The sequence below is a fragment of the Narcine bancroftii genome, chromosome 5 (genome assembly GCF_036971445.1).
Source record: "Narcine bancroftii isolate sNarBan1 chromosome 5, sNarBan1.hap1, whole genome shotgun sequence".
NCBI classification, from domain to species: Eukaryota; Metazoa; Chordata; class Chondrichthyes; order Torpediniformes; family Narcinidae; genus Narcine; species Narcine bancroftii.
This window is the reverse complement of record NC_091473.1, coordinates 250,380,675-250,524,853: the sequence shown is the minus strand read 5'-3', so window position 1 is coordinate 250,524,853 and position 144,179 is coordinate 250,380,675. Positions and strand designations below refer to the sequence as shown.

Here is a 144,179-nt window from a genome sequence, read left to right as displayed (position 1 = left end):
TTTCCACCGCACATCTGTGGAAATTTGCCAGGGTTTCTGGTGTCGTACCAAACCTCCACAAACTTCTGAGGAAGTAGAGACACTGATGTGCATTCTTCACAATGTCATTGGTGTTTTGAGTCCACGAAAGTTTCTGAGACAGTGACTGAAATTTGCTCACACTCTCCACCTCTGATCCCCCAATGATCACTGGATCATACTCTAATTTTCTCTTCCTAAAATGCACAATCAGCTCCTTAGTATTGGTAATATTGAGTGCAAGATTGTTGTTGGTGCGCCATTCAGCCAAGTTTTCAATCTCCCTCTGGTATGATGCACTAGCCCTTTTTATACAACTCACTGAGAACATTCCTACCCACGTCCTGACCCATAAGGAGACTTTGACAACCTTCCTCACTGTCTATCACTCTGCCAAATTTTGTGTTTCAGCAAACTTACTAATCAGCCCATTTACAGATTCATCCAAATGATCTACTTGCATCCACAAACATCACTGGTCAATATAACACCCCACCACCACTTCCCTCTGCCTCCTGAGGCCAAGCCAATCTTGAATTCAATCTACCAAGTCTCCCTGAATTCAACATGTCTTAATCTTGTGGATCAATCGACTATGAGGGTCCTTGTAGAATGCTTTACCAATCTCCTGGTTGAAAACATCCACTGCCTTACCCTCTTCAATCATCTTCATCATCTCCTCAAACAAGTTTGTAAAGCTCGACCACCCACCACAAAGCTATGCTGCTTAACAAGTCCATGCTTGACCAGTTGTGTGTAAATCCTCCAATAAATTCCCCACCACTGATACAAAGCTCACGGCCTATCATTTCCTCATTTTGCTCTCTATTGGCCTTCTTAAGCAGGGGATCACACTGGCAATTCTGCGGACCTCAGGGACCTCAGCTGTGGCTGTGAAGAAATCGGTCAAGGCCCTGACAATCTCCTCTCTTGCCTCTCTCAATAACCTGGTAGAGACCACATCCAGTCTAATGGACTTGAAAAGAACTAACAGCTCCTTCTTCCGGATATTAACATGCCCTAAATTTTCATCACAACCTTCCCTGATCTCATTATCCACATTTCTATGGCAATTTTTCAGCTTCTACATTATTTTCAATGTAGATTTCTATTTAAGGATGAGTTGATGGACAGTGGGACATTAATGAATAATATCCATTTAATTTTCCCTTGTTGCACTCACCCTGTGAATGGGTCTGGGAGGAAAGTTTTAAAAGATACAACCAGTACTGGTATGAGATAAAGGATAATAAGGATGTTTATTGTCACATATATAAGGTATAGGAGCAGAATTAGGCCACTCAGCCCATTGAGTCCACCCTGCCACTACTATGATGTTCAACTCCTTTTTCCTGCCTTCTACCCGTAACCCTTGATTCCCTTCCTAATCAGGGACCTATCTATCTCCATTTTAAATATATGCAATGATTTGGCCACCTCAGCCATATGATGTGATAAATTCCACAGATTCACTTACAGCAGCTGAACAGGTTAAAAAAACTACCATAGTATACATAATTGAATTAAAGAGGGACAATAAATTCAAAAAAATAGATGGATAATAATCCTAGTTCAAAATAAAAGTGGCCTCAATGATGTTGGAACAGTTCCTGATTAGTGTAACAAGGGGAGGTTTAAGAGAGAAAAGGAAAAGGCTGCTGTTGTCAAAGTGAAAATGCCTTGAGGGAGCATAAGGAAATCCTGAACTTTATGAGCTATTGTTCCTCTGTGTTGGTGATAATAATATTTTGTGTCAAATTCTAACAATAACCATCCAGGCTGGACATCAATTTAGCAACAATCAAATCAGCAAAATACATCTTGCTTTAAAAATCCCCGAGATTTTGTAAATGGCTTTACTAAATATAAGTGGGGAAGTGATCTACATATTACTTGTTTGTGTAGCTCTTGGAGTGCATTTTAATCCTTCATCTTGTGAGAGGAAGGAAGGATCGAGATGAGTTATGGGTTCAGACTAATGATTTTTTAAAAATTTATTTAGACATACAGCATGGTAACAGGCCATTTTGGCCAATGAGTCCATGCCGCCCAATTTACCTCAAATATGCCCCCAATCAACCTACACCTCTGGTACATTTTTGAACAGTGGGATGAAACTGGAGCCCCAAGAAAAACCCCATGCAGACACAAGCAGAACATATAAAGTCCTTACAGAGAGCGCTGGATTCGAGCCTCGGTCGAGTCCCAATCACTTCCTCTGTAAAGGCCTTGCACCAACTGCTACACCAGCTGTGCCTCCCCAAACAATTTACTGAAACCCAGGATCGAACCAGGAACCTTTAGATCTTCAGTCTAACGCTCTCCCAACTGATCTATTTCAGCACCACTTAGATAGATGAATTGGCTCTGCAGGAGAACACAGTGCATTAGAACATAGAGCGTAGAACATGGCAGCACAGTACAGGCCCTTCAGCCCTCAATGTTGTGCCAACCCATATATTCCTTTAAAAAAAGTACTAAACCCTCCCTACCCTGTCACCCTTTAGTTTTATTCCATCCATGCGCCTGTCTAAGAGTCTATTAAATGCCCCTAATGTTTCTGCCTCCACCACCATCTCTGGCAAGGCATTCCAGGCACCCACAACTCTCTGCATAAAAAACACTCCCTGATGTCTCCACTAAACTTTCCTCCCTTCACTTTATATTCCTGCCCTGGGATCAGTACAGCAGGAGCAGTTATGACCTGTGGAAAGCTATCTCCTGAGTGTAGTAACCTGCCTTAATAATGGACCAGTAGCACTTGCATCAACAGTGATGAAATGTTTTGAAAGGCTGGTGTTGAAGCCTATCAGCTCCTGTCTGACCGGTGACATGGATCCATGTCAGTTCGCCAGTCATAGAAACAAGTCTACAGCAGATGCCATCTCACTGGCTCTACTCAAAGCTCTGGAACACTTGGACAGTAAAGATGCATTCAACAGGATGCTCTTTATTGACTACTGTTTGGCATTTAACATCAGCATCCCCTCAAAGCTGATCAACATACTCCAAGACCTGGAAGTTAACACCCCACTATGGAATTGAATCCTGCATTTCCTCACCTCCAGACCACAATCAGTGAAGATTAGTAAGAACATCTCCTCCACAATCTCCATCAGTACCAGAGCACCACAGGGCTTTGTTCTTTCTTTATAAAATATTTTTATTGATTTTAATAAAAAAATACTTTAGACATGATTTTGAACTGATTACATAATTCAATTTAATTCATAGTGTATACATAACATTGACAAACCATAATTATCAGAGAACATATCTGATTCTGATGTTCAGAAAATAATAAGATAGAATTAAAATCACACATAGACACTATAAATCTTCATCCTATTCTATAATGGGATTATTATTGACTGTCTACTATAACCTGGTTTTCTCTAGAAATAAAAAAACAAGAAAAGAAAAAAGAAAAAAAGACCCCCCCCCCCCAACTAATCCTACCCCTCCCACTAAACAAGGTTAGCCTGCATGTAGTAAGTAGATATGAATTGAATCGCGACTCTTGGACATCAGACAGGGAATCCTCAGAGCATTCACACAGCTAAATCTTCAAGTTGTGAATGGGCCCCACATCTCGTTGAATTCAACCTTGACATCTTTAATGCTATATCTAATTTTCTCCAAACTTAAGTAAGACATAATGTCATGCAACTATTGCATAGGAGTCGGTGATGAATTATCATTCCATTTCAACAGAATTGCTTATCTGGCTATTCATGAGGTAAAAGCTAGGATCCTTTTTTGGGTTGTAGTCGAGGGTGTAACCTCTTCTTAAGAGGGACCATACAAAGCAATTAAGGGGCATGGTTCTAATTTGATCTTAAGAATCACTGATAAAGTTTGGAACATTTGTTCAAAACATTTATTTAAATTGGGCATTCAGTGAAGCTTGAAATATTTTACATTTATCACATAGTGCATTAATACCAGAATAAAAACAAGATCATTTGTATTTACATTTAAGGAAAGATTGGATAATTACATGGAGGGGAGAGGATTGGAGGGGTATGGACCAGGTGCTGTCAGTGGGACTAGGAGGGTGGGGATTTGTTCCGACATGGACTAGTAGGGCCAAACTGGCCTGTTCTGTGCTGTATATGGTTATATAATCTGATAGCGAGACATAGATTGAGAATATGGGCACAATTTAGGAAATTATTTGGATATCATAGTTTTTTTTCTTGCTTGCCCTATTATACATAATCATCATTTTCAATCTTCCTTGTTAGACACAGGTTTTAAGGATACAGATTAGGTATAAAATGCTATTTTTAATTTGAGATAATTTTGCTTCTTTCAAACAAATGACCGCAAAATTTAAACTTCCTAGATTAGGCATTTTGTTCGGTCCAAACTTTCTGATTTTCCTCGAATTCCCAAAATAAATGTTCTTGATTTACTTTTTGATTTGAAGTTTCCACTGGTGGATTGATATCAATTATTTACAATAATTTGATGGACCAAAGAATAGCTTCAGTGAGTGGGATCATGAATGAATGTGTATGGGATTTATCATTTTCAGATGAGGAGTGGGACACCACTCTTCATTTGATGAATGAATCTTCATTTTGTGCATGACATAGCCTGTTACAATTTAAGGTGGTGTATAGAATACACATGTCTAAAGGGATGTGTTCTTAGCTCCTTGCTCTGCTCACTTTACACCTATCACTGTGTAGTTCAGTACATAATAACACCATCTACAAATTTGCCAAGGGTGGGCCCAGTGATGGGCTGTATAAGGGAAGGGACGAGTCAGCGTACAGGATGGAGATTGGAAACTTGGCTGAATGGTGCACCAACAACAACCTTGCACTCAAGGAGCTGATTGTTGACTTCAGGAAAGGAAAGCCAGAGGTCTGCAATCCAGTGATCATTGGGGGATCAGAGGAGGAGAGGGTGAGTAAATTTAGGTTCTTGGGAGTCACTATCTTAGAGGATCTTTCCTGGACCCAACACATCAATGACATTGTGAAGAAAGCACGTCAGTGCCTCTACTTCCTCAAGAGTTTGTAAAGGTTTGGTGTGACACCAGAAACTTTGGAAAATTTCTACAGAGATGTGCTGGAAAGTGGGCTGACCGGTCTTGTGTGCATCATGGTCTGGTATGAGGACACCAATATCTCTGAGTGTAAAGCCCTCCAAAAGATAGGGGACAGAGACCAGGATATCACAGGCAAAACCCTCCCCACTATTCGGTACATCTACAGGGAACGCTGCCATTGGAGAGCAGCAGCCATCACCAAAGACTCACACCACCCAGCACACGCTCTGTTCTCACTGCTGCCATCAGCAAAGAGGTATCGGTGCCACAAGACTTACATCACCAGGTTCAGGAATAGCTCCTACCTCTCCACCATCAGACTCCTCAATTACAAAGTTAATCAGAAACCTTTTTATGGTCTCTCACTTGTGCACTTTATTGATTTTCTTTATTCTCTCTGTATTTTCATTTGTTTTCTGTTTACAGTTTTTTTTGTTTGTTTACATGTTTATGCTGTGTACAGTTTATTTTTTTCACAACCAATTAGTGGTGATTCTGCCATGCCTGCAGGAAAAAGGAATTTCAGGATTGTATGTGATGTCATGTATGTATTCTGACAATAAATCTGATCCAAAATCTGATCAGAAACAAGTGCTGGGTGTTCACCCTATCTATGCCTCTCATAATCTTGTTGACTTCTATCAAGCCTCCTCTCATCCTTCTACACTCCAAAGAGAAAAAGTCCCAGTACTACTAACCTTGCTTCATAAGACTTGTTTCCCAATCCAGGCAACATCCTGGTAAATCTCCTCTGCATCTTCTTCATAGTTTCCACATCCTTTCTATCATGAGGTGACCATAACTGAACACTATACTCTAAGTGTGGTCTTACTGGAGATTTGTAGAGTAGCATTCTTCACCATCTAGCAAAATGGAGTGAGTATATGAGGTCCTGAGACATGAGTGACCAACTAAATGCATTCTAGATGTAACTGCAGCAACAATTTCCTTTAAAGGAGCAAAATCATGAGATTCTTCTGCATTTTATATGGAGAGGATATCTAAAAGCGGGGTGGGGAAGGGTTGTGTCAAACCAAATGAGCTGACAATGAGGGTCACGGGTTTCACAGCATGGAAACAGGCTTTTTGGCCCAACTTGTCCATGCTAACCAAATCGTCTACCTAAGCATGTCCCACTTTCCAGTGTTTCCAGAACTCTTTTAAAACACCCAGTACCGAGAGCAAAAATAATTTCTGATTTAACATTGGGAATCTGCATTCTAATCAGCAAGAGGAAGGGTGTTCTGAAACATTCTTCAGTAATCAACCCTCTGCGGGCAATGCCGTCCACAAAGGGCGGTTCAGTAGCTCTGTCTCTCCAGCAGAACAGCCTCAGCCTCTTAAGGAGATTTATTTAAGATAACTATTGCCAGCAGTCAAATCGACATCTGTTTCATCGCAAGAATAAGAGGAAGGTAGGGCGCACATCACCTGGAATAATCTTGGATGGCCAACTGCGGCTCGTTGCCCATTTTTAAGTGGTCTGTTAGGAAACAATCTCTAACAATAAATTGCACGCTATCTACATTGCATTTCTCAATTTCAACACCAGATGTCGCTGCCATTTTGAACAACTTCTAGACTGATCGTTGCAATGTTACTCATTGATGAAAATATTTACCTCATTTTTTAAAAAAAGTTTATCTCAGTTGATTAAGCCTGGTGGAACCAAAAAGATGGAAAATATCAAGGGAGCGCTGAAAATTTCAGACTCAATGGGAAAATATATACTTTTTCACAGCAGTCAAGAGGAAGTTTGATTTGCAAGGAATCTGTCAACTTTTATAGCCTATCTTTAACAGCCTATATACAGATTTACTCATTGCATCATATTCATGAAGGTGGACACTTGGGCCATGAACTGTATTCACTGAGAGTTGTGGAGGAATATTGGAGACCACCTTATCCCTTTCTTCGTCTTTTCTCCAGTTCTTATTTTGCAGCCATCTTTTTATTTTGCACTGCTCTTTAAATGAGAGTTTTAAAGAGTTGTATTTTATTCATTTAAATTGAGTAAATTAATTTTCAGAGCAGAAGATACAGAACTGCCAACTGTAATACAGTAAAATCCAGATTATTCAATAAACTGGAAACTCAAGCAACCAGAAATAAAAAAGTAAATAATAATTTGGGTGAATAGGAATGGGCAGATGGACTCTGGGGGGCGGGGGAAGAAACACTGAGACTTTGTTAGACACGTGCAGGTTTTCTCCACTGGACTAGCAATGCCTCTCAATGTGCGCACTTGAGTTGAGGTGAGTCGTGTTGCGCTGAGGGCCTGACTGGGACACTTGCATGGAATTGAGTTGGGTTGTAAGTGTGAGGACTGTGTGCCTAGGGCATGATGTGGAGGTGAGTCTGGTTGTCAGCACAAGGAAACTTGTGAAGTTTCAATGAAGTTGCGTTGGAATGAAACGGTACAAGATTAAGAGCCAGCCAATGCTGCTTGCCGCACCCAAAGTGTCTCCCTATTCCTGCCTAGTAAGACTCATTATCTTTAACAGTATTAGATATATTAGTAAAGCTTTATCTGTAAACTTGGGGGAGGGGGTTAATTATTGTCAGCAGTACAATTAGCGAAGCGGCTAGCACAACACTGTTACGGGGCTAGTAACTGAAGTTCAAATTTAAACTTTACATAATTAAAGACTACAGTACTGATTTTTTTCAAATTACTTTACCTTTTGCACTGTCTGTTTTATTTTAAATGGTGTATTCTTAACGCAGATGTATTAGTTAGGCATTGGAAGAGTGAGTCTCAATGAATTGGAAAATTCACGTAAACGACATCAGTGATCCCCGTAGGTGCCAGATAATGGGGATTCTACAGTATGTGAGCACATCCATCAACTACTGTTCAGTAGTGTCGAATAGTTATTTTGATAGAAAATGAATTTTCAAGTCATGTGATGGGAGCTGAGGAGTGACCAGTGAACCCAGAGATCTCCCAGATTGAGAAGACAAAAATAATTGAAACCTATTGAAAACGACCAAAATAATAAAAAGAAAACATGGGAAGAGATAGAAGACACAAGGAAAGGATAAAAACAATGCTGGTAATCAAGCCAGCCCTCTTCGTGGCAGTCAAAATTGTGGTGGCGACCCTGAGGCCAGTGTTGGAAAAGGAAGATGGAGTGGAAGAGACCCCCCTTCCTGCAACATGAAGAAGAGTATAAAAAGGTAGGTGGAGATGAGTCGAAGTCAAGGGATGGGGATGCTTCCCCACTTCTGGATCAGCCAAAGAGGGAGTCAACAACCCACCAGCGAGAGGAACGGTAGGTGGAATCGCAGGAAGAGATGGGGACGTCGGAGAGGAGGTCTTCAACATGGGAAGAGTCAGAGGGATCTGAAGCTCCTCATAAGCAGCGAGATTGATGGATGTTCAGCAGTCAGCATCAGAGGGAATGCCTGAGGGGAGGCTTGGGAAGCGACGATCGGTCACAAGGTGGGAATGGCAGCTGAGAGGCGGAAGAGGAATGGCCTGGAGTAAGGGGTGTCTGGACAGACAGGGAAACCCAACAAACACAGAGATCAGCCCTACGATGGCGCAGGTAGGCAGAAAAGTAACAGCGGGAGATGGAGGAGTAGCAACAGGAGATAGAAGAGTGATAGCAGGAGATGAAGGAATGACAGTGGGAGATGGAGGAGTGACAGCAGGAGATGGAGGAATGACAGCAGGAGATGGAGGAGTAACAGCAGGAGATGGAGGAGTGACAGCAGGAGATGAAGGAATGACAGCGGGAGATGGAAGAGTAACAGCGGGAGATGGAGGAGTGACAGCAGGAGATGGAGGAATGACAGCAGGAGATGGAGGAGTAACAGCAGGAGATGGAGGAGTGACAGCAGGAGATGAAGGAATGACAGCGGGAGATGGAGGAGTAACAGCGGGAGATGGAGGAGTGACAGCAGGAGATGGAGGAATGACAGCAGGAGATGGAGGAGTAACAGCAGGAGATGGAGGAGTGACAGCAGGAGATGAAGGAATGACAGCGGGAGATGGAGGAGTAACAGCGGGAGATGGAGGAGTGACAGCAGGAGATGAAGGAATGACAGCAGGAGATGAAGGAATGACAGCAGGAGATGGAGGAGTAACAGCAGGAGATGGAGGAGTAACAGCAGGAGATGGAGGAGTGACAGCAGGAGATGAAGGAATGACAGCGGGAGATGGAGGAGTAACAGCGGGAGATGGAGGAGTGACAGCAAGAGATGAAGGAATGACAGCAGGAGATGAAGGAATGACAGCAGGAGATGGAGGAGTAACAGCAGGAGATGGAGGAGTAACAGCAGGAGATGGAGGAGTAACAGCAGGAGATGGAGGAGTGACAGCAGGAAATGAAGGATTGACAGCGGGAGATGGAGGAGTAACAGCGGGAGATGGAGGAGTGACAAAGACAGTGAAAAGGAGAATTGGGGGTGCGACCTGCAGAGAGTTACAGGGGAACCTATAGTGAGAGGAAGGGGAAAAGTGTGAGTGACTGAGGTGGGAAAAGCAGAAGAAGCAACCTGACAGAGATAGAAAAGGAGGGCGGGGATACAGACCCTTCCCCAAGAGATATCTGAAAAGCAGTGGAGGAGGGGAAAAATTAGATAAAATATTGGATTTCTTGGTTCAGTGGCTGAATAAAATTCAGGGGACCCTGAATAGTAGTTAATAGGGTGGCAGATGTGGAAGATTAGGTGACAGAAAACTCTGATAGAGTAAGGGCAACAGGGAAAGAGATGGAAGCATGGGCCAAGGATAGGGAGAAGATGGGGCTAAAAATAAACTCTCTGTAAAATCACAGTAGAAGGGACAATGTTAAAATTGTTGGGTTAAGGGAGGGTATAGAAGGGATGGATATGTATACCTTCCTTCAAGATTGGATCCCGAAGACATTGGGTGGAGACAAGGTGGAGGAATATATAGAAATATAAGGGGCGCATCGGTTGTCTGCCCTGCGCCCAGGTCCTGGTCAGAAGCCACGCTCTATCTTGATAAAGGTTTGAAGGTTCCAGAATAGGGAAAGAATTTTGCACGTGGCAGTAGTTGGTGCAGAGGAAAGGGGAAGCCTATTAGAGATTAAAGGGCAAATTGTATTTTTTTAAAATCTGGACATCAGTGCAGAGCTGTTAAAAATGAGGAAGGAGTTGAATTCCATAAAAAGGACACAGGCAGAAAAGATATGAATTTGCTCTTCGCCATCCAGCAACGCTGAAAATAATGATGCCCGGGGAGAAGGAATTTTTCACAGACTCTAGGAAGGCTCAACAAACTGCCAAGGGTTGAAAAGTGAACATTAAAAGATTTAATGGAAGAGAAGACATTTATAGGAATATCGAGTTATTGCAAAGATAAACATCCTGGGCACAAATTGGTATGCACACGGTAGGTGAGAAAGTAGCAGGAGAATTTATTTATAAATGGGATGCCAAATTGTTATCGGGCAAGAAGGACAATCCCTTAATAAAACATACACTATATGTGTGGAACAAAATTAACCAATGTTTTGGCCAGAAGGTGGGGTTGTCTCCAAAAACCCCACTGACTCAGAAAAATATAATACAATTGACTACTGATAACAAGATCCTGGACATCTGGTGCTAAAAGGGGAATCAGGTGTATCGAGGACTGTTATGAGTGGGGAAACTCATGTCATTTCCAGCAGTTAAGAATTAAATATGATTTGTCAAATAGGACACTCTTTTGCTACTTTCAGTTAAGGTCTTCTTTGAGGGACAAATTGCAGTACAGTGACGTGGAGACTCTGATTTGAAGAGGGAACACAAAAAAAGTTTATTTCGGCACTATATTCTCTGTTCCAAGCAGGAAGCCTGAAACTGATGCTTCATAGGTCAAGGCACAGATGGGAATTGGACCTAGGTGTTAGAATAGATGAACGGCATTGGTCAGATCTATGTTGGGATAGCATGCCACAATCATTAATTCACGATATAAACTGGTGCAGTATAACTTTCTTCACCAGCTATACCTCACGCCACAGAAATTGAATAAAGGTAAACCAGAAATTTTACCAATGTTTCAGGTGCGGCATAGAGACAGGAACCTTTGTGCATTCAACCTAGTCATGTTCCAAGGTGAGACTCTTTTGGGTAGAGCTACCCAAGCCCTAAAGAAAATCATAGGTAAGGAGTTTCCACAGGACCCAGAGTTATTCCAGCTGGGAAACATCATAGACATAAGACTTACAACGAAACTGTCCTCATTTCAAATCCAATTTGTATTGATCACTCTGGCGGTGGCCAGGAAGTGCATAGCAGTTACCTGGAAGTCAGACACTCATCTGGGCATTGCGTGTTGAAATATGGAAGTGCAGAGCTGTGTTCCCTTGGAGAAAGTTACTTATAATCTAAGGAAAAAATATGAAACTTTTCTTAATATCTGGCAACCCCACCTACGTTACATAGGTGCAAGGACATAGGTGCAGTCCCCTGTGCTTCGCTGCCTGCTTCCCTGCCCCCTCCCCCTCCTTTTTGTCCTTTCTCTCTTGGGAGGTGGATGGGGGGGGGGGGGGGTCCATTCCAATCAGGCCAAGTTGAAATAAGTGTAAGAAACCTGGAGGACAGGCATTGAGCTCCAACAGACCCTGCGGTAAATGCGTTTCTTGTTTTCATTTTTTTAATTAATTTTTTATTTGTCCTCGGTGAGTAGCGTCTTGTTTTTTATGTGTGTTTTTTGCCTTTTCATGTAATTTAAGTTTCTTTATGATTAATGTTTTTTTTAACTTATTTTGTGTTGTGGGGGTGAGAGGAGGATAAAACCAGACTCAGAGGAAGAAATGTAAATATACTTGATGAGTGTGATTTTTGTACTGTGAATTATTGTAACTGTCTGAGTTTGTAAAAATCATAATTAAAATATTCAAAAACAAAGAAAATTAATTTTCGATAGAACAGTGTTTTTCTGGTTTAAAAATACCATTTTTCTTGTGGTCTAACTGGTTAAAAACTACTGGGCTTAATGTTGTTTGGCTGTGACTCCTTTTATTTTTCTGTATGTGACCCGCAACCAAGAAAGTTTGGCCACAAGTAATCTTGGCAGTCAGATGGGAAAGCTATCGATTCATAGCAGATTGAATTTAGCTGAAACCAGGAAACATCAAGTCAAGTAAGAATAGCAGATAATCTTTGCTGAAAGACTGTGGTGAAAACAAAACTCCACACTCATTTAATTATCTGAAAAATACTTAAATGATTTAATATATATAAATAATTTGTACAAATTATAAATTAATAAATTCACAGTTTATTTGTTGTGCCTGAAGAACCTGGGTCACTGGAGTGTGAAAGCTAATAGATACAGAAGGCTTTATTCAACAAACATGCATTTGCTTAGAATCTTAAATTCAGAATACATTAAGGCATTTTATACATTTAAAGAGATGTAGCTTTCAAACATAGCATTCCATATAATTATAAATGCTTCCACATATTGTAAACAAAAAGTTGACCTAGAAGACACAATGAAATTCCACAGCCCTTACCACATATTGGGAAGGCAGACAAAATGTCTCCAGCCTAAGCTCAGTAAACAGTAGACTAGTTGAAATTAAGATGGATTCTTCTTTGAAATATTGAATATTAATGAATATTCCATGAATACCCCTTACAGTATTTAGCAAGTTATACTAATTGGGCATGAATAGTAAAGTGAACAAAAATAAAAACAGCTTAAACATTCTTAATGAAGGGTTCTGACCCTGGGAGAAAGATGCCAAAACTTATCTGGCCCCTCTGATCTGGTCGATCAGGATCTACCTTGGGTTCAGCAATGAGTGCAGGGATGGATCAGGATCTGGGACGGGCTTGCACTGAACATCCAACACTTTTCATATTTCTGTATACTGGAACATTCTGATGAGTGCACTATAGTTAACCAATGGATGGCTATGGACCTGCCAGCCAGTCTCTGCTTGATCTAATCTTTTAGATTACACGGGTAACCATCTGGTGTAGTTGTGGGTTTGAAAAAGTTTCTTAAAGGAGGAAGAAAGGGTTGGGATTGGTCCATAGAATATTGGGAACTGAGAGTGCAGCCACAAAGAGTGAGCTATTAAATGTGATTGTGATCAACACAATTAAGGAAATTCAGAAATTTCAGGATTCTGCAGTCTAGAGATGATGAATAGGGAGTAGCTTGAAATCACGCTGAAAATACAGAGTGAATGCAGATCAGTGAGAATGAGTAAATGGGTGAGAAAGCCTCTTTATTAGTTAGTGAACAAGCAGAAGACTGCATGTATAGACAGAACTCAAAGGTTTGTATGGGATAGAAATGTTCTCAGGTGTATTAATTTCAATGCAAGGAGTATTGTGGAAAGGCAGACAAGCTAGGGTGTGGATTAGCACATGGGATTATGAAATTATTGCTATTAGAGATTTGGTTGCAGGAGGGGCAGGACTGTCAGCTCAATGTTCCAGGGTTCTGTGGTTTCAGACGTGATAGAGGGGGAGGGATGAAAGGGAGGAGAGACATTGCTAGTCAGAGTAAATATTACAGCTGTGCTTAGACAGGACAACATAAAGGGCTCATTGACAGAAGCCATATGCGTGGAGTTGAGCAATGGGAAGGTGAGTCCACGCTGATAGAGTTGTATAATATAGACCACCCAATAGTCAGAGAGAATTGGAGGAGTAAATCTGTAGAGAGATAGCAGACTGATGTAAGAAACAGAAAGTTGTGATAGTGGAGATTTTAACTTTCCACATATTGACTGGAACTCCCATACTGTAAATGGGCTGGATGGATTGCAGTTTGTCTAGTGTGTTCAGGAAAGTTTTCTAAATCAATATATAGAGATACCAATGAGAGAGGATGCAATTCTTGATCTCCTATTAGGAAACAGGCAGGTCAGGTGACAGAAGTATATGTAGGGGAATATTTTGGGTCCAGTGACCTTAATGCTATTAGTTTTAAGTTAATTTATGGAGAAGGATAGGTCTGGCCCTCGAGTTGAGATTCTAAATTGCAGAAAGGCCGATTTTGTGGAAATGAGAAAGGATCTAGGAAGAGTCGATTGGGATAAGTTGTCTTTTGGTAAGGATGTGTCCAGTAAGTGGAAGGCCTCCAAAGGCAAAATTTTGAGAGGGCGGAGTTTGTATGTTCCTGTCAGGATTAAAAGCAAAGGTAACAGGCGGAGGGAACCTTGGTTTTCGAGAGATATTAGCAATCTGGTAAAGGGGAAGAGAGAGGAGTAGAGCAGGTATCAGCAACAAGGAGCAGATGAGGTACTAGAAGATGTAAGAAAATGTAAGAAAATACTTAAGAAGGAAATCAGGAAGGCAAAAAGAAGACATGAGGTTGCTTTGGCAGATTATGTGAAGGTAAACCCAAAGGGTTTCTACAAATATGTTAAGAGTAGAAGGATAGTAAGGACAGAGTGGTTGTCTATGTGTGGAACCTCACAAGATTGTGGAGATCTTAAACAGTTGTTTTGAGTCAGTATTCACTCAGAAAATGGCCTAGTGTATCAGGAAGGAAGGGAAACAAGCAGTAGTGACATGGAACATATAAGATCAAAGAGGAGAAGGTACTTGCTGCCTTACAGCAAATAAAGGTAGATAAATTCCCTGAGCCTGACATGATATTCCCTCTGGCCTTGAGGGAGATAAGTGTAGTAATTGCAGGAGCCCTGGCAGAAATATTTATCCACAGGTGAGTTGCCGGAGGATTGGAGGGTAGCTCATGTTGTTCTGTTTTTTTAAAAAAGGCTCCAAAATTAAACCAGGAAATTACAAGCCAGTGAGCCTGATGTCAGAAATAGGTAAATTATTGAAGGGTATTCTGAGACATCAGGTATACAAGTATTTGGACAGCCAAGGGCTGATTAAGGATTGTCAGTATGGCTTTGAGTGTGGTAGATTGTATTTAACAAATCTTACAGAGTTTTTTTGAGGTGGTTATCTAGAAAATAGATGAAGGAAAGGCTGTCGATGTTGTATACATAGACTTTAGTAAGATCTTTGACAAGGTCCCACACAGAAGGCTAGTTCAGAAGGTTCAGACACTAGGTATCCATGGAGAGATTTTAAACTGGATTTGAAATTGGCTGAATCTGGATGATTGCTTCTCAGACTGGAAGCCTGAGATTAGTGGTGTGCCTCAGGGATCGGTGCTGGGACCATTGTTGTTTGTTATCTATATCAATGATTTGGATAATAATGAAGTAACTTGGATCAACAAGTTTGCTGATGGCATGAAGAATAGAAGCACTGTGGGCCATGAGGAAGGCTTTCAAAGCTTGCAGAGGGATCTGAACAAACTGAGAAAATGGGCCAGAAAGTGGCAGATGGAATTTAATGCAGAAAAAGTGTGGTGTTGCATTTTGGAAGGACAAACCAAGGTCATAGGTGTCTCTAGGGTTTGGCAGCCATGACGTGTGCCATGGGCGCCACTTGAAGGGGGGCACCACTGAACAGTTCTCCAGGTCCCGACCAACTCCAGCCGTGTGCACTGCAGGGGCCCTCCGAATGACCTCTGCCGGCCAAGCTGGGAGCTGTTCCATATTGCCCAGTCGGTTTTAACTCCAGATAATGAGTAATTCCGTACAATTCCCATAGTCAACCCACACAGAGACACAGAGACACGGAGGGATAAGCAAAACAACATTATTTTACCAGAGAGGTGTGTTCAGAAGTCGCAACTCCCTTAAACCACCGGGTCACCGTTGGTCCTTACCTTTGAACTGTTTCCCCACACTTCTTTTAACCTCTCTCTACTTCCCTACACTCCCTTTAACCTCTCCATATTTCCCCACACTCCCTTTAATCTCTCCACACTTCCCACACTCCTTTTAACCTCTCCACTCTTCCCCACACTCCCTTTAATCTCTCCACACTTCCCCACACTCCCTTTAACCTCTGCTCCACATGTCCCCACATTCCCTTTAACTCTCCATTCCACATGTCCCACACACTCCCTTTAATCTCTCTGCTCTTCACGTCTCCACACTCCCTTTAACCTCTTCAGACCCCACACTCCCTTTAATCTCTTTATGGTGTAAATCCTGTTCCTTGGGCCTTACAAAACCACCAAATTTACCAGTGTATTCGACCGCTACAAAGAAACACACCGTGTGGTATGTTAAGCTCACTCCTTTATTAGGGCTGGAAAGGCTGCTTTTATACTGTTCAGGTCCCTGCTGTGTTTTGGTGATGGACTGAATAATAATAGTGGCGGGACCATCCATGCATATGAATGCCCTTATTCCCCAGTCTGTTTCTGCTGGGTTAGCTGGGCAGTTTGACCAATGCCATTTTAGGGCTGTTGGTCTAATGCTGCCCAGCTTCTACCCCCGTTCGTTGTCCTGGGAGTCACTTTAGTGATCTCTGTCCACGTCCGCTGCCGCGCGATGTGCTGGCCCAATCTCCACAATTGCGGGCCACCACACAGCACACAGGTTGATCAGTGTTTGACTTTAACAGACACCTAAGCTTGCTAGCTTTGTGTCTTGAGCCTTACATACAACAGAAACACCAGAGAAGTGTAGATTTCTGTGATATTTCAGCTTCACAAGGAAAGGGATTCAGGAAAACATAGAAGGTGAAAAGCTTGCTGATAAACAAACATTCACAAAATAGAGAAACACAATCCAGAGATTTACAGGTTTCTGAATAGTCAGGGTATAGAGGGGATGGGGAGAGGGCAGGGTATAGGACTGAATGGGAGAATGCATCAGCTCATGATGGAAAGTCAGAACAGACTAGATGGGCTGAATGGCTTTCTTCTGCTCCTATATCTTGTGCTCTTATAGTGGAAAAGTTGCAGAGATTGGTGTATTGAGCAAATAAAGAATAGCTGGAGGAATTCAAGGGGCTTGACAAAATCCATGGGTTGAAATGGTTAAACTATGCTTTGGGTTAATGTTGTTCATCAAGACGTGAAACACCAGTTGTTAACAGGCAAGAGATCCTATGATTCCTCTCTGCAGTCTTTTCCCATAGAACTTTGGTTCCTTTCAGTCTGCATTGTTCACCAACTCAGTATTTTTTTAAAGGTACACTCCAGTCCTGGTGTTTGAGATAGTGCTATGTGATATGCCCCCCCCCCTAGAGAGTCCATTCCACCATGGTATAGTCCGTCCACACTCACTGTCACCTTGTCCCTCTACACTCCCTGTCACCATGTCCCTCCACACTCCCCATCACCATGTCCCTCCGCACTCCCCTTCTCTGTGTCCCTCCACACTCCCCATCACCATGTCCCTCCACACTCCCCATCACCATGTCCCTCCACACTCCCCGCCACCGTCCCATCACACTCCCTATCACCGTGTCCCTCCACATAGGTGATCAGAGAAGCTGAGACAACAAGATCATATATTGTTGAGACAAACTCTGGTGATCAGCTGAGTAGGAACAGAATTCACATCCTGCCGTCAAAAGTTGTGGTGAAGCCAAAAGCTTTAATACCAACAAAGCCTGCAACAACAATATCAAATGAGGTATCAAGTGAAGAGGCTACAACCACTAATACCGAAACATCAACACAGCAGTCGTCAGGTGAAACACAACAAGCGACATCACCTCCACGTATTCCAGCAACAGAGAGCACAACAGTCGCAGCCAAATCCACAAGATGGCGAAGCAACATACTGCCACCAGCGCGATATCGATAAGAACTATTTAAAAATAGTTGTGCACATAAGCTAGTGTACAAGTTCAGTTACTTAAGTTGCACTGGAAAGAAAGTGATAAAGAACCCTAAATCTTTCTTTATCTTGAGAAGGAGGGATGTTATATAGTCAGGAGAATGTGAACTATTTTGTAACCACGTAAGAATACACCCTTCTCACTGTAGTAACTGTAGTGGACTACTGTGTGGCTTATGTATATTCGAGTGTGTGAACAGTTTCCTTAGATAGTGGAAGGCATCAGTAAGTAAAGTCTTTTCTGTTAATGAAATCTCGCATCTCTAAGTTATTTACGAAGCCTCCCAAGTAACTCAAGAGACGTAACAGTGTTAATTCTGACTATGACCAGCCTCCACACTCCCTGACACTGTGGTGTAGTCCCTCCACATTGCCCATCACCGTATCTCTCCACACTGCCCATCACCGTGGTATAGCCCCTCCATACTCCCCATCACCATGTCCCTCCACACACCCCATCACCATGGTGTAGTCCCTCCACACACTCCCCATAACTGTTCTCTACAGTGCAGACAATGGCATTTCAATCTTCTCTTTTTCCTTTTCATAAATAACTTAATTTATATCAGATGTTGTGAGCCAAAAGGTCTGTTCCTGTGCTGTACAGTTGTGAATAATGAGGAATGATAACTTCATTCAAGTCATTGGGATTGACTCTTTGACACAAGCTGTGTCTGATGTCAACCTGAGGAGTGGGATCAGAATTCCATCCAGGTCCTCAGCTCTAGGCTATGTGTGGCCATTGCTGGAGTCAGTGGTCGGGGGGAGGGTGTTGGGAGGAGTCTGAGACTGGGTCTTACCTCTGCCATGTACTTCATACATTAGCCCAGAAGTTCGAGGCTTTTGTATGTCAAAGAATGGATAAGAAGTGTGTTCCCAAGGATGTCAAATAGTTGTTTCTGAGGCTGGAGAGCTTGAGAAATAAGGAAAGACTGGATCGTCTAGGGGTCTTTACCCCCAAAGAGTATCAAATTGAGGGATAACTTTATGTTACCAAAAGCATAAATAAGGTGAATAATCACAATCCTCAACACAAAACATAAGAACATAAGAAATAGGAGCAAGCTCGATGGGCCGGATGGCCTACTCCTGCTCCTATTTCTTATGTTCTTATTCCAGGGTAGGAGAATCTAAAACTGATTCAATATGGCAGGGAAAGGTTTACACACACAGGGTAGTGGGTGTGTGGAACTAGTTGACAGAGGGAGTGGTAGATATGGGCATAAATGACTGAAAAATGTACATGGATAGGAAAGCATTGGAAGGATACAGGCCAAATGCAGCTCCTGCAAATGGAAGCAGCTCAGTAAGGAACTTGATGGGCATTTGAACATAGAACATGGAACTCTGCATCACAGTGTAGGCCCTTTGGACCTCAATGTCGTGCCGACCCATTTATTCCTTTAAAAAAGAGTACTAGATCCTCCCTATCCCATAACCCTCTATTTTTCTTTCATCCATGTGCCTATCTAAGAGTCTCTTAAATGCCTTGAATGTTTCAGCCTCCTCCACCATCCCTGGCTATTCATTCTAGGCATCCACAACTCTCTGTGTAAAATACTTATTCCTGAACTTCGCTTCCTTCACTTTGTACATATATCCTCTGGTGTTTGCTGTTCCTATCCTGGGAAGCAGGCGCTGGCTGTCCACCTTTCTATGCCTCTCATAATTTTAAATTTAAATTTAAATTTAGACATACAGCACAGAACAGGGCATTTTGGCCCATGAGTCTGGTATGTTTTGAACAGTGGGAGGAAATTGGAGCCCTGGGGAAAGCCCACTCAGACATGGGGAGAACATACAAACTCCTTACAGACAGCGCGGGATTCAAATCCCGATCCTGATTGCTGCCACTGTAAAGGCTTTGCTCTAACTGCTACACCAACCATACCACCCCACCCCGATCCTATAGACCTCTATCAAGTCTCCTCTTATCGTTCTTTGCTCCAAAGAGAAAGTCCCAGTTCTACTAACCTTGCCTCATAAGACTTATTTTCCAATCCAAGCAACATCCTGGTAAATCTCCTCTGCACCCTCTCCACGACTTCCACATCCTTCCTATAATGAGGTGACCAGAACTGAACACAAGAAGTGTGGTCTCACTGGAGATTTGTAGAGTTGCAACATGTCCTGTCTAATCCTGAACTCAATCCCCCCCTATTAATGAATCTCAGCATCCCATAGGCTTTCCTAACTTTCCTATAAACTTGTGCAGTGACCTTGAGGGATGTATGGATTTAGACCTCAGGATTTCTGTGCTTTTTAGGTAAGCAACTTAGTTAGCATGGATAAGTTGGGCCAAAGGGCCTATTTCTATGCTGTATGGCTCTATCATACCATATATCAGAATTTGAACAAACCCAAGGTGAACTCTGTTGGAGATGCACATCACCCACAAAAAAATTGTTTCATCATATAATAGTTGGCATAACTTAATAGGGTTTTCACTTCACTTTCAGGTCACTGAGTTTTGAAGTTTCTGCAATCTTTACTAATATTTACTGGAGGAAGGATATAAACAGAATCGAGAGAATGCAGAGAAGATTTATAAGAATGTTGCCTGGGTTTCAAATGGAAAGCATTGGAAGGATACGGGCCAAATGCAGCTACTGCAAATGGAACCAGCTCAGTTTTGTGCGATTTGAGTTACAGGGAAAGGATAAACAGGCTAGGACTTTATTCCCTAGAAAATAGGGGTGATTTGATAGAGGTATTTTAAATTATGAGGGGGACAGATAGAGTCAATGTAGATAGGCTTTTTCATTGAGAATGGGGGAGATTCAAACAAGAGGACATGGATTGCAATTGAAGGGGGATAAGTATAGGGGAAACATGAGGGGGAATTTTTTGGAGTGAATTTTTACATTCAGAGGATGGTGGGAATGAACTTCCAGCCAAAGTGGTCGATGAGGGTTCAATTTTAATACTTAAGGAGAAGATGGATAGGTATATGGACGAGAGAGGTGTGGAGGGTTTGGGGCCAGTGTGGGTAAATGGGACTGGGTGGGAGAAGGTTTTTAGCATGTTCTAGAAGGGCTGAACTGGCCTGTTTCTGTGCTGTAATTGTTATAGGGTTATATTATATGGGTAAATGATTATTCTGTCAGCTTGCTCTAGCTGGTGGGTACTCTAACTGAAGTAAATAAGAAGTTCATGGCTTAAAACCTCTCTCAGACCAGTACTCCTGTGGGAACCAACTGCACAGAGGAACAATTCTTTTGAATTAGACCTCAAGCCAAGGACCCAGTTCAAGGGAATACAAAAGATCCCAAGGCACCATTCCAAGGTTTCCAGATGACCTGGAAGAGATCCTAGTGTAAAATAGCACATTGCCTCTTTTTTGTTGTTTATTTGCACGTTTTGTTTGTTGTTTTTTTAAAGTTGCAGCAATGGCTGAGATTTTATTAGCCGTAATTTACCCAGACATAGCTATCAGTCATCTGGAATATCGAACAATTTCCTTTCCCTTTGTGACTTTTTCTGGATGAGGCATCATATTACATCCTGGGAAATTGTTACCGAGTAGAAAGATCACCCATGTGCTGCTCTTATTCACTTCCTCCAGTCCAGTGTGCATGAGGACAAACTGGGCTAGGTGCCCACAGAACTATGTCTCAGGGAAATGATGGCAGAAATGATGACTGGGATGAACACAGGTGGATTAGACTCCTGCAGGTACAACAGTTTGGTTGACTGAGGCAAGTTGGAAAATGACACTGTACCATGTTGAGATTAACTTGCCTGAATAACACATAAATTTTCACCATATCTTGATACATGATAATAAAAGATTCAATTGAATTAATTCTACTTAGTTTGTCCTGGCTCATTGAAATGTCACATATTGTTTTGGGGCAATAGCTAGTATCAGCTCCTATGGTACTGCAAAGGAATGTTTGGTTTACTTCACCCTGTTTTTTTTAAGACTTAATCGGAGGAACAAATTAATTTTTAATGGCCCATTCCTGACTGCTGCCTTCCTTCCTGAAGTCCATGACACACCACCACTGTGTGCTTGCCAATTTCTCATATCCCATCAGTCAGTGCAACCAACTATTATACGATGTGGGAGAGTGTGTCACAGGAAAAAAGTGTTCCAGGTAAATTTAAGAATGTCAAGTAAAAGTTTCCATTGAGAGATGTCAGGGTAGATGATCAAAGGCTTGGTCATAGAAGGGTTTCAGGAAGCACCTGGATGAAGAGAGGGAGAGAGCTTTAGGAAAGGAATTTCTGAGCCTAGAGCAGTGAAAGGACACAGATCAATGCTAATCAACATAAAAAATGCACAGCTCCAATGACCCAGATTCAATCCTCACCTCTGATGCTGTCCACGTGGAATATTCATGTTCTCCCTGCAACTGTGTGGGCATCTTTTAGGTTTCTCCCCAGACGCAGAGGGATCTGGGAGTCATCATGCAGGGTAGCCTGAAGGTAAACTTGCCTGTTGAATTAAGTATCATGTTTTGACTTGTCAGAACATTGTTATGTGAGAAAACATGAAAGAGCAAACTTAAAGCATACCTTGTGATCTTCTAAACTGAAACCAAACTAATTCATTGAAAGAAAGATGAGCACCGGGTCAAAAAAAGTGAATTGCAAAACCTGCAGGAGGAGCATCAATGGAGGATGTCTCTGTTCTCCTCTCCCTTCCCCACCACCCACCACCCCCCACCTCCCCTGCCACCTTTCCATTCAGGTGTCTGCCTGATTTCCGGCACTCCTGAAGAAGGGCTCAAGCCCGGAATGTTGCCTGCCCTTTACTTCCTATGAGTGCTGTGTGATATGCTAGGTTTCTCCCATTCAGCCCCAGTCCCCAGCCTTCTTCCCATAACCCTTGATTCCCTGACTAATCAAATACTTGTCTTAAATACATACAACAATCTTCCTTCCACAGCTGCCTGTGGCAACGTTCCACAGACTCATGATCTTCTGGCTGGAGAAATTTCTCTGCAGCTCTGTTTTAAATTGATGTCCTTTTATCCTGAAATTGTGCCCTCTGTTCCTAGACTCCCCTATCTTGGGAAAGATTCTTTCCACATCTACTCTGTCAAGGCCTTTCAACTCCAACGAGTGCAGACCAAGAGGCGACAAACATCCCTCATATGTTAACCCTTTCATTCTCAGCACCCTCTCCAATGCCAGCACACCTTTTTGCAAATAAAGTCCCCAAAACTGTACACAGTACTCCAATTGAGGACTCGTCAGTGCCCTATAGGGTCTCAACATTACATCCCTGCTCTTATATGCTATTCCTCTTGAAATGAATGCCAACATTGCATTTGGTTTTTTTATTACTGACCTTAAGGGTATCCTGTACGAGGACTCACAAGTCACTTTGCACCTCCAAATTTGGAATTTTGCAGCAGGTTTGTCAGGCATGATTTTCCTTTAAGGAAACCTTGCCGATGGGCCTATCTTATCATCTGCCTTTAGCTTCCCAACCACCAACATCAGGCTAAGAGCTTTATAATTTCCTTTCTGCTGCCTCCCTCTGTTCTTAAACAGCAGAGTGACATTCACGATTCTCCAGTCCACCGGAACCATGCCAGGATCCATTGATCTCTGGAAGATCATGACCAATGCCTTCACAATCTCTACAGCTACTTCCTTCAGAACCTGAAGGTGCATTCCATCTGGAATGGGAGATTATCTATCCTTAAAACATTTAACTCCTCAAGTCCCTTCTCTTGTGACCTTGACTGCTCTCACTTCTCTTCCCAGAGATCCTTGAGAGTCTGGTAGGCTACTCATGTCTTCCACAGTGAAGAATGATCCAAAATATTCATTCAGTTCCTCTGCCATCTCCTTGTCTCCCATTACAATTTCTCCAACATTGCTTTCTATCAGTCCTATGTCTACTTTTGTTGCTTTTACTCCTTATATATTTTAAAATAAACTTTTAGTATCCTTTTTAATATTATTAACGAACCTCCTTTCATTGTTCATCTTTTACTTCATAATCATCTTCTTAGCTTTTCTCTCTAAGATTTTAAAAGCTTCCCAGACCTCTTCCCACTAATTTTTTTCTTCCTTGTCTCCCCTCTCTTTTGCTTTTTCTTTGGCTTTAACTTCCCTCATCAGCCACAATTGTCTTATTTTACCATTCATAGATGGTGTGGTGAAGAAGGCATTTGGAATGTTGGCCTTCATCAATCGGAGTATTGAATTCAAGAGTAGGGAGGTTATGATGAAATTGTACAAGGCATTGGTGACGCCAAATTTGGAGTACTGTGTACAGTTTTGGTCACCAAATTATAGGAAAGATAGAAACAAAATAGAGAGAGTGCAGAGAAGGTTCACGAGAATGTTGACAGGATTTCAGGGTCTGAGTTCCAGGGAAAGGTTGTGCAGACTGGGGCTTTTTTCTCTGGAGCGTAGAAGATTGAGAGGGGACTTGATAGAGGTGTTTAAGATTTTAAAAGGGACAGACAGAGTAAACGTGGATAGGCTTTTTCAATTAAGAAAGGGGGAGATTCAAACTAGAGGACATGGTTTAAGATTGAAGGCGGAAAATTATAAGGGGAACATGAGGGGAAATTTCTTTACGCAGAGGGTGGTAGGGATGTGAAATGAGCTTCCGGCAAATGTGGTCGAGGCGGGATCATTGGTTACATTTAAGGAAAGACTGGATCATTACATGGATAGGAGGGGACTAGAGGGGTATGGACCGGGTGCTGGTCAGTGGGACTAGGAGGGTGGGGATTTGCTACGGCATGGACTAGTAGGGCCGAACTGGCCTGTTCTGTGCTGTAAGTGGTTATATGGTTATATGGTTATAAATGTCTTTCATTCTGGTATGTACCTATCCTGCCCTTCCTTAATTTCTCGCAGTAACTCCAGCCATTGCTAACTGCAGTCTTCTCCATCAGTGTGCTTATCTATTCAACTTTGGCTAGTTCCTCTCTCATGCGACTGTAATTTCCTTTACTCCACTGAAATACCGACATATCTCCTTTTCAAATTTCAAAGTGAACTCAATAATATCGTGATCACTGCTTCCTCAGGCTTCCTTCACCTTAAAATCGCAAAACTCCTCTGGTTCATTACACAGTACCTAATCCAAAACTACCCCCTGGTGGGCTCATCAACCAGCTGCTCCAAAAAGCCATCCTGCGGGCATTCCACAAACTCTGTCTCCTGAGCTCCCGTACCGACCTGACTTTCCCAATCTACTTTCATGGTAAAATCCCCCATGATTATTGTAACGTTGCTCTTCTGACTTGCCTTTGCTATTTCCAGTTGTATTTTGCAGTCCACATCCCGGCTGCTGTTCTCCAGCTCTTCTGTGCACTGCACTCGACCCTCACACATGTAGATTTTCTTGTCCATTCACCATTCTCTAAAAATGAGCTTTGTGCTTTATGTTCTTGACCATATATAATCAAGTTCAAGTTTATTATCATCCGGTTGTACCAGCACAATCCAATGATTTTCAATTCACAATGCATAACAGTTCAAACATACATTCAGACATAACACAGCACAAATACAGATAAGTAGAGTACATATGGCCATATATATAAAATAAATATGATTAATAAATAGTGGAGTCTCGGAGACTTGTTTTAGCAGTTCACCGGTCATTCAGCATCCTCACTGCACATGGGAAGAAGCTGTTCTTCATCCTGCTGGTCTTGGCTCTTATACTTCTGAACCTCTGTCCCAACAGGAGTAGCTAGAAGATTCTGTGTGCAGGTTATAAGTGTCCTTCACTAATTTTACACGCCCACTTTGAAAAAACGATCCCAGTAAATTCCATCGATTGTGGGGGGGTGGGGGGGGAGGGGAGATGAAAAGGGAGTCCACAGTAATGCACCCTGCTGCTTTTATGGTCCTGTGGAATAACCTCTGATCCAATAATCCTCTGCACAATGGGCCTCTCTCGCCCATTATGCCAGTACATTTAGATCAATCATTTTCACTGCTGGAAATTGAAGGTCTTAAATCAGAGGGGACCGTAACTACAAGGGACCATTATATAGTGGTAATGGTGCTATGCATTGATGGAATATATATATCAATACAATATTCAAAGACTTTGCATGGTTTTCTGTTGTATTGCGAATAAAGTTTATTGTTGGATTTTTAAAAATTGAGATTCTGTAATAGACCAGCACTGGATGAGTAAAAACACACAGGAATGCCAGTCTTTCAGTATCCATAAAAAGTGAAGGTATATTGCTGATGTTGAGGCCATTGTAAAATTGGAGGTATAGTGAACAATAAGGAAGGCTATCTAAGATTACAATGGAATCTTAATCAACTGAGTCACTGGGGTGAGGGATGGCAGTTGGAGTTTTATTTAGATAAGTGCAAGGTGTTGTATTTTGATAAGATAAACCAGGACAGGACCTTTACAATATAGGAGGGAAAGTCAGCAGATGTTGTGATTGTAGCCAAAATGCACTAAATGTTGGAGGAACTCAGCCGGTCTTTTCAGCATCATTAGGGGGACAAAGATCTATCGTTGACATTTTAGGCCTGAGCCTTTCTTCAAGGATAAGCAGAATGAGCTAGAAGCAGGAGATTTCAGAAAGTCTCAGAATTCAGACCAACAAAAGGTGTTAATTGCATTTGAAAAGGGACCAGGTAAGAATTTATCTTGTTTGTGCGAAAGAAGATGAAGGGAGAGACAGAGCTGGGGGAAGTCGACAAGGGAAAGAAGTGAGTGAGGGTAGGTTGTTTTTATTGATGACAGCCAGAGAAGTTGACATTAATGCCATCTGGTTGGAGAGTGTCCAGTCATCTCCAATTTGCAGATGATCTTAATCTGCCAGTGAATGACCATGGACAGACATGTCAGAAAGGGAATGGGATGGGGTATTGAAATGGGTGGCCACTGGGAGATCCACGTTATTGCGGTGGTCAGAGCTCTCAAGCCACTTCTCCTCTCTTGGTAATGGATGAGCCCTGGATATGCTTCTCCAAGTGTCACCAAGTATTGTAATCAACTACAATCTGTATCATGCGACATGTCCATTTTCAATTGTACCCCAGCAATGGAAGGAAGAAAAAATGTATTGTGATGCCACGCTCATAATTTAACTTGACAAAATTTGGACTAATTGATAACTAAAAGGAACTTCAGAATTAAAGGTGTTGAATAACTTTCATATAAATCGCCATGCAGAAGTCCAGCAAGTTTTTTTTGCCTTTCTGAGTCCCACTCAGAAATCTGAGACCATAATAATCAATGAATATGTTACTCATTATTAAGCAACAAACAGACGAACCAAAATATAATTCAACAAAAATTTCAAAGTAAAATATATTGATTGACCAACCTATAACCATATAACAGGCCAATTGGCCCCACTAGTCCTTGCCGGAACAAATCCCCACCCTCCTAGTCCCACTGACCAGCACCTAGTCCATACCCCTCCAATCCTCTCCCCTCCATGTAATTATCCAGTCTTTCCTTAAATGTAAATAACGTCCTTGCTTCAACCACCTCTGCCAGAAGCTTATTCCACATCCCAAACACCCTTTGCATGAAGAAATTTCCCCTCATGTTCCCCTTATAATTTTCCGCCTTCAATCTCAAACCATGGCCTCTGGTTTGAATATCCCCCCACTCTTAATTGAAAAAGCTTATCCACGTTGACTCTCTCTGTCCCTTTTAAAATCCCCCCTCAATCTTCTACGCTCCAGAGAAAAAAGCCCCAGGCTGCTCAACCTTTCTCTGTAACTCAAACCCTGACATCCTGTCAACATTCTCATGAACCTTCTCTGCACTCTCTCTATTTTGTTTATATCCTTCCTATAATTTGGTGACCAAAACTGCACACAGTATTCCAAATTTGGCCTCACCAATGCTTTGTACAATTTCATCATCCCAACTCTTGAATTCAATACTCCGATTTATGAAGGCCAACATTCCAAATGCCTTCTTCACCACTCTATCTACCTGAGTATCAGCCTTGAGGGTACTATTTACCATAACTCCTAAATCCCTTTGTGCTCTGCACTCCTCTACCATTCAATGTATATAACCTATTTAGATTTGCCTTTCCAAAATGCAACACTTCACACTTATCCGTATTAAATTCCATCAGCCATTTCTCAGCCCACTCCTCTAGCTTTCCTATATCTCTTTTTAAGCTATGGTAATCTTCTTCACTGTCTACAATACCACCAATCTTTGTATCATCTGCAAACTAACTTATCCAATTCACCACCCCTTCTTTCAGATCGTTAATATATATAACAAACAATAGTGGACCAAGGACCAATCCCTGAGGAACTCCAGTAGTCACCGGCCTCCAATTTGACAAACAATTCTCTACCAGTACTCTCTTACACCTCCCATCCAACCATTGCTGAATCCATTTCACTACCTCCTTATTTATATCTAATGCCTCCACCTTTTTTCCTAACCTCCTGTGGGGAACTTTGTCAAAAGCTTTACTAAAGTCTAAATCGACAACATCCACAGCCTTCCCTTCATCAATCTTTTTTGTAACCCCCTCGAAAAACTCTATAAGGTTTGTTAAGCTTGATCTACCCCTGACAAACCATGCTGACTACTACCTATCAATCCTTGCTCTTCTAAATATTTGTAAATGCCATCCCACAGAACACTTTCCATCAACTTACCCACCACAGATGTCAGACTCACATGTCTATAATTTCCAAGCTTACATTTGGACCCTTTCTTAAACAGCGGAACAACATGAGCCACCCTCCAATCCTCTGGCACTACCCCCGTGACCAGAGACATCCTAAATATCTCTGTTAATGGCCCCACTAACTGTACACTAGCCTCCCTGAGTGTCCTTGGGAATACATTGTCCGGACCCGGAGATTTGTCCACCTTTATCTTTTTTAACACTGCCATCACTACCTCCTCGGTTATCCTTATATGATTCACAACCTCCCCACTATTTTCCTCCACTTCAACTGGTACAATATTTTTTTTCCCTAGTGAATACCGAGGAAAATAAATCATTTAAAATTTCCCCCATCTCCTCTGACTTCTCACTCAGCCTACCCTCACTATCTACAAGGGGTCCAATTCTATCCCTCACTTATCTTTTACTTTTAATGTACCTATAGAAACCCTTTGGAAAAGCCTCTTTGTGCCTCAATGAATTTTTTGAGGAGTTAGATAGGCATGCAGATAGGCAAACATGATGAACTAGGTGTTGAAAAAACACCTGAGAAACTCAGCAGGTCAAACAGTACCTTTACGTAGCAAAGGTGAAGATACATCACCAACGTTTTGGGCTGGAGCCCTTCATCAAGGTGTGGGGGAACATAAGAGATCTCCGAACAAAAAGGGGAAGGGGGGAGTTGAGGGTGGGAGATGATAGATTGAGAGGTGGGAGAAGGGGGGGTGAGAGACACACCGCAGGAGGGGGGGGAGAGTCTAGGCTAGGTGGAGAGAGAAAGGAAGTAGGAACTGGAATAACTAGTTAAAGGAGGAGAGGGGGGAAAAGGCAAGTTGATAGTGGAATGCAGTGAACTCAATGTTCATGCCCTGGGGTTGGAGAGTGCCCAGACGAAAAATGAGGTGTTGTTCCCCCAATCTGCGGGTGGTCAGGATGGGGTAGTGTGAAAGGCCATGGACAGACATGAGAGTGTGATTCAGAAATGAAATGGCTGGTTATGGGGATGTCACTTTTTTCCCCCTTCCCCCTCCCTCCCTCCCCTTTTTAACTAGTTATTCCAGTTCCTACTTTCTTTCTCTCTCCACCTAGCCTAGACTCCTTCCCCCCTCTACCTATCATCTCCCACCTTCACCCCCCCCCCACTTTTGTTCGGACATCTCTCATGTTCCCCCACACCTTGATGAAATGCTCAACCCCAAAACGTTGGTGATGTATCTTCACATTTGCTACATGAAGGTACTGTTTGACCTGTTGACTTTCTCCAGCATTTGTATGCTTTTTCACTTAACCACAGTGTCAACAGAATCCCATGTTTTACTCATGAACTGGGTGTTAATCAGACAGAATTTCCAGTAAATCTACAACTCGATACTATGTAAGAGGCCAGCAAATGTGATCGGAGTTTTGGAACAAGAAGACAAATGGCAATGTGAATAACTAGAGAGTTAGAAGGTAGAAAACAAGGTGAAGACAAATCACTGTTTTGAAGGACAGTAGGTGCTGAACACATGCACTGTTTATTCAGGTGATATTTAATATCTTAAGGTGCAGATTAAAGAGGACTGCACCTTCAGATACCTACTCATGAACTTCAATGCTACCAAGAGCAAAATAACGATTCAGTTTGCCATAGGGGATGGGATTGTTCTGTGCAACAAATGGTCCAAGAGGTTCTTACATACAAAGTGAACAATGTTCCACATCTGAACTACACTCTGTACTGATCAGTAATGGGCACTAAACTGTGTCAATAATAGGCTTTGAACCAAACAGTAATGTACTCTGTACTGGGTCAGTAATTGACTCTGTACAGGATCAGTAAAGGACATGAATCAGGATCAGTAAAGGACATGATACAGGATCAGTAATGGACACTGTACTGGGTCAGTAATGGACTGTACTGGAACAGTAATGGACTGTACTGGAACAGTAATGGACTGTACTGGGACAGTAATGAACACTACTGGATCAGTAATTACTATATTGGGTCAGTAATGAACACTGCACTGGGTCAGTAATGGATTGTACTGGGACAGTAATGAACACTGTACTGGATCAGTAATGGGCACTATATTAGGTCAGTAATGGATGCTATACTGGGTCAGTAATGTACACTGTACCAGGTTAGTAATGGACACTGTACTGGGTCAGTAATGGATTGTACTGGGTCAGTAATAGATGCTATACTGGGTCAGTAATGGACACTGTATTGACTTAGTAATGGACACTGTACTAGATCAATAATAGGTTGAAGTGGATCAGTAATGAACACTGTACTGTGTTTTGTTGGGTTCAGGCACACTCATTATAAAAATGACTTTGAGCCTGGAGTCACATTCACAGCTTGTTTTCCTTTACCATACACTTAGTGAATGTTTACATGTGCAGGCTTTTCTCTTCTAGTCCTGAGCCTTTCTCTCCAAGATGCGGAAGTCCAGTCCTGTGACATCATCAGCCTGCTCAATGTCCCACCAATAGTGTTACACCACATCCCCCTTACTTTGCGTTCGAAGCCCCCTTTTCTGGACTTCGCCTGCTACAGTTGCCTTTACGGATTCCAATACAAATACACATACAACATTTACAATGCACGAGTCTTTCTTGACTCCGGGTGTTTTACAGTCTCTACAGATTCAGTCTCTGTGGTCTCTACTTTTCGTCCAGACCTCGTTCTTATTATGCCAAGCGAACTTTGTGTTTCAGTCGGCAGAGTCTGGTCCTGCCTTTGCAGGAGTGTCCATTTCCAGCCTGTGCTCTTCTTGCTTTTCACTTGGATATTCTAGTATGGGAACGAGATGTTGGCAATTCTGTCTCAGTGTCCCTTGTGGTCCGCTAACCAGTACGAAGTGACTGTACCTTGCTGTCTTGCATCGGAGATCCACACCTCATCTCTTGGTGCCAGCTTTTCCAGGTCGCATGTTCTGTTTCTCTCATTATACCACTTTGCATTCTTACACCTCTTCTCCCTTTCCTTGTACTGGAGTTGTAGCTGCAATCTCTCTGGAAGGGTCGGTGGAGTCGTATGAAGGCGACGTCCCATTAGCAATTGGGCTGGACTGAAGCCGTTGCTCAGCGGTGTGGCAATAGTGCATGGAATGGGTCGTTTGCCCTCTTGAGCAGGTTCTTCACTGTTTGTACTGCTCACTCTGTCTCACCATTGCTTTGTGAATATTTAGGGCTACTGGTCACATGCTCAAACATGTAATCTGCTGCGAGGGCTTTCATGTTTTGTCCAGGGAATTGAGGACCAATATTTGCTTACTAACGTCACTGGAATGCCATGTCATGCATTGATTTTAAATAAACAATTACATCGTTAGTTCGTGTCAGGCTGAGTTGTGCTATTTCTATGAATCTAGAGAAATAGTCCACCAATAATAAGTATATGTTCTCTCCAAGAGTGAATAAGTCTGCACCAAGTTTTTGCCATGGCCTGTCAGGGAATATATTCGCCATTAGCGATACTCTTATGCTTGTCCTTTCCTGGATGAACTCTCTGCACCTCAAGACAATCTCGTTTATTTGATTACTCAGACCTGGCCACCACACTGTTTGATTGGCATGTTTCTGGCACTTTACAACCCCCTGATGGCCCTCGTGTATTTTCTCGAGTATCTTGTTCTGAATGTTAGCCGGAATAACTAAACTCGTACTACGCAGGAGTAGTCCATTGTGCACACTCAGAACGGCCCTCTCCTGCCAGTGGTGTTTGACTGGTCCTTGTAACTGGTTTCTGTCTGGCCAACCTCCAATGCATTATTTCATGACCTGCGTGCATACACTGTCTGTGCATAGTAGCTCTTGGAGCTCTGTCAGGCATCTGTCGCTGGTTGGGAGGTTTTCCATCACCGTCTCGACATAAATATTGGTGTCCTCCATGAGGTCTTTGTTAGCACTCGTATCCATGACAGCAACAAATCCAGCCCTAATAGACTCACAAGTGGTTTTGGTCCATCTCCATCTCAAACTGTAGACCCAAAATAAAATTGTTGAATCTCTTGATACGAGACCAAAGGACCCCAAAACCCAGAAGCAATACACATTCACCAAGACAAGTGGTTTTTAAAACAAAAGTTTTTTTAAATCAACTTTAAACTTGAAAATAGAATCAAATTTTAACTTAACTCTATACTTAACTAACCCAAATTAACCCCCTTCTAATTGTAAGCGCACATGTATGTGATGTGTGTGAATTGACAGTTCATTCTCACTTCTCCTTCTTCCAAGTTCTCTGGATGCATGCAATTCTTATACTGTGCACAGAATTCAACGTGTATAAAGTTCACCAGGCTTTCGTGCTGAAAGGTAAATGTTTAGTGCTCAGGAAGGTTCTTGTAGGGTTTGCAGAGAGAAATCCAGGATTTCCACAATTGAGGTACCACCATTAGTCACCTCAGTTTCTCACTGATTACACTTGCCCCAACAGGGTTTTCCAGATGGTAACCTCTTTCTTCAAGCTACCACAGAGTTCCATTCCCCAGCCATCCAGGGCTCTGGAACTTTTCATCAGCTTCAACCAGCTCTTCCTGGCTTGCACTGTTCAGCTGCTGTAGTGTCCTACACACACTAGCTGACTGAGAGAGTTTCTTACTCTCTCTCTCTCTCTCTCTCTCTCTCTCTCTCTCTCCCCAACTGGCTTCCAGAAAGCCCCATGGGACTCACTTGCAAAAACCCCACCTTCTTCAGCAAACAACAGGAGTTCTTTCTTCTGCTCAAGCAGTTGTTAGATAAACAAAACCCAGGCGTGACCTTCCTGTAAGCACCCTGAAGAAAGGTACTTTCTTTGGCTCCAGTTCCAAACAATGGTCATTCATTTTATGATGTCAGTTCAATTAACACCTACTTGTGGAAGGTGCATAGCATTTTCTAGAGATCTTCAATATTTCTTCAGTCTTTCAAAGAAGATCTGTTTTAAAATGTGTGTATGTATGTAACCTATCCCAAATCTTACCAAAATCCCAAATATTACCAAATTCTCCCAAATTATTTATCCATTACACTCTCGCTAGCCCAAGTCAGTGCAAATGTCTCTTTTTCCAGCTGTGCGTACGGTTACTCTGTATCTGTTAGTGATCTAGAAGCATAGGCGACTGGTGACTAATTGTAGTAATACTGCTCCCAGTCCATATGATGGAGCGTCAGCTGAAATTTTCAGTTGCCTATTTGGATCATACAACTGAAGTACCGGTGTGGAGGATAGCTCTCACTTGAGGTTACTAAGTGTCCTCTGTGGCTCATGTTCCCTGCTCCACTGTTTTTTTCTTGGACATCAGGTCTCTCAGTGGTTTGTCCTTTTCAGCCAGGTTTAGTATGAATTTCTCTAGTTGGTTCACCATACCGAGGAAACTTCTGAGTTCATGAACGTTTATCACCTCCTTCTTGTCCTGCACAGCTCTCGTCTTGTCAGGGTCTGGTCTCATGCCATCTGCTGAGATGATGTACTCCAGAAATTTCACCTGCCTCCTTCCAAACTCACACTTCACCATGTTGAGAGTGACCCCTGCCTTTTCTGCTCATTCTAGGACTGCGTGGACTCTCGCGTCATGTTGGTTCTTCGTGGTTCCCCCAAATGAGGATGTCGTCGATGTGGCAGACAACTCCTTCCAGGCCTGCGGTAACCTCAGTCATCATTCTATTCTGGAAGTGTTTAGGGGCAGAGGAGATATCAAAGAGTAGGCGGTTGAACTAGTAACGCCCAAATGGCGTGATAAATGACCTGTAGAGAGCCGATTCTTTGCACAAAGGAATTTGCCAAAATCCCATGTTCGCATCCAACTTGGTAAAATATTCTGCCTAGGGTTTGATCCACCAAAGGAAGTATAAACTTTTCTCTACACACTGATCCATTCAAGGATGTCAAATCCACACAAATTCAAACATCTTCTTTATTGATACTCGGTGCTACCACCCTGCCGCAACACCATTCTGAAGGCTCCTCTATGCGGCTGATAACTCCAAGCTTCACCATTCTTACAAGCTCTCCACTTTGCCCACGAGCAGCAATGGGACCCTTGGGTCAGTTATGCACTGAACTGGGTTAGTAATGGACACTGTACTGGGTCAGTAATGGACACTGTACTAGGTCAGAAATGAACACGGTACTGGGTCAGTAATGGACACTGTACTGAGTCAGTAATGAACACTGTACTGGGTCAGTAATGGACACTGCACTGAGTTAGTAATGGACACTGTTACCATGGCACATTATTGACTATTTTGGGTCAGTAATGAACATTGTACTGGGACAGTAATGGACACTGAACTGGGTCAGTAATGAACATTGTACTGGGTTAGTAATGGAAACTGTACTGGGTCAGTAATGGACACTGTACTGAGTTAGTAATGGACTGTACTGGGTTAGTAATGGACACTGGACTGGGTCAGGAATGGACACTGGACTGGGTCAGTAATGGACACAGGACTGAGTTAGTAATGGACTGTACTGGGTTAGTAATGGACACTGGACTGGGTCAGGAATGGACACTGGACTGGGTCAGGAATGGACACTGGACTGGGTCAGGAATGGACACTGGACTGGGTCAGGAATGGACACTGGACTGGGTCAGTAATGGGCACTGGACCTGGTCAGGAATGGACACTGGACTGGGCCAGGAATGGGCACTGGACTAGGCCAGGAATGGGCACTGGACTGGGCCAGGAATGGGCACTGGACTGGGCCAGGAATGGGCACTGGACTGGGCCAAGAATGGGCACTGGACTGGGTCAAGAATGGGCACTGGACTGGGCCAGGAATGGGCACTGGACTGGGCCAGGAATGGGCTCTGGACTGGGCCAGGAATGGGCACTGGACTGGGCCAGGAATGGGCACTGGACTGGGCCAGGAATGGGCACTGGACCGGGTCAGGAATGGGCACTGGACCGGGTCAGGAATGGGCACTGGACCGGGCCAGGAATGGGCACTGGACCGGGCCAGGAATGGGCACTGGACTGGGCCAGGAATGGGCACTGGACTGGGCCAGGAATGGGCACTGGACCGGGTCAGGAATGGGCACTGGACCGGGTCAGGAATGGGCACTGGACTGGGTCAGGAATGGGCACTGGACTGGGCACTGGACTGGGCCAGGAATGGGCACTGGACCGGGTCAGGAATGGGCACTGGACCGGGCCAGGAATGGGCACTGGACTGGGCCAGGAATGGGCACTGGACTGGGCCAGGAATGGGCACTGGACTGGGTCAGGAATGGGCACTGGACTGGGCCAGGAATGGGCACTGGACTGGGCCAGGAATGGGCACTGGACTGGGCACTGGACTGGGCCAGGAATGGGCACTGGACTGGGCCAGGAATGGGCACTGGACTGGGTCAGGAATGGGCACTGGACCGGGTCAGGAATGGGCACTGGACTGGGTCAGGAATGGGCACTGTACTGGGTCAGGAATGGGCACTGGACTGGGCCAGGAATGGGCACTGGACCGGGTCAGGAATGGGCACTGGACTGGGCCAGGAATGGGCACTGGACCGGGCCAGGAATGGGCACTGGACTGGGCCAGGAATGGGCACTGGACTGGGCCAGGAATGGGCACTGGACTGGGCCAGGAATGGGCACTGGACTGGGCCAGGAATGGGCACTGGACCGGGTCAGGAATGGGCACTGGAGGAATGGGCACTGGACTGGGCACTGGACCGGGCCAGGAATGGGCACTGGACCGGGTCAGGAATGGGCACTGGACCGGGCCAGGAATGGGCACTGGACCGGGCCAGGAATGTGCACTGGACCAGGCCAGGAATGGGCACTGGACTGGGCCAGGAATGGGCACTGGACTGGGCAAGGAATGGGCACTGGACCGGGTCAGGAATGGGCACTGGACTGGGTCAGGAATGGGCAGGAATGGGCACTGGACCGGGTCAGGAATGGGCACTGGACTGGGCCAGGAATGGGCACTGGACCGGGTCAGGAATGGGCACTGGACTGGGCCAGGAATGGGCACTGGACTGGGCCAGGAATGGGCACTGGACTGGGCACTGGACTGGGCCAGGAATGGGCACTGGACTGGGCCTGGAATGGGCACTGGACCGGGTCAGGAATGGGCACTGGACTGGGTCAGGAATGGGCACTGGACTGGGTCAGGAATGGGCACTGGACTGGGCCAGGAATGGGCACTGGACTGGGCCAGGAATGGGCACTGGACCGGGCCAGGAATGGGCACTGGACTGGGCCAGGAATGGGCACTGGACTGGGCCAGGAATGGGCACTGGACTGGGCCAGGAATGGGCACTGGACCGGGTCAGGAATGGGCACTGGACCGGGTCAGGAATGGGCACTGGACCGGGTCAGGAATGGGCACTGGACTGGGTCACGGCTGCAGTGTGGGAGATGGGGAGGCAGTGGATCGGGCTCCGCTGCAGCCTGACCCACCGTCGGGGGTTGTCCGGCTCGCCTTGGCTCGCAGCGCAGCAGCTGGCTGAAACCGCTCAGGGAGCTCGGCTGCCGGGAAATCACATGGCCAAGGCGTGGATTGCGAAATGAAGCGTCTCCGCTCGCTCGCTCGCTCAGCCCAGGTATTCCCCGCAGCCAGCGAGGCATGTGCCATGGTAAGTCCGACGTGAACTGCGCTTGAGAACGGCGCCTCACCCGGACCCAGGAGCTGAGACCAACATCTGCTCCCTATGAAGAAGCAATCGGCTCTCTGCAAACGCGAGGTCAGTGCGCCGTCTGCAGCCAACGAGGGGGTGGGGGGCTGATTGGATTCCATGCAACAAAGGGGGGTGGGGGGTGGGCAGCGATAGGCTTTATCAGTTTGCGCGGATCCGGTGATTGGGACGGATTTATTTGTACAACTGATCAGGGAAGCATCGATCGCCTGGACTTTCACTTTCTCAGTCTCTCTCCGAAATGCACCATTTAAAGGTGTCTCGCCTCTCCCGGCGTTCCCTTTGCTCTGAACACTTTTTGCCCCCTTTTGTGTGGATGGTCGAAGGAAAACACCAGCTTCCAGGGGAAGGTTGACGCGGCTCAGACGATGCCCTTTGTGCAGTAAAGATCAAACTGCATCAAACGGCGTTTCAGGCTTGAGCCCTTGGCCAGTCAGTTGTCTGTGGAAAGCTGGTGTGTGCCTCCCTCTCTCTGGAGAGAGTTCAAGAAAGGGGAGAGTGTTGCTGGACATGGACCAGGTGAAATTGACATCCGCGTGGAAGTTGGCAGCAAAGTGAATGAAGTTGTCGAGCTCATCTGGAGCGCATGAGGCAGCCCCGATGGAGTTGTCACTCGAGGAAGAAGGGTTGAGGAGCCTTGCCTGTGCGAGCTCAAGCTCGACACGTGGGTGATGTACCTTCCTTTACCTTTGTTACGCTGTTTCGACCTGCTGTATTTCTCCAGCGTTGTGTTTACTCCAGTTCCTGGCTGCAGATCAATCTGATCTCACTGTGCGTGGGCTTGGTCCCCCATTCCAGAGGCTCCTTTCGGTGAGGTCTTGCAAGTGAAACGTGAAACTAAGCCCATGAGAGTTCCCTCCTGTTCAGGTGGAAGCCCCTCATGACACCACCTCCTGATGAAATCATGAGTCACATGGTCATGGACCTTTATCTTTCCTCCATAAAGTACACTGACCTGCTGAGTTTCTCCAGCATTGAGAGTTGACTTCAATCACGGCGTCCACCGACCTTAAATCATAAAATCACCAGGGGGATGACTCAAGTCCATGTTCACAGCTTATTTCCCAGGGTAGTCGACTCTAGAACCAGAGGGTAGAGGTTGAAGGTAAAAGATTTGTGGCCTCTGACTTTCAACGGTTTCATACTCAAAGGAGCTGCGAGAGGAAGCTGTATTATAAATTTGAAAAGATATTTGGACAGATATATGGATAGGATGGGTTTACAAAGATAGAGATATGGAAGCAGCCCAGAATACAGACTTGGTCAGCAAGCATTTTTGGCTGTCTCGTACTGTATGACAGAATATTTAAGAGGGAAGTCAGAGAGCAGCATGGAATACATGTTTTGGTCCAAATCCTCTAAGCCAGGGGTTGCCAAATCGCAATTCTCAAGCCATATGCAGCTCTTTGATGTGTAATGTCCTGTTCATGGAAATATGTTGGCTGGAGGATATACCAACACAGCCCCAGAACATTTTTAATCCCTGCATCCAGACCAGAGGTTCCTGTGAAGGTCACAGCCTGGGCTGTGTGACAAGGAGAGGGAAGATGGAGTGGGCACTGGAGGAACGGCCCCTGCAGAAGAGCAAATCAAGCAGCGCACATCGGAGTTGGGTTCTCCTCACTCAGGCCGGGCCACAGCACATCAGGGGTGTATGGTAGGAAGGTTGGGCCAAGCTGAGGTACAGGAAGTTGGGAAGCTGGATCCTGGCCAGGAGAGCTTCGATGAGGCATGGCCTGCTCCAGAGACAGGGTTTCTGTCCAAGGCAGGTACTCTGGTGGGGTGAGAAAGCAAGGTGACAGAGACAGGGAGGAGAGACTGGAAGGGGGTTCCAATGAGGACCTCATTCAGGCACAAAGCCCGGAGAGAACTAGAAATGGCAGCAGCAGTGAAGATCCTGTCAGTGGCCATGGGCAAGCCCTGGTCTTACTGGATGGAGAGTCAGCACCAGGCAGCAGAGATTAGACTGTTCTGTACCCCAGCCTCCGCTCCCAGTAGCTGCTCACCCCCCCCTCCCCCATCCTGCCAGTGTCTGAGGTGGGGGTGGAGGAGGATGGGTCAGGGAGGATCAGAGTTGTGGGTCCCCTGGCCTCGCCTTGCCACAGGAGGCAAGTCGCATCCCGCATTGTGCCCTCAGTTGTGGACGGTGCAATGATGCAGTTATCTGTAGAGAAACAGGAACAGGAGTCGTCCGTCTGGCCTGTCGAACCTGATCCCACATTCGGTGAGATCACAGCTGATCTGTCCGTGGATCCAGCTCCCCTCCCCCATAACCTTTAATTTCCCTATGCTGCACAAATCTATCTTAATGCATCTTAAATATATTTAATGAGGCAGCCTCCTAATGTTTCCTTGGGAAGAGATTTCCTCAGAAAATTAGTGAGGATTTTGAAAATATTTTTGATTATTGAAATTAATACAAATTAGCTGTTTAAAAATGATCCTATTCACGAATAAATATTTTTACATACGTATGTTTCTTAATATTAAATGTTTTGTAACAAAATGTGTATTTAAGAGTAAAAATATGTATGTAATATTTTCTTATGTTTTGCGGTCTCAAACATCTGAAGTTTTGTAGTTCTTACATTAAGCAGGTTTGGCCACCCCTGCTCTATGCCAACCAAATCAGCATTCTCAGCTAGTCCCATTTTCCTGGGATTTTCACCAGATCCTTCAAGGCCCTTCCTATCCTCATACCTATCCTGCAGAGTGTGTTGACTTGTCTTCCGCTAACAATCCCCTCACATTTTCTTTCATGGGAACCAGTTAGCTCTTGCTCTTTTGTCTCACAGAATTGATTCATTATTTCAAGCCTAGCCCATCGTGTCCTGGTAACTACAGAAAGAAACCTTTTGGATGGTGGGTACTTGGATCTAGTTGCCAGAGAAAGCTGTAGAGGTGGGTAGAATTCCAATTTGAAAAGATTTTAGGCAAGCATGTGGATTTGAGCATGGAGGAGTTGGGCCACAAGACCTGTCTGTGAGTCTAATTTTTCTGAGTGAGATCTCTCCAATCAATCTCAGAGTTTGGGATTATTAATGACAGCTCCCCTCCTCCTGTCCCACTTCCTGCAATCTCATTGACCCAACTCCTTCATTATGTAAAGATCAGTTAGGTAGCATCTCCTTTTCTGAGTTTTGAAAAGTAGAGATCTGCAGGCCTTGGGGAGGAAAGGAGAAGAATGGAATGAGTTGGGTATCATTGAATAAACAGTGGACTGAATGACCAGGATATATGCTATAATGCTATGACCTCCTTTCCATCAGCATAAAGACGAGGCCTGCTGACATATAATTCGGCATGCTTTTTTTTTTACAAAATACCTGAATAATCCCAATAAGCAAGGTGAAGCAGGTCTGGTATGGAATGCATGACAGAACTTCTATGAAACAGACTGTTCAGCCAGAGCACAAGAAAATAGGAGCAGGAGTTTGTCACCTGCTTCCCTCAAACTTCCTCACCTTTCAATTAGATCATGGCAGATCTGCCCCAAGCATTCGCATATCCCCATCACCCTTGATTCCCTGGTCTGTCAAAAATGCATCTAACTCTAGGTTAAAAAAATTTAAGGAGCTTCAGAATTTATTGTCGTAAACATGTCACAAAACTTGTTTTGCTCCGATTTCCTCCCACATTCCAAAGACATTTGGGGTTAGTATTTTAATTGATCACATGGGAGTATTTGGGAGGGGAGGAGTCACGTGATGGAGCAGTGGCCGGACGGTGAACTCCAGCCCTCTCCAGAAAAGTCGGGAAAAACAAGAGAAAATACAAAGGCACAGAAATAAAAGTTAAAGAAAAGTGAGTATAAAGGTGGAAAGAAGATGGCGACAAAAAAAGAAAAATCAAAATCAACGGTAAGAAGAGAGGAAGAGAAGACAACGGAGGAAGAAGGAGAAGGCCTTACCTGTCCGAAGAGGCCCGCTGTGGAGAGAGAAGCCCCCTTCCTCAGGTCGGTAGAAATAGGACTACAAAAATGGCTCGCAGAGCCGAGTAAAAGTGCGCAACCGCGCATGCGCGATGCGCATGAAAAAAAACACACCGACGGGAGGGGGGACCAGCTGGGGAGTCGATCTCCACAGCCGGCAACGACAGCTGCAGAACACCTGCAGCAAGAAGAGACCACAGAAGACAATGAAAACAAGAAAGAAGAGAAGAAAAGGGCAACAAAGAAACAACAGATGGCCAACCCAGAGGAAGAAGAAGAGGAAATAGAAGAAGGGAAAGGCAAAGTAAAGGATATACTTTCTCTTGTTAGAGGATACATGGAGTCATTTAAAGAATGGCAAACACAGGAATTTAATGATTTAAGAAGAAGAATAAACAACACAGAAGAGAAAGTGAATAAAATAGATATGACCTTAACAGAAATGGGAAAGAAAATGGACAAGATGGAAGAGCGGGCAGTAGCAGCAGAAATGGAGGTAGAAGACTTAAAAAAGAAATTGGAGGAATCTAATAAAAAAACTAAAGAGACACAAGAAATACTAGCTCAAAAAATAGATATAATGGAAAATTATAACAGAAGAAATAACATAAAGATAGTGGGCCTTAAGGAAGATGAAGAAGGCAAGAATATGAGGGAGTTTATAAAAGATTGGATTCCCTAAGACCCTAGGATGTCCAGAACTACAGCAAGAAATGGAAATAGAAAGGGCACATAGAGCATTGGCCTCTAAACCACAACCACAACAAAAACCAAGATCTATTTTAGTAAAATTCCTAAAATATACTACAAGAGAAAAGGTACTGGAGAAGACAATGGAAAAAGTAAGAGAGGGCAACAAACCACTGGAGTATAAAGGGCAAAAAATCTTCTTTTATCCAGATATAAGTTTTGAACTCCTAAAGAAGAGAAAAGAGTTCAATACAGCAAAGGCGATTTTATGGAAGAAAGGGTATAAATTTGTACTAAAGCATCCAGCGGTATTGAAAATATTTATTCCAGGACAACAAAACAGACTATTCTCGGATCCAGAAGGAGCACGAAAATTTGCAGAACAATTACAAACATAGACTGAGGGATGAAGACGGGTAATGAGAGTAAAAATGATCACGATTGATATGTATGTGGGTAAAGACAAAAATAGACTGAGGGATGAAGACGGGTAATGAGAGTAAAAATGATCACGATTGATATGTATGCGGGTAAAGAGATATAAGAGTGAATAGAGACAATGTGCATACGTGAATGTATCTGTACTTAGAGGAAAATATAGATAGTATAGACAAGAATTAATAAGGGAAGGTAATGGAATAGAGAGAATAAGGAGGGAATTAAAAGAGTGACCTTTGTGACATATGAAAAGTGAAATCTTTTCTGGGGGGGGCTGGGTGGGGGGAAATAGCGGTCACTGCTAAATCAGTTGACGCTTGCGAGTGGATTCGCAAACCCAAATGGAGAGGGGAGATGTGGTTGTCCGACAAGGGATAAAGGACAACTCAGGAGGGGAAGGGGAGATTGGGGATAAAGAAGATATAAATAGGAGAATAAGGAAAATGTTGGATGTTGTAGGAATGTTGTCTTATAAAGAGTTGAAAATAAGAAAACAGAAATGGAAAAGGAGGAAAGGTAATGATGGAAAAACGGAAAGAGAAGATAAACAAAATATAAAATGGCTACACTGAACTATATGACTTTAAATATTAATGGAATACATAACCAAATTAAAAGGAAGAAGCTACTAAATTTACTGAAAAAGGAAAAAATTGATATAGCATTTGTCCAAGAAACACACTTAACTGAATTGGAGCACAAGAAATTAAAGAGAGATTGGGTAGGACATGTAACAGCAGCATCGTATAATTCAAAAGCAAGAGGAGTGGCTATATTAATTAGTAAAAATGTGCCATTTAAAATAGAAGAGGAAATAATAGATCCAGCAGGGAGATATGTTATGATAAAATGTCAGATATATTCGGAGTTTTGGAATCTACTTAATGTATATTCACCTAACGAAGAAGATCAAAAGTTTATGCAAGATATCTTTTTGAAGGTAGCTAATACGCAAGGGAACATACTAATAGGAGGGGATTTCAACCTGAATTTGGATCCAAATATGGATAAAACAGGGAAAAAAATTAACAGGAAGAACAAAGTAACCAAATTTATAATTAAATCAATGCAAGAAATGAAACTTTTGGATATATGGAGGAAACAAAACCCAAAAGAAAAGGAATACTCATACTACTCGGCTAGACATAAAACATACTCAAGAATAGACCTATTTTTGTTATCAGCTAGTATGCAGGATAGAGTAAGAAAAACAGAATATAAAGCGAGAATGCTATCGGACCATTCACCCTTAATATTGACAGTAAAGCTAGAGGACATCCCTCCAAGAATGTATAGATGGAGATTAAACCCCATGCTACTTAAAAGACAGGATTTTAGAGAATTTATTGAAAAACAATTAAAAATGTATTTTGAAGTAAATACGGAATCAGTGGGACGCAATGAAAGCATTCATTAGAGGGCAAATAATAAGTTATGTAACCAAGATGAAGAAGGACTATAATCAGGAAACAGAGCAGTTGGAAAGGGAAATAGTAAACATAGAAAAAAAATTAGCAATGAAGGAAGATATAACTAAAAGAAGAGAATTGGCGGATAAAAAAATAAAATATGAAACATTACAAACATACAAGGTAGAGAAGAATATAATGAAGACAAAACAGAAATATTATGAACTAGGTGAAAAAACGCACAAAATCCTAGCATGGCAGCTTAAGACAGAGCAAGCTAAGAAAATGGTATTGGCATCAAGGAAAAAAGACAAACAAATTGCATATAACCAAAAGAAATTAAGGAAAACTTTAGAGAATTCTATGAACAATTATACCGAACTGAAAACGAAGGAAAAGAAGGGAAAATAGGTGAATTTTTGACTAAAATTGAACTACCAAAACTACAAATAGAGGAACAAAATAAATTAACAGAACCATTTGGAACAGTAGAAATACAAGAGATAATAAAAAAAATTACCAAATAATAAGACACCAGGAGAGGATGGATTTCCAATAGAATTCTACAAAACATTTAAAGACTTATTAATACCGCCCCTCCTGGATGTAATCAACCAGATTGATGAGACACAAAACTTACCAGATTCATGTAAAACAGCAATAATTACAGTAATACTAAAACAAGGGAAAGATCCACTCTCACCAGCGTCATATAGACCCAATATCTTTGCTAAACACAGATTATAAGATAATAGCTAAACTATTAGCAAACAGATTAGCAGAACAGGTACCGAAAATGGTAAATTTAGACCAAACTGGATTTATCAAAAAAAGACGCACAACAGACAATATTTGTAAATTTATTAACTTAATTCATGCAGTAGAAGGAAATAAAACACCTACAGTAGCAGTTGCTTTAGACGCAGAGAAGGCCTTCGACAGAGTAGAATGGAATTATTTGTTCAAAGTATTACAAAAATTCAGTTTACCGGAGAAGTATATTAATTGGATTAAAGCATTATATAAGGGACCGTTAGCGAAAGTGACAGTAAATGGACATGTATCAAAGCAATTTAACTTAAGCAGGTCAACGCGGCAGGGATGCCCACTATCACCTTTATTGTTTGCGCTAGCTATAGAACCACTAGCAGAATTGATAAGAATAGATAATAATATAAAAGGAATAAAAATAAAAGACAGGGAACATAAAATCAGTCTATTTGTGGATGATGTTATATTGTACTTAACAGAACCAGAACTATCAATCAAAGAATTATATAAGAAATTGAAGGAATATGGAGAAGTGTCGGGTTACAAGATAAACGTAAATAAAAGTGAAGCAATGCCTATGAATAATGCGGATTTCTCAAAATTTAAGAAGGAATCTCCATTCAGATGGCAAATACAGGCAATAAGATACCTAGGTGTACAAATAAACAAAAATCTAGGCCAATTATATAAACTCAATTACAATCCACTAATGAAAAAATTACAGGACGATTTAGAGCATTGGAAAGATCTGCCACTAACACTGATAGGAAGGATAAACTGTATTAAAATGAACATTTTTCCAAGGATATTATACTTATTTCAGGCATTGCCAATACAACTGACAGAAAAATTCTTCAAAGAGTTAAAGAAAATAATAAGGAAATTTTTATGGAGAGGGGGGAAACCGAGGATAGCACTAGATAAATTAACAGAATGGTATAAACAAGGAGGCTTACAATTGCCAAACTTCAAAAATTATTATAGAGCCGCACAATTAAGATACCTATCAGATTTTTATCAAACAAGGGAAAAACCAGACTGGACGAGATTAGAATTAGATAAAATAGGGGAAAAGATACCTGAACACATATTATATAAATGGGATGAAAAATTGGTACAACATAGAACTTCTCCAGTATTACATCATCTCCTCAATATTTGGAAGAAGATTCATGTAGAAAGAAATAAAACAAATTATCAATTACCAAAACTAATATTGACGCAAAATAAGCTACTCCCTTTTACAATAGATAACCTCTCCTTTAGAGAATGGGGAAAAAAAGGGATTAAAAGAATAGAAAATTGTTTTTCAGGAAGTAGATTCTTATCCTTTGAACAAATGAGAGATAAGTACAATATAACTGGAGATACAGCGCTGGCATATTACCAACTGAGATCCTACTTGAAAGATAAATTAGGAAGCAATTTGAGTTTACCAGAGGGAAGTAACCTTGAATATGTGATTACAGATACAATGTTAATCAAAAGATTTATAACAAATATGTATATTAAACTGCAAGAAAAGGAGAATGAGGAAACAAATGGTAAAACTAAACAAAAATGGGAACAAGATTTAAATATAAAGATAAAAAAGGAAACATGGGAGAAATTATGTTCTGGAACGATGAGAAATACAATAAATACGAGGTTACGTATGATACAATATAATTGGTTACACAGACTATACATTACACCACAAAAGTTAAATAAATGGGACCCAACAGTATCTGATAGATGTTTTCGATGTAAAAAAGAAATGGGAACAACAATTCATGCAATCTGGACATGTGAGAGAGTAGAAAAATTTTGGGATGATCTCAATCAGATATTAAATAAAATAACAGAAAACAATATACCAAAGAATCCAGAGATCTTTCTCCTAAGTAACATAAAAAACAAAGAATTTGGAATTGATTTGGAGGATGCACAAAAAAGATTTGTTAAGATAGCCCTAGCCATAGCAAAAAAATGTATTATGTCAACCTGGAAATTGGAAGATAATTTGAAAATACAACAATGGTATATAGAAATGAATAAATGTATTCCATTAGAAAAAATAACATATAGTTTAAGAAATAATATTGAAATATTCGAACAAGTATGGGAGCCTTACTTTAAATACAATAGTGAAAACCTACCGGGGACAAACATTACCTAAGTTGATGGAAGGAGAAGGAAAGAAAAGAATGGACTCAGTAGAATTTCTGGTGTATTTTTGTTGAATGACAACATTGTCTGACTGGTTTAATGCAACCTAGATTGTATACCTAAAATGGATGAGAGGGGGGGGTGGGGGGGTGGCTTGGGAGGAGGGAGGGGGGGGGGGGAGAAAAAGTCACTGTATATGTGTGAAAAAGAAAAAGTGTATATCATGGCTAATGTGATTTATGGTGTGAAAAATAAAAAATTAAAAAAAAACAAAACATGGGAGTATTTGGGTGGCGTGAGCTCCTAGTCCAGAAAGGCCTGTGACTGCTATATCTCTAAATTAACAATTAAAATTACAAAAACCTATCGGGGAGAAAATTGTGGAGATTCTGCAAAATGTTGCCTCTGCATTCCTCTGCTTCAAATAACCACTCCCTGACTGACACCTAATAGCCTGAATATGACTGCGATTGTCTGATCTCGGAAGCTAAGCAGACTCAGGACAGGACAGCACTTGGAGGGGAGACTGCTAAGGAACACCAGGTACTGTAGGTTTCTATGAGGGGCGCTGGACAAAGTGGGAACTCTCTGTCGGCCAGAGAGTAGACAAAAGTTACATTCTAAATGTAGTGTTACATGACAATAATGGAAACCTTACCTTTATCTTATCTTGAAATTCTCGTTCAAGATTCTCCCGCTATATGTATACCAAAGAAAGTATGCATGTACCATATATGTATGCTGGTTGTATCATGGACTGGTTTGGAAATTGGAACGCACAGGAACGCAGAAGGCTGCAGAAGGTGGCAATCCTGGCCAAGCCCATCATAGGCATGTAGCTTCCATCCATCGATGTCTATGTAAGGCATTGCCTCAAGAAGGCAGCCAATATCATAAAGGATGGCCATCACTCTGGGCAAAATCATCTCTCTCTGCTTAGAAAAGCCTGCAGACCAGCACCTTTGGGTTCAGGACAGATATCAGGCTCCTAAGCTTCTCTGAATGACCCTAACAATAAATTACTCCAGGAACACCAAATTATATTTATTTATTTATTTTGACCTAATAGGCTATGTTGGCCCACGAGTCCATGCCGAGACATTTTCCGGCAATTAACCTACACCCCGATACATTTTTGAATGGTAGGAAGAAACCGGAGCCCTTGGGGACAGATGCAAGGAGGATGTACAAACACCTTTAAGTCAGCGCAGGATTCGAACCCCAGTCTGGTCCTGATTATTGGTGCTGTAAAGGCATTGCGCTAACCATTATGCCAGCCGTGTTTATGAGGTTACACAGACAGGGAGGGGTCTTGTGGACCAGAAGGGATTACAGAAACAGAGAAGGGTGTTGGGAATTGGAGGGGTTACAACGACAGATAAGGGTCTTTTGAAATCTCACAAATTTTTTTGCCCTGAACAACTATGAATATTTACTTATCCATAATTTTATATTTATTATCTCTTTTTATGTCTCATGTTGCTTTAACGTAATTTAATTTGTACTGTTTTTGGTTTATCTTATGTGCCTGTGTGGCTACAGTAATTTGGAATTTCAATGCATTTGTACATTGTACGTACATATATGACAATAAACTCTTGTATACAACAGAGAAAAAGTCTAAACACCTACTCTGTCATGTCCTTTATGATCATATATGTTTTCTTATATAACAATCACCCTTTATTCCTCTAAACTCCAAAGAATACAGAAACTACTTAAGTCTCCTTTGACCAGCAAGCCAGTGAATCAAAATGCAAATGCCACAGATGCTAAAAATTGATAAGCTTACAGAAATTCAAGATTCAATTTATTGTCATGTAATAAAGACAGTGAAATGTTACAAGGAATTTGATTTCATCTGCCATAAAGCAGACAGACTTGCCACTGACAGAAATTGCCTGAAGTGCCTTTAACAATTAGAGAAAGTGAGTCCTCTCTGAGTCACCAAGTGCCTGTGGATTCATCTCCCACGATTCTGCAGTCCCTGCAGCAATGCAGACTCCAGTCCAAACCATCACCAGCCTGAACTCCAGATCCAAACCTCCGACATGATTAGGACCCTCGCCCCTTCTCGCATCCCAGTTCTGCTACCTGGTACCCCTTCAGCTAGTTCTTGAGCCAGTCTCCAGCAATCCACAGCCCAATTTAAATCCCTTAACCACAGTCACCAACAACCCACAGCCTGCATGAATTCCTGCCTCGAGTCACCAACAGCCCGCTGCTTGTGCATTTCATGAGCTGCAGAACCTCTCACTGGTCTGCCGCCGTGGTCACCATCCCATAGGTCATCTTTTCTGCTTCTCCTTCTCAAACCAAGGTAGTTCTCCCCATTTTCTGGTGCCCTGCACAAGTCCTCTGCTTCCCCAGACTGTTGATATATGGTATTCAACAGGTCAGGAAAAAGAAACTGATTAATTCAAAATTTTTTCTAATCAGCACCATTTTATGCTTCATGTTAATGCACTTTTCTTTCTCTCACATTACCAGATTTCTTTTTATTTGTCAGTTATTTTGTTCCTCCAATCCAGTCATTCCTTTGCCAACCCTCCCCTAGATGAGCTAATGTACTGGCATTAGTGCATTTGTATTGCTGAATGTGGTGGAATGAATTGTTATGTCAGAGAACATCTTAGAATGTGATCCTGGAGATCATTACACCTTCAATCACTGACTAATAAAACTGGATAAAAAAATGAAAGTGATTCATAAGCTTACATACCAAACAACCCAGAAATACACCTTGAATGTCACACCTTGAATGAAGTTCATCCCACTTATTTATGAAACAACCTTTGGCAATAAGGCTATTATGGGGAGGGCATTCAGGAAGGAGATTTTAGAGGCCACCTACATCTATCTGGGGAGAGCTGCCAAAATATTAAACAACTTATCTCACCCTTGTCACACTCTCTCCTTCCACTTCCGTCATGCGGAAAATACGTGTTTGAGAACGCAAACCTCCAAATTCAAGGATAATTTCCTTCTTATCACACCCTTGAATGGATCTCACACCAACAAAAAATGATACTCTTGCTCTGTACTTATCACTATAATGTTCTCTGGTCCCTGCATTATTTGTACATTGCTCCATACTCTGGATTATTTGACTACTCCTTGTACTGTCACTTTATTTGATAACCTAATGTTGTTACGGTACTGCCTACTGTATGAGTTAACGTACCTGGATAGCACGCTAAATGGAGCATCTCACTGTATTTCTGTGCATGTGTCAATAAACAATTCAGTTCACCAATTCCAACAAATCAAAATACTGAAATTTAACAAATAGTTACACCATGGTTGAAGCCATTTCCGGCCATTTAAATCCATGCTGCCCAATTACACCCAAATTGACCTACAATCCCCATATGTTTTGTAAGGAGAGAGGTAACCGGAGCGTCCGGGGAAATCCCATGTGACACGGGGAGAACATACAAACTCCTTACAGACAGCACCAGATTCACATCTAGGTCACTGGCTCTGCTCACCAATTCCAACATGCAGCAGGTGCGGGGAAAAAACAATGTTTCAGGTCAAAGACCTTTCATCACAGATGTTGCCTGAACTGCTGAGAAACCCCGCATTTCTGCTGATGAGTAGATAAGGATGGTGCGACACTAGGGCTAGATGCAGGTTGAGAGTCAGCATGGTGGGAGAGAGAGAGACAAGGAAATCCAGCTTGCTTGGCTAATGCAAAGGAGGTCGTTGGTAGAGGTCTCAATCTTAGGAGAACCAGTATCTCAAGAGCTAGAGGCGATGACGGTGAAGGGGAGAGAAGGCTTTAAGAAGATGGCTGGTCAATGCAATGAATGGAATTCTCCCTGCCTGTTATTCAAGTCAAGTTTGTCATCTGATCATGCAAGTACAACCTGACAAAAAGGCTTTTTCCATTCCTTAGTGCAAAACATGCATTCACACAACCAGACATAACACACATATAGGCAAATAATACATATGCAGGACAAGTATTTTATCTCTAAAAATAAATAAATGGATAAAGGGTGCTTTGTACAAAGGAGAGTCTCGGAGGGTCAATGTAAGTAGTCCCTTTGGTCGTTGAGCGTTCTCGCTGCCCGTACCAAGAAGCTGTTCCTCAGCCTGGTGGTGCTGGCTCTGATCTTCCGGTATCTCTTCCCCGACGGGAGCAGCTGAAAGATGCTGTGTGCAGGGTGGAAGGGGGTCCTCAGTGATTTTGCGCACCCTCTTCAGGATGATATAGTATCTATAGATGGTTGACATCATGGTGGCTGGTAGCTTTGTTCACTTCAATCTTCTCAGGAAGTGAAGTCACTGTGGCACCTTCCTGACAAGTTGATTGTCCACACTAGGTCACCAGTTAAATGAACTCCAAGATTATTCACTTAGATTATTGATCCAGAAGGAGTAAACAGGATGGGGCTCTAATCTTGCAGGAAAGCAAGCAGAAGAGTGATGTGGCAATCTTTGAAAGGTTTACAGGATTAATATTCCTTTAATATTCAACTAGGTGTTATTGTTGTAATGATGAATCACTAATAAACTTAGTAGCAAATCCAATAGAGACTTCTGCCAAAGAATAATGAAAATGTATTTGTCCACAGATGATCACTGCAAGGACCAGCATTCACTGTGCACAATGTACACATGTAAACAAATAATGAAATGTAAACAAACTGACTGCAATACAGAGAATTTTTTTTAAGTGTAAGAGGCCTTAAATGGGTCCCTGATTGAGTTTGTTGTTGAGGAGTCTGACAGTAGAGGGGGAGCAGCCGTTCCTGAACCTGTTGGTGTGAGTCTTGTGGCAACTATACTTCTTTCCAGATGGAAGCAGCGAGAACAAAACGTGTGCTGGGTGATGTGGAACCTTTTTTTATTATTTTATTTTGTTTGCATAATTACAGGAAAAAAATAAAGCATTCATCAAATATCCATAGCCAACGCTACACAAAAAAGTATTTTTATGTATTTTCTCCCCATCCCCCCCCCATCCAAAAGTAAGGAAAGGAAGAAACACCTAGTATACAATAATATTAGCAGATACAATCATTAATTGTTATTAAAAATTACTAATTAAGTGGAGTGGATGAGAAGTGGTCGGAAAATTATCCATAAAATCCATAGATGGTTTCCAAATACTATAAAAATTTTCAACTCGATTCCTTAAACTATACGTAAGTTTTTCCAAAGGTCTACAATTTTGCATCTCATTATACCATCTACTCAATAACACTTCGCTCTCATCCTTCGATGATATCGCTAGACATTTCTAAGATATTGCTAGACATTTCCATATTGCTAGGCATTTCTTTGCAGTTGCTACTGCGATACTTAAAAAATTTTCTTGGTATTTGTCCAATTTCAATTTTATATCCTTTTCATAAATATCTCCAAGTAAAAATATTCTTGGATCCTTTGGTACCTTTATCTTCATAATTTGCCCTAATAATAAACTCAGTTCATTCCAAAACATTTCCACTTCTTCACAAGACCACACTGAATACAAATAAGTCCCTATTTCTTTTGCACATCGAAAACACTTATTTGAATAATTAGGATTAAGTCCATTTCACTTATGTGGAGTAAATTACAACTGATGAAGAAAATTATATTGATCCATTTGATATCTAACATAATACAATTTCATAACATAATTTTGTTATGAAAATTTGTATATTTAAATCTTTCTCCCACTGGATTTTTGATTTATATAAATCTTTTTTCTTTATGGTCTCTTGTAAATTTATAGACATTTAGTAATAAATTTCTTAACAACAAATGTATGTTATATCTTCAAATTGGCTTTGTTTAGGGAGTTTCAAATCTGCTCCCAGTCTCTTTTTCAAATACATTTTTAATTGATAATATGCAAAAATTGTATTATTATATGCATATTGTATTTATCTTTTAATTGATCATGGTGTGGATCTTGATGATTGCTCCTCCTCTCTGACTGCATTGTTCCCCATAGATGTTCTCAGTGGTCGGGAGGGATTTGCCTGTGATGTCCTGGGCTGTGTCCACTAACGTTTACAGGAGCGTTGGTGAGCCCATACCAGCCAGTCACCTTCATGGTTGCTGTCTTAAAGATTAGACTTTTATTTCTTATAAATATGTGTTTTATATTTATTTGAATTCTTGTGAGATCTCAAGTTGGGATCAGTAGTCCTGAACTTTAGATACTTGTCTAATAATTTAACTGCTACACTAGCACATTAATTACAGTTACTGTTAGAAGATTATATGGCCATTAAAAGTGTGGCAAGAGCTAATTGCATTGATGTGTGGATGGAAAGGTCAGATAAACATTTGAAAGAAGAAGGAATAATTCACAATCATAATGTTTACTGACATGAAGATTGGAACAGAAGGGGAAAACAGGGCAGTCTAAACACTAACGTGGATTAGGTGGACAGATTTCCTGCTTCTGGCTTATTCCCTGAAGAAGGGCTCAGGCCCGAAACGTTGGCAATATATCTTTGTCTCCTATAGACGCTGAAAAGATTGAATGAGTATTTACCTGAGTTGGTTCATCTATATCACACATGTCACACATGCCCGCAAGATCATATTAAATATATATTAGAGTTGGCCCGCTGGCCGCCGCGCAAGTATAGCGCATGCACAGCAGCAGGCACCACCATAGTAGTTTTTAGCACTTCCACAGCAGGCACAGCGGTACACCGATATAGATAACGGGAAAGTTAATTAGATATTCACAGCGGCGCCGATACAACGGACCTGCCGCCTAGCTACAACGGACCCGCCGCCTAGCTCCAACGGACCCGCCGCCTAGCTCCAACGGACCCGCCGGCTAGCTCCAACGGACCCGCCGCCTAGCTCCAACGGCCCCGCCGCCTAGCTCCAACGGACCCACCGCCTAGCTCCAACGGACCCGCCGGCTAGCTCCAACGGACCCGCCGGCTAGCTCCAATGGACCCTCCGCCTAGCTCCAACGGACCCACTGCCTAGCTCCAACGGACCCGCCGCCTAGCTCCAACGGCCCCGCCGGCTAGCTCCAACGGACCCGCCGCCTAGCTCCAACGGACCCGCCGGCTAGCTCCAACGGACCCGCCGCCTAGCTCCAACGGACCCACCGCCAAGCTCCAACGGACCCGCCACCTAGCTCCAACGGACCCACCGCCTAGCTCCAACGGACCCGCCGCCTAGCTCCAACGTCTCCTTGAGCTTCATCTGTGGGCGGGTGCTGCTGGGCATCGGACTTTCCGGTGGGGTGGAGGTCGCGGATGAGTTCCACCGCTCTCACAGTATTCCCGGTGAGATGGCGAGACCAGGGGGACTCCTTGGGTTGTTGGCGGCGGTTGCGGCAGGCGGAGGCGGGGGCGGAGGAGGGAGAGGGGGAGGGGGGGATGCCGCTCGGGTTTGCTGGCTGGGCTGGGGAGGGCTCCCTGCAGACCTCCGCTCCCTGGCATGCTTCTCGGCAACGTGCGATCCTTGGCTTAAAGGCTAGAGAGAAATATTATTTATTGAATATTTTCTTTCTTATTTGTTAATGCTTCTTATGGAAAGAGTTTAACCAAAACTATTATTAAACATTTATTTTAATAAGAAAAAGTTTAACATTACATATGTTGAGAGAAAACATGCAGATGTTGTTGAAAATTTTCAATAAATATTTAGTTCGGCCCTCGACTTAGTCCAAGTTTTTAATTTTGGCCCTCAGTGAATTTGAGTTTGACACCCCTGATCTATATCAATCGGGATTTATTAAAAAAAGATATTCTGCTGACAATATAGTTAAATTAATTAGTCTAATTCATAGCTCTCAGAAGAAATCAGACTTCATATTAGTTTTATCACTAGATGCCAAAAAGGCTTTTGATAGATTAGAATGGAATTATTTAAGGTTTTGCAAAAATTTCATTTTGGGCCAATATTTATAAATTGGATTAAAGCTTTATATAGAAACCCTTGGGCAAGAGTAGTCACTGACAGACAACTTTCTTCTTCTTCATTAACTAGATTGGCTAGACAAGGATGACCTTTATCTCCTGCATTATTTGTTTTAGCAATTGAACTGTTGGCACAGTCAATATATTAGTATTAAAGGAATTAAAGTTAATAAGGAGGTATGGCGGCTTGCAATTGTGGAGATCGGACCAGCACATCACACGGCAGCAGACGTGGACAGAGATCGCTAAAGCGACTCCCAGGACAATGAACCGGTGGGGGTAGAAGCTGGGGCAGCATCAGACCAACAGCCCTAAAATGGCCTTGGTCAAGCTGCCCAACTAACTCAGCAGAAACAGGCTGGGGAAGAAGGGCATTCATATGCATGGATGTTCCCGCCCGCTATTGTTATTCATACGGCTGACTCAGTCAATCAGCAAAAAGGGCGGGAACTTGAACAGTATAAAACAGCCTTTCCAGCCCTAATAAAGGAGTGAGCTTAACCTGCCACACTGTGTGTTTCTTTGTAGCGGTCGGCTACAGAGGAATATAAGATTAGTTTGTTTGCAGATGATGTATTGATTTATATAACAGATCCTGAAAATTCTTTCATTTCATGTAAAAAATTACAAGATTATGGGGGAATATCTGGTTACAAAATTAATAGGGACAAAAATGAAATTATCCCATTAATAGGAGATTATGATCGATGTAAACGAGTAGCTCAATTTAAGTGGACACAAAGTCCCATTAAATATTTAGGTATTAGAATTGATAGAAATTTAGATAATTTTTATATGTTAAATTATGTACTGCAATTTAATAAAATTAAAGATGATTTAAATAGATGGAATGACTTACCTATTACTTTAATAGGCAGAGTGAACTGTATTAAAATGGATATTTTTCCAAGGATTCAATGTCTTTTTCAAACTATTCCTTGTTCAATACCTCAATTTTGTTTTAAAGATCTTAATTCAATTGTGAGGAAATGTTTTTGGAAAGGGAAAATGAATAGGGTACCTTTGGAGAAATTAACTTGGAAATTTGAATTAGGTGGTTTACAACTTCCACATTTTCACAATTATTATAAAGCTGCACAATTGAAATTTATTAATGGAATGTTTGATTTAAATAAACTTTCAATTTGTAGAATTCAATTCCAAATCGTGGCTTCCTTGGCTTCTTGCCAGATCTATCAGCAGGGGATGGGTTTTTCCCTCTTGCTCGTCCATCTCTTGGGCGAGCTATCGTTTGCACACAGCATTTTTTTTGGTCGTAAGTCACATAAGTTATAAGTCAGGGAGTATCTGTATAAATGACAATAAACTCTTCATTCCTTGTGCTGGTGAGTGGTAGCAATGGAGGGAACTTGGGTGAGAATAAAAATACTTACTTTGGCTTGGCTTCGCTGACGAAGATTTATGGAGGGTAAATGTCCACGTCAGCTGCAGGCTCGTTTGTGGCTGACAAGTCTGATGCGGGACAGGCAGACACGGTTGCAGCGGTTGCAGGGGAAAATTGGTTGGTTGGGGTTGGGTGTTGGGTTTTTCCTCCTTTGCCTTTTGTCAGTGAGGTGGGCTCTGCGGTCTTCTTCAAAGGAGGTTGCTGTCCGCCGAACTGTGAGGCGCCAAGATGCACGGTTTGAGGCGACATCAGCCCACTAGCGGTGGTCAATGTGGCAGGCACCAAGAGATTTCTTTAGGCAGTCCTTGTACCTCTTCTTTGGTGCACCTCTGTCACGGTGGCCAGTGGAGAGCTTGCCATAGAACACGATCTTGGGAAGGCGATGGTCCTCCATTCTGGAGACATGACCTACCCAGCGCAGTTGGATCTTCAGCAGCGTGGAAAAAAAGAATAAAAATAGGACATGTTAAATGGACGCTCCACGAACAGCATGAGGTTAATGTGCAGAGAGGCCTATTTCCGGGCATTATGACTCAAATATGATATTAAGAAGCAGCTAAATTATGCACACCACAATCAAAAAAGTGGCGATATTCAGATATTCAGATATCTACAGATTAGGAACTTTTTAAATGTTACTTTATCTACTTTTCCAATAACTAAAGTTACTGATTAGAATTTTATGTTTAAACCCTTTTCAGAAGAGTTTAATGGCAACAATTTATGATTTGATCCTGAAAATACATCCAGTGATTTCTGACCAAATAAAAAATGAATGGGAAAGAGAACTTCAGATCCCTTTACCTATAGAGACATGGGAGAAAATTTTCCAGTTAGTTAACATTTCTTCAATATGTGCTTGACACTCTTTGATACAGTTTAAGGTGATTCATAGGGCCCCAAATGTCCAAGGACAAGCTAACTTGTTTTTACTCCCATATAAACCCTATGGGAGTAAATGGGTTTACTATCATAGGGTTTATATGGGAGTATAAACCATATACTGCCCTTCCCTTTAAAAAATTGAAAAGACATTTTTAATATTATTTCAACAGTTTGACTTACAACTTCATCCTGTGATTTTATTTTTTGACAACTAGTTTTGGACACTGGCCACATATCTGCTTCAGCTTCTCGTGTGATTGCATTTGTTAGTTTAGTAGCCAGGAGATCCGTTCTACTCAAATGGAAAGACCCTAAACCATCTACCACGTTTCAATGGGTTTCCAAAATTATAGCATGTTTAAATTTAGAAAAAAATTAGAAGTGGTATTGTTGACCCTTTGGTTAAATTTGAAGAAACTTCGAGGCCATTTATTCATATGATGCAAGTTGATCCTTTCCAAATCCTCTTCTACATTTTTTTGTGTGAGTGTAGGGAAGCAGAATTAACCACAATAAAATTGTTTAACCACTGACATATGGTAGCCCAGCTTTTGTTCTGTTTCTTAGTTCAGGTGATATTTTTGTATTAAAATTTGATTCCTTTTCATGTTTGGCCTTTGAGAGATTGGGAGGCTCAGTTTACATCTGTTGCCCGATGTCTGTGTTTGTTTATGTTAACCGTTGTTAATGCAATCCCCATCTCTTTGTAGCATTCTTGTATTTATTAATCTGAAACTTCAAAAATTATTGAAAGGGAAAAGAATAACTTCAGTTTAATTTTTCATCCAAAAGATTGCAGGACTGATAACCACAGCCCCTCAATAGTACACTTGAATGTCAGCCTAGATATTTGCAGTCCATTTTATGGAGCATGACTTGAAACCAGAATCTTAAGATATCAATAAGACTAAAAGAGTGCAGTGAAGATTTGACAAGGATGTTGCTGGGACTTGAGGAACTGAGTTTCAGGGAATGATTAACACAGAAATACTGGAGGAACTCAGCAGGTCTTGATTCATGGGAAGTAAAGATTTATAGCCAACAAGGTATGGTGGACACTGCGAGAACATACCTTAATGGACGCTGTGAAACCTGCTGAGATCCTCCAGCATTTTTGCATTTGTATTACAATCACAGCATCTGCAAACTTACTAGTGTTTCACTCCACAGGGAAAGGTTAAGCAGGGTAGGCCTTTCTTCCCGGGATTGTCAGAGAATGAGGGGAGATTTGAAAGGGGTATACAAAATTATAAGGGCAAGCATGCTTTTCCCCCACTGAGGTTAGGTGAGACAAGAACTAGAGGAATGGTGAATGGTGAAATGTTTAAAGGGAACATGAGAGAGAACTTCTTTATTAAGAGGGTGGTGAGAGTGTGGAACAAGCTGTCAGCTGAAGTGGTGAATGTGGGCTCAATCTTGATATCTTAAGAAAAATTTAGACAGGTACGTGGATGAGAAGGCTATGGAGAGCTATGGTCCATGTGCAGGTCAATGCAACTAGACATTAAAATAGTTAGAGACAGATTAGATGGGCCAAAGGGTCTGTTTCAGTGCTGTAATCTTCTGCCTCAGGGAATCCAGTCATTGCAAATGCACTGTGACTTGAGCTAACATCATTGTCCTAAGCTTTCTTGTTTACATTTAAATTAAATTTAATTAAATTTTAAATTTAGACACATAGCATAGTAACAGGTCATTTCGGCCCACAAATACTTGCCCCCAATTTACACCTATTAACCTACGACCCCCCGGTACGATTTAATGGTGGGAGTCCCCGGGGAAAACCCACGCAGACATGGGGAGAATGTACAAACTCCTTACAGACAGCGTGGGATTTGAACCCATGTCCAGATTGCTGGCGCTTTAAAGGCGCTGTGCTAACTGCTACATCAACCATGCCATGTAACAACGTAAATGCTGCAGCTGCTGGAAATCTGAAATAAAACCAGACTGGAAATATGCAGCAGGCTGTGCAGCAACCATGGAGAGAGAAACGGGGTTGATGTATCAAGATGATGACCTTTCATCAGAACACATAGTTTACATGATCGAGTTGGACTGAAGAGCCTGTTTCAATGCTGTATGACTCAATCACTTTATAAATCGATTAAAGGTGTAAGTAGCACCAGAGCATGAAAGGCAGTAAGCTCTTTATGTCAAAGACATGAATCAGAAATTGAAGTTGGACAGAGCCACATTAATCTTTAGATAATAATGGTAGTTGGTGACTTATTAGATTTTGTAATGCCACAGGAAAATGAAAAGGCAGATGGAATCCATCATAGTATTCTGTTGTTATTCCTCTCAGGCACAATTTTTGGTTCCAGCTGCACACAGACTTCTGTGAAAAGGACATGTCCCATTGTGTTATGGTGACTTAATCCTCCTCTTTGAATCTGCTCAAGGGTGTCCTGATTCTCTGGTATTTGAGGGAGCCATTATTGAATCTGCCTCTGGTGGGGCAAATGGTGTCTGAACATTTTGGACTTATCCGTGCTTGTTCCATGTATTCCTGGTGAAGAACTGTGTGATCAGCAGAAGTATTGCAGTCTTAAAATGTTCATTGTCTATTTCTTTCCACGGATGCTGCCTTCCTCCTGCATTTTGTTTTCTGCTCCAGATTCCAGTGTTTGCAATCTCTCACATTTTTCAGAAAAAGCCCTGGATCGGTGTTCGGAAGAGGAGGGGGAGGGGATAAATGCAGACTCTGTTTATACACAGGAATGTTGGAAAGACTGAATGGTTTGTTGACTTTTGTGTCTATGAAAAGCATAAATAAAATATTCGGAAAAAGAAGCCTGTGATCAGTGGGGTGGGGCATGGATCCACTCCCAGTCCACAGGAGCAGAGGGTGGGGCATGGAACCTGGGCAAAGGTTTCCCAACAGCATTGAGGGGACTGTAAACTACCCAAAGCAGTGGGGGTGAGTCAGCAAATACCCAGGGTTGGTGGGAGGAGGGGAGTCAGAGAGAGGAGGGAAACAGTAAGCACTTTTATAGAGGAAAAAAGGTGAATATAAAGACAAAGATTCTCTGTCTTTACATCGCTGCACTTACCTCCATAAAAGACTGCTCGAACCTGCTCCAGCTTCTTTCCACCTAGTGGGTACACTTAGAGGTGGAGTGAAGTCACTTCACCTCTTCTGTAAAAAGAATTCCGCTGAAAGCAGCTACAAAGGGGAGGGCTCATGACATTATGATGACTCCGTCAGTCTGCGACCCAGGAGCGTGAATTTAAAAAAAAACATATGGTTAATGGAGGTTATTGCATTGAGTAGGAAATTTGCCCAAGTCCTAAGACAGATCTCCATTAACACTCTTACCTGCTCTTTGGTTGCCATTTTCATGGGTAGGCCGCTTTCCCTTCTCGGCACGCAAGTTTGACGTCACGGTGATGGGAGGCACTACTGCACCACTCGCTCCGCCTCCTTCAGCTCTGGAAGCCAGCTCCCGACTCAGCTCTTCATAAAGTCACCGCAGGATCCGCATTATAGGTTGTCACCATAAAAGTTTTTTTTTAAAACTTGAGTCGGCTATAATGCGATATTTCCCCGTAATAGAGCATGAACGTTTTCTATCTCTCACAGCCTATCTTATAATAACATTTCACCTGGAATTACTTGACAATTATCTCTGATTCTCCCAGTAGATGTTGCATTCCAGAATTGCTTTCCAAGTTGGGAATCCTTGTTACAAACTTCTTGCCTATTGCATAGAACAGCTGGGATTTCATCCAGAGCACACTTTTGTTTGCTGAGCGTAAAGGTTGGCTTTGTCTCCAAGTATATCATTATTTTTACTGTGAAGGATGGGTGCTCTATTTCCAGATCTCTTTTATTGGCAAAATAGTGCAAAGCATTTTGCCTCTTTGGATCTAATTTGGGACACAATAAATAAATGCAGCATAGACAGTGCTTTCTCTCCATTGTCAGCTTAACCACGATTGTGGTTTGGACGTTGAATCTGTGTAAGGACAGTGCATGAATTTTAATGGCCTCTGCAGCTATTGAGAGAACAATCCAATATTCAGTAGCACCAGCAGATGATCTTGAATGTCCCAATCCACAGACTCCTCCAGAGTCCACACTGTAAGAGTTCTCACCTTTTTTAATGGGGCCCCCAAGCCTCCATTGAAACCTTAAAGCAGCGGAGATATGCTTTGACTTGTCTGCTGCAGACATCAGTTTAAGGTGAGTGGAGAAAAGATCAGGGGAGATGTCAGAGCTAAGTTTGGGTGGTGGGTGCCTGGAATGCATTGCCAGAGGTTGTGGTTCAATGGGGATATTTGAAAGAGTCTTAAATGGATATAATAAAAATAGGTTAGGGGTGTGATGTAGAGAAGACGGTAGGTTTCCACTGGTCAGCATAATATTATGAGCTGAAGATGTGTACTGTGCTGTAATGTTCTATATTACAAATCTCAGGTACACACCGCAGGATCATACTATTAAAAGGATTCAGAGGAAGAAGTTCAGGAGTCCGTAAGTCTCTTTAACAGAATGCAGCATCCCAACTGGCTCCTTGGAATCACTGACCATGGCCGCTCAGACTGAGGGAGAAATATTCAGATAGTGCTGAGAAATTTTGAGTTCTTGAAGGTATCCTCTCACTGACTACAGGCCCACCTGCCCTAATAAGCAACTCCCGCCCTGTCAGTGAGAGAATCAGGCAGGCCTCATCAGTTGTCCCAGAACCCATTGCAGCAGAATGGAAGCAAGTAATCTTTGTAGCTTAGTAGGACAATAACATCATCTACAAATTTTCTGACGATACTACAGTAACAGGTTATATAAAGGAAAGGGATGAGTCAGCGTACAGGCTGGAGATTGAAAATGCGACTGTATGGTGCACCAACTAAACAACCTTGCACTCAAAAATGTCATCAAAACTAAAGGAGCTGATTGTTGACCAGGAAAGGAAAGCCAGAGGTATACAATCCAGTGATTATTGGGGATCAGAGGTGGAGAGGGTGAGCAAATTTAGGTCCTTGGGAGTCACTATCTCAGGGTATCTTTTCTAGTTCCATCACCCCAATGGCATCGTGAAGAAGGCACCTCTACTTCTTCAGAAATTTATGGAGGTTTGGTAAGACACCAGAAACCTTGGTGTCTACAGACGTGTGATGGAAAGTGCTGACCAGCTGCACCACGATCTGGATGGGAACACCAATACTCCTGAGCATAAAGCCCTCTAAGAGGTAGTGGACATTGCCCAGAATATTACAGGCAAAACCCTCTCCACTATGGAGTACATCTACAGGGAGCACTGCTGTCAGAGAGCAGCAGCAATCATCAAGGATCCACACCACCCAGTATGTGCTCTGTTCTCACTGCTGCCATCAGGAAAGAGGTGGAAGTGCCACAAGACTCGCACCAACAGGTTCAGGAACAGCTGCTACCCTCCACCATCGGACTCCACAACAATCAGGGACTCACTTTAGGACTCTTACTTGTGCATTTTATTGATTTTTTTTGTTCTCACTGTATTGCACAGTTAGATTACATTCATTATCATTTACAGTTCTTTTCTTTGTTTACCTGTTTACGTTGTGTATAATTTATTTTCCACTACCAATTAGTGGTAATTCTGCCATGCCTGCAAGAAAAGGGAATTTCAGGCTTTTATGTGTTGTCATGTACGTATTCTGACAATAAATCTGAATCTGAAATCTGAATTTCAAGGAACTGACAAAGAAGGTCAATTTATCAAATAGAACTAATATGCCCAATCCACTGTAGACTTGAGTCTAGATACAACCCTCATCTCAACTTTTTTCCCTTCACCTTCGTCAAGTTGCCAGCTAGATTGGAGTTGATGAAGTCCAAGGGGGAAGTAGTCCACCTACATCATCTCCACTCCAGAACCAAGGTCACCTCCATGGTTAGCGGGGCAGTTAGCACAATGCATTTACAGCTCCAACGATCAGGACCGGGGTTCAAATCCGTGCTGCCTGCAAGGAATTTGCACGTTCTCCCCGTGTCTGCGTCGGTTTTCCCCGGGGGCTCTGGTTTCCTCCCACCCTTCAAAATGTACCTGGGGTTGGAGATCAATTGGGTGTAGCAAAACCTGCTACTTCTATCTAGGGCTAGAAGACCCTTATCTTATTCAGACTAACTCTACTTCCTACACTCTATTATCTATTGTCTATCCTTATCTCATTCATAGGGTAAACTTGCTGATTCTGTCTAAGGCAGAAGATTCTTATCTTACTCAGACTGATTCTGCTTCCTACATTCTAATATCCATTTCTTATCCTGTTCATACTGGCTTTATTCATTTACCCATATATCTATATTAGTTTCCTCATCTTCATATTTTTATCAGTTCTACTCATCTCTCACACTATTCTTTTCTTTGGCTTGGCTTCGCGGACGAAGATTTATGGAGGGGGTAAATGTCCACATCTGCTGCAGGCTCGTTTGTGGCTGACAAGTCCGATGCGGAACAGGCAGACACGGTTGCAGCGGTTGGAGGGGAAAATTGGTTGGTTGGGGTTGGGTGTTGGGTTTTTCCTCCTTTGCCTTTTGTCAGTGAGGTGGGCTCTGCGGTCTTCTTCAAAGGAGGTTGCTGCCCGGCAAACTGTGAGGCGCCAAGATGCACGGTTTGAGGCGTTATCAGCCCACTGGCGGTGGTCAATGTGGCAGGCACCAAGAGATTTCTTTAGGCAGTCCTTGTACCTTTTCTTTGGTGCACCTCTGTCACGGTGGCCAGTGGAGAGCTCGCCATATAACACGATCTTGGGAAGGCGATTCTGGAGATGTGACTCATCCAGCGCAGCTGGATCTTCAGCAGCGTGGACTCGATGCTGTCGACCTCTGCCATCTCGAGTACTTCGACGTTAGGGATGAAGGCGCTCCAATGGATGTTGAGGATGGAGCGGAGACAACGCTGGTGGAAGCGTTCTAGGAGCCGTAGGTGGTGCCGGTAGAGGACCCATGATTCGGAGCCGAACAGGAGTGTTGGTATGACAACGGCTCTGTATATTAATATTGAAATTAATAGTCGATGCCTGACTGATCAAAATCACTCATATAATAGGTTGGGGTTAGAAATTACATTGGTTTTAGACTTTTTTCTTTTCCTTTTTTTAATCAATAACCTGGATCATACATATCTTGTTTATCATTGCTAACTATCTACAATTTTATTTTACTGTTACCTAAATATGTATCTGATATTACTTTTTTCAAAATCCAATAAAAAGGTTGAAAAATAAAGAATGAAGATACTAAGATACTAAAAGCTTAACTGTTCTAAATAAGATCATTACTGAAAAAAATCGAAGCATTTTATGGCAACCCAGAGTATGACAACAAATTAAATGAAAATATGGGCTTCCATTGTTTCAGTGGGTGTATCCATTGTGAACCATACAATCAGGAAGTTTCTCATGGCACCAACCACACAATAACCTGATACCCATGTTTTCAGTTTTGGGAGGGCTTAAAGATCTGAATCAATAAAGATATAATTTCCTCTTTGATTCTGATGGCCATGTTCAGCGGCCTCCTGCATTCTTATTATCAGTCTTCTTCAGAAAGAGTACTCAGTATTGTGAGAGAGGGACATGATGTTTCTTTGTCAGTTGGTTGGCCTGGAAAATGGGCCACCTAATGAAAGCAAGTTGTACAAGTCTCCAAAATTCAGTTCCATGGAGGAGTCACGTGATGGAGTAGTGACTGGTAGGAGAATACCAGCCCTCTCCAGAAAAGAAGAAATAAAGTGAAGAAAATACAAAGTTCAAGAAACACAAAACATAACAAATGAAAGATAAAGTTGTAGAGAAAATAAAGAAAATGGCACCCAAGAAGGAAAAAGTAAAAACAGGAAAAAAAGAAGAAAAGATGCCGGAAGAGAAAGGAGAAGGCCTTACCTGCATGAAGAATCAGGGAGCCGTCGTGGAGAAGAGAGCCCATTCTCCAAGGTTGATGAAGACCTCGCAGAGTCGCGAACCCCCGACTGCTGGACTGCAAAATTGGCTCTCTGAGCCAAACAAAAGCACGCAACTGCACATTAAGGAAAAAGAGAACACTGACTGGGGGTGGGGGGCGGGGGCCAACTGAGGAATGAGCAAACACAGCGCGACCAGCTGAGGGATGCCCGACACCAGGGCTCAGCTGGAAAAAGAGGAAAGCGACAGGAAAGGGAGTGATAGGAAAGAAGAGCAGCAACAGGAGGCCCAACAGATGAGTAGCCCAGAAGAAGAGGACCAACAGCAAGAAGCCAAGCTAGAAGAAGCCCAGCAATGTGAGGCAAGCAACTCAACAGGAAAGTCAGAAGAGACACAGATACAAAGAAGAGAAGAAGAAGACACAAACACAGGTGCAGACACAAAAGAAGAGGAAGAAGAAGACCAAGATCTGCACAGAGAAATAGAAGGTCAAATAGATGGACAGTATATAGATTTTTGCGGTACCGGATGTAAACAGCGTCTTCATTGTTGGGGTCTTTCATGGCTTGGTTCAGCATCATGCTGAAGAAGATTGAAAAGAGGGTTGGTGCCAGAACACAGCCTTGCTTCACACCATTGTTAATGGAGAAGGGTTCAGAGAGCTCATTGCTGTATCTGACCCGACCTTGTTGGTTTTCGTGCAGTTGGATAATCATGTTGAGGAACTTTGGGGGACATCCGATGCGCTCTAGTATTTGCCAAAGCCCTTTCCTGCTCACGGTGTCGAAGGCTTTGGTGAGGTCAACAAAGGTGATGTAGAGTCCTTTGTTTTGTTCTCTGCATTTTTCTTGGAGCTGTCTGAGGGCAAAGACCATGTCAGTAGTTCCTCTGTTTGCGCGAAAGCCGCACTGTGATTCTGGGAGAATATTCTCGGCGACACTAGGTATTATTCTATTTAGTAGAATCCTAGCGAAGATTTTGCCTGCAATGGAGAGCAACGTGATTCCTCTGTAGTTTGAGCAGTCTGATTTCTCGCCTTTGTTTTTGTACAGGGTGATGATGGTGGCATCACGAAGATCCTGAGGCAGTTTACCTTGGTCCCAACAAAGCTTGAAAAACTCATGCAGTTTGGTATGCAGAGTTTTGCTGCCAGCCTTCCAGACTTCTGGGGGGATTCCATCCATACCTGCTGCTTTGCCACTTTTCAGTTGTTCGATTGCCTTATATGTCTCATCCAGGGTGGGAACCTCATCCAGCTCTAGCCTTAGGGGCTGTTGAGGGAGCTGGAGCAGGGCGGAATCTTGGACTGAGCGGTTGGCACTGAAAAGAGATTGGAAGTGTTCTGACCATCGGTTGAGGATGGAGATCTTGTCGCTGAGGAGGACTTTGCCGTCTGAGCTGCGCAGCGGGCTTTGGGCTTGGGGTGAGGGGCCGTACACAGCCTTTAGAGCCTCGTAGAAACCCCTGAAGTCGCCAATGTCCGCGCTGAGCTGGGTTCGTTTGGCGAGGCTAGTCCACCACTCATTTTGGATCTCCCGGAGTTTGCGCTGAAGATGGCTGCATGCGCGACGGAAGGCTTGTTTCTTCTCAGGACAGGACGGCTTTGTAAGGTGAGCCTGGTGGGCAGCTCGCTTCTTTGCCAGCAGCTCCTGGATTTCAATCTGAGGCGCCTGCAAGCTCACACCAAGACACAAGAGAAACTTGTGCGTGAACTACTCTTTGCAGACGATGCCGCTTTAGTTGCCCATTCAGAGCCAGCTCTTCAGCGCTTGACGTCCTGCTTTGCGGAAGCTGCCAAAATGTTTGGCCTGGAAGTCAGCCTGAAGAAAACTGAGGTCCTCCATCAGCCAGCTCCCCACCATGATTACCAGCCCCCCCACATCTCCATCGGGCACACAAAACTCAAAACGGTCAACCAGTTTACCTATCTCGGCTGCACCATTTCATCAGATGCAAGGATCGACAATGAGATAGACAACAGACTCGCCAAGGCAAATAGCGCCTTTGGAAGACTACACAAAAGAGTCTGGAAAAACAACCAACTGAAAAACCTCACAAAGATAAGCGTATACAGAGCCGTTGTCATACCCACACTCCTGTTCGGCTCCGAATCATGGGTCCTCTACCGGCACCACCTACGGCTCCTAGAACGCTTCCACCAGCGTTGTCTCCGCTCCATCCTCAACATCCATTGGAGCGCTTACATCCCTAACGTCGAAGTACTTGAGATGGCAGAGGTCGACAGCATCGAGTCCACGCTGCTGAAGATCCAGCTGCGCTGGATGGGTCACGTCTCCAGAATGGAGGACCATCGCCTTCCCAAGATCGTGTTCTATGGCAAGCTCTCCACTGGCCACCGTGACAGAGGTGCACCAAAGAAGAGGTACAAGGACTGCCTAAAGAAATCTCTTGGTGCCTGCCACATTGACCACCGCTAGTGGGCTGATGTCGCCTCAAACCGTGCATCTTGGCGCCTCACAGTTCGGCGGACAGCAACCTCCTTTGAAGAAGACCGCAGAGCCCACCTCACTGACAAAAGGCAAAGGAGGAAAAACCCAACACCCAACCCCAACCAACCAATTTTCCCCTGCAACCGCTGCAACCGTGTCTGCCTGTCCCGCATCAGACTTGTCAGCCACAAACGAGCCTGCAGCTGACGTGGACTTTTTACCCCCTCCATAAATCTTCGTCCGCGAAGCCAAGCCAAAGATATAGATTTTTAAAAATTTCAAGAACAAATAAGAACATTAAAATTCAGTTCCATGACTTCAGTGGAATTGAATTATGAAGGCAGACTTCTGTGCATGCGGCTGCAAAACATTTTTAACTATATTGATGGGGAATACATTTCTGGGAAGTTTTGTCCAATCTCTGCTGAGCAGTTCACGTAAAATTAAAAGCTACACTTAAAGTTTAGAGAGGGACATAGATGTAAGAAAGATAGAAGGTTATGGGTGTGTGGTTGGGAAGAGTTATATTGTAGTGGAGTTGATTTATTTAGGTCAGCACAACAAATGTGGACCAAAGGGCCTGTTCTGTGCTATAATCTTCACTGTTCTATACAGGTAGATGAAAATATGGCACTAAGCTCCTTGTGACAGATGAGCCAAGATGCATTTAGCTTCCGAATATATTTAGAATCATGATGTCATACACTTTGATCAAACCTTTGCTACAAGTGGAACATTCCCAGATACTCCACTTTGGTCTGAGATCCTTACTACAAGAACCCAGTTCTCAGTTCCAGGGTTTGTTTTTCAACAAAAGATAATGATTTACCCAGGCAGAGGTTGGTTTTCATTCTATTGGGAACAAAACGGAAGGAAATTTTATTCTGCAAGTAAAAGCTGATAAGCACATGAGGGAGAAAAGATCAGAGACATTGTGGCTTGTGGTGAGATAAGGTTGTTGGGTCGAATAGCTGTTCTCTATAGATGTCTCCTAGTTGTATGACTGAGCTACACATATAAAATGTTTCTGCATTTTATTGCAGGCACTCTGCTTCTTGTGTCTTGTGTTATTGCTGCCTGTTACTACACCAGAGTCATGGTGTAATTACAGAGAAAACCTGAAAGTGATGACAAAGAAATTTCAAGAAATGATCGATCATCTGGTTAGAAAACTGAAACAATACATTGCAGGAACTCTACTGCCTAATGCATTTTGCCCTTGTTAATACTAACAAACCCTGCAACTTTGTCCTCGCCCTTTAATATACCCCCACCATATTATATCCTGAACCATTAATTTCCCACACGAGTGCCGGCAATATAGCTTAAATATAATAACATTTCTGCCTAAAGCTGTCTATTAAGCTCCAACTATCATTAAAATACCTGCAGAGGTCAATAACGCTGATTTGCCTCAAAATACACTAATTTCAGCATTCTTAACTATATTTATCTTTTCCAGAAAGATAATCTACTCCCAAGTGTGGTACAATATGAAGTTTTAACAAATACGGATGCTGAAAAACTGGTGAGAAATTCCTGCAATGTATTACTTTTGCAACAAGTGATTTGATATTTTCTCAAATTTGTTTTCCTGTATAAATGATAATTACCACATGTGGTGAAGATCATTGGAAATCCTATTCTGGTCCAGAAACAGTTGAGAATGAGAAACAAAATTAACTTTTTCCATTGAGGAAAGCAAACCGGTGAAATCTTAAATGACTATAAGAAGCAGGTGGGACTCAGCAGGTCGGGCAGCATCCACCAAGAGAAATGGTCAGTCAGCATTTTGGGGGTCAGGACCCTTTATTCTATGAATGCTTCAAGATCTGCTGAGCAACCCCTCCCACCCCAGCCTTGATTGTTTTAAGTTAATGGTCTTTCATCAAAACCAAAAGATAGTACTGTTAACAAAGTAAAACCACGCTGAGAATGCCCTTCAGGAACTTCGTGATGTGATTTACACTCTCGCCTTCTAAGTGTGAGAGCTTTAGTGATATGTGATGTTTTCTCTAAATGTTATTTACATATTTACCCTTGAATTACTTCTCATTTTGTAGTGGAAGTGTTTACTGGAAGTTCTCTGTTATGCCGAAATGTCTGCCATTTGTGTTGTTCAAAATGAAAGTCAGGGTGATTTGATTGAATTATAGTGAAGCCCAAATCCTTACCTAAGAGTGAGAGATTTTTTCTGTAGGTTATAATAGGTATGATTAGGTTCCTGAATTAGAATCCCAAGACATCAACCATTGATCATTGGTGTGCTCAACTTTCCTGGTCGTAGTTGGAGTATTTAAATTGAAGTAATTAACTATATCTGTTTGGTGAAGGGAAAAGTTAGTCTCAGTAATGATAAAACTGTCATATTATGAGACAAATCATCCTATTCACTGATGACTTCCAGAGAAGGAACTTTGCTACCTTGGAAGTCTAGTCTGAATGTTACTCCACTTGTGTAGTTTACCTCCAGAAACTTCCTCAACTCCAGGGCCATTTTAGATGGATTATAAATGGTGACAGTGCTAGTGGCACCCTCATTTTGTCAACAGGTAGGCAACTTGGCCAGCATGGACATTGGGCTGAAGGGCTTCTTTCATACTGTAAAACTCCATGGGTCTAAGAAAATTAACAAAGAGCTAAGTGAATTCAGTTGACTGGGGATATACATACAGACAATTCCACTGACTTCGGTGGATTGATGCAAGTCCATTATTGGAGCAAAAGTCCATTATTGGAGTCCACTCCATATCTTGGGGTATGAGTCAAACTGTAGCCAATATCTTCCCTAACCCCTCCACCCCTTCCCCACCACCCTATGAATGCACAGTTGAATGTCCTGCACTCATAGCTTCCAGACAGGAAAAAAAAGACAGCCATCCAAGATAGGTTTTGAGAGCAAGAACCTTCACTTTACTTGCAGTGATTAGCTGGAGGGAAGCAGCAGATGATCTCGGCGAGATTCCAGCATCAGCGTTTCTTGAGTTTATCTTGACCTCGACTTGTTCTACCTATAATATTTCTAACTAAGATCAGTTAACTCAGGGGAACCTGATACAGGCTTGCAGTGAGTGATTACTCCCTTGGCCTGTGGGAGCTAAACACACTCTATGTTGTAATGTCAGCAATTAATTTCAGATTTAGAATTTGTTCCACAGTAAGCAGTCCTTGTGAGTGCACAAACCTTTACGAAGCGCTAAATGTCAGCTGACAGCATTTCATACAGAGATTGATCATTTGAATGCTCATTTCTTAGATTGGAAGAAATGCTTAAATAGTGTTGTTATTTTCTCTCCAATAGAATGATTGGTGCTTTATCAACATCACTGCCCACCTCCTGAACAATAGCTTCAATCGCCTATTAAATAACTTTGGACGTAACACGAGTAATTACAATGTTGTCAAGAACCTAAGTATATGGCTTTCAAATATTTGCAGTGATCCCGAGAATCTGGTCCAGGTTTGTGCTTTTTAACTTTCTTTTGTTATTTAAATCATAGTGGAATGGTATTGCTCTATCTAGTACTTGAGTAGATCTTTGTACATGATGCATTTCCACAACAGAGTTACAACTGTCCCACACCCTGTGGTAATGGGACAGATGGTTAAAATATTTTGAGTTTAAAGTGATAGTTTAAAGGAGATGTACAGTCAAGTCTTTTTACACAGTGAGTGGTGGGTGCCTGGAACAGGGATTGCGGTGGAAGTAAATACCAAAGTGGTGTTTAAGAGGCTTCTAGACTGGCTTCTAGTGCCTGCCACATTGACCACCGCCAGTGGGCTGATATCGCCTCAAACCGTGCATCTTGGCGCCTCACAATTCGGCGGGGAGCAACCTCCTTTGAAGAAAACCGCAGAGCCCACCTCACTGACAAAAAACAAAGGAGGAAAAACCCAACCCCAACCAACCAATTTTCCCCTGCAACCGCTGCAACCGTGTCTGCCTGTCCCGCATTGGACTTGTCAGCCACAAACAAGCCTGCAGCTGACGTGGAAATTTACCCCTCCATAAATCTTCATCCGCGAAGCCAAGCCAAAGAAAGACAGTATATGCAGCTAAGGTCACCTTGATGAAAGGCTTGTTGGTCTCTGGCCTTACCCTACCCTCAATTTGGACTATGTGTCGTCTGAGTCCAGCGTGCTCGTTGAATGAAGTGATAGGAGAAGATATTTGGTTTCACAATCAGTTTATTACATAGTACAAGAATAAAGCTTAACAGAGCTCTGGTTCAGTCGCTAGTTCATAAGTCACCTGCTCGGAGAGCTATTCCCCTAGACTGACTCCTACTGTTCAGTCTCTTCTGTTTATATAGATCAACATTGTTACATTAACCAAGAGTTGGCTTTCTTTGATAGACTCATTGCATAAGATTTATCTCAAGAAATTTCCTGCTCTGCAATTATCTATGGTGTAGACCTCCTATCTTAATCCCCAAGGCCAGAACATCCTGTTTTTTTTGATCAGAAGTCAATTCATACCCCAGATATTTCTAATTATTTCTTTGTTCTCGTCTGGCCATAATCTTCTGTTCTAATCAACACCTCCCGAGTACCCTTATGACTTATCATTCCTACTAAATTGGTTTATCCATTTTGTTTGTCTCTGACATTCTCAGTGATGGTACTCTTATCACTTATCCTGGCAATACACTTATCTTCCTGTCACTGGCCTGTTTCAGAATAAATCACTATCCCTATGCTTCCTCCAACCTCATCCTGTCTAACTTCTCCTATCTGCTATCCTGTTACTCCCTTGTGTGTTTTTGATGTTTTCTCTCCGGTCTTGTGCTTTACAATGAGCAGTGTATCCTTGGGGATGAAAGTATTTTCTCTCTTTGTATTTGGGGGCAGCAAATTCTACACATACTATAATCAGCCAACTTTTTTACATACTGTGGCTGTTACTTAATTGCATTAATATTTCCCTTAAACAGTATAATTGAAGTAAATAGTAAATTGTTACATAGTAATGGATTAATGAATACATAATGAATAGTACAAAGGCATATTTTCCATGATTACTTAACCCGTTGGTTCCAACAGGCTCAACTCCAAAACATTGATTATGTATCTTGCTATATAAAGAACACTGTTTGACCTGCTGAGTTTCTCCAGCACACTGTGTTTTTACTTCAACCACGGTGTCTGCAGACTTTCGTGTTCTACTCCATATGAGTTAACTGTGCTGTTTGTCACATATCATCCATTCTTAAAACCAGAATCTTTAGCTAGGAAAGCTTCATCTTGAACATGCTGTGGAACGCAATCTGCTGGGGGATCTTGGTGGGTCAAGCCATTTCAATAGGAGAAAAAGAAACATCTACATCTCTGCTCAGAACCCTTGACCAAAAGTGAGAGTGCAGAAGGGAGCGAGCTAGTATTTTAAATATCCCTTCTTATGTTGACATCAATGTTGTTTTTTCCAAGTTATTTGATGCAGCTTTAACCAGTACGTTTACCCTGAAAGCCCTTTATTGATAAATGCCAGTCAGAAAATCTTATGATGGATTTGCTGGCCCCAAATGTTCGAGCCTATGGGATCCAGGGGAAGCAGGCAAAAGGGATCTAAAATTGGCTTTTTAAAAAGAGTTAGAGGGTGGTGGTGGAGAGTTGTTTTCTGATTGGAAGAGTGTGATCCAGTGGTCAACCATAAGGGTCTGTGCAGGGACTTTTGATGGTTGAAATAAATACATGAACAACCTGGATGTGAATGCAAGAGGTAAGTTGAGTGATGACATGAAAATTGGTGGGGGTGTAAATAACGCATCAAGAATTTTTTTTCCTTTTGTCCATAAACATACTTTCAAAATGGCTCGGATAAATGGAACATTCACAGCAGTTACTTCAATTGCAGTTTTTTTTTAGAAAAGCCTGTTAATTGGATTGGTTTTACATTTTCCCACTAACAATACAGCAGCAATTTGTTCAATGTGGGGAAATAAGTGTTTTTATTTTTATTGTTGTCCACAGTGTTCTCATCAGTGCTGGATGCCAATGCCAAAGATTGTCATAGGATGTACAAATAACATGTTTTCCTACATGGAAAGTATCTTTGATAACTATTTCTACATATTCGATCGCTGTGAGTCCCAAGGTCAAGGCTCAAAGGATCCCATCACCCAGAGAAGTAAGTGAAATTTCATTGGGAGAATATGTAGTCCTTAATATCACTGACAGCTCTTTGAAAGAACTGTCTTCGTCCCATTAGCACACCTTCTCTCCACACCTGAATACATTCTATATTCTTATGACGCCTTCTTTTGCCCTCAGCCAATTTTTAACAATGCAGGATTTTGAATATATTTGAGAGATTGACTTGAGTCACTGAGAAACCTCTTTATAGCTTTTAGTATTTTATCCATGTATCAAGCCTCCAATACCATTTTTTATGATTGGCATAGCGATTGGCACAACGCCTTTACAGCGCTAGCAATCAGGACCAGACCTGGGTTCGAATCCCGCTCTGTCTGTTAGGAGTTTGTACGTGGGTTTTTTCCGGGGGCTCTAGTTTACTCCCACCCTTCAAAAATGTACCGGGATGTAGGTTAATGAGGTGCAATTTGGGTGCCACAGACTTGTAGGGCTAAAATGGCCTGTTACAGTGTTGGATGTCTAATATTTTGAAAATAATTTAATTGTTGCCACTTCCATTGAATCATTGCAGCTTTCTCTTCAACCTATCCAATTGCTACAGCTTCATCATACATGGACTTGGACAACTTTCCCCTTGTGCAGTGAATTCTCTACTGTTCCAACCATAACAAATTATCGTCTTTTAATGATGTTGGTTGAAATTGGGTGGCATTGATCTATAGTCTGTATTTTATTACATTAATATTATGGAGGTGTAGGAGACATCACAGAGTCTGTGTATGAACAGAAAGGGATAGTGTATTTGAAATGTAAAAATTGGTTTAAATAAAATGGATTTTTTTGATGATTATTCCTGCAGATCTCAGCACTTCAACTGAACTGAATTCTTGCCTGACTAACCTTCACAATGGATCTCCCTCCAACCACTTCTTCACAACCGTTTGCTCTCAAACATGGCCCAGAACATGCCCACCACAGCCCTCCAGTTCCTTGGTGCCTCCCACACTGACTGTAACAGATAATAAGCTGAGGTCCCACACAGAGGTCACGGCTACCCCAGTCATTGAATTGACAGATGGTAAGCGTGGGGGTCCCATCATCAACCACACCATGTCAACAGCTGATCTACATCATCATAACGTCACTTTATCACAACCAGCAAGTAGTAATGGTGGGCTGACACCTGAAGCACACATCTCTGCTGCATCCCAGTCACAACCCATCATCAAAGCAGGAAGAACTAACCCATACGAAGATGGAAATTCTAGCAGGAGTACAATTCTACCGTTAATTGGAATAACTGCTTTGGTTTTACTGATAATCATTGCAATTGGTTGGATCTACATCTGGAAGAGAAGGGTGAGAAGTTATTTCTCAATCAGTTGCTGGTTCCCCTTTCCTGGTTCTAGAGCATTAAAAGTAGATCTTAGAATGGATAGAGAAAAGAAGCAGGTGGTTCTGGTGAATGCTAGCTGCCAGTGGTGTGGTTCTCAGGATCCCAGCCACCTTCATTTTATTCATTAAAATTATTCCATCTTAAGCTCCCTTACAATTCCCTCATCAATTCTGATTCCACATCTCATAGAAGCAATAAATTCCTAATAATCACCTCTCCTAAGCCTCCTGGTTAAACTTTTATATCTATTCCATACTCCCCCCCACCCCACCCCTTACCAAACCTCACTCTTATTCAATACACAAAAATGGTTGAGAAACTCAACAATGTTTCAGGCCTGAGGACCTATAATGTTGTAGCATGAATTTCCCCACCTTTTGTCTTCATTTGACATTCATTTATTTCATTCCTCGCAACATGGTCTTTGAATGGCTTGTTCAAGCAGACATTGAGAGGTTGCAATATAGACGTCAAACCACCTGGGATAACCGCCATGTGAGTATTATGCAGTGCTAATCTACTTTTAGTCTTCTCAAAACACATCGCTGACCAGCAAACTCCATTCTTTGCATAAGCCACCTGGCTACTTGTTCCACGCATACACCATTTTCATCAGTCCATCCTTTTTCATGAAAATGTACAAAAATACCCTCAGAGAATTTTATTTTCAATTTAATTGTGCATTTGAAGAATTACCTTAGATCTTAACTTTGTCCTGTTGGCCATGCACGATAACACCATGATAAACCTGGTCCTTTCATGGCCTGTATTTTGTAGAGTTTTTCACCTTTCCATTCCACTATTCTATTGCCAATTGTGTCAAAATTCATGGGAGTTTCGTCCACGTAGCTGATATTTGCAAATGCAAACTGGTATTTTTGCCCGTTACATATGATAAACTTGTCAAAAGTTACAACTTTATGATCAAGATCTTTGATAGTTTCTGTGCAATTTTTGTTTTTTTTTTGTCATAATACCAGATTCTTCCTGTTCATGAAATGGTTGCACCAGCCGAGTGTCGCCTCAAAATCTTTACTGAGGTCTGAGTGTGACCTTGCTCACTGTATGGCAAATGTTCTTATTTTATTTCTGGTGACTATGTAGCAATTTTGCCTCTGTTCTGAAACCTAATCTGCAACATGATTTTCCAACTGCCCAACAAGTGATTCCTTTTCTCAAAGAACATTGCCTTTTTGGTATTTTTATTAAAGTCTCTTCTTTCTTCCTCCAATCTCTTACCAACTTCTCATACATATCAAATTTTCTTGAAGCAGCGCATTTGTTGGTTTTCTTGGCCATTTCTATCACTTTCAATTTAAAACTCGTTTCATACTTTCGTCATGTGTTGCATTGTATTGACGGACCCTCCATAATAGCAATCACCTCCAGTCAATGCCAGCGGATCAATCTGCGCGATCTTCGGAGGTTGACACAATGACCATCTCAAGCACTGCCATCCTTAGGGGTTGACTTATATGGTGGTCAACAGGCCAACTCAGGCATCTCAAAAATTGGGGTCAACCTAAATGCTGGATATACCATTAAACCCTTAAAATAAGGCTGAAAAATGGGAGTTGACTTGTACGCCAGCCAACGTATGCCAAAATATACGGTAATTTAAAATAAATATACATAAATATTTTGGAATGATTTCGTTCATCAATTTCATGGCCTGAAGGAAGAAGCTATTTCCTTTGCAGTTCTGATTTTGATGCTTCTGCACCTCCTTCTTGATTGTAATAGATCAAAGATACTGTAAGTTGATGGAAAGGGTCTTACATCAATCAGTTGCCCCACATTTATTAAGATCCCTTCAGCTGTCGGGGTTTAAAATTCCATTTCTGTTGCCTCTCTCTCTTTCTCTCCATTTCTCTCTCTTTCTCTCTATCTCTCTCTTTGTCTCTATCTCTCTCACTCTCTGTCTCTTTCTCTCTCTCTCTCTCTCTCTCTCTCCCCCCACTCTTTATTTGGATGCTTTCCTGTTTCTTGCTTATACTTTGAAGAAAGGCTCAGGCCCAAAACGTCAGTAATATATTTTAAGCTCCTATGGTCGCTGAAAGACCGGCTGAGATCCTCCAGCATTTCTATGCGTTTATACTACAATCACATTGTCTGCAGACTTTTGTGTTACTCTCTCTCTCTCTTCCCCCAACCCCGCTTCTGATCCACCTCCATTCTTCCCATTTTTGTCTCCATTTCCACACACACCCACACTTCAGCCCTCATCACTGATTGTCATTCCCCACCCACTCCTAGTTCTATCTGCCCATGAACCACCATTTTTACCCATTATTGTTCCATCTGCCTTCGATGTCAGTGATTCCCATTATCACTCCAAGTTATCATATTCCAGCAATGGCAGCCTTTACATTCCTGTTTCACACTCCAGCTTCTGTGTCTACCTTCACCTGACCCTCCCACCCCCCCAAAAAAAATGCCTCCATACCCCTCTTTTTCCCTCTTTGCCTCCTTCCTCTTATCACCCACTGCTCTTCATCTTCTAACTCCACTCCTCCATCTGGTTCCTTTTATCCGTCATCCTTCACCCCTTCTCATTCCATCTATTGCCTCCCTGTCTCATTCTTCCCTCCACCTGCCCCTTCCTCTCTCATTCCTGATGCAGGGTCTCAAAGATTCCTTCGCCCCCACCCCCTCACCCTTGCCCACAGTTGCTGTTTGGCCTGCTGAGTTCCTCTGCAGTTTATTTTTACCTCGAGATTCCAGCTTATGCAGTCCCTTGAGTTTTCATTGTTTCTGCAGTGGTTCTACAGACTTAAACTAATTCAGTTTTACTCTCTGAAACGGCAATGATCCAATGTCACCTCTTTTTGTATTCTAGCATGAGGGATACTAATGGAAAAATAAGGTGGAAATGTATAAATCATAACCTTCTCAGTACAATTTTGTTTCTGTATCTTTCAGGTGAAGGGGATGCATTACAGTGTCCAAAACATGCAATCTTGGGAGCTAGAGTGTTGGTAAGAATTCAATGAATTTCTCAGTCTCACTTCATAAAGTATAAGCTGACCCTGAGTTACATTAGAGTTCTATCCCTGAGAACTGACTTAAAAGTGATTTTCTTTCTTGTCAGTCAGAAAAAGAGGTTGATTGACATGAACCGTTATTAGTGGGTACACAAGAGAGACTGCAGATGCTGAAATCTGGAGCAAAAAATCTGATTACTGGAGGAACTCAACAGGTCAAGTAGCATTGGTGAAAACAAAGTGAATTTAGTTCTCATTTATTAATCTTGCTTATTCTCTTCCTGGCAGTTACAATGGTGTAAAATCTGTATGCCCCACATACAATGGGTAGTATAGGTGGCCTTAAAGTATCAATGGAGTTAACATTTCTTTGAGAAAGTAGTTTACAAGTGTCAGTGGAAAAAAATTGCCTTGTCAGTTCCAAAGATAATCCTTCAAGTGGATTTCCACTGTGAACCAGCATCAGTGTTCTTAAAGATAATACAAGTGCTTTGTTGCTGCATGTTGTATGGAGAAAGGGTTTTTTTGAAAACGAATTGTCTTTTGCCAATTCTACAACTGAAGGTGTTATTTCTGAAAAATGCTTAAAAAATTTATGGATGAATTTGCTTGAAGTCAGAATCACAAGCCATGGATGCACCTGCTTGAGTTTGGCCCATGTCCCTCTAAACATCCTATCCATGTATCTGTTCAAATAGTTCTTAGAAGTTGCAACACTGCTTCTGGCAGCACATTCCACACACTCATCACCCTCTGTGTAAAAGAGTTATCCCCGAGGTTCGTATTAAATCTCCCCCCACCACCCTTCACCTTAAACCTATGTCCTCTGGTTACTGATTTCCCCTCGTCTGGGAATAAGACTCGGTGCATTCTCTCAATCTATCCATCTCATGATTTTTTTATACCTATTTTGTGAGGTATGTGGCAGAGAGACTTTCCTTTTCACTAGTGCCTATAGTTCACAGAGCAAACCGACACTATCTGAGTACCTGGCCCCATTTCCCCATCTAAAGGCCCCTCTTGGTTGTCTGGCTCACATTGATGTTCACTGCTGTTAATCTCCATCTGAATTGCTCAGCTATGGCAGCTTGTATTTGAATAAAGCAGAAGCGTTTTCTTACATAAGCGGGAGCTAGTTGTCAAGCAATCGGATTTCCACTTTATGTATGAAGATGAACAGATTTCAGATTTATTGTCAAGAGTACATACGCATTACAATCCTGAGACTCTTTTTCCTGCTGGCCTGGCAGATTTACCCCTTATGGGCAGTGCAAAAAAAAATACACAATGTACACATGCAAACAAATAAAGAACTGTTAACAGATAATGAAATGTAAACAAACTGACTGTGCAATACAGAGAGAATTTAAAAAAAAATAAAGAGCACAAGTAAGAGGCCTTAAATGAGTCGCTGATTGAGTTTGTTGTTGAGGAATCTGACAGTGGAGGGGCAGCAGCTGTTCCTGAAGTTGGTAGTCCGATGGTAGCAGCGAGAACTGAGCGTGTGCTGGCTATTGTGGATCCTTGATCCTTTGATATCTTTAACATCTTGCCTCATCTGATTGGCCCTGTTTGGCATATGTCCAAACGACCAGCAGTTGTCCGATGTAGTTTTACATCCGTCTCAATGAAGGGATTTGACCTGAAACTCTGACCATTTCTCCTCTCTCTCTCCCCCCCCCCCCCCACCTTACTGATGCCTCTGAACGTCTGCTTCCTCCCGTCAATTGTTTGTCGTCCAGATTCCAACAGCTGTGGCCTCTTGAGTTTACATCTGTCCAATAAAGACAGCAGTCTCTTCCATGGAGAGTTGCAAAGACTTCAATTAGCAAACTGTTTCAATTATTTGGGGCCCTAATCTCTTCTAAGAAGGGGCAGAGGCTCCAATTTAGATGCCTTCTCAGTAAGCATTAACCATGCAATATGAAGTGGTGTTATAGAAATTACTATATTCAGAAAATACTAAATAGCTTTTAAAATTTTATTTCAATTTAGATATACAGCATGGTAGCAGGCCATTTTGGCTCACAAGTCCATGCCACCCAATTTACACCCCATTAACCTACATCCCTGGTACATTTTGAATAGTGGGAAGAAACCGGAACCCATGGGGACCATGGCTTATATTACCCAAAAATTGCTTACTCATAGCTTATCACTTTGAAAAAATGGATTATTTTGCATCAAGGCTAGGCCTCTGACAGTCTGTAACCAAAACATTATGTCAAGGCTAGGCCTCTGAAGGTAGAAACTCACGTGAATAGGGTGGTGAAGAAGGCTTTTAGTATGCTGGCCTTTATCAATCATTGCATGGAATATAGGAGTTGGGAGGTGATGTTGAGACTGTATAAGACGTTGGTGCGGCCTAATTTGGAGTTCTGTGTGCAGGTCTGGTCGCCTAATTATAGGAAGGATATAAACAGAGTGGAGAGAGTGCAGAGAAGGTTGACCAGAATGTTACCTGGATTTAAGCATCTAGAGTATAGGGAGAGATTGGACAGATTAGGTCTTTATTCTTTGGAGCGTAGAAGGTTGAGAGGGGATTTGATAGAAGTATTTAAGATTATGAAAGGGATAGACAGAGTGGATGTGGATAGACTATTTCCGTTAGGAGGAGGAAAGATTGAAACAAGAGGACATGAGTTAAGAATTAAGGGGCAGAGGTTTAGAGGTAACATGAGGGGGAACTTCTTGACTCAGAGAGTGGTAGCCGTGTGGAATGAGCTTCCGGGAGAAATAGTGGCGGCGGAGTCAATTGTATTATTTAAGAAAAGGTTGGACAGGTCTATGGATGAGAAGAAGATGGAGGGTTATGGGCATTGTACAGGGAGGTGGGACTAGAAAGGGGTGTTTGGTTCGGTGCGGACTAGAAGGGCCTAATGGCCTGTTTCCGTGCTGTAATTGTTATGTTATGTTATGTTATGTTAAGTCAGAAGATGCACCTGAAAGCTGCTAGGGAGAACATACAAACTCCTTATAGAAAGCACGGGATTTTAACCCCGGTCCTGATCGCTGGTGCTGTAATAATAGCATTGTACTAACCATGCCATGTTATTGGTAACACTTGAAGATGATTAAGTCTTGCATTATCTCAAGCGCTTTTGTTAAACTATTGGAAAACCTCAGGCATGATAAAGGCCTCTATATGGTGAAAGCAGTATCTCCAACTAACCCAGAGATAGTGAGTGGATAATCTTCCTGTTAATTAGATTTGATAAGCATGTTGCTTTAAGAGACCAAGATTGGCTGTGGAGAACTTATCCTGCTTTTATCATGAGATGTTGCTATAGTTTCTCTCATAAGTTCTGTTTAAAAAAAACAAGGAAAGTTGGCATTCTTTGCCATACAAAGTCAATTGATTGTTCATACTGTTGTCTTGACCCACCTTTAATCCAATGGCTGACACAGTCACCAAGAGAAATTCTGCTATAAAATAAATGTGTGGCCCGTTATAATGTATTGGGGTCCATAAAAGGTTATCGCAAAAAGAGCGGGGTCGCGCTAAATCAGGGTTCAAGAATATCAGCATTCAAACTGATTCAATTTTTAGTAAACAAAACAAATAAAAACATTCAAGAATATTAGCTATCATCTTTTACAGTTTATTTCTTTAAAAAAGTGATCGAGTGTTCCTTGCTTGATCTTGGCTGGTGGCAATACTGTTGGCTTGGCTTGAGCTTGGCTGGTGGCAATACTGTTGGCTTGGCTTGATCTTGGCTGGGTGCAATACTGTTGGCTGAGCGAATTTCTCCTGACACTAACACTTGAGAAATCCCGTGACAGCATTGAAATCGGTCTTCCCATCCATTGCTAGTGTGGATTTGCTTATCAAACCTCGGCTTGAGCTTTGAAAATAGGACCAGAAATTGGAAGGCCTTCTGAGTGAGCTTGGACTAACCACTTGTACAGGGATTCATCAAGGCTGACATCTTTGACTGTCTTCAGGCATTTGGCTTTTAGCCCTGCTTCTTCTTCAACTTTGCAAAGCGACGCTCGTAACTTTTCTTCTTTAGATTTCCAGCTACAAAGTGTTGATTCCAGTGTCCCGAAGTCTCGTGCAACTTGAGTTTGACTTTTAGTCTTGATTGCATCGAGTGCATAAAGCTTATCTTTTACAGAAAAATACTTTCTTTTTCTCGTAGCTTGTTCCATTTTGATCTAACTCAGCAAAAAAACCTTTCAATTCCAGAAAGAGCCAAAAAAAAAGGTCCAATGACACATTGAGTTATATCCAAATTTGCGTTAAATGAGGTCGCGTAAAATCAAGGTTTCACTGTGGTTGAAGGTTCATTGTGATATCTTTCCCTTCAGACTACCAAAAAAGGCTTAAAGGTCTTTAGACTACCAATCAACCTGTAGCAATTTTCTCTTTACAGCAACACTTCTCTGGATGAAACCAACGTGGAACTGTAAAAGAGCAGAATGAGAAGTAAGTCTTTTTAAAAAAAACTTTACACCTAAATAACCCATGTGGATGTGAAAACATCCGAAGTTGATTGGTACTACAGTGTTACACTGTTCAACCCTCTGGGGTCACCGGGCTGATGACATCATCAACTTCAGAGACAGAATCAGGAAGACATATTCCAGATATCTAACATTGACTTCTTTTTTTGGAAAATTTTATTTATAATTTTTCATAGAGGGTCTGTACAGTCATATACCGCATACTGCCAACGATGGCAGTTCACAATCTCATGTGCATGTATATGTACTCCTTTTCTCTATGTCTGTAGATACAAGCCCATGTCATTACCCACCCTCCTCCCCCATCTATAAAACTAAACGATTCATTCATACTACAATGTCAATAAAAATAACACACATTAACATCAAGAAAATGAATAAAAGTACAAATAATAAAAAAGAAATGGCTCCACGGACGGCTTCCGGGTCGGGGATCATTCTTGACTTTCCTTGATCGGGATCAATGCGGGAGAGAGGGAGCCACAGCAGGGAACGGTAAAACAATCACTTCCATGCCCCTATGTAGTGCATGTATGGCTGCCAAATCTTCCGAAAGGTGCTGTACTTGTTTCTCAGATTGTAAGTTTTTTTCTCCAGGGGAACGCAACTTTGCATTTCCTTGTTCCATCACTCGATACTAAGAATAGAGTTGAACTTCAAAGTCACTGCAATGCACTTCCTGGCCACCGACACTGCAATTCTAACATCGACCTCTAGTTTCCTTTAGTCTGCCCTTCCCCCCCTTCCTTCCACCATCCTATATCTCCTTTCTCTAGCTTTCTCTTTTTCTCTCTCTCTCTGTTCATTCTTCCCTCCTCCCCTCGCCTTTTAAATCAGATGCCTACCTGCTCGTACTTTGAAGAAGGGCTCAGGCCCAAAACGTTGGTTCTATATCTTTACCTCCTACGACTGAGTTCTTCCAGCATTTCTGTGTTTTTACAATAAACAAAAACCCTTCCTGCCCTCATGAGTAATAGATCCGAAAGCATTCTGTCAAAGAACAGATATTTGGTACCAGGCCAATATTTAGCTCTCAGCAAACATCTGATTCTTATCACATTGCTGTCTTCCAAAGGGCTGTTTGTACAAATTGATTAATTTTTTTTATACATTTCAAAAATAGCATTTAAAAAAAAGGCTTAATGGTCTTTCCACTAGACATATATTTTATAACTGCACATACAACTTCAAAATTGATGCATTGTGGAAACAAACATTGGAGGTGATTTACCCCACCTCCATCCTGTTTGTCCATGGCCTCATGCACTGCTGAACAGTGTATTTAATGTCTCTTTTCAATTCATTTGTATACTATTGTGGTTGTTAGTGAAGTTTTTTTTATACATAAATAGGATGGGTTTAAGAGATATGAGCAGGCAGGTGTAGGTGGGACCTTTTTGGTTGACATGGGTTAGTTGGGCCAAAGGGCCTTTTACCACGCTATACGACTGACTTTATCTGTTCAACTGTAGCAAGTAAAGATTTTGGTTCATATGTACATTGTACAAAGCTTATGACAATAATCTTTAAGCACTTTTTATTATGGTGGGAATTCCCCATTAGTTACAAAATAAATAAAAACATCGAACACTACCTCAAGCTTACTCTGCTATCTGAACATCAGTTCCATTTAATCACCTATCCCTGACAACCTGACTTCATAAAGGAAAGGCAGCAGGTCCTCAAATTCTGTTGAGATCATTCTGTTTTGGGTGACACAATTGGTGTAGCTGTTAACGCAATGCTGTTACAGTGCCAACGACCTGGACCAAGGTTCAAATCCCATGCTGTCCGTAAGAACCTTGTAGGTTCTCCCACGTCTGCATGGGTTTTCTCCTGGGGCTTCGGTTTCCTCCCGGGGGGGGTTATAGGCCAACTGGGTGTAATTGGGGCAGCATGGGCTCATGGGCCAAAAGAGCCTGTTACTGTGCTGTATGCCTAAAACAATAAATAGACTGACTTTGATTAACAATTATTTTCTATTCCTCATTGGAGTTAACTTCCAGTTTTCTTTGTTGCAGATTTTGTGGAATTCTGAGGTGTTTGGCTTCTGTGAAGCAGGCAGTATTTGTGTTTTTCCACATCCATTAATAATATGCGAAGATGTCATGAATGGTCACACGAAAAACATGATCTGAACTCGTGAAATAGTGCTGGCTACAGACTGCAGCTTGTCTTGATTTGCTTTAGCACTGATGAGAAGCCAAAGAATGTGGACTCCTGCCATAAAGGAAGGGATTTTTAAAAAATTAATAAACATGTGAAATGTGAAGAGGATCTTGTTTTTCACAAGGTAGCTTGAACTGAATCCTTGTGAATCCTACAGGATCAGAATCTGCCAATGGTTGGAGACATTTTGAGAAACCAAATTGGTTTCTGTAGAAGGATGAATTCTTGATGAGAAACTATTTTTAATACTAATTTTAGAGAGAAAAATAACCTAACCAATAGAATAGTTGTTGAAGCACGAGTTTAGAGACAACATATTACCGATTCACCATAACAGACTTGTGGTAGAGATAATAATCTGACTTTACCAAGTCACTATTTAATAAGCATGTCATAACATATCGCACTGAGTTCCTTGAATAATATAATTTTTGTCCTAATTCTGAATTGTCTAGTCGTTGCTAACTAACAAGAGATCCACTCCAATTCCAACTCACGTCAATGCGTCATCTTATAGCTGACCATCCAATGTACTCAAATGCTGATATAGAGTCCGAATTATACTTAATCTTGGTTATAAATTCCCACCCCGACGAGAATTGTGTTCATAAAGGCAATATTCTACAATAACTTTTAAGTCGACTTGAGTTTATATAATCACTGACAATGTTGGAAATGTGAGATTTTCCACAGGAAAATAGCTGAACAAAAATGTCCAACTCTGAATTCTACGGTTTCCTTAATTTAAAGATATTTTTTGAAAAGTTGCCAAATTACCTTGACTCAAAGAGGAACCAATGATATGATTTGAAGAGGAATTAGCTCCCAATCCCAGTGTTAAGCCCAAAGTGAGAGGCACACCAAGAAATGTGATGAGCTGAATGGATGCTATGCGAATCACTAGAGTCCAGTCAGGTGATCTCAGCGGAAATCGCAGAAATCTAACAATGGAATTGTTTATTGCTAAGATATTCAATGCAAAAGTAGGGAGGTAATGCTTCAGTTATATTGGGTATTGATCCGACTATGTCTTGAATAACAAGATGTAACATGGGTTTCCTTAGTTAAGGAAGGATGGTATTGTGTTATAAGAGTTCAAGGAATGTGTATTGGCTTAATATGTGAAACAGGCAGATAATCTTTTGTTGAACAAGCTGGACTTGCTTGCAATGGAGTTTCAAAAAGTGAGGGAGCTTGATTGAAACCCACAAGATGTTATGATGGTGGGGTTATTCGTAATGACTGTCTAACATTTCACAGGCCACTTTGAGGTGCAAGCTGACTTAGGGGTCAGTGATTGTTACACTTGTGTCATTTACATCATAATGTAATTGTTTACAGGAGAAATGTGGGTCCTGTTTTTTTTTTACACAAAGGGTGTTAGGTGTCTGGAACAGATTGCTAGGATACTGGTAGAAGCAAATATGACTATACCATTGAAAAGGCTTCTAAACAGAGAATAGAGCAATATGAATCATGTGAAGACAACAGAGAATTAGTTCTATTTGGCATCATTTTCAACTCTGACATGTGCCAAAGGGTACCTTTGTTGTTTTGTTCTATGTTCTAAGACTGTATTAATGTTCACTTTGTGATTAAACTTCCTGTCTCCTGATTTATAATCAATCATGCACCTCCCAATCCTGAATGGAATTATATCACCCTTCCTTCATGTTTGCTGGGTCCAAATCCTGGAACTCCCTTCCCAATGAGCACGGAGGTGCACCAGTTCTTGAAGAGGGCCAGTTTCTCAAAGGCTTTTAAGAGTAGGAAGTAAATGTGCTCATCCCAAAAAATTGAATAAAATGGATTTTTCCAAAATCCTGTGGCTTCATTTTCTCTATGATTGGAAAACAAACAGCTGTAATTTATAGCAAATGTTTGGGATGTTCTGCAAGGGGATGTGGTGGTTGTAATGGTCACCTCCTGATTATCCATGGTAATGATGGGGTAGTGCATCCATGTACAGTGTGAAGATAACAGAAGATATGGTAAAGAGCTTCATTTAATAAACTAACAGATCTTTGGATACAGTTCACCCTGCATTTCAGTGAGGTAATGATCCTATAATCAAGTGTCTGAATGCAATTTTACTTAACATTAACTGTCAAAAAATTGATCTAAAAATTGTTGTTTCTTTCATGTTTTTAGTTATCTTTCTCCTCATAAATTTCAGGTGGGAATTTTTGTTCTGTACCTCTAATTTGAGTTTTTTGGTGCTTTGTGAATTCCATAAGGGCAAGTTTCTATGACTATGTTTTAGGTTAAAAGGTTTCTGGCAGCATTTTCCAGTTTCTCACATGTAAAAGATTTGCCCTGGATCGCGAGATCCTGAATAGCCCATTGCTACCTCTATTTCTAACATGAGAGCTGAATAAATATGGTTACGATACAAAAATAGGGAGAGTTGTGGATAGTGAACATGGTTTTTGGGGACTGCAGAAAGATTTGGATGGCTTAGATGAGTGGGCTGAAAGATGGCAGATGGAGTTTAATATCGATAAGTGTGAGGTGCTTCATTTTGGGAAGAATAATCAAAACAGAATATATGCAGTGAAGGGGAGGGCATTGAGGAATGCACAGGAACAGAGGGATCTTGGAATAATGGTTCATCGTTCTTTGAAAGTGGATTCTCATGTAGATAGAGTGGTAAAGAAGGCTTTTGGTGTGCTGGCCTTTATAAATCAAAGCATGGAATATAGGAGCTGGGAGGTGATATTGAGACTGTTCAAGGCTTTGGTGAGGCCAAATTTGGAATATTTTGTCCCCAAATTGTAAGAAGGATATCAATAAGGTAGAGAGGCTGCAGAGGAGATTTACTAAAATGTTGCCGGGATTGCTGTGTCTAGAATACAAGGAAAGATTGAGTCAACTGGGTCTTTATTCATTGGAGCATAGAAGGTTGAGAGGGGATTTGATAGAGGTATTTAAAATTATAAGGGGGATAGACAGAGTAGATGTGAATAGGCTCTTCCCCTTGAGGGTAGGTGAGATTGGAACGAGGAGTCATAAATTAAGGGTTAGGGGGCAAAAGTTTAGAAGTAACATGAGGGGAAACTTCTTCACTCAGAGAGTGGCTGAGTGGAATGACCTTCCGGAAGAGGTGGTTGCAGCAGGATCAATGTTGTCATTTAAGAGAAGGTTGGGTGATTACATGGATGTGAGGGAATTGGAGGGTTATGGACGGGGAGCAGGTAGGTGGAACTAGTGGAGATCTCTTAAATCAGTGTGGACTAGAGGGGCCGAGATGGCCTGTTTCTGTACTGTAATTGTCATATGGTTATATGGTTTTAAATATTCCCACTTTTTCAAATAGTCCAAGCAAAGCTACATGTCTCTTGTTTACAGGGTTTTATAGTAATATTTACAATTCAGAATGACTCTCTAGAATGCAAGAAGAAGATGTAAATAATCTTAATTAAGCCTGAAAGATTTTAATGTACTGTAACAATTAATGTACTGTTACTGTAACATATATTTGTACAAAACAGCACAGGCTCAAATCCTCTGGCAAGTATTGACTTGGTAAGAGATTGCAAGATCAATTCATTCAGTCATTTGTGCTGTAGGCAGGGTGATGGCGGGGTTAATGGAAGAATTCAGTTTAAACTAGATTGAAATGGATGACTTATCTCCTACTGGCTGTTCTACAAAATGCAACTGTGGTGAATGTCTGCCAAGCTGCCTGTCTCCCCTCTGGTGAGCCTTGCTGTACTAACATTGTCTGTGCATTATGTCTACTGTTAAGGACATTCCCCTTGGATATATAACTGTATATGCACCTATTGTCTTTCATTAATGTACCATGAGTTTCTGCTAATAAAAGCCATGATTATTGTTTGACCACATCATCTTTCTCTACTTCATCAACTGGCACTTCAATTTTACTAGCAGAAATGGATGCAGCCCTCAAGCCAGAGTGGCTGATAATTGACCAGTCTGCCCCGAGGGCCAGAGAAATTTTCAACCACTGGATTGCTTGTTTCGATTACTACATAGCTCGAAGCAAATGGTAGATGAGGTGATACAGTGGAGCCACCTGAACTCTCTGCTGGGTGAGGTCCCTTTCGCTGTAACACAAGGAGCTACCACTCTGGCTATAGCCCGGGAACGTCTGTCTGCTTACTATGCCGTGGTGCTTGCTCGACACCAGTTGCTGACTAGATGCCAGAAACCCGGGGAAAGTGATGCTGCCTATCCACTGGCCCTCGACTCGCTGGCAAATGAATGTGATGTCAGGGCAGTCAATGTACAACAACACCGCAATGCCTTGAAGCTGGATGCTTTCATCAACGGGATTGACTCCAGTTTCATCCGACAGTGGATGCTGGAGACGAAGCCCTTAACCTAAGACCGGGCAGTCACTCTAGCCAAAACACTGAGAAGTGCCATGGGGTCCAGTGAAATGCTAGAAACCGAAAAGGAAACATCCAGGAGTGCTGGAACCCCAAAGGAAAGAAAAAGGCAAACTCCTGAAAAATGCTACTTCTGTGATAAGAGCTGGCACTCCAGACAGAAGTGCCTGGCTCGATTTGCTACCTGCAGCTATTGTGGGAAACTCGGCCACTTCGCTAAAGCATGTAAGGCAAAAAGTACTCCCACTGATAAGAAAAAGAAGAGAAGCACCAAGAAAATGTGTCCTGGAGATGCTGGAATGGAAGACAACTGTGAAAAGGGGGAATCTTCAGACGAGCAGGCTGAATTGACTTCAAGTGACAGTGAGGTGAGATCCCCTGAGATAGCTCAATTGACTAAAGCTTGGGGGATGTTACGGACTGGAACGGTCGACTATGAAAGGGGAGGTGAATGGTGAGACTCTTGATTGTCTTAATAGATTTGGAGTGCTGACAGCTACATCCACGAGAGAGTTGCCAGAGCCTTAAACCTACGGAGATATCCAGCGAACCGAAAGATATCAATGGCTTGTAGTGAACTTACAAAAACTGTACAGGACAAGTGTAAAGTTACTTAAAATTTGCAGGGACATTGCCTGGCATTTTGTAGAACAGCCAGTGTGGCTCTTTATTATGCTGGAGCTCTGAGACCCTGTGGTACTGGGGTTAGATATTCAATCTCAGATGAACAGAGTAGTGTTAAATTTCGGTGTGCCACTACCCACACTTACCATCCCCCACGCTAGTTACTGTGGTCTGTCCACATTAAAGATCAAAGCTCCCTCCCTTTTCAGTGATTTATCCCCCGAGTGTCGGCCGATTGGCACAAAGAGCCGTTCTTACAGCAAAGAGGATCATGAGTTTATCAAAGCTGAGACTCAGATTGCTTAAAGAGGGAGAATTGAACCCAGTAAGAGTCCGTGGCGAGCCCAGGTGGTAGTTGTGAAAAATCACACTAAGAAATGACTGGCTATTGACTACAGCCAGACAATCAACCGTTCCACGAACCTGGATGCCTACCCCCTGCCACGTATCAATGAAATTATTAATCAGATAGCACAATACAATACACTATCGACCTCAAAGCAGTTTACCACCAAATCCCCATTAAAAAAAAGAAACGACCCTATACAGCCTTTGAGGCTGATGGGGGTTATACCAGTTTAAAAGGGTACCTTTTGGAGTCACTAATGGTGTGTCAGTGTTTCAGAGGGAAATGGATAAGATTGTTAGGACGTATGAGTTACAGGGTACATTTCCCTATCTAGATAATGTCACTATCTGTGGGAAAACACAGGCTGAGCATAGCAACAACTTAAAGAAATTTTTAGCAACAGCTAAAGGACTCAACTTTATATTTAACGAGGGCAAATGTGTGTTCAGCGTGACAGAGTTACCCATTCTGGGCTACATTGTCTGCAAGGGTGAAATCCGCCCTGACCCAGAAAGAATGGCCCCCTTTAAGAAGTTACCACCCCAAAACTCAGCAAAAGCCCTTAAAAGGTGTTTGGGATTCTTTTCCTACTACTGCAAATGGGTTCAGGACTACGCCATGAAGACACGCCCTCTGTTTGACACTAAATCTTTTCCTCTCTCTCCAATGGCCTTGAACGCTTTCGAGAGAATTAAAGCTGATATTGCCAAAGCTGCACTCTCGTCCATTGATGAAGATGTCCCATTCCAAGTGGAAACTGATGCTTCAGATTGTGCCTTGGCAGGAACCCTTAATCAAAAGGGCAGACCTGTGGCATTCTTCTCCCGCATGTTACGTGGATCTGAACTTAAACATTCTTCCATTGAAAAAGAAGCCCAGGCTATTATTGAAGCTGTTCGCTACTGGAGACACTTTCTAGCGAGCAGAAAATTTACTCTTGTCACTGATCAGAAATCTGTAGCCTACATGGATAAACACAAAAGTAAAATCAAGAACGATAAGATGGCACGCTGGGGAATAGAACTCTCAACTTATAATTATGGGATCCAGTACAGACCGGGCAGGTTAAATCATCCCTCTGACGCATTGTCACGATCTGCTGCTGGTGCTCAGCTGGAGGGACTAAATGAGATCCATAGCAGACTGTGCCACCCAGGAGTCACGAGATTCTTCCACTACATCAGGGCTAACAACCTTCCTTACTCCCTGGAAGAAGTCAGGAAACTGACTAAAAGCTGTCCTGTTTGCGCAGAAATCAAACCGCAATACTTCAAAGCTCCAGAGGCCACTCTTATCAAGGCAACCTGACCTTTTGAGAGGATTAGCGTAGATTTTAAAGGGCCGTTACCTTCCAACAACAAAAATGTATATTTAATTTGAAACTTAACATTTCAATTTGGTCATTTCAATAAACAGATGGCAATCAAAACAGTTAACATTCAAGTCTGTTCAAGAGAAGAAAAGGGATATACCCTCAATAACCAGGCAATTACCAGTGTATTCAGGGCAAAAAACTGTTTGGAATATCACACTGGATCAGCAAACTACACAAAAGAATTCAACATCAGAAAACTGAGATGCTTCAAAGGCAGGACGGCTACCACAACACTATTACACCACCAGAGACTAAGGATCGAATCCGGCGCTGTTTGTAAGGAGTTAGTACATTCTCCCCATGTCTGAAAGGGTTTCCTCCCACATTCCAAAGACATACAGGATCTGTGAGTTAATTAGTCACATGGGCAGCATGAATTCATGGGCCAGAAGGGCCTGTTACCTTGCTGTGTTTCTAAATTAAATAGCTGCAAAACCAATCTATTGCCAGTGTTGACCAGCATGAAATGTTGAGGGAGAGCTGGACAAATTGAAAGGGATGGAACTCCAGTGAAGACAGAGTGGACAACCCTGGCCAAGCAGAACAGCGAGCTAAGAATCATGGGATGGTTGACCAAACTGATCCCTGATACAAAACCAGCTGAACAAGACATGAGCCCAGGTCGTAAGACCGGCAAGAATAGGTGTTCCTAACCACCTTTGATCAGCTGGAGACACACAGGACATCATGGATGCTGGAATCTGAAGCTAAACACAATCAGGGAGAGGAGCAGCGTCAGTTGGAGGAAAAAAATGGTCCAGGTTTGGGCTGAAGCCCTTTGTCAAGACCCAGGATGAGGAGAAAAGAGGTCAGTGTTAAGAGGAAAAGGTGGATTTAAGGGGGGTCCTGAGGGGGTGGGGTGGGACGGGGAGAGGGAGGGAGCCTTTTTCACATGAAAGAGGGTTTCAATCACAAACATCCATTTTTCTCCCATTGGTGATGCTCGACCCACTGAGTTCCTCCAGCATATTTTGTTTAACCTTTCATCAGTTCTTGAATACTTTTTTTTTAAATTGGTCCACAACAGTGGCCTTTCCACCTTGCCTCTGATTGGACAATCCAAGAGTACTTTCTGGAAGTCCATAGTGGCAGATTAAGGTAGGGAGAGGTAGGGAGAGTGACAACTCTGCCTCTGTGGTCTGCAGTGAAGTCAGCAAGACCAGAGCCAGCCTCCCCAACCCAGGGAGGGGAGTCAGCACCAATGCCACCTGAGGCAGGAGACCAAGGTTTAGGAAAAGCAGAGAGCCTTGGACTCCAGAAGTCCAGTGAAGGGACTCGTGACCAGCCCCAAGCATTATGGGTAGTGACTGGGACTCGGAATGATCCTTGGAGTCTAAGTATTGCATAATTGACTGTGTGAATCAATTTGCATCAGGACTCAACATGCACACATTTGTTTGTCTCAAAAGTATAAAGCACCTGGGGAACAGTTGTATGTGGATTGCGGAGGATCACGTGACCTCCCTGTCTGGACCCTATTTGGAAGTCGCATCACCTGCAAGTCAAGGTTGGAATCTACTCACCCACTAGAGTACACCTTGTCGTTGGCTCATATGAATGATGCAGCATCATCTTTGGCCAGACACCCAGCTCCCAACCATATAAATTCTTACACATGCCACAGTTCTTTCTCTCTGCTCCTTGGACCTGTCTTCGAACACTGCTCTATGCCAGATAACTGTGGACATCGCTGGAGGAGTCTTTGGTAAGGGGTGCACTACACTTAGAGGGGGACTGTAGTATTGTTTGGCAGTACTTAGCATTGAGCTGCCCCTCCCTCCCTCCCTCCCCATTGGTGCAGGAAACTGGGAGTGTCCATTTAAGTCCCCATCTTGTCAGAGAATGTTAGAAACCGTATATTATTTAACTCTGAGCTGCACCCCAAGGTACCGGGATTGGATTGTCTGCTGAAGTCCCTGTCTGGAGTACACATGTGGGAGAGGGTGGTAAGATAAGCAGCCACTGGTATCGAGGACCCTTACATCTAATGTGCCTGCTTACATCATTATAGTATTTAAGTCTTGTACCATGTAGAGCAGTGGTTTTCAAACTTCCCCCTAAACTCAAATTCCACCTTAAGTAATCCCTATGCCATGTGCTCTGTGATTAGTAAGGGATTGCTTAAAGTGGAATGTGAGTGGAAAAAGGTTTGAAAACCACTGCTTTAATCGTATCTAATTGACTCGTTATGTGCACAGTTTCATAACTCCAAAGGAAATGGGCCAATGACAATTTTTCTCAAGCAAAATGTTTCAGTAACAATTGGGTCTAGAGCAGTGATTCTCAACCTTCCCTTCCCACTCACATCCCACCTTAAGCAATCCCTTACCAATCAGTGAGCACTGATGGCATAGGGAATACTTAAGGTGGAATGTGAGTTCAGGGGCATAGTTTGAAAACCACTGGTGTAGAGGATAGGCGGCCACTGGTAATGGAGAACAACATGGATCCGATGTGAATGCCTAAATAGTTATTGTGCAGTTTGAGTGATTAACGCAGCAAGATGGCCGCTGGGGTTTCCCACGTCACAGTCCTCGCAGTGTCTTGGCACACAACACTGGCATTGGGAGGTCGTGGGATTGGGCTTTTGATTCACCTCAGTCAGCCTGGCGGGGGCCATGCACATGTTGGACCTCTCAAAACTCCCCCTCACCCTGCAGATCTTCACCCAGTGCCCCTTCTTACCACAACTGGAGCAGATGGAGTCTTTAGCAGGACATTGAGTTCTTGGGTGCTGCTGCCAGCCACAGAAGAAGCATCCCTTAATGCCAAAGGCCACTGTCATCAGGGCTGATGCTGTGTGTGGAGCCACTCTGGGAACCAGATCATCCTGGAGGGTGCCTTCCAGGTTATCAGCTCCCAGTTGGGCCATCTCCAGAGACTTGGCCAGTTGCACCTTGTCAGACAGCGCCATGCTGCCTTGCTCCAGCAACTATTGCCTGATGTACTTGGACCTCATGCCACCGACAAGAGCATCCTAGACCTGCTCGTCTTCCTGTTCTCGGGCCATCTATGTACCCAGAGTTCCTCGCAGTACTTGTAGAACAAGGGCAAAATCTTCAATGGACTCACCAGGCCGCTGCTTCCATTGTGAGAGCTGATGTCTCACTAAGACAACATTTTGGGGCCTCACGTAGTAAGCCTTCAGCCTTTCGATGGCCGATTCATAAGAAGTGCAGTCCCTGACGATTGGGAATCTTTTAGGTCCGACGCATGAGAGGAGCGCTGACCTCTTGAGTTCATCCATGGAGTAGATCATTTATGTGGCTGCCAGGTACATTTGGAAGCACTCCAACCAGTACGTGAATTCCTCCGGAGCCTCTGGGGACAGAGGGTCGATTATGAGCATCGTTAGTTTCAACAGAGCTTCCATTCTCTTTTTACTGAATAAAATTGTAGCGCAACTGAGAGCACTTTAACAACACACTTTAATTCAGTAAGAATAACACACAATAGTCTTTGGACTGAACTGAGCTTTTGGCAGGGATCCAAGGTTTTTATCGGGATTATGTGGGGGCGGAGTTGGGGGAGGAGCCAGTCATTAGGCCATCAGTAATGAATTCCCAGTTCACTACAACTTGTTAAATTCCAGGGCTTACCAGGGCTTGGGCCTACTTGGTTCGGGCTGTGAGTCAGAGCAGGCGGTGACTGGATTTCGGATGACTATCTGGAGGAGGAGGAGCTTGGAGAGAGTGAGGGGGTTAATTGGCCAAGGGGCCAATAAAAGGACGGTAAGTATAAGGGAGCGGCCAGCAAGGAAGGGCCCAGTGAGTGAGTGGCACAGTGAAGAAGTGGGTCTTTGAGGCTTTGGCGAGCAGAGGCTGAGGATGAGCATGCTGGGCAAAAGGTAAGACATTCACAGTTAATTTAATATATATCTGTTTATTTTTTTACTTTGTAAGGTGTGAGGAGAAGGAGGAAGGATGAGTGTGAGGGCAGTTTTCTGCTCTCAGTGTCACATGTGGGAAGTCATGGAGTCTTTAAATCTCCCGGACATCCACATGTGCACAAAGTGGGCTGAGTTGCAGCGTCTAAGGGACCGAGTCAGGGAACTTGAGCCGCAGCTCGATGACCTCACTCTGGTTAGGGAGAATAAGGCTATCGTAGATAAGAGCTACAGGCAGGTGGTCGCACAGGGGCCCACGGGAGGAGGGGCAGTGGGTTACCGTTAGGAGGAGGAAAGGGAGGGATCGTTCATGTGCAAGCACCCGAGTTTGTAATCTTCAGAAATTGATACTCCACCTTGAGTACTGAGGAGGGTGATAGTCAGACTATGGCGGGCAGAGGTGTGGTGTCAACCTCTGTGACCCAGAAAGGTAGGGATAAAAGAAAAGGGTGATAGTCATAGGGGATTCAATGGTTAGGAGGTCAGACAGAGGTTTTTGTGGACGCGATAATGAAAACTGGATGGTGGTTTGCCTCCCTGGTGCCAGGGTCCAGGATGTGACTATGCGCATTCAGAACATCCTAAAAGGGGTGGGTGAGGTGGGTGAGGAGCCTGAGGTACATGTTGGTACCAATGATGTTGGAAGGAAGGAGGAAGTGGTCCTGCAGAATGAGTATAGGGTGTTGGGTAGGGAGCTTAAAAGGAGGGCCATTAAGGGGGTAATCTCTGATTGCTTCCTGTGACACGTGACAGTGAGGGCAGAAATAGAATTAGGTGGAGGTTAAACGTGTGGCTAAAGGGGTGGTGTAAGAGACAGGGTTTCAAGTTCTTGGACCACTGGGACCTTTTTTGGGGAAGATGGGACCTATGCCATAATGATGGGTTACATTTTAATCCCAGAGGGACCAGTCTCCTGGCGGGGGCATTTGCTAGCGCTGTCAGGGGGGGGCGGGTTAAACTAGTATGGTTGGGGAGAGGGTTTTCAAGTTAGGCAGGACAGCAGGGTGAGAGTTAGTAGGCTACAGAAAAATACAAGTTTGAATAATTTGAGGGAGGAAAAGCAAGAAGTAGTAAAAAGATGTTGTAGTGAAAATTGTGAGAATGGAAGAGAGGAGGATATGCAGAAGGTAGGATGTAGGAGATCCCTGAGATGTATTTATTTTAACGCGAGGAGCGTAGTAAGAAAGCTGGATGAGTTAAAGGTGTGGATTGACATGTGGCATTATGATGGTGTGGCCTTTAACGAGATGTGGTTGAAGGAAAGTTGTGACTGGCAGTTGAATGTTCCAGGATTTTGCTGCTTTAGATGTGACAGAGTTGGTGGATTAAGAGGGGGAGGTGTGGCATTACTTGTCAGGGAGGGTATTACAGCAGTGCTGAGGCAAGGTAGACTGGAGGGCTCGTCGAGGGAGGCAGTGTGGGTAGAGCTGAAAAATAAGAAAGGTGAGATTACTATTATGGGGGTATATTATAGGCCTCCAAATGGGGAAAGGGAACTAGAAGAGTAAATGTGCAAGGAAATAGGTGAGATGTGCAGGAGAAATAGGGTGGTGTGGGTTGGGGATTTCAATTTTCCAAACATAGATTGGAAAACGCAGTCAGTAAAAGGGCAGGATGGCTTAGTATTTATGCATTGTGTTCAAGATTGCTTTTTACAGCAATATGTTGAGACGCCAACTAGAGGGGGAGTGGTTTTAGATCTGTTGCTTGGGAATGCAATGGGGCAGGTGACGGAGGTAAGAGTTGGAGAGAACTTCGGATCCAGTGATCATGGGTCCATTAGCTTTAGCTTAATGATGGAAAGGGATAGGTTGGGTCCGAGGTTGAAGGTCTTCGAGTGGGGGAAAGCCAGATTTGGAGAAATGAGAAGGGATTTGCAGAGAGTTGTGTGGGCTGATCTTTATGCCGGAAAGGATGTAGTGGGAGGTATTGAAGTGAAAGAGGGAGGCATTGAAGTGAATGTGGGAGGCATTGAAGTGAATGTGGGAGGTATTGAAGTGAATGTGGGAGGTATTGAAGTGAATGTGGGAGGTATTGAAGTGAATGGGGGAGGTATTGAAGTGAATGGGGGAGGTATTGAAGTGAATGGGGGAGGTATTGAAGTGAAAGAGGGAGGTATTGAAGTGAAAGTGGGAGGTATTGAAATAAAAGTGGCATGTATTGAAGTGAATGTGCGAGGTATTGAAGTGAAAGTGGGAGGTATTGAAGTGAAAGTGGGAGGTATTGAAGTAAAAGTGGGAGGTATTGAAGTAAAAGTCTGAAGAAAATAAAATGGTGAATATCAGGCATACTCGGCACTTTGGCAGTGCCAGGTGAGCCGAGTTTCTGAACTATGGGATCAAACCCAACATATTTTTAATCCACTTCTATTTTTAGATTTCATATGATATAATGAAATTCTCAATGAACCAAGTTGAAAGAGCATGATAATCAGGGTGAGGGTAAGTAGAAGAGAATTCCAGAACTGAAGTGCTCGGTGAGTGGAAGGGAGTGTCGTATCCAGGGCCTTGGTAAGTGGAAGAGAATACCTGAACCTGAGTCCAGGGTGAGTGGAAGGGGTGCCATATCCAGAGACTGGGTGAGTGGAAGAGAATTCCAGAACTAGAGTCTTGGTTGAGTGGAAGGGAGTGTCATATCCAGGATCCAGGTTAATGCAAGGGTGCAGGAGCCAGAGCCCAGGGTAATGGAAGGGAGCAGGTCAATCATTAGGTCAACTGGATGCCAAAATATCAGTTTTATTGGGGTTTTACTGCAGGAGAATTAAATAGCTACATGAGCACAGCAAAAGTCGCTGTATAAACAAAAAATACCTTAAACCAAAAGTGAAAGAGGTGGAAAAAGTGGAAGCAGTTGTGGAGAGGAAACTTTGAAACCTAACAGAATGTGCTTTGTTTCCAACTGTGGTCCCACACAAGACAGGCTTTGCTGGATTTTGCAACAGGACTGAAATCATTTGAATGAGTTACTCAACAAACAGCATGAGCATATGGGAACTCCTATGGCTAAGGGGGGCAGAGGGGTTGATTTTCCCAAAACTTTACACGGGGCCCCACGCTGCACCTAGGCTGCCTCATATCTCACCTCTGGGTCCAGTCACCTGCTGCCTCCTCCGCGAACTGGCTGCCAGCGCAGCCACCAGGCACAGAGGGCCATCCCCGACCACTCTGACCCTGCTCCATCAAGGCCGAGACTCACATCCATACCCAGGTCATTTCATCATCTGGGGGAAGGCCAATTGCTGTGGGAACAATGCTGGATAACACTACACAGACCCTCCGACGTCATCACGCAGAGATGGGGGAAGTTCACAGCAAGTCATTCCATTTGTCAACAGCAGGCCTGCGCCCAGGCTGTGACCACCCTGTCATGAGATGTGAGGTACCCCGGGTATGGTCCCAAGGACCAGGATGTGGGAGAGTGGGGCCACCATTATTATTAATTTGTTTATCTTTTTTTTTCTCTGTCCAATTTTTTTTCTTGCTTTACCCAAATTTTCCCCATTGTTTTGTCCAAATTTGAGAGGTCATTTCCCTCCCACAACCCCACCCCCCACCACCTTCTCCCCCACCCCAGGTCAAACACTTATGACAAAGGGTAAGAAACAGAATTAGGACAAAGTATAGCAAAAGGTCTATGACATGCACGTTGCTCCCCACAAAGTGTCAACGCAAGTCTTGATGAAGGTCTCAAGCCTGAAACGTTGGTCATGTATTTTTACCTTTGCTCTCGAAAGGACACTGCTTGACCTGCTGAGTCAGCACAAGTCGATAAAGTGGTAAAGAGGTCAAAGGCATTTCCTTGTTGAGCATCGTTGAGTATAAAAGTTGGTTCATCATATTCCAATAGTGCAAAACATGACAGGAAGGATGTTGAAGGTCTAGTGAGGGTGCAGAAGAGATTCACCAGAATGTTGTCTGGATTAGCACGCACGAGAGGCTGGACAAACCTGGACTGTCTTCTCTGAAGTGTCAGAGTTTGAGGGAGAACTATATAAAAATATGGCAGGCAATGACCCATCTTTAACTCCCACATAGTATTAAGGTGAGAGGGAAACACTTAACAGAGATTTTTGAGGAAGGATCTATGTTTAGCACAGTTCCCTGGATGGTACTGACAGGGAGATGGTAGAAGCAGATGTAGTAGCAATGCTTACGAGATGTTTAGTCAAGGTTATCTACAGGTAGGGATGGAGTGATGCGGACCACATGCAGACAGATGGGATTAGTTTCAACTGGTCTCATGGTCTGTAGTGCAATGCAAACACAGAGGGCCTTTTCCTGTGCTGTACTCTTCGGTGTTCTAAAAGAAGTATACCCATCAACTATCACCCTCTCTCATCACTGGCCCCAAATCCCTACAACATGGTTTTCATTATCCGTCTCTCCAGTCTAACCACTGAAGCTTGCAGCCACACATTGAGGCACAGATAGAATCCTGTCTATCACGGTGTATTCCTTATGCCTACAGTTCAATGTTTTACAAGAAAAGCAAAAGCACTTTTCCCTAATTGACAGATTTTATGAAAGGCCTCAAACCATAAACATTAATTGGAACATAAAATTGCAAAAGGGCAGGCACCATCTGTGAAAAGGGAAACAGAGTTAAAATTTTAGGTCAAAAACCCTCAAAAAACTATATCTGCAGTTTTTAAAAAATGTTGACCTGTAACATTTACCCGAAATACACGTATAATTAGGCCTCGTATCTATTTATTGTTCCAAAATCTGGTATTTTCCATATATCAAGTGTAAAAGTCCACTCTCATATTTTTGGCCTGTGCCACCCACCCACTGGAGCTCCCAATGCCCCGACCACAGACACTCGCCTAGGCCCCGGCTGCCTGTCCACTGGGGCACCCGACCCCTCGACCATGGGCTCTCATCTAGGCCACCTGCCCACCGGAGTTCCCAATGCCCCAACTGTGGACTCTTACCTAGGCTTTAGCTGCCTGCCTACGTGACATCCTGACCACTGTCTTTTGACCAGGACCTGACCACTCGCCCAACAGAGCTCTCAATATTCCAACTGCCATCTCTCACCCAGGACCCAGCCACCCACCCACCCATCTGAGCTCCTGATGCCTTGATCAATGCAAGCACTTACCATGGTCAAAACTAGTATTCATGTAATAGTCAATACCCTAAATTTTATCCTAATAATTAGTCCACAAAATTCGACTATTACATGCATATATATGGTAGTCTCTTTCATTTCTGATGCAGCATGAAGTTGCTTAGAGTTTCTAAGACTTTCTGGTTTCATTGTTAATTTGGTTAGCTAAAATACATGGCACATCTGGGTGATGTGGTAGGAAAGCGGAGCAACCGCAGAAATCGCAGGGAGAATGTTCAAATGCCACAAAAGCAGCTTGGGTGATTAGTAAGGAAATCAGGGGCTGGGGGCTGTGAGACAGTGGCAATACTGGCAATTCAGAGTTCTGATGCTATCTCCCTCATTGATGGAGGTCTTCCACGGATGGATCCATGATTTATCACTGGCTTCCAGTGGGATACATCCATCCATATGTTGTTCCTTCGACTTGGCCCCAGTCAAGTATCAGTGCTATCAATACAGGTCGAGTACCCTGTATCCGACATTCTGAAAACCAAAAAGATCCAAAAACCAAAAGAAAAATTAGTGCTGATGGTGCGGGAGGGGGGCAGTGAGGAAATGTTGGAACTGGCAGTGGCAGTGGGGAGGTGTCGGGACTGGCGGCGGCAAAAGACAAAAATCAGTGTTAATGAGGCAGGTGACACTGGAGGAAACATTTGAAAAAGCCGTCTAGTGTTTGGTGCTGCATTTATCTTCTTCTGTAAGCAGAGATTATTTATTTTCTGGTATTATTTCATGTGAATTTTCCACTTGCGGTGTCATGTCAGTGCTCAAAAAGTCTGCCGTTGTTGTTTTACTCCTGATACAGGGATTCTGCTGATGCTCCTGTGCTGCTTGGTTCCATTGTTCCAAAATCAAAAAAAACCCCAAACAGAAAAGCATCTGGTTCTAAGCATTTCAGATACTGGATATTGTACCTGTATCACTCAGTGGCTCTGAAATGAATCCATTGCTTTTCTTTCTCTTGTATTGTAAGGGCCGCCACACGACACTAATGGTGTCTCAGGGCAGGCAGAAGGCAATTTCAATTACATGACAATAAAGGAGTCTTGAATATCAGACCGTGTGGGTTAGGATAGGCTGTGACATTTCTATTTACACAAGTCTCTTGGGTCGTGCCTCAGTCGTAGTGCCTGTGAATGTGGCAGTGTCACAGTTTTTTAAACAGAACTTTAAAAATAATTAAAAATGTTGGAAATAATCCATGAACCTGAATAATTTGCATTCAAATCTGCCAAAAGTGAGAGAGAATTTAAATTTGGTGAATTAAATAGTGTGAAATTGTAAGTTCTTAGGAGTCACTATCTCAGAGGATCTTTCCTGAACTCAACACACCAATGGCATAGTGAAGAAAGCATGTCAGCTCCTCTACTTCCTAAGGAGTTTGCGGAGGTTTAGTTTGACCCTGGCAAATTTCTACAGATGTGTGGTGGAAAGAGTACTGACCGGCTGTATCGCGGTCTGGAACGGGGACACCAATAGCCCTGAGCGTAAAGCCCTCCAAAAGGTAGCGGACACAGCCCAGGACATCACAGGCAAAACCCTCCCTACTATTGAGAACATCTACAGGGAGCATTGCTGTTGGTGAGCCACAGCAATCATCAAAGACCCTCACCACATGCTCTGTTCTTGCTGCTACCATCAGGAAAGTGGTACAGGTGCCACAAGACTCACGTCACGAGGTTCAAGAACAGTTCCTACCCCTCCACCATCAGACTCGTCAACAACAAACTCAATCAGGGACTCATTTAAGGACTTTCCCCTTCCCCGCCCCCCCCCCCCTCCTCTGTATTGCACAGTCAGCTGTTTACAATTCTTTACTTGTTTACATGTATACATTTTTTTGCCCTACCAATAAGAGGCAATTCTGCCTGGCCCGCAGGAAAAAGAATCTCGGGGTTGTATGTTATGTCATGTATGTACTCAGACAATAAATTTGAAATCTGAATCTGTTGGTGGTGACTTTGTAACAGCTGCCTGACTTAATAATCCATTCAGTTCACCTAAGGGAAGAGAACCAAAGGAGAGCTACACATTGCTCTGGCTGCTTGTGGCTCGAGGCCCACAGAGATGTGGTTAACTCTTCATTGTCTTCTGAAGTGGCTGAATCAAAGTTTAAAGTTCAGATTTATATTCAGAGCACAAACATAACATCACTTACAACCCTAAGATTTTTTTCCTGTAAGTCAGGCAGAATTTCTACTTATCCATAGTGTAAACAGTACTCTGGAAAAAGATGCATTGACAAAAGAGAGAAATATAAAGAAAGAAATGTAAACAAATTGACTGTACAATACAAAAGAAAAATTTTAAAGTAATGTTCTAGATAAGAATACTTTAATGAGTGTCTGATTGAGTTTGTTGTTGAGGAGTCTGAACCTGGTTGTCAGGGTCTTGTGACACCTACACCTTTTTCCTGATGGCAGCAGTGAGAACAGAGCATGGCCTGGGTGGTGTTGAAACTGGATCTTCTCAATGATGGAGAGGGTTTGCTTGTGATGCTCTGGGCTGTGTCCATGACCTTTTATAGTTAAACTGAACCAGTGTTTCAGTTTAAGGGCAATTATAGATAAGGCATTAATTATTTGAGTCTGTCAGTAACCCTACAATCTGTGAAGGAAAAGGACATTGATTAGATAATAGGGGAAGTACAGAGGAGCTAGTGATGTAGTTTCTGGGGTATATTGCTTTTCTTAGTGAAGGAACATGGGGCAGCATGGTTGGCATAGCGGTTAGTCCGACGCTGTTACAACGCCATGGATCAGGACCAGGGTTCGAATCCCACGCTGTGTGTAAGGAGTTTGTACGTTCTCCATGTCTCAGCCTGAGTTTTCCCTGGGGGGGGGGAATGTACAGGGGGCTGTAGGCCAATTGGGTGGCACAAACTCGTGGGCCAAAAGGGCCCGTTACTGTGCTGTATGTATAATTATTTTTTAAAAATGAACATCCTGTATGTTGTAAGCTCTTTCAAAACAATTTCAGATGCAGAAAAGGCAGGAACTGGTCAAAGGTCAGACAGCAACAAGAAGAGTTACTGATAATGAGTTTACTGTCATCTACATTGTACAAGATACATATGCACCAAAATTTGTTCTTGCTGCAGCCGATCAGGACTTGTGAATTAAAAAACAATGATCAATAAGCAATTAAATTAAAAGAGACATTAAATACATAAATAAATCAAGGAAAAACTTTCACAGTAATTCAATAGCAAAAAAAATTGTTTGCTATGATGTAGACAGACCTTTTGTGGCATTTGAGTAGTTAAGGTTTCAAATTTCTCTATTGTCATCAAATGGTACAGGACATTTAATATTTCACAAAATTGTCTTCTGCTTTTGTATTGTGGAGGATCTATCGAGAGTGTCCTGGTACAGTTGCTGCAGAGAAATAGATCGGGGGTCAATCTACAGGACCATAAGTGTGGGAGAGAGGATCACTGGAGCCTATCTCCCACCATCGACAAGATCTACCAGGATCATTGTCTGAAGAGGATACACAAAATCCTTGAGGACCCCTACCACCCTGCACACTGCATCTTTCAGTTGCTCCCATCAGGGAAGAGTTACAGGAATATCAGAGCCAGCACCTCCAGGCTGAGGAACAGCTTCTTCCCACAGGCAGTGAGAATGGTGAATGACCAAAGGAACTGCTCACACTGACCATTCAAGACTCCCATTTTTACAAAAACAATATATATTTATTTATATTTATATAGATGTTTGTCTGTATGTGTGTTATGTCTAGTTGTGTGTCTGCATGTTTTGCACCGAGGACCAGAGAATGCTGTTTCGTTGTACTTGTATAGTCAGATGACAATAAACTTGACTTGACTTGGTTCCCATGAACCAGTCTCCAGCAGACCATAGCTCAGCCATGCGGGTGCACTGATCACATTGCCTGCAACCTGTGTTGGTCTCTCAGCCACTGAGCCTCTGGCTGGTTTGCTGTTGTGGACACCTTCCCTGTTGGGGTTGTCTCCTCTGCTTTTCCTTCTCTACAGGAGTTGTTCTTCCCTTTTCTGGTCCCCTACGCCAGTCCATAATTAGTGTAACAAGGGTTGATTCAAGACTCTGGTAGTCATCAGAAGGGAACTACTTTTGAATGTGGAGGTGCTGAACTGTAGGCTTCAGTACCATTTGTCCTTTATGAGGATGCCCCTCTTGAGGCAGTATCTCACACCAATGTCACATAATTCTTTGGATCAACGACATTTCATCAGAGCCGTGAATATTTAGACATCAAATGAATTTGAAGTTCAGTGTAGGGGGTGAGTGGAGTAAGGGGGAGGTGGAGGGAGAGGGCATCAGAAACTGAACTAGTGGTTGTCAAACTGAGTGGCAGAGGATGATAAATCCTTTATAAAATTAAGGTACTTCTGAATAATCAACACAATTGTATAGTCCAATATTCCCACATACCTTGCTTGTTGTCTCAAAATGTCCACCAGCTAAATAAAAATAAAACCAATGCAAGGAGAAAAGATTTCCCATATACTGCTCTCTCTCCCCCTCCACCATTCTCATTCTCTCTCTCTCTCTCTCTCTCTCTCTCTCTCTCTCTCTCTCTCTCTCTCTCTCTCTCTCTCTCTCTCTCGGTTTGGTCTTGAGGACGGATTTGGTATTGGACTTGGATGGAGCTGGGTTTGCAATTGAGCCTGTGGGGTTGGGGTTGGGAATGGTTTTGGGGTGATGGAGTTTGGTTATGGGTTTGTGAATGGTGTTGGGGCTGGGTTTGGTTGGGCCCATGGAGTTCATTGCTCTCTGGCTGGAGATTGTAGATGTTGATCATCGTGGAAAGAGCAAAAGTAACATTTTGTTGTTACTGACACTGGACAACAATTTTTTTCAAAAGGTTTGCTTCCTGAAAAAATATTGGGGATTATGATAAACAACTTCAAGCTGAAAACAAAGGTAATTTCAGATTTGCTGTATATCGTAGGAAGTTGAAGAAAAATTAAATTAACTTTTATTGAATTTGGCATGTTTAATCACATGATGATGCTGACTGATCTAAAAATGTTTTGCCACTGATTTTCATTTATACTCAGCATCTGATGCCTCTCATGTCAGAGTCTCACAATAGATTGCTGTTGCCCTGCTAGTGCTTTTCCATGGTTTCAATGTCCTGGCAAAACCTTTAACCGTGTTCATCACTGACTGCATCAAGATCAGCAGGGAAGAAGTCCAAGTGCAAATGCACAAAATGAATTTTCAATGACATGTTGCACTTCACGGGTTTATAGGCTTGAAGAAGACTTAAAATATGAGAGTAAATCATAAAAATATCTAAACAACAGTGCATGATAGGAAAATTGGAAAGTGATTTTCATGATCACCAGCCCAAAATCCATAAAATACACCCAAAAATGTTGAGGAAGCAAATACTTTGTGTACAGGAGTTTGATAATGAGATCAATTTCAGAATCTGAAGTTATTATCATGAACAAGTCACAAAATTTGTTGTTTTGTTGGAGCATCTCAGTGAAAACATTCATATAAACTACCTTACAAAAATTAATAAAAATAGTGCACGAAAAATCAAAGTAAGGCAGTTTCATTAGGGTTAGGGTTAATCATTCAGGAATCTGATGGCAGAGGGGAAGAAGTGGTCCTTGTGCCACTGAGTTCTCATCTTTACCATTTACCCAGTGGTAGCAGAGTGAAGTGGGCATGGCCTGGGTGGTGTTGATCCTTGAGGATAGAGGCTGCTTTCTTAAGACACCGCTTCATGTAGATGTCCTCAATGGAGTGAAGTCTGGTGCCTGTGATGTCGCAGGCCGAGTTAACAATCACTGGAGTTTTTTCTTCTCCTGAGCATTGGCACCTCCATACCAGACAGTGATGCAACCAGCCAGAATGTTCTCCACGGTACACCTGTAGAAGTTTTCAAGAGTCTTTGGTGGCATCCCAAATCCCCTTCAATACCTCACAAAATATAGCCACTGGCGAGCCTTCTTCATGATTGCATCGACATAGAAGCTCCAAAATAGATCCTTGAAGATGCTGACATGCAGGAATTTGAAGTTCTTGACCCTCTCCACCACTGAGCCCTTGATGAGGACTGGGTCGTGTTCTCCTGACTTCCTCCTGAAGTCCACAATCATCTTCTTGGTTTTGCCAACTTGGGTGAGTGTATGTTTGTTGGTGTGACACCACTCAATGAGCTGATCTAGTCATCCATGTATAATGTTAGAGCAGTGGGCTAGGCACATCTCCTTGAGGTGCACCTGTGTTGATAATCAGTAATGTGGAGAATTACCACTAAATGGTAGTGAAAAAAAACTCTACACAGTGTACACATGTCACCAATTGAAGAAATGAAAGCAGCTAACAAATGTAAACAAATTGATTGTGCAATACAGAGAGAACAAAAAAGTCAATAAAGTTCACAAGTGCGAGTCCTTAAATGAGTCCCTGATTGAGTTTGTTGTTGAGGTGTCTGATGATGGAGGGATAGCAGCTGTTCCTGAACCTGGTGGTGTGAGTCTTGTGACACCTCGACATCTTTGCTTATGGCAGCAGTGAGGGCTGGGTGGTCTGGGTCCTTGACGATTGATGGTGCTCGCCAACGGCAAAGTTCCCTGTAGATGTTCTCAGGAGTGGGGAGGGTTTGCCTGTGATGTTCTGGGCTGTGTCCATTAATTTTTGGAGGGCTTTACGCTCAGGGGTATTGGTTTCCCCATACCAGAATTTGATGCAGGTGGTCAGCACACTTTCCACCACACCTCTGTAGAAATTTGCCAGGATTTTGGGTGTCACACCCAACCTCTGCAAACTCCTGAGGAAGTAACGGCACTGACGCGCTTTCTTCATTATGCCATTGGTGTGTTGGGTCCAGGAAAGATCTCTGAGATAACAATTCCCAAGAACTTAAATTTGCTCACCCTCTCCACCTCTGATCCCTCAATGATCACAGAATTTTTTTTAACCTCTAGCTTTACTTTCCTGAAGTCAATAGGTCCTTAGTTTTAGGGACATTGAGTGCAAGGTGATTGTTGTTGCACCATTCAGCCAAGTGAAGTTTTCATTATCCTTTATGAGACTCATTCCTTCCTTTATACAACCTACTACCATGGTATCGTCAGCAAATTTGCAGATGGTGTTATTGTCGTACCGAGCCACACAGTCATAGGTGTAAAGTGAGTAGAGGGGGCTAAGAACATAGCCCTGAGGTGCTCCTGTACTGATGGAGATAGTGGAGGAGATGTTCTTACCAATCTTCTCTGATTGTGGTCTGGAGGTGAGGAAATCCATATCCAATTACACAGTGGAGTGTTAACTCCCATGTCTTGAAATTTGCTGATCAGTTTTGAGGGGATGATGGTGTTAGATGCCGAACTGTAGTTGATAAAGAGCATCCTGATGAATACATCTTTACTGTCGAGGTGTTCCAGGGCTTCGTGTAGAACCAATGAGATGGCATCCGCCATAGACCTGTTACATATCCACATCTCTGCTCAGACAGGAGCTGATAGACTTCATCACCAGCCTTTCAAAACTCTCCATCACTACAGATGTAAGGGCTACTGGTTGATAGTTACTAAGGCAGGTTACTGCACTCTTTTTGGGCCCTGGCTTGATTGATGTCTGCTTGAAGCAGGTGGGTGCCATACCCTGCTGGAGTGAGATATTGAAGATATCTGTGAATAAATTGGTAAGTTGGTCACTACTGGACAGGAGGCATGGCAGAGCTGGACAAGGGGGATAGTGGTGTTGAATGGGGGTGGCAGCACTGGGCAGGAGGCATGGTGGAGCTGGACAAGGGGGATAGTGGTGTTGGATGGGGGTGGCAGCATTGGACAGGAGGCATGGCGGAGCTGGACAAGGGGGATAGTGGTGTTGGACAGGGGGTGGCAGCACTGGACAGGAGGCATGGCGGAGCTGGACAAAGGGGATAGTGGTGTTGGACGGGGTGGCAGCACTGGACAGGAGGCATGACGGAGCTGGACAAGGGGGATAGTGGTGTTGGATGGGGGGTGGCAGCACTGGACAGGAAGCATGGCGGCACTGAACAGGGGATGGCGGTGTTGAACAGGGAGTGCTGGTACGTAAACCCATCATAAGGTGAGGACTACCTGTAAATTATGAAAGAGAGCAGCAGGCTGTTGTGCAGAAGGACTTGGGAGTGCTTGTGGATGAATTGCAATGAGTTGGTCTGCAAGTGCAGCAGGTAATTATGACAAATGGGATGTGGGCCTTCCATTGGTGGAGGGATTAAATTTAAGAGCAGCAACTGTATGGGGTATTGATGAGACTGTATGGGGTATTGATGAGACTGTATGGGGTATTGATGAGACTATGGGGTATTGATGAGACTTCATGCACTTATTGCTCTCTTTACTGGAGAAAAGGGATACTGGTCCTCATGGCAGTGCAGAGGAGGTTCACCAAGTTGATTCCACAAAAGAGGAGGCTAAGCTATGAATTGCCTGGGACAGTACTCACAGAAATTCAGAAGAAAAAGAGAGGATCTTATAGAAACATCTAAAATCATGAAAAGGGGTAAAGAAGTTCGAGGCAAGAAAGTTGTTTCCACTGGTTGTTGAAACCAGAACTTGGGGACTCAGCCTTAAGGTACAGTGAAATAGATTTAGGATGAAGATGAGGAGTAACTGATTTTCCCACAGAGTGGGGAATCTGTGGAATACAAGGAAATGCATTTAAGACAGAGTTATAGAGGTTTTTTTACATAATAGGGAATTAAGGGTTATGGAGAAAAGGTAGGTGTGTGGAGCTGAGTCCACGGCCAGATCATTGAATGGTGGAGCAGGCTCGACTGGCCGGGTGGCTGGCTCCTGCTCCTATTTTTTGATGTTCCTATGTAGCCCTTATTCAAGACTAAAGAGTCAGCTCCAAAAGTGATTTTAAGACTGATTTTCTTGTGTGTTAAAGGGCCAAATAAGTTTTTTTTTATTGCTCTTTTGGTAAACTGTTAATCAAAATAGTTTAAAGAGCCTATGATTTAGAGATAGTCAATCTAACAATCAACAGTATCCCAAGTTCTAATTGCCAATCATTCTTGTGGAATTCTCTGTCAGTAGGAGTGCAGAAGCAGGAAGGAGGAGCTAACCTGCTGATCTGTGTTGAGTCATAGGGACTATTAATCTTATGTAGTCAGTATTTTATGTACACTTAGTACTCAGTCAAGAAGCATTCTCCACCCACATCCTGTTCTGTTCTAAGTAATGCTGCCTCCTCTCCATGACATAGGGCTGCAATTCTTCCTTCCAGCTGAACAATCGACCTTGGCAATCTGTCCACCCAACCTCAACTTCCTCTGGCACCACCAACTCAAGCATCTGGTACCTTTGCCCACTGATCATTCCTTCAGTCACAATCATCTGATTCCCCTTCACCCACCCAGTTCACCTGTGAAATCAGATTTATCAGTCATTGTGCTCTTTTCTGCTGTGCCCACCCCTCTGTGCATGGCCATCTGGGAATGAATGTACGCAAGATCATTCGTTTGATCCACAGTATTCAGTTGTAACACAGCTCTGGCTCAGATCATGAAAGGTGAAGGTTTTACTCTTTGACAAACCCAAACCTTAAAAAGAAAGATTCAACTTCAACTCAGCAGGATAAGGGATCAGAAAAAAAAATTAAACCCTCGTGTAAATTAAACCCTCGTGTAAATTAAACCCTCGTGTAAATTAAACCCTCGTGTAAATTAAACCCTCGTGTAAATTAAACCCTCGTGTAAATTAAACCCTCGTGCCCATTCCACTACTCTCTGCCTTGATCAGTCAATGAGGTTGACAGTTGTTCTCGTTTATAGTTTATAAAAACCTATCAGTCTCACAACTTCAATCATTTGTGATTATTGATGATGTTTCATCCCTCAAACAACTGAAGGCAAAGTATCCCAGGGCAATGATAATGGTTAACACTCCAATGTCCAGTAACAAAATGTATAATAGAATATGACACCAAGAATGTGAAAAGACAGTACTGTTCTCCTTTGTATATATTTTTTTTTATTGTGAATAGACCTTATCTTTGAAATAAAAAGTTAACAATGCCTTTTATAACTGCTTTATTTATCACCTGACAGGATTCAAGGACCATTATTGGACTATAGAGAGCACATTGCAAGGGTAAGCAACATTTGGGGTGAGACAGTTTGTGTGAAAGTGAATGTTTCCAACTTCCAAGACTATTCAGTATGATTCCAGCCCACACACCCAATCACACACAATTCTGTATTATTCCATTCACCAAGATATTGTTGCATTCCTTTAAAATGGCTGTGGACTTGGCCACCTTTCAATCCTGTGGCATATTGGGACATTTTCAAACATCAGGTCATTTGTGGGAAAAGACAGTTTGTAACTGTATAATGAAGAGAAAACCTCTGAAATGGAATCTGCAAGACTCTTGGCAGGAGTACATTATTGCCACACAGCTGAGGCTCTTGGCTCTAACAGAAAGCACAGTCGCCAAGACAACTAGACTGACAACACATGCTCTAACTGGCACAGAGGAGAAATAGGATGCAGAGAAGAGGGACTGAACTTTGCTAAACATAAAGAGGTTACCACTCAGAAAATTTGAGGGAGCATGGCAGGAGGAAGGTCCTGTGTGTCAGAGAGGAGATTGACAAGAAAGAAACAAATTGACAAGGCACAGGGAATCTGTAGGGATTTATTGAAAGGTGGGTCCCTGCAACTGAACTGAAAACTAGGATTTACCCCCTTGCCCTTATATTGGGATCTTCCCTGCTGCCTCACTGAGTATAGAGAGGAGAAGAAGTGAGAACCAAAAAATGAACAGTAAGTCCCAGCTGACCTTAACCTCATGGCAACTTGGAAATCAGTTTTAATTTCTCATGTCATTGTGTAATGTTGAAATTCAGAGCAGCTTCCAAGAAACAAGAGAAATGGAGACAGAGGGCTCAGGATAGATTAGCAAGATAGAGGGGTGCCAAAGAAGCTGGTATGAGCTAGAATGTGTGTGTGTGTGTGTGTGTGTGTGTGTGTGTGTGTGTGTGTGTGTGTGTGTGTGTGTGTGTGTGTGTGTGTGTGTGTGTGTGTGTGTGTGTGTGTGTGTGTGTGTGTGTGTGTGTGTGTGTGTGTGTGTGTGTGTGTGTGTGTGTGTGTGTGTGTGTGTGTGCACGCGCACTTATGGGCACATCCTGCAGCTCTGTAGCAGAACCTGGTCTCCAAATGTCTTGCACATGTTTGTCTTCAGACCACGACCTCACTTTGTCAAGTCACAGGTTGTTCTGTCTGGAGTACAACAGCAACTGCAGTTAATGTTCAAGCAGACATCTTCCATTCCTCAGATTGAGTCCCTTCCTCATCCCAAAGAAGAAGACAGAGATGGGGAACACAAAATGAATGCTTCGGATATTTGCATGGGTTTGATCCAAATGCTCCAATTTCTTCCACACCCCCAACCTACATCCCACAAAATATGCATGGAAGGTTAATTGGCCAACATAAATCGTCCCCGGTGTGTGAAAGTGCAGAAAGAATAGATGAGAACAAAGGATGAAGACAAAGAGAATATTTCTGTCAGGGCTGTCATGGCCATTCCAATTTTCATGGTCAGATGTTATGTCACAGAATCACAAGAAAATAGGAACAGGAATGCAAACTAGCCACTCAAGCCTGGACCACCATTCAAAATGATCATTATTGGAATAATCTTGCCTTGCCTCCTCTTCTTTCCCCTCCACAGAACTTTCATGATTCTGTTGGGGAATTGGCCATAGATGACCATGTCACTGCCTCCTTCCCTGAGGACTCCCCTCCTCTCTGAGTGTGCATCTGAGGCCATCCTCCCTATTCTGGAAAGCTGCCTTTATCATGAATCAATGGTTCAGCAAAGAAAACTGGAAAACCTACTGATTGTCCTGAATCCTAGAAGCTGTTTATTGCTCTGACCGTGCACCCTCAGGGCTCCAAGCACCCCCATGCCTTTACCTAATAAGAAGTAGTACGATGTCTCTTAGTTGTACTGAGGCAGCCCCTTGGTGATCACTACATCCAATTTTTACATTGGGAGATACAGGAGGGGTCCATGGGTTCTCCTGCTGGAGGAAGAGTCATATTGCTCATCGTACAAAATATTAGGGTGGCCCCTAGTCATCATACACCAGTGGTTCTCAACCTTTCTCTTTCCACTCACATACCACCTCAAGTAATCCCTTATTAACCACAGAGCACCAATGGCATCCAATGGCACCCTATGCCACAGGTGCTCTGTGGTTAGTTAGGATCACTCAAGATGGTATGCGAGTGGTATTGAGTGCCACTGCCATTGTTTTGACAGAGTGCACAATGTGAGCACTTTCACATTAACCAGAGGTTACTCGTGATGAGTGAATCACTCTTGTTGGCTTGCAGTAGTCATTTAACAACCACATGTCTTTTTTTTTAAATCATTTGAATTACCTTTGGTCATTGCTGTACATTGAGCTTGAGAGCATTTAATATTCAAATGTTTTGTGGTGCTATCAAATCTGCAAACAAAACTTCAACCAAAAGTCAAAGTATTTTCCCAATTTTTGCATGAACTCAGCATTCCTTCCCTGACCAGATTAAGGGTGACAGCAAACTTGACAGCAGAGACAGTTTCATATGAAAAACTTCAGCTAAACTCTTCATCGTTTCATATCTCTCTTATTTTCTTTAATCTTTCCTCTGTTCCACTAATGATGTTTTGCAATTTCTATTTCCAGTTTCATGTTACATATTCCATGTGGACTCCAACTTCTGTTCTCACTGAGGAATATTTGTGATTTTCTTGGCCTCTTCCATCTTTTCCAGCCAACATTCTTTCTCTATGGATGTGTGTCGTTGGTTTTTGTTTTACAAATGAACTTTATTCACAATAAAAATATGTAAAAAAGCAAAACCATGCAGTGTTTTTGCAACCTTGTTATCTTCATATATCTTTAATTTGCTACATAGCCAGTCCTGTGGCGCCTGGTAATTGTTACCCCCTCTGTTGTTTGAGGGACTTGACACACAGACAGACAGACACACTCTCACACACACACACACACACACACACACACACACACACACACACACACACACACACACACACACACACACATGCGTGCACATGCACAGACAGACATGCATGCACTCACGCACTTGTGCAAACATACACACAAACATGCATACACATCACACTCACATACACACACATATGCACATAAGCGCACACTCAGGCACACTCAGGCACACTCAGGCACACTCAGGCACACTCAGGCACACTCAGGCACACACTCGTGAATCAGTGTAGATGAATCGAGAAACAGCAAGGAGTTTGGGAACCCTCCAATTAGATGGCATTAACATCTACCTACATTTTCCATTAGTGTCTCTCTCTCTCTCTCTCTCTCTCTCCCCCCCTTTCCCTATCCCTCTCCCTCCTTTCTTCCAGCTCTCTGCCCCCTTCCCTATCCATTCAGAGAGCTACCCAATTCCCCTATTGTCTCATTCTATTTCTCTGCTGTCCTCCTACCCATATACACCTGTGTCCTCTTTACCTGTTGGCCTGTGCTTCCATCCCCCACCACTTCTTCCCTCCTCTCGTACTGTCACCTTTTTATTCATACGCCTGTCTGCTTTTTGCTCATACCTTGATGAAGGGCTCAAGCCTGAAATGTTGGCTATACACCTTTGCTTCGTATAGATGTTGCATGACCTGCTAAATTTCTCTAGCACTTTGTGTATTGCATAAGGTGAAAAAATGTATTGTCTTAAAGCCTCCAAAATGTGGGGATAATCTAAAGCAGCCATTCTCAACAGGTACTCTATGGGGGTCCTGGGAGCCACAGCACATTTAACTAAAAGTCTTGTTTTCTTTTCACCTCATATAACAAACATTTTTTATGTTTTTTTATGTAGTTGTAGGAGAGAGGTAGGAAAGAAACCAAAACTTGACTGCTTTATGGGGAAGGGGCCCCATAGACTATGAACAGAGTCCCAGGGCGCCACAACCAAAGGTTGTGAATGGATGATGTCGGCCATGGTATAATTAGAGATGTATACAACAAAGGTAATGGAGTCCTGAGAACCTTAATCTACATAAGGGCTGGAAAAAGCAAATTCGTGACAGTATGGAGGACAAAGTTGTGTTTTTAGAAATGATGCATTGAAGAACCATCAATGGGGCAGGCTAATGACCTTAGATCTAATGACTTCCTTAGATTGTCTGTTAAAGGTAGTCCCATTTGCTCGATGTAAATCGAACAAGGGTAGGTGGAGGGGAGTGGAGTGGAGGCAGGAGGTAGTTATCTGAAATTGTAAAGTTCATTGGGCTGTTGACTGCCCAGGTAGAATATGAAGAGATGTTGCTCACTCTGGCCATGGAGAAGGACAAGGATGGACAGGTCGGTGTGAGAATGGGGAGGGAAGTCGAAATGACTTGCTCAGTATGGACACTTCAGACAGAGCACAATAAATCAATCCCCAAGTCTCGTGGAAAGAGAAATGCTTCTATTCTGGCCAATAGTTTTCCCTCATGTCTGATCTTCTAGATCACATTTCTGCTAGTTGCGCTGTGTTTGATCTCCCACAACTCTCGAGGAAGCTGCTTAGAAATGACTCATAGGAATATGAATGTTGTGGTGCAGAGATGGCATTACACTGTAATCATTTTCTTAATTTCCAGTAATCTGATATTGCATCTTTTGCTTATTATATGATGCATCTGCAGAAGAAATATTGTTATTTTCAATTAACAGGATATTGTGATGAGAGATTTCTGTGCAGAAATTGCAAACACAGCACCAATTAAATATTAGCAGGGCTTTACTCAGGGCTTTCTGCAGAAACAGTGGCTTGCTTGAGTGTCAAGGCAAGTCAAGTTTATTGTCAGCTGATTATACAAGTACAACTCAACAAAACAATGTTCTCTGGTCCTCGATGCAAAACATGCATGCACACAACCAGACATACACACATGCAGACAAACAATACATATGCAGGACAAGTATTTCATCGATACAAACAAATAAATAAATCTTGCTTTGTAAATATAAGAGGCTCAGATGGTTGGTGTGAGCAGTTCCTTTGATTGAACAGCATTCTCGGTGTTTCTCAGCCTGGAGGTGCTGGCTCTGATATTCCTGTATCTCTTCCCCGACAGGAGCAGCTGAATGAAAGATGCTGTGTGCAGAATGGATTTTGTGTGCCCTCTTCAGACAACAATCCTAGAAGATCGCATCAATGTGTTTGGGGTGGGGGGGGGGGAAGGTGGGAAGAGGGGATGTGGAGGGAGACTCTAATTACTCTCTCTGCCACTTTGGTCCTGTGGATTGACCTCCGATCCATTTCTCTGCAACAATTGTCCCACACTGTGATGCACACGGCCAGGACACTAGTTAAGTGAACTCCAAGGAGTTTTGCAGAGGGCTTGTATGAATCTGGTTGCTAACATTAATTTCCACTGCCAGTGTGAACTCCCAACTTCCCAACCTGATGAGCTGGCCAATTGATTGCTCATTGAGGCAATGAAGAGAGATATTAGAGCAGTTAACAAGAGAATAAAGGCCAGAAAAGCAGCTGACCTCTTCATCAAGCTCAACGGGTCGGGTGGTACCTGTGGCAGGATGGTCGATGTTTCAGGATGAAACCCCACATCACGGGTGCTCCTTCTCCTTCAAGTCCTGAGGCAGGGAGTCACCTGGAAACACCAACCATCCCCTTGCCTCCAAAGTTGCTGCCTGGCCCAGAGGAGGTTTCCAATTCCTGCATTTGCAGTCTCTTATGCTTCCATCCTCATCCCAATTATATTAGTAATGACCTCTGTGTCTGGACCAATATCATATAATATGAAAGCCTTTGAAGAAGGATTCGGGCCCAAAATGTGAGTTATATATCTTTACCTCCTTTGAACACTGCAAGACTGACTGAGTTCCTCCAGCATTTCTGTGTTTTTATTTCAATATAGTGTCTACAGACCTTTGTATTTTAGTCCATGAAAATACAAAGAACACTTTAACCTCTTCCTCTTGCTTGTTGCAACATTTTTTGTTTGCATTTGCTCTTTATTACCTTCAAATAACCATTGCATAAAATGCAGACTTTAATATTCATGCCCAAATATTACCCTTTATCTCATGCTTTAGTCTGAGAAATAAAGTTTTAATCAGTATTTTGAAGTGCAAATGTTTTAAGATGAGAGAAATTTGTCATTTAACCAAGGACTAGACTAACCTTGTGCAACTGAGTCAATTCCTATAGGCAAGGAAATAAAATTCCATTATGAAACTTGCTCTAATGTACGCTAGAGGAAGCAGGAGCTTTGTAAAGCAATTCAACCACTCAAGGAAACCATCAAGTTGTGTTGCTTCATTGAAAACACTATCCAGTTCACTCTGGTTCCCTGTTCCTTCGGATTCCATCCAATTTCTGTTCTGCTGCATTCTAGAGGAAGTAAAATCCTTTGCAGAGTAAATATAACCAGCAGGACACTTCTATAAAATCTTTAGTTCAGGTCAGATAAATATTGAACAGATAAATATTTAAACTTGAACAAAAAAACCATTTTGCCCATTAAGTCTCTGCCAGCTCTCAAAATAATCCCATCGATTCCAATTCCCAAATTACTTCCATGTAACCTATTCTGTCTCACAATCAAGCATTTTACAAGGACTTGAGGGACACCTTCTTCACAAAGAACCTTATGGATACATGGAATGAACTGCTAGGGATAGAAGTGGGAATAATTGTAACATTTTAAAAACAGAGAGGAAAGGCTTAGAGGGATATGGCCTAAATCCAGACAAATGGAACTAGCTTGGTGGGCATGGATAAGTTGGGCCGAAGGGCCTGTTTCCATGCTGTAGAACTCCATGACTCTGTACCCAACATATGGGTGGCACGGTTACCATCATGGTTAGTTGTTATGGTGCTGTTACAGCACCAGCGATCTCAAACCTGAGTTCGAATCCCATGCTGTCTGTAAAGAGTTTGTACGTCCTCCCAGTGTCTGCGTGGGTTTCCTCCAGGGGCTCCGGTTTCCTCCCATCATTCAAAACATAGTTCATTTGGGTGTAATTGGGTTGCATGGGCTCGTGGGTGGATAGGCCAGTTACCGTGCTGGATGACTAAATTTAAAATTTTAAACGCAGCATTTAAACTTTTGTGTCAGAAAACTTCCTTGACAAATCTTGAAGGAAGAACTTGTCTTTAGTCCATCATTATACTTGTGCACATCTTGACCCTTGTTTAATTGCTTTTTCTGACATTCATATCCATTGAGAAGAGTACAATTCACAGGAAATCCCCTCGGCCACATTTAGCACTGGCAATCAAAGTCAAATTCCTTGCAGGGAAAGTTTTGCACCAAGAATCCCATCAGTGGGATTTTTCAGTTCTTTTACTGCTCCACATAATGTGGGCATCTGACTTGTTTCTGAATGAGTCATGTCAGTTGTTTCCAGGTTATTAGAATAGTGAGAATGGGGAAAGACCATTTTCAAGAGTATGTGACTTCTCTGACTTTGAGTGGTGGATAACTATTGGTTAGAACCAGTCTTGATAAAGGGTCCTGACCTGAAGCGTTGATTGACTATTTCCCTACATGGATGCTGCCTGTCCCACTTAGTCCCTCTAACGTCTCATTGTTTGCTCATAGATTCTAGCATCTGCAGATCTTGTGCTTCTCTTTATCACCAGGAGTAACTCCACTGCTTTTCTTCTAGAGAAGAACTTTTATGTCCATCCATGGATTACTTGTCCAGGTTACATTAGACCATGACCATGTCTAACACGCAAATCCTTCCTTCCTCACCCCATTGCTTGAGACAAACTCATTTTCAGATATTTTTCTGGGGAAATGGATCTTGGAGTACAATAATTACCCTGATTTCCTTGGTCTGATGACACACGAAGTGCACAACAGCTGCAGATAATTCAATGAAGGGTCCTGCATGCTTAACAACTTCACCATCTGAACTCTAAAACTCCTTCACCCCCTCCAATGGGGCACCCTAGGTTCATTCACTAAAGCCTCCCTCCCTCCATGAAAGATCCCCACCAGTTCTCCCTCACCCCCTCCAATGAAGCTCACTCATTCCCCCTCCCCTCACACCCCCTCCCCTCTCCCCTTGTCGCTCTGCACTGGGACTCCACCTTCCCCTCCACTGATTATCATTTGTCCCCACCCTGCCACCTTCCCCTGCCTCCTTGGAGTACCATAGTCCTTTTAGGCTCTCCTCCTGTATTTCCTCCATTGTTGAAGGATGTTCAAGAAGCATCATGCCTCTTCAACTACCAGTTCTCCCTTGTGAGGTGTGTGACAGGAACAGTATAGCTGCTGGGAGTGACAATTCGAAGGAAACATGATATATCTGAGGGTGAAACCTGCTGAGAAATGCAACTGCAGTATATTCTATTCAAATTCAAGTTTATTATCATCCATTTATAACAGTTCTGGCTACCCATCCTATAGGACAGAGGTTCCCAACCTTTTTATTTCCACTCACATACAACTTTAAGTCTTCCCTATGCCATAAGTGTTCTGTGATTAATAAGCGATTGCTTAAGGTGGAATGTGGGTGGAAAGAAAACGTTTGAAAACCACTGTTTGAATCATTCCAAATTGATTCATTATGTGCAGTTTCATAACCCCAAAGGAAATGGGCCGACGACAATTTTTCTCGAGCAAAATATTTCAGTAATAATTGGGTCTAGAGCAGTGATTCTCAACCTTCCCTTCCCACTCACAACCCACCTTACGCAATCCCTACGAATCACAGAACACTTATGGCATAGGAAATACTTAAAGTGGCATGTGAGTGGAAGTGAAAGGTTGGGAACCACTGCTATAGGATGACGATGGTTCCTTTCAGTGAGTTTGTGGGGTTTGATATGAGGATATCCCACTCCTCAGTATGGAACAGTGTGTGCGTGAATAAATTTAGGTGAGTAGGACTTGTCCTCACAACATCCCCTCCCTGATCCAGCAGCATGGTTCTGATGCAGCGAATGGACAGACCAAGCTTCATGGCACATTTTTGGTAGATGGCCATTGACCCTACGAAAGGGTCATCCGCCCTTTGACAGATCTTGTTTTTCATCCTGCAGGGTGTCTAGCACCCCCCCCCCACCTCACCAGGCAAGCCTGGTGGGGGGTGCTGGTTTAGTCACCAACCACCTGAACATGCGACAGGCAGTACTGGGATACATGGTACCAGTAGAACACAGACAAGTGACCCGATATCAACTGTGACAATGCAACGCAATAAAACAGCGTTTTCTGGTCCATGGTACAAAAACATGCAGACATGTGATGCATTCCCCTCTATTCCCTGTATGTGATGCATTCTCCTCTATTCCCTGCATGTGATGTATTCCCCTCTGTTCCCTCCATGTGATGCATTTCCCTCTATTCCCTGTATGTGATGCATTCTCCTCTATTCCCTGCATGTGATGTATTCCCCTCTGTTCCCTCCATGTGATGTATTTCCCTCTATTCCCTGCATGTGATGCATTCTCCTCTATTCCCTGCATGTGATGTATTCCCTTCTGTTCCCTCCATGTGATGTATTTCCCTCTATTCCCTGCACGTGATCCATTCCCCTCTGTTCCCTGCATGTGATTCATTTCCCCTATTCCCTGCACGTGATCCATTCCCCTCTGTTCCCTGCATGTGATGCATTTCCCCTATTCCCTGCATGTAATGCATTCCCCTCTATTCCCTGCATGTGATGCATTCCTCTCTATTCCCTGCATATACACGTGTCTGTCTCAAAGCCTCTTAAACATGACCATTATGCCTGTTATCACCACTACTACCCCTGGTAATCCATTCCAGGTACCCACTGCTCTTCGTGTAAAGAAAATTGCCCCATACATCCCCTTTAGACTTCCTTCCCCACCCTAAACACCCTAAACAGATCTACCCAATCTTTTCCTCTTGAAATTTGATAAACTTCTATCAGGTCTCCTCTGAGCTCCAGAGAAGGGAACCTCTCCTTATACCTCATGCCTTCTAATCCATTCTGCCTCCTGATAAATCTTTGCTATATCCTTTCCAAACCCTCCACATCCTGCCTGTAATGGGGGCAACTGGAATTCCATACAATACATTAAATGCAGCCTCACCAAAGTGCTATATAACTGCAACATGATGTCCTTACTCTTACACTCAGCACCAGCTCATCAGAAGATGCTTTTGACCTTTCTGATTTCTTATTATTGAGATTTATCAAGATATCTTTCCATTCAGTGTGTCTGCTGAGTTAAAACAGTGCATCTTTGTAATTCCCTCAGCCAGTTCCAACACAGAGAGGGCTTAGGGAACAAAGGCTCTGCTATCAGGTTCAAAAGCACAAATGCTTCCTTGATAACCAGTCCAGTTAAATAAATGACATCACAAATATAAAGCCACTCTTGCTTACATCACATGCCAGACTTAACAGTCAGCATCTCAAAGCAATGATTAGACCAACATTTTAGCAGGAATATACCAGGTTATTTCCCAGTCAGTGAAACATCAGAAGGGAAAAGATGTGGGGAATTCTTTTCCTTATGGATCAAGTGCAGCTCCCTCATCCCTCTACTGCAGCTCTCTTATCTCCTTGACTACATTTCCCTCACCCCCTCCACCTTGGCTCCCAATCCCTCCCCTGCAGCTCCCTCATCCCTCCCCTGCATCTCCCTCACATCTCCACTGCATCTCCCTCATCCCTCCTCTGCCAAACCCTCACTCCTCCATTGGTCCTGGCCCCTCCACTGCAGCTGCCTTACCCCATGATGGAGGAGGGAATCTGGATTGGCTGCGATAAGTGAGTGTCAGATCTGCTACAGAGGTGAGCTCATTAGTTTGAATATTTTCCACATCACTACTTACATATTTCAAGGCTTTGGGTCTGTTTCCAAACCACATAAAACAGTTTTGTCTCCAACTATTGAGTTCCATTAGATCAGCAAACCTCTGAAGGGCAGCATTACTGTCCATTCAGAGAAACATTGAAGGTTACAAACAGAGAGCTTTGGGAACGTACCCCAACGCCTCGAAATATGTAAGCAATGATGTGGGAAATATTCAGATAATATTGCATCAATGCCAGCAGAGGAAGGACCATCCAGATTCTCCACTTCCCACTTCCTGATCTGTAGGCCTGAGAACATTTTATGGGTTGATATATAGGCCATCCCTGGCTTACAAATGCCCGACTTACAGGCACTCCGACAAACAGTTAGTGCAGCGCTTTTACAGCTCCAGTGACTGGGGTTCGAATCCCACACTGTCTGTAAGGAGTTTGTACAGGTACATGATCCTTTATCCGGAACCCTTGAGGGACAGTATGTTCCGAATTTTGGATTTTTCCAGATTTTGGAAAGCCCACCCAAATCATGCTGCCGTATCCACCCCAACCCCCTTCTAGTCACCCGGTTGTCTCCCCCAACCACCGGTCCCTCGGCCACCCGGCCATCTCCCCGACCACCGTTCCCTCGGCCGCCCAGCCACCTCCCCCAACCGCCAGTCCCTCAGCTGCCTCCCCTGACCACCGGTCCCTCAGCCGCCTACCCTAACCGCCGGTCCCTCAGCCGCCCAACTCGCACTGCCGCCTCTCTCCCCACTTGTCAAATTTTGGAGCTTTCCGGATTTTAAATGTCCAGATAAAGGATCGTGTACATTCTCCTTGTGTTTGCATGGGCTTCCTGCGGCTGCTACGGATTCCTCCCACCATTCAAGACACACCAGGGGTTGTGGATCAACTAGGTGTAATTGGAGACCTTTATAATGATGGCAATTTAAAATCTTTAAATCAATTAATCCAATAGTATTCTATCTCTAGGTCACAATTTCAGAGATATCTTCAACTGCGTCATGTGCTACACAGCAACTCCCACAAATTGCTACAATACTGTTTACTGTACAGGCTGCATATGGGAAAGGTCATAAAGCCTCATTTTATTATTAAGCCTTACCATAAATCTCAGGGTTTAAACTTCTGTTGGGTCTTAAAAGAGCATGGGAAATTCGCCTGAGTGTGGTTTTCCAGATGGAAGGATGGGAGAAAATATCAAAATAGTGTCAAGAGACCTGAGAATGGGCCCAATGCAGTATAAGATTCTGCACCATTTTTATTGGACTCCAGCAAGATTATATGAATTAGGGTTGAAAAATACGCCTTAATGTTGGTGCTGTGTGGCAGATACCCGTGACTTAGTACATCTTGTCTCAGAATTCAAGAATTTTTGATTATGATAGATAATTATATTGGTGAAATTTCAGATATTCAAATTCCTTTTCCCCCAGACTCTTGGTCTTAGGAGACACACTGGGTTGTTTTGGATAAAGATTTTACAATTGAATTCAGACAAGTTTAATGATAGGAAGACAAATTACAGAAGGGTGTGAAAGCATATCCCAGCAGGTTGAAAGGCAGGCTCTTCCCTGCAGCCATCAGGCTCCTGAATGAACCCCACCACAGAGCTCTTGTGCTCCTGTTGCTATATACAATTTGATCTTTATTATTGTAAGTCTTTCCTCTGTGATTGTGCTCTTGGTCTTCAACTTTAGTGAACTTTATGGGGGGAAGGAGTTTGAAGGAGACGTGTGGGCAAGTTTTTTCACACGAGGGCCTGGATTGGGCTGCATTGGTGGAAGTATTAGTGTTTAAAAGACTCCTAGATAGACATATGAGATTCCTAAATGAAAAATGAACCACAGACCTTTTCTTTACCTTGCACGATTTTGATTTATTTTGTAAAGTGGTGTATCTAAATGTTTCCACTGTGATGTTGCTGCAAGACAATGAAGTTCATAACATGTTCGTGACAATAAATTCTGATTTTGAGATAAGGCACAAGAATATGATGGAAATAGAGTGAATGTATTTTAGTTTAATTTGGCCATCAACTTTGGAGTGAACATCAGAGGCTGAATGACCTGCTCCTGTGCTAACTTATTCTTTGTTTTATGAAAGCAAACTTGAAAGACTGTCATGCAAGAACAGTGGCAGGTTGTGGAGAAACCCTCAGTCTAAGTTCTGCAGCAATGCTGAGGGAGAGTAGAGTGTTGGTGAAATGTGACCGACCGTTTGCTTATCGCTCTAGAGATAACAATGCAACGAGTTGCTGCGTGGGGGAGAGAGGAAGGGCGGATATCCTGTGGGTTTATTTAATCTTTACTCCTTTAAAAACATTCTGTGTGCTCTCATCTGCTTCTCCACCATTTACTCTGTTCGATGGCTTCAGTAGATGGGACAGTGCTGAGCAGAGGTGTGGTGGGCTGAAGGGCCTTTTCTGATGCATTATGGACTGGGGAGAGTTGAGCAGTTAAGCAAAGAGATGAGGGAATGGCAGCTTCCATCACAGACAGGAGAGAGAGGCCATAGAATCTGAGCAGCTAGTCAAAACACAGAGAGAGTTCAGCCAGTTCCCCAGGAATGGCTCTGAGCCCCACTTCTCAGCACTAAAGCAGCAGCATCCACACCTGGTCTTCAGAATCCGAAGCCTCTCCACATCCATGGTCATTGTCATACAGCATAGAAACAGCCCCTTTGATGCACCAAACTGCTCATCCGCACCTATCCCACTTGTCCACCAAACTTCTCATCCGCACCTATCCCACTTGTCCACCAAACTGCTCATCCGCACCTATCCCACTTGTCCACCAAACTTCTCATCCGCACCTATCCCACTTGTCCACCAAACTGCTCATCCGCACCTATCCCACTTGTCCACCAAACTGCTCATCCGCACTTATCCCACTTGTCCACCAAACTGCTCATCCGCACCTATCCCACTTGTCCACCAAACTGCTCATCCGCACCTATCCCACTTGACCACCAAACTACTCATCCGCACCTATCCCACTTGTCCACCAAAGTGCTCATCCGCACCTATTCCACTTGTCCACCAAACTGCTCATCCGCACCTATCCCACTTGTCCACCAAACTGCTCATCCGCACCTATCCCACTTGTCCACCAAACTGCTCATCCTCTCCTATCCCACTTGTCCACCAAACTTCTCATCCGCACCTATCCCACTTGTCCACCAAACTTCTCATCCGCACCTATCCCACTTGTCCACCAAACTGCTCATCTGCACCTATCCCACTTGTCCACTAAACTTCTCATTCGCACCTATCCCACTTGTCCACCAAACTGCTCATCCACACCCATCCCACTTGTCCACCAAACTTCTCATCCGCACCTATCCCACTTGTCCACCAAACTGCTCATCCGCATCTATCCCACTTGTCCACCAAACTGCTCATCCGCACCTCTCCCACTTGTCCACCAAACTGCTCATCCGCACCTATCCCAGGTGTCCACCAAACTGCTCATCCGCACCTATCCCACTTGTCCACCAAACTGCTCATCCGCACCTATCCCACTTGTCCACCAAACTGCTCATCTACACCTATCCCACTTGTCCACTAAACTTCTCATTCGCACCTATCCCACTTGTCCACCAAACTGCTCATCCGCACCCATCCCACTTGTCCACCAAACTTCTCATCCGCACCTATCCCACTTGTCCACCAAACTGCTCATCCGCACCTATCCCACTTGTCCCCCAAACTTCTCATCCGCACCTATCCCACTTGTCCACCAAACTTCACATTCGCACCTATCCCACTTGTCCACCAAACTGCTCATCCGCACCCATCCCACTTGTCCACCAAACTTCTCATCCGCACCTATCCCACTTGTCCACCAAACTGCTCATCCGCACCTATCCCACTTGTCCCCCAAACTTCTCATCCGCACCTATCCCACTTGTCCACCAAACTGCTCATCCGCACCTATCCCACTTGTCCACCAAACTGCTCATCCGCACCTGTCCCACTTGTCCACCAAACTGCTCATCCGCACCTATCCCACTTGTCCACCAAACTTCTCATCCGCACCTATCCCACTTGTCCACCAACCTGCTCATCCGAACCTATCCCACTTGTCCACCAAACTGCTCATCCGCACCTATCCCACTTGGCCACCAAACTGCTCATCCGCACCTATCCCACTTGTCCACCAAACTTCTCATCCGCACCTATCCCACTTGTCCACCAAACTGCTCATCCGCACCTATCCCACTTGTCCACCAAACTTCTCATTCGCACCTATCCCACTTGTCCACCAAACTGCTCATCCGCACCTATCCCACTTGTCCACCAAACTGCTCACCCGCACCTATCCCACTTGTCCACCAAACTGCTCATCCGCACCTATCCCACTTGTCCACCAAACTGCTCATCCGCACCTATCCCACTTGTCCACCAAACTGCTCATCCCCACCTTTCCCACTTGGCCACCAAACTGCCCATCTGCACCTATCCCACGTCCACCAAACTGCTCATCCGCACCTATCCCACTTGTCCACCAAACTGCTCACCCGCACCTATCCCACTTGTCCATCAAACTGCTCATCCGCTCCTATCCCACTTGTCCACCAAACTGCTCATCCGCACCTATCCCACTTGTCCACCAAACTGCTCATCCGCACCTTTCCCACTTGGCCACCAAACTGCCCATCTGCACCTACCCCACTTGTCCACCAAACTGCTCATTCGCACCTATCCCACTTGTCCACCATACTGTTCATCCGCACCTATCCCATTTGTAGAACTGCACCATTCTGTCTTGCCTATTGAACTGTGTGTCTTAGAACATCGAACATTCCAGCACACTCCAGGCCCTTCAGTTCATGATCTTGTTCCATCTATGAAAACCTTCTCAACAATCTCATTCTTCCCTACCTCATACCCATAACCCTCTATTTTTCTTATGTACTTATCAAAGGGTTTTTAAAGTGTCCTTATTGTACCAGTTTCTAAATAAACATAGATGGGTTGAAAACCTCATTGACGCGGTTGGAAAAGACCTGGACTTTGTGTTCATTTACCTGGATGATACTCTCATTGCCAGTCACAACCGTGACGAACACAAAGCCCACCTCCACACACTCTTTGGCTGGCTGGTGGACTTCAGCCTCACGGTCAACATGGCCAAATGCCAGTTCAGCAAGGAATCCATCCAGTGTCTGGGGTACACCATTTCGATGGCTGGGGCCGTGCTGGCGCCGGAGAAGGTAGCAGCTGTTCAACAATTCCCCAAACCCTCCATCCTAAAAGGCCTCCAAGAGTTTGCGGGGATAGTGAACTTTTACCATTGTTTCAACCCGGAGCCGCATGCACCATGCACCCATTGTTTGTGTTCATGGCCACCTAAGAAAAGACTTTATCGTGGTCAGATGAGGTGGACAGGGCTTTCATCGCGACAAAGGAGGTCAGCATCATGCTGCTGGTGCACCCACGGCTGGAGGTGAACACGGCGCTCTCCGTGGACGCCTCAGCTATGGCAGTGAGGGGGATTCTGGAACAGTGGCTCGATAGACAATGGCCTTTTTCAGCAAGCAGCTTTGCCCGCAGAGCTCAAATAAAGTGCTTTCGACCGGGAGCTCCTGGCGCAGTATTTGGCCATTTGCCATTTCCGCTACTTCCTCAAGGGCAGGCTGTTCACAGCCTTCACGGATCACAGGCCCCTCACTCAAGCACTGGTGATGGCCAAGGATCCGTGGTCCACCAGACAGCAGTGCCTCCTCTCGTACGTGTCTGAGTTCACGACTGACATCCAACACAGGGCCAGCAAGGACAATGTAGTGGTGAGTGCGCTCTCCTGTCCAGCCATCAACTCTCTCGTGCCCGGCCTGGATTATGAGCAACTGGCTCAGGCACAGAGGAACAATGCAGAGATGCAGGCCTTGCAGACCGCCATCTTGGGCCTCAAACTCAAGGATGTCCGGGTGCCCAGCAGCCCGGACTCATTGCTCTGTGACATCTGAACAGGCACGCCGCGCCTGGTGGTCCCGCCGCACTGGAGGGTGAAGGTCTTCAGTCTGATCCACGACCTCACTCACCTAGCAGGCAGTAAAGACAACTGTGCAGATGGTCGCGGAGCTGTTTGTGTGGCACGGGCTGAAGAAGGAGGTGGCGGAACTGGCCAGAAACTGTACCAGGTGCCAGACCTCCAAGGTCCAGCGACACACGAAGCTCCATCCAGAACTTCAATCCAGCACTTTGCAGATTCCAACACATCCACGTTGATGTCGTCGGGCCCCTGCCAGTGTCCAAGGAGGCTCGTTAGCTCCTCACGGTGGTAGATTGAGCCACTAGGTGGTCGGAGGCTGTCCCAATTAAGGAGGCCTCTGCAGAGATGTGCACCAGGACTCTGCTCAGCCAATGGATCGCCCATTTCAGAGTCCCGGCGCACATCACCAGCGACAGAGGGGCACAGTTCACGTCTGCCCTTTGGACTCAGATGGTGAAGCTCCTGGGGGTCAAGCTCCATCACACCACAGCATACCACCCATAGTCCAATGGGTCGGTGGCAAGGTTCCACAGGCACCTGAAGGCATCGCTTATGGCCAGGCTCTCTGGACCAGACTGGGCGGACGAACTACCCTGAGTCCTCCTCAGGATTAGGACGGCACCCAAGGAGGAACTGCAGGCTTCAGCAGCAGAGATGGTCTATGGCGCACCGCTTTCCCTGCCGGGTGAGTGTTTCGGCCCAGACCCTGACACCACAGCCACTGACAAAAACCTGCTGGCGGACCTACACAGGCGACTGGCCTCCCTAGCTCCCCCACCCTGGTACGCCACGGCACCTGGCCGTTTCATCTCCCCAAAGAGTTCGACTTGGTCCAGTTCGTTTTCATATGGAGGGGACCACAAGGTGCACCGCTACAGCGACCGTACGAAGGGCCATACAAAGTCTTGCACCGGTCCGGCGGAACCTTCACCCTGGACATTGGGGGGAGAGGAACTTTTTACAGTGGACTTATCACAGCCCAAGTGCTGGGGCTGGCCGCCAAAGCGACAGGAGAGATAGTCGGTTCTGGGGGGTGGTTGTGTGGCAGCGCATATCCTCATGGCGAACCGGCCCTGCTTGTATTGCCACGTGGCGGGACAGCCATGGGGAAATGGCGTCGTCAGAGGTTTCTCTCTGACTCCAGCATCCCTTCCAGCGCCCACCCTGGGCAGCCAATATGATGTAACAATACACCAGGCGACTGAGCTCCTGCTGCCCTTATAGGGTCGCGCTGAATATAAATAGAAACAGTCGTTAAACTCCCTCAACATGGTGGCCATGTTTCTCCCACTGCTCACACCGCCACAATAGTTACACTTTACTCATTTATTAAATGTCTTCATAAATATTAATGCAACTTAAACAAAATAATTGTATCCAACTCCACCACCTCTGAAAAAATATTCCAGATATCAAACAACTTTAGGGTAAAAAAAATCCTTTAAATCTGCAACCTTTTACCTTAACCTCTGTCCTTTTTTCAATACCTCTCTAATGCCTTTCAAATCCCTGTTCATCGAGGAGCTGCGATGATGCATCCCCATCTGTTGGCTTTACACAAGTAACAGAAGACTCTGCTTCACTATTGCCCAAAAAAAGCATTTACTGTCTCCTTTTCTCATGAGAAGGAAATGCCAGCTTCAAATTGAACCTCTGTGAAAATAACCAAAAGGAATTTTCCATTTATTTTCCAAAGGAAAATGTGTCTCGATTCCCTGGAGCCCATACACAAAATGCTGTAGGAACTCTTATGTGTCAGGCCTCATCTGCAGGCAGTCAGTTGGAATTTTGGGCTGAAACTCTGTCAAGAAAGAGAGCAGAAGCCTGAATAAAAGGGAGTGGGGGGGGGAGGACGGGCATGGGGTTCCAGGCGATTGGTGAATATAGGTGGGAGGAGGAGGAAATGGGAAAGCAAGAAGCTGGGAAGTGATAGGAGGAAGAAGCAAGAGAGCTGAGGAAGATGCATTGCGAGAAAAGGACAACAGATCAAGGTTTTTTTTTCATTTCGACTGAAATTTTGAATTTGATTTTTTTTTAATTAACCTACAAACCCCAGTATATTTTGAATGGTGGGAGGAAACTGGAGCCCCCAGAGGAAATCCATGCAGACACAGGGAGAACCTATAAACTCCTTTCAGACAACGCTGGATTCAAAGCCAGGTCCTAATTGCTGTGCCATGCTAACCATGGATAATAAAAACCATGTTTTTTGCTCCTGCAAGGCTGAGAATCAGTAACTGCTTGAGACTCAGCGGACATAAGCTAAATTCCAGCATGGGGCCCAGAGATGCAGTTATCTGACAGAAAGACATCTGTGTACCAAGAACATTTAATCTTCCTGCTCGTTAGCCGGTTGCTGTTTGAGATTGACGGGATTTTGTTGGTCGCAGACTGTCAAGCGAGACTTCGCAGTTAAGTAGATCATTGTATTCGAAGTGATAAGCTAGAACGTTGTGGTATTTGATAGAAGCCTAGGCTGCTCGGTTATCTTTTTTTGTGCTGGGAATAGGTGCTTGGGTAAGCAGTTTTGGGTAATATAACCCATGGTTCCGGTGGCAACATCTCTCAGCAAGAAGAAGAACTTCTAGAGTCCAACCAACGTCCCAGTCGGGGGAGACGGAGAAACTGCTACCGGCGCCTCGGCAACCTACTACAAGTGTGCGGTCGTTGCCTCACTTCGGCAGCTGGGACCAGTCCAGGCGTTGATAAGTATAGTTGGGAAGGGCTTGCATATTGTAGTTTGAAATCAGCTTAAGATTTTGTAATAAAGATTTTTATAAACTGAAGTTCTTTCGGTAGCTCAAACACTGTGACCAATCTAAAACGAACAAAGTGAGAGGTACAAGTTTACCCAGGACACCATGTTGCCCATAATGGAGGGAAGGTGGTGGGGAGGCAGAGGAAGGAAGGAAGGTGCAGTTGATGAGAAGGAGAGTGGAGCAAGAGAAGGAAAAGAAAAAGAGAAGGAGGAATGGGGTCAGAGGGATCAGGGAAAACAAAGCTGGGATGGGGGGAGGTTACTGGAAGTTGGAAAAGTCCATGTTCTCTGCAGCCTGGTTGGAGATTGTTGTTAATGTCCTGGTCCTTTAGGGACGAGGAGTTCCTTTAGATTCAAGAATGGGTGCCAATTCACATTTGTTTGATAGCTTGCTGCTACGAGCTACGCCTCTGCGTTGCTTATAGCACAGGAGAGCTTAGAGCTGTATGCAGGTTGGCTGAGAAAGAACACACTGTTCCCAGAAAGAACAACACAAACCCCATTTTAGGGCAATTAACACTGAGCTTTATTGCTTTTATTCTCAAGCTGAGGGCCGTGGTCAAAACCTGCTCGGCACTGATTGGTGCATTTGCAATCACTTTTCTTTGATAGGCCAGCTAGGCTCCTTTAGTTGTGGCCAATTGGAGGGCAGCACTGTGGGCCTCGTGAAGCCTGCAGGATCGTCACGTTCGTCCTTCATTTTGTGAGGCCCCCTGAGGGGGCTGCAAGTGTTAAAGTCGCACTCCTGTCAAAATACAAAAAGTACAACCATGGCATACAATACCATTCAAACTGACTTTATTCAAATAATGCTAGCATGAATGACCAAGGTCCCCTCACTAAGACTGTTTGGTTTCATTCAAAGAACACAGTCACAGAGTACAATATTTAAGGCATTTTCCTGCATACAAGTTGGATATCATTTCTTTGAAGGTATTGCTACAGCTTATGTTTTACATTTTGCAAATCCTTTTCCGAATGATTTGTGGTTGATCATTTAATCTCATGTACCAGTTATAATTAAGAACATCCTTCTGGTCTACAAAAAAATCAACCGAAGTCTGGAAGCGTTGTTCACAGTACACGTCAGTTTCTGTTCATTGGCTGTCTGATTTTTGGTTTCCAAGTTACATGTGTAAATGGTTAGTTTCACACTTAGATTCTTGAAGATGACAATGGTGGCCAACACTTCAAAGCATAAACTGCCATTCAGGATGCCTATTGCAGCATTTGGATCATGTCTAACAGGTAGTTGTCAGTCAGGTCTATCAGGTGGTATTAGGATATGGCTCAGTAGAGGAGATGAGAATTGATTCCTGTCTGGAATGTCCTTGGTTGCTCTCTCTCTCTCTCTCTCTCTCTCTCTCTCTCTCTCTCTCTCTCTCTCTCTCTCTCTCTCCCTCTCTCTCTCCCAGCTTACTGGAAAAGTCTGTGTGATGGTTTCTTCATCATAATTCCCATAACTAGATATTCTGTCGCTAATATTCTACATTCTCTCCTTTTTATCATAGCTATAATAACAAAAAGGGTCTGTCGAGAAAACTTGGACAGCATTAAAACAGTAAATCTACAAGGGTAGCTGGGAGCATCATAAGTTTATTTTTAATCCAGTGCCAAAGTTTTGTGCAAAAGGATAAGTATAGCAGTCAGGCATTTCATGCCAACTCTTTTTGCATGTGGTTCACCCATTTAGTGATGTTGTCCGAGCTCTATGTACAGCAGCCTTGACCTATAATTTTACAGGTCTCCCCACGACCAGCCGGAATAAAATTTGGGTCCATTCTCACAATACGGGTGGAAACCATCTCCACTGACAGCTGAGAAACCATCTTCTCAGCTACTGGGCGTCCCTTAGCCATTTCATTAGCCAATAACACCCCAGCGTTGAATCGACGAATCAGCCCTTCGGATGCCTTTCTCTTACCATCTCAGGGGAACAGAATCATAAAGACCTGCTCCACCCTAGAGATACCTCTCTTTGTCTTGAACCCGGTTACCTCTGGCCAATCAGGGTATTAGCGTCGCTTCTGTACATGAGTCATAGGGTGAACCACATATCCCTATTAATAGGACCATGTCAAATTGGCAGTCAGCCATGCAGCAGATAGCCCCGACTTAACCTGTGGCATCACTCACATTTTAAATAATGCTGGGGGGTAGCATTTTTAGCCAATTTTAGCCCTGTTTCCTGAGTCAATTTTGCCAGTTTTATTTTTTAATGTTCTATTCATTCATTCCACTATTCCTGCTGTCTGAGTTTGATGGGAGTAGTGTAAATATTGCAGGATCCTCAATTCCTTATTCAATTTTTTATTTATCTCAGTTACAAAGTGAGGACCATTATCTGAGCTCAGTGCCTCAGGTAGTCCATAGCAAGGAATTATTTCCCTTGATAAATTTTAAAAGAATTGTGAAAGCGGTATCATTTTAACAATTATAACAGCAATATATTCACAATAATTCAGTCAACAGGTTATAAACACAAAAAAAATGGCCTCATGGCAAGAGGAACATCTGTTCTGGTGTGGTGTCCCTTTATCCACATTGTTTTGGATGCCACCATGTCTGTAGTGAGGTATTTACAGTAATATTTATCATTCACTCCTCGTCAATGTGGGTGTAATTGTTCATGTAAGCAAGTAACAAAGATATCAGGGACTGTACACGTCTGGCCGGCCGGCATAATTTATAACTGAGTATCAGGATGTGGGGGCACGACCCCTTTATTCCCAAGGTTGGGCCTCAGTGGCAGAGGAATCCCTCTGCTGTAAGAAAGAAGCTTTTCATTTTCTCACTGTCTCAGTTGTCCAGAAACTGACTGTCTGCCTGGTCACTTGAGTATCTAGTGAGTTGCTGCAGTTCAATGGAATGGAAATATTTAGGCATTTTCAATTTAACCAATTATTGATTGAGTTTCCTTTCAGTTTGTAGGAACGCAAGATTAATTACTGATTGAGATTAAAGAGTCCTCATCTTAAAGAAAATTAGAGTGTTTTTACCAAAAACAAGGGTGGTTTGAAAGTGAATATTCTGAGTTATAAAGATAGCAGTAAAAATGTACCCTGCAGTAAACATTTTGAAGCACTGATTTCTCAACAAATGTTATGTCATGTATGGCTCAATGTGAACCACTTCTTAATGTCCTTATTTGGGGTATAATTTGCCTCTAAGGTATTTCACACAAAGCTTTTGAACCATCAAATGCAGTGAGATCTGAAATTAAAAAAGAACCAAGTTTAAGTTGTCTTCATTGGTGGCCAGTCAGAATATGGGGTATTGATTTGCAGGTGACCTTTTTTCAGCTTCTGAAAATCATTTAAATGAGAGAATTCAAGACACAAAGTTGTTATTTACTCCATACTGGTGTTTATGGCCCATTAGAGCAACCTCCAATCGCATTAAATATCCTTCTATTGTCCTTTTTTTGCTGTTTAGGTCACATCCCCTTGAAATCATAGGGAACCGTCTTTAGGCCCTTTCAGGCAGACCCTCCGCCTTGAGGCCAGCAGCAGAAGCGGATTTGTTGTTTAAACATCCCTCCATCCTCTTCATATGGGTTTGGCTGTCTGGAAGCCTTTTAAATGTTGTTATCAATAGGCACTTTCAGGTGGCCAAAATCCCCCGATGTAAAGCCACATATTATGCCCATATGTGGTTGTCGGGAGGCCACTTGAAAGTGCAGGAGGCACATGCGAGGCGCACTTTGTAACCTTCCTCCGGGAGGGATAATTGCTGGAGCACTGAGGTCCCCCCGGCACTTGAAAGCAGCCGCCTGAAAGCGGCTGCTAAGGAGATGACAATCAGTTGGAGAGCGCCTGACAGCCCTCCTCCCAGCTGCCCCTACCCCCTGGCATGGGACGTCAGGGCAGGGGCAGCCGGCATAGGCTGTCCCCACACTTCCCCGCTCTTTCCTCACAGCCCTGTATCAGTAGATATACTGATCCCGCTGCCCCGCTGTCTCCCCGCAGCCCTATATCAGTTCCCAAACTGTGGGGAGAGAGCGGGGTAGCAGGATCAGTGTGGGGACAGCCCGCCCCGGCTGTCCCAGCTCTGACAGCCCAAAGGGACAGGAGCTAGAGTGCGCTCTGAGGTGCCTCCCGTGAAGCTGTCCCTTTCAGATGGCCAGCGCTGCGCTTTCAACATTGCCACCCTGAACGACCGTTCCACAGGACCATTCTTGGCAGAGAATGCACCTGAAGAAGCCTATTGTATCTGTTTCCATCTCTTTCACTGTGAGCCTGGCAATTCATCTCAACTTCTTCATATTTTAACTCTTTATCCTGAAAACGGTTTTATTGAGAAAATGGTTTAATTGAATTTCTTACTCATTTTATCTGAGATCATTTATTTCTTAGTCTACTTTAAATTATCTTCAATTTGACTTCATTCTGACTTTATTTATTGACCATGGACAAATACCTCCTTAGTTAATCTCCTGAGATAAAAGGCCTAGCCTGACTGAACTTTAAGCAGCAAGTTTGCAGATTGTTAAGTAATTAGCCAGGGGTCCATTTGAAAAAAGTGGTTAACCTGGAACCAATAAGTGATTCTTATGTAAATAGAAAAAGAATGATCAGTAATGGTGCTTCCCTGCTAACATGAAATAATGTATGAAAAATGTGCACTTATAAATGATTTCTTTTAATGTCTAAACTTTCTCCATGTATTTTAAGAACTGCTAATTACATAACATGTTTCATCTTCCGGATAGTGTCAGTTGAATATTTAACTGGGCTTGTTGCCACAGCACTTAAAATGGTGTTGGTATGTACATGCAGGACAACAAAGGAGTAAGTCATTTAGGGGACAGCAAAAGTCTCTTTCTCACGCACGCACACACACACACACACACACACACACACACACACACACACACTCTCGCTTTCACACAACCTCTCTCTCTCTCTCTCTCTCTCTCTCTCACTCTCCCTCTCTCACACACATGCACAAGCCTCCCCCTCACACACACACACACACACACACACACACACACACACACACACACACACACACACACACACACACACACACAAAGGTGGGGGTCTGGGTTTGAGTAAAGTGGACAGAACTTTATATATTTTAACCCTGTTGTGATCTGCTCTCGTTCGTTTTTAAAAATCATTCACGACTATATTTTATTAGTAACTACCAGGTCTTTTTAAATCTAAAATGATAATTTGTGGTCTTTAAGTATCCCATTTATTGTAATTCCTTCTACAGGGCTTCTGTTTTGACACTTGGAAGCCTCCACTTAGCACCTTCTAGCTTGATATGCTGGAGAAAAGTTCAATGTGTGTCTTTTTGGACGAGTTTTCACTGTTTCTGCTGTTGCCCCACCCTCTACATCATCCCCATCCTTTTCTTCTAATATGTCATTTTGTTTTCTCATTACTTCATTAAGTGTTTTTTTGTTTATTTCCCTTATCCCTCTTCTGCTGTTGTTTATCAAGCTAATTGCATTCTCATTGCATTGCCTGCCACTTTTTTTATTGTCCATTTTGAGCGCTAACTGCTCTGCCTCTTCTACTTGCATTAATCCTCCAATTCTTATTCCTTTCCTCATCCCACTTTTTGTGAGCCTCCTCCTTCCATTCTCTATTTTTCCATTTCTTAGAGGTGTCTTTTTGCCACAGTAGTTGTTCAACATTGGTAATTGTATCGGTATTTCACATCCCTCCTGCTGGCCATGTTTCATTTCCTAGTTTCTTAGTTAATACTGCTGACAGGATATGGTATTATTTACTATGGTTAGGATTGATGTGGCACATTGTTTGCCCTGGGTTCTAGCCTGTTTTCTGAATAGATGGCAGTTGATATCTCCCGTGGCAAGGTGCCCCAAATCTGACTGAGTCATCTGCCAACTGACCTTTGCACTTAGCAGGAATAATTTGGCACGAGATACCAAGGTAGCCTGATTCCAAATGGTCAAGTATTCATAATTTACTATGGTGAGATGCTGTATATCCAGATAGTTTAAATAGACCTGGTTGAGAAGCAACCAGCTGCCCAAAACGATAGCCAAGTGTCAGCACATACCCTTCCGCATTTTTAATGTAAACTCATCTCATATCAACATAAACACATCTCATATCTTCATAAACTCATATTATCTCATTTTATCAACATAATTCTCTTAAAAACTCATCTCACCTCAGGCACTGTGTCTTGTTCTCTGGTCCTTTCTCTCTCGGCAGGGAACCAGATCAACCTTGTATGAGGGACCACAATGTTACCCTGGGTCAGTGAAGGAGTTCAGGCTCAAGGGTCCTGAAGGTGCACTGCTGCTCCGTCCGATGTCCCAGTGTCTTTGTGGCCGCTTACAGCATACGTGGTGATCTTCCCAGTGAGAGATTGCCGACTACGCCAATGTTAAAGTTGTGCTCCTGTCAAGACACAGAAAGTACAACCAAACCCACACAGTTCCATTCAAACAGACTTTAAATGGGTAATGGTAGTGGGAATGAGCAGTCTGTAGGGTTGGGGAGACAAGGTCCCCTCACTTAGACTGTTTGGTCTCATTCAAAGAACACAGTCACAGGGTACAATATTTAAGGCATTTTCCTGCATACAAATTGGATATCATTTCTTTGAAGGTATTGCTACAGCTTATGTTTTACATTTTGCAAATCCTTTTCCGAATGATTTGTGGTTGATCATTTAATCTCATGTACCAGTTATAATTAAGAACATCCTTCTGGTCTACAAAAAAACAGAGGTCTGAAAGGGTTGCTCTCAGTTCACGTCAGTATCTGTTCTCTGCTTGCCTGATTTTTGGTTTCCAATTTACACATGTAAATGGCTAGTTTCATAGTCATCTTAGATTCTTGAAGTTGACAAGGGTGGAAAGAGATCAGGCAGGCATTAGGATATTGGCTCAGTAGAGGAGATGAGAATTGATTCCTGTCTGGAATGTCCTTGGTTACTCTCTTTCTCTCTTTCTCTCCCAGCTTACTGGCAAAGTGTAATGGTTTCTTCATCATAATTCCCATAACTAGATATTCTATAGCTAATATTTTACATGAGGGGCTGCCACAGTTTTACATTTTCATGCCAGAGAAAGCAAAAAAATCTTTAGATGCTTACAATTTAAAACCAAGAATTGTTTCAATGGGGTTCAACATGTCAACTGGAAATTATACAATATATCTTCCAAATGGGCACACGACAGCTTTCAGCAAATTCATCCAATCAGCACATCCCATATTTTGGGTCAGATTTCTGGTTTTTTTTGGCAATTATAGCTAATACTTCTATTTTTCCATTTGCACATCCTGCCCACTGTTCCACTCTTTTCTGCTCATTCCATAACCACCCACATTTGCCCTGCACTCTCACTCCTTCAGCCGTATATCCTCTCCCATGTCTGAGGCCTTTCTTTCAGTCCTCCTCTCCCTCCCTCCTTTTAACTTTGATCTCATATCCTGTTGCTCTAAGTTCCCCTGCTTATTAAACCTGTAACATTCTATCTCCATAGATTCTGCAAAGCATTTCCAATATGTTGGGTTGCACGGATGACGTAGTGGTTAGTGCGGTAATTTTACAGCGCCGGCATCCTGGGTTTGAATTCAGCGCTGACTGTGATGAGTTTGTGTATTCATCTCATATCTATCTGGGTCCAGTTTCCTCCCATTTTTCAAAAAGCATGTAAATTAATTGGGGTACTTGTGCAGCACAGGCTCATGGGTCAGAAGATCCTGTTACTTGTGCTGTACGTCTAAATTAAATACTTAGTTTCATTTGACAATTGACTTGAAGTTTGGCTACCATTCATTTGGGATTGTCCTACAGCCTCTGGGAATGATGCACGATCAATTGCAAAAAGACTGAAGTTGCTGAGACTGAAGGTTTTTATTTGCATCCCTGTGTTGGCCACTCACACTGACCTGGACTCGAACTGGGGGAAGGCTTGTGGCATGACAGCCTTTATGGGGAAGAAAGGGAAGGAGTCATGAGCCAGCCAGTGAGTGCAGGGTCAACCAGGAAAGGCTGTGTAATTTACATATGACAAATATATACAATAGTGGTTTCACGACGGGGAATCAAAAAGTCGTTCCAATTATTTTGAGTGGGATGGGAGGGGTCATAAAACTGTTTTATTGAAAGGATATTTTGTTGTAAATTTCTGTTAGTTTGCTATGGAAGATCAGTAATGGGCAGTTTGTTGACACTCAGGTATTGGTTTTCTTTCTGTCTGGTATATGAAGGTAATATGTCACTAGGATGGGTAAATTATGTTCAGAAGGAGAGTGAGTTTGGAGAAGGATAGAATTGGATCAGCTGATGAAAACACGTAATGCCAAATCCAGGATTCTTTGCAATATTTATTCAGGCACATGGGCTTCACAGGCTGAGCCAGCATTTAATTGTCTGTCCCTAATTGCCCTTGACAAGGTGGTGGAGAGCTTCCTTCTTCGGCTGCTGCAGAACTTCATGTGTTGGTCAACCCACAATGTCATCCAGGGCTTTGACCCAGCAATGGAGATATATTTTTTACATTTCGTCTTGCAGGCCACAAACCTATGCCATCTTATTACACCCAATTGATCTACATTCCCCATATAATTTGAAGGGTGGGAGGAAACCGGAACCCCTGGAGGAAACCCATGCAGACAGAGGGAGAAGGTACAAACTCCTTACGTCTCGAACCCGGATCACTGGCGCTGTAGCAGTGTTATGCTAACTCCTAGGCTAACCGTGCTGCAAACTTTACAAGTCAGATCGGTGTGTGGCTTGGACATAACTTCCAAGGAGGAGGTTTTCCCATTCCCTTTGCTCACTTTAACCCTGACCTTCTGTGAAAGAATACAATGCATTAAGGGAAGGAAGATCCGTTGTTAGGTAGAAGCTAATGGAGATTTGCTAGTCTTGCAGAAAAAGAACCATGATTAAGAAATATACGAGCAAGGTTACACAAATACCAAGTCGCAAGACATGTCTGCAAACAAAGCCACAAGATCATGGTGCAACCTGACAAACATAGCATGACTAGACCTGAGCAAGATTAGTATATTTAAAGTTGATAAAACTGTAAGACAAGATCAAGATGTAACAAAACCAAAAATAACCAGCTGCAAGATAAAGAACAAACTGCTTCAAGAAATATGTAAAGCTGCTTGTAGCACCCATCTAAAGAACTATATAAGATGAACTACAATGCTGTATGAATTGAGTGAGGCTTGAGTGCAGGGAACATGTGACATCATCTACTCATTCTTTGTACCCCTTACTCCCGTTAACATAATACAATAAAGTTGGTTGTATGGCTCATTGGTTCTGCTACTAGTTTTTTAATTGCAGTGCAGGTCAACTTTATCCCTTCCAGCTTGTAGAGGTGGGTGATGAGCTTGGAAGATGCTTTTTGTTGTGTCTTGGTGAGTTGCTGTGGTACATTTTGTAGATGATACAAACTGCTGTGACTGTGCATGGGTGATGGAGTGGTTGTGGATGGGGTCCCCCTCAAATGGACTGCTCTTGAGTGTTGTTAAAGCTGCCCTCACTGAGGAGAGTGCTCCATCACACTCCTGATTTGTTGGCTTTGAGGAGTCAGGAGAATGGTTACTCATGGAGGAAGATTCCCAGCAAGAGTTGGCACCTCAGAGAGACACAAAAACCACAGATGCTGAAATCCTGAGTGAACAAAGTCGAGCTGGAGGGGCATCCGTGGGTAGAAATGGCCAAGGTAAGATTTTAGGTTGGGACCTTTTGTCTCCTGCTTGGACTCGTGCAAACTCAAACACAGGAAGCAGATGTGTACACCAGACATGGCTGTGCACTCTCTTGCATGTGACTGGGGTGCAATTTCTCTGAACTGATTGGACTGTGGTTTAGACCCTTGGTAAACAAATGAACAGAAGCTGGTTCCAAGAACTGAAGAGGGATGTGGTCACTTCACAGAATCCTCATCACTCGTTTTGAAAATAAATAATGGCGCGCTTGACTAAAATGGATCAACCTTCCCTCAAAATGTTGCTGATAGAGATCATGGATAGGCTGTGTGTCAGATAAAGGACAGACATTCCCTGCAGTGATCAGAAGCTGTTGGCACCTTTCAATTCACTGGTTCCTGATTGTGCTTTGAACACCTTTATAGATTATAAGTATTCAGTGGAATAAAGATTTTCCACAAACTAGTAGCAGAACCAATGAGCGTACAATCAAGCTTTTGCCAAAAATTTTAAATCTGTTTCCTTGAATCACCTGCAAATGGGAAGAGTTGCCTTCTCTCTAAACCTTCGATGACCTTGCCCACTTCAATCGAATTTCCTCCCAACCTTTGTGGAGATCCACTCCAGTCTAACCTTCCTCCTCTCTAGAACCATTCTGGTAAATCCCTTCCATATTCTCTCTACGAACCTCAATCCACCTTAAATACTGGAGGATGAAATGTCCTAGTGTGACCAAACTAGATTTGTATCAATTCAACTTCCTTCCCACTGCACTGAATGAACCAGAGGGTGCCCTCTATTGTTTTATCACTGTTCTCACACCCTTTCTTGCCACCATCAAGGATGTGTCACATGCACAAAGTTGGCAGTTGATCTGATGATCATTGGTTCATTCAACCTTGCTCAAAATAGTCTGCCTGACGAAAGCCAGAGGGATTGCAGTTTGAGATCATTTCTAAGTGCAATGAACTGTAGTCAATTTCTTCCATGGCATCACAATAAAAAGAGACCATTCAGTCTCTTTAAACCCATCCCTTCCAGGTTGCATACAATTCAATGAACCTATCTGAGAATAGGAGAAGATTGCATTGTTAATAAGTACAGAGATTTGACTCAGAAAATTGAGATACAGAATTAGAGTCAGTTTGGTTGGAACTAGGAAGAGGAAAAGAACAGATAACATTGGTGGGGAGTGTTTAAATGCATCCAAAGAGTTGTAGTGTTGGAGAAGGTGGAATAAATGAGAAAACTAAATGTCCATAGCACAAGGGCAATTATGCAGGACTTTGATTGGCAACTAAACTGCACCAATCAAAATGAACACTAACAATGCAGAAGAATCTCAGCAGGTGACACAGCATCCATAGCCATCCAAGCTCACAATGCCTTGAACAGCACAGGTACTTACCATGCTCAAAAGTATGACCTGTGTAAAAGTCAACCACCCCCAATTTGACCTGAAGAATTGGTCCCCAAAGTTCGATTGTTACATGAGTATATGCAGCAAATACAAAAGAGAGAAATGTAAAGAAACTGACTGGACAATACAAAAAATAAATATTCAATAATCAATAATGTGCAAAGTAAAAAACCTTAAATGAGTCTCTGATTGAGTTTGTCGTTGAGGAGTCTGACGGTGAAGGAGTAGCAACGTTCCTGAACCTAGTGGTGTGCATCTTGTGGCAGAACAGAGCATGTGCTGGGTGGTGCAGATCCTTGATAATGACATTCATGTGTTGGATCCAGGAAAGGTCCTCCCAGGAATGTCATGGAATGACAGTGGGCAGGAAATTATTGGCATTTAAAGCAGTGATAGATTATTTTCAAAAGAATTAATGTCTTTAAAACACAACCTGAAATGTGGACAAATCTGAGATTATTAAGGATAACATTAAATCAAAGGGAAAAGTTGCCAGTTGGAGCAAAACACTTGGAGACTGAACTTGAACTAGGAGACATTGACTGAAGATTCAGGGGGAAGTAGATTTAGGATGGAGATGAGGAGGAACTGCTTCTCCCAGAGAGCAGTGAATCTGTGGAATTCTTGACACAAGGAAGCAGTAGAGGCTGCCTCATTAAATGTAGGGTTATTGGGAAAAGACAGAAGGTGGGGCTGAGGCCACAGCCAGATCAGCCATGATGATATTGAATGGTGGAGCAGGCTTGACGGGACGGATGGCCGACTCCTGCTCTTGCTTCTTGTGTTAATTGGGAATGTGGGGGAAAAGAAGTTGTCAAAGTTTCAGGTCAAGATCCTGCATCAGGAGCAGGAGGGAAAACAGCCAGAACTCATCACCCCTCCCTTCTCATCTTCAAGCTGGCTATAGTCCCTCTCCTCTTTCAGTTCTTCTTCCCCCACAGACACTGCTGAGTTTGTGATTCGTCTTCATTGGGATTTTGCTTCAGACCCCTGTGGAGAGATTTCCTGAGCTGTTCTTGAGTACCCTCCGTGACGGGGGTGGCGTGGGTGGGGGAGTGGGGTACTCTCTGCTGGTGCTGAGGGAAGATCTCTCTGGACTTCCCAAATGCAGCACCTCGCTGAAAATACAAGACAAGCTCTTTTTTCAGGGTTTTCCCCAGCAGATTCCTGAAGTCATGGTCAGGAAGCTAAATTATCCTTCAACTAGTATTTTGGCATTTTTCATTCTGCTGACATTAAGTTAATTATTCTGTAACTCCTTCCTTTGCAAAAGTGACTCAAATGTTTTTATGAATTGCCTTTCACATGAATGCAAGAGCCAATGAAGAAAATAGGAAAGGACAGAATAGGACAGGAACTGTTTATGGATGACATTATCATCGACTTCTCCGGTTTCTGCTCTCCAACGCTCCATTCTCCCTTCCTTCCCCATCCCTCTGTCATCTTTCCTCCAGCTCTCCAGCCCCTTCCCTCTCCATTCCCAGAGCCGTCCCTCCTCCCTCCTACTTGCTGGTGTGCCCTCCCTCCCTTATTCACCTATTACTTACACATTTGGGACTGTGCCCCTCCCCCCCACCATTTTGTTTGGGCACCTGCCTACATTTTGCTCTCACCTTGATGAAAGGCGAAACATTGGTTACGTACCTTTATCCTTGCTACATAAGTCACACTATTCAACCTTACTTCAAACACCGATGTAATAATGGCCACCAAAGATGATTGTAGTTGAACTTTGACAGGTCTGGCCAATCTTGATAATGAAACAGTCTAGCGCTGTCTCTTCTCCTCAGGTCTGTGTGGGTTTCCTTTAGTTTCCTACTACCTTCCAAGCGGTTGAAGGTTAATTGGCGTATTTGGACAGCATGGGTACGTGGGCCAGAAGGGCCTGTTAAATTTAAAGTTAAATCACCTTGGCAAACCCCTTCTGTATCTGAACCTTATTAATGGTGGAGTTAGAGAAGGGTTCAGGCCCGAAAATGTTGCTTACACTTTACTTTCTACAGATGCTGTGTGACGAGCTGAATTTGTCCAGCACCTTTGTGTATGGCTTATTAATGATGGTGTGCCACCTCCTGTTGGTAATTTGCCATGGGACTCTGTGAAATGAGGCCTAACAATCTAAATAGATCATCTAAACAAATTCTGAAAGACAGACACCAGAAATATTGAATGCACAGACTATTCCTAATCTGTTACAATGCAACACTGTATAATAAACAGAGTGTTATATAGTCAGGATAAAGTGAACTATTTTGTAACCGCGTAAGAATACACCCTTCTCACTGTAGTATCTGAAGTCCACCACTGTGGGGCATATGTATATGTATATGTGAGTGTGTGTGAACAGTTTCCTGAGATGGTGGAAGACATCAGTAAGTAGAATCTCTAAGTTATTTAAGAAGCCTCCCAAGTAACATGGTGGCAGCAGTGGGATAGCAAGAATAAAGCCATACAATTGATTGTAAGTCACTAAAATACAATGGGGAAGAAGAGAAAAAACATTAAGCAGTTCACCCAGTGATGGACGGGGAGGCTGAAGACATTGTTGAATCATTTAAAAAGTTTCAGTAGAAGTGAAATTTATCATTCAAAAGCTATTTTAAAAATGCAACAGTAGAGGAGAAGGTCAGTTATCTACTTCTCTGGACAGGGGAGTGAGGCCTTGACTTATTTAATAGCTGGGAGCTACAGAGGGGGAGAAAAATGATCCCGAGCAGATATTTGCAAAGTTTGCTTCTCACCTTGAACCCAGGTCTAATCATGGAATTAAATGCTATGAATTTCAAGGCTTAATGAGATTGTTGATAACTTCCTCACTGGACTCAAAATTATTGCTGCAAAATGCAGATTTAGGGATATAGAGGAAAGATCAGTTGATCAACTAATATGGGGGAGAGCCCATCCCGAAGTACAAAAGTCTCTTATAGGGAAGGATGGCCAAAGCTATAGACAGTCAGAACCTTCTAAGACACAAATGAAATCCTTATCTATGCAAACCCACCTACAGCGAAGAGAAGGAAGGATTGATGCTATAAAGAACACAATCAGAAAAGTGCAAACCCCTAAGACCTACAGGAGGTGCGGCAGACAACACCCCTTCAATGACCGAAACAAATGCCCTGGTCACCAATTTTACATCCGAAGTAGAGCTCATAGGCTTTCTTAATAAGTGCAGTCAGGGGGCGTGGCAAGATGGCATAGAGTCTCAACGTGTAATCTTGACCTCTCTGGCCAGACTTTTAAGAACCTGTTTTTAACTTTTTGTTTTCCAGTTTAAACTTTTTAAAAACTTAGTTTAAAGTATTAAGGTGAAATGGGGTCGCCGAGTTTGTAATCTCTTGGATGAATAGAAGAACTTTCTTATTCTTACTTTATTTTTATGTCATTATGATGTCTTGTTGTTATTCTTTGTTTGGCTGGGAAGGGAGAGATTTGCTCTATGTTCTATTAGTCATCAGCCACTGGTGGGTGATCCACACCCAAGTTTGGTTTAGGGATTACTACCTTTTGAAAGTTTTTTTTAACTTTATCTTTTTTTCATTTTCATTTTATTTAGTCTTTAATTTGTGGTTTCTTTTTCTCCTATTGGAGGGCCTTTTTACGTTGATTTGAGTTTTTATATATCGATATTATTAGTTCTTAATAATATTAGTAGATATGTCAAAGTTGAGGCTTGCTACTTTTAATGTTCGAGGTTTAAACAGTCCGCGGAGATTGGTTTTATTTTTTCCGAGGATGATTGGTCAGATATTTGTTATGATACTGTAACTAGACTGATAAATGCACGTTATGCAATGATTAATTATAATTTTTTACATCAATTATACTTAACACCTGAAAAGCTAAAAAAGTATGGTTTTCATGAAC

The 144,179-nt window shown here is 43.1% G+C and overlaps 1 protein-coding gene, 2 long non-coding RNA genes and 1 other non-coding gene across 9 annotated transcripts; 2 read left to right on the top strand and 2 right to left on the bottom strand.

Moving 5' to 3' along the window:
• Window positions 1–2,288: 2,288 nt before the first annotated feature.
• Window positions 2,289–2,361, bottom strand: trnaf-gaa (transfer RNA phenylalanine (anticodon GAA)). The gene has a single exon. It is a non-coding gene; the product is annotated as a tRNA-Phe (tRNA).
• A 34,444-nt stretch (window positions 2,362–36,805) lies between these two features.
• Window positions 36,806–87,818, top strand: LOC138765175 (uncharacterized). Of its 6 annotated transcripts, XM_069942067.1 has the most exons (11): window positions 36,811–36,997; window positions 59,175–59,263; window positions 60,170–60,285; window positions 67,905–68,024; window positions 68,324–68,389; window positions 70,163–70,321; window positions 72,832–72,988; window positions 73,814–74,313; window positions 77,273–77,328; window positions 81,711–81,763; window positions 83,823–87,818. In XM_069942067.1, exons 2-10 carry the CDS (start codon window positions 59,245–59,247, stop codon window positions 81,745–81,747), a joined length of 1,230 nt encoding a protein of 409 aa, XP_069798168.1. In that variant the 5' UTR covers window positions 36,811–36,997; window positions 59,175–59,244; the 3' UTR covers window positions 81,748–81,763; window positions 83,823–87,818. The 6 variants fall into 6 exon arrangements, with proteins under 6 accessions (XP_069798169.1, XP_069798168.1, XP_069798170.1 ...); XM_069942068.1 differs by lacking the exons at window positions 59,175–59,263; window positions 60,170–60,285 and having other exon boundaries at window positions 36,806–36,889; XM_069942069.1 differs by lacking the exons at window positions 59,175–59,263; window positions 60,170–60,285 and having other exon boundaries at window positions 36,814–36,997.
• On the bottom strand, window positions 80,921–82,756 carry LOC138765176 (uncharacterized). The gene is made up of 2 exons (XR_011358516.1): window positions 82,647–82,756; window positions 80,921–81,741 (listed from the first exon to the last, which is right to left on the bottom strand). It is a non-coding gene; the product is annotated as an uncharacterized lncRNA (long non-coding RNA).
• Window positions 87,819–96,818: 9,000 nt separating the features above from the next.
• Window positions 96,819–114,866, top strand: LOC138762972 (uncharacterized). Its single transcript, XR_011357275.1, has 4 exons — window positions 96,819–96,871; window positions 104,526–104,584; window positions 109,728–109,770; window positions 114,782–114,866. It is a non-coding gene; the product is annotated as an uncharacterized lncRNA (long non-coding RNA).
• Window positions 114,867–144,179: the final 29,313 nt, after the last annotated feature.

Bases quoted from the DNA above. Each gene is read 5' to 3' on its own strand.
- LOC138765175 (XM_069942067.1), top strand. The intron at 70,322-72,831 runs GTTTGTGCTTTT...TGTTGTCCACAG, and splicing joins ATCCCGAGAATCTGGTCCAG to TGTTCTCATCAGTGCTGGAT. The intron at 72,989-73,813 runs GTAAGTGAAATT...TTATTCCTGCAG, and splicing joins GGATCCCATCACCCAGAGAA to ATCTCAGCACTTCAACTGAA.